The following is a 144179-nucleotide window of genomic DNA, read 5'->3' as shown; positions in this document are numbered from 1 at the left end:
TCGGTCTAATGCCTGCACTTTTCAAGATCGCTTTATAGCTCAGAGACACAATATATAAAACATTTAATGCAGCTTTAAAGACTCCATAAAACTCTGTAAAGACTCTATAAATCTATAAAGAACATCATTTGTCAATATTAGTCATACAAGAAAATATCACACCTGCGGCTGCGGGTGCGGGTAGCCATAGTTCTGTCTCCCTCCCCTGTGTGTTTTGGTTTTCTTCCTAATTAGGTGTGCTTGGGCACAGAGGCTGTCAGCAGGTGATCCACATCTCTAATCAGTGAGAGCTCTGACAAGCAGGTGGGAGCAGTTAATCAACCAGTTCAACTTCTCCATATAAGCTGACGCCACTCATGACTTAGAGCCTGACTGTGACAGTTCTCTAGTCAGTGTAGTGCAAAGTTCGGTCCTGGCTTGTTTGTATTTTTATAATCTTGTTTTTGCTCCATTTCAGACCTACTCTCACCTGCTTGTATTTTCCTGGATTCCTGGTTCACACTCCCTGAAAACCTCCTGCAATTTCTTGTGTGGTCTCCATTTCTGGGATTTCTCTGGTTCTGTTGCTTCAGTTTTGGTTCCTCCATTCCTACGTCTCCGATGCCTGTCACCTGCTCACTGCCTCTGTTGCCCAGCCATGAACTATGGTTACAAGCCACCTTCAAAGCCATCAGTTTCCAGTTGTTGGAGTCCTGCCACGCCATCACAGACCCAGTCACAGCCACTCACAGCTGCCACACCACTGCTGACTTCTCAACCGCCTACCTGAGCGCCAACCTCCTTTGGTTTCATCCACGCCAGTTAAGTCCTCGTTCTTGAGCAATACCAGACTTAGTTCTTAACTTGTGGCTTATGCATATTCCTCTCAGTCATAGTCAATAGTTTGTTATATCACAATTAGTAGCTTTTTAGTTCTTTCAATTGGAATATTCCTGCTGTGATTTTTACATATGTAGGTCTGCAAATTGTTAGGCTTCTCCTTCAATCCATATTTCTAGAAATTTCCTGTCTTACTGTTAATTTGTATGTCTTTATCTGGGTTTTATCGTATTTCCTGATTTGTGCCTTGTTACCGTATGTGGGTCTGAAGTTATAAATTTAATTTGAGTTGTATTCTGTTTTTCTTGATTTATTCCTGCCTTGGTGTTACTATTTGTGGGTCTGTAGTTAAATTCTGATTTGTTGTTTCTTATACTTATGATCTATTCCTGCACTGGTACAAATTGTGGGTTATTGCTAATGTAACTTTGTCTTGTTAGTTCATTTCCCTGCCAGGAGTCTAGCTGTCCTGAGTATGGAAAATACCTTTGCATGTTTCAAATAATTCCTGGTTGTAGCTTCTGTATTTTGTGTATTATTGTTAAATAAAACCTTTTAATTTGCTCCACTGGTCTATAGTCTCTCTTTCTGCATTTGACCTCAGTCCACCGCAAGAGGCAAGGTTAAACAGAGCTAATGAAGAGTCCCATGAGTGCTCGTGCTGATGGAAATTACCACAACATTTAAGGTTAATGTTATACTCTGTATGCTGAGGCAGAGGAAGCAAGAGACAGGAAATGGAGGTTATATCTGGTGAAGGAACAAGCAGGGCAAGGTGAGCTTTGTCTGAGCTTATTGACTGCCTAGTTCAGTGGTCCAGCCCTAAATGATGAACCCAGGTTTAAGGATCTGTTGAGGAACAATTCAGTGAGAAGTATTTCTGCCAGCATTTGGCGAGGAAATAAGCTGTGCCATTGCTCTATTTGTCCTCAAACACAACGTAGCTCAAAACGCAATGCAACTAGTAAAGAACCCACACATTTGAAGGGTCGCTTCTGCCCTCACAACTTCAAGACTAAACATGCGTCTGATCACAAAGAACTTTAAGTTCAATTTTAACTCCTTTTACACCACACGCCCTACCTCTCTGTAAGCATGTTCTCAGAGCTTTTTGTGTAACTGGCCAGTCTGCTCTATCACCATTGCTGGAGGTCCCATAAATTCCCTTGCTGTGGGCAGACTGATGTGCCCAGCTGTTGTTGTATTCGTCATGTCACTCATATTACTAGTCAGATATGCTCACTTAAAAGCCTTTAATCCAGCTGTCTGATCCTCAGTGTCCAGACTCCTAAGATGCTGTTACTTTTGAACTGACAATTCAGTAAGATGTTTTACCTTACTGACATGTTTCGACGGCATCTGCCTTATTACTCGTTTTTCTAAGGTTTTTAAGCAACAATGTTATTCATAATTGCAATTATCAATGTAAATTGGTAATTGTACCAAAAACTGTTAAATGATGGACATACAATGTAGAAAATATACAATGCAGTGCCCTCCATAATTATTGGCACCCCTGGTTAAGATGTGTTCTTTAGCTTCTGGTAAGAGTAACGTTACTTCAAAATATCACTCAAGTAAAACTGAAAAATAGTCATCCAAAAATTACTCAATAGTAAAAAAGTATTTGGTAAAAAGACTACTCAAGTACTGAGTGCAAAAATGTGCCGACATAAAAATGCAGAGTTGAAACTCATAGATGAACAGAAAATATTTGCACTGTTGCATTATTAAAGTTAACTGAAGAAGGGAATTCCGCTTCCGCCCAATAGAGTGAGCTGCACACCGTGGCACCTCCGCTGAATTTTCACTGATTAAAGTACTTTGTCGCACCGGGAAAGAAATAATAGTGCTTTGCACTTGCGATGTGGACCTTGTCATGACAACTAAAAAAGAAACCCGTAAATACACGCAAAAGACCCTCCAAACAACTTCAACACCTACGGCTAACGCTACAGCTAATGCTGCGGTAGCAGAAGTTAGCAACATGGACGACTCCAAACAAGCCGAGGAGCATGCGTACAGTGCAATCCTCACAGTTCAGCCTTACAAAACAAATTAAAATCACTCCGGGGAGGAATTGTGGCTGATATGAAAGCACAAGTGGAGGACATGAAGAAGGAACTCCAGGAAGAAATGACCTTACTCCGCCAGGAATCTAAAGCTGACATTGCCGCACTCAGAGTTGAACTCTCGCAACAAAAAGGATCCCTGGGAGATGAGCAGGCAAAGACCGTGCAAACACCGTTTGAAATGGAATGGTCACTTAACGATTATAGTGACAGAGTGGTCGTATTGGAGAAAGCTTATGAAACACTGTCGAAAGAACACAAAAGAGCCTGGGAGAAGTGCCTGCAAATCGAAAATCAAAGTCGCTGTTGTAATCTATGGATCATTGGATTGACGGAGGGAATTGAACGGGACAACCCTGTACGCTTTGTAGCCCACTTTCTGCAGCATGTTCTTGGGGCTGACAACTTTAGCTCCCCTCCGGTTATCGATCGTGCACACAGGATTGGCCCCCCGGAGCACAACCGAGGCGACCGCCCCCGTGCAATGCTGGCCTGCATGCATTACTACGTGGAGAAAGAAAAGATCTTGAAGTTATCCAGAGAGAAAGGTAAACTCACATATAACGGCTCCACTGTGCACATTTTCCCTGATATCGCCCCTAAAGTCGGTCGGCTCAGAGCTTCATTCAACCAAGTGAAAGCAAAACTACGCGAAGCAGGAGTCCCATACAGCTTGTACTACCTGGCGCAGCTGTCTATTACCGTGAAGGGATCCAGGCACATGTTCACCGAGCCATGGGAAGCAGAGAAGTTTGTCCGGAGCATCGCGCGTGAAACAGACGGGGATGAGGTCGTTCAGTAGAAGTAATACAATGTTAGCCAGGAACTGAGCAACACAGACACAAGGCCTGACACTTTGCTTTGGCAATTTGTTTTTGAGAAGACAAGGTATTCTTTGTCATTGTTTACAACAAATGGGTATGAATAATGTTAACAGGCCAATTTTGCGATGTCATTACTGCTGTCAGAAGTACTTTCACTTATACACATTTTCCTATTACTTAATTATTTACTTAATTTAACAACTTATTTAAAAAAAAGGTTACATAGATCTTTTTCTGGTCTTCAAAGGCAATTTCATAAGCTGTTTATTAATAGCGGAGTTTAGCAGGAAGTTAAAGAGTTAGTTTTCCTCTCTAGTTAGGGGGTGTACTGTTTGCAAATATGCAGGTCACGAGTCCTTCGTTTGAAGAAGGACTGAGAAGGTTCGTTGTGTTTTTCTTTTTCCTTAGTTTTTTCTTTATGCATTCCTCCCTCTCCCTCCTCCTTTCTTCCCTCCCGGGGTGGAACTAACCTGGCAATAGCCAGATTAATAATTGTGTAGTACTTGATAGTACTCTACAATATCAATCTGGGACCGCTCCATGTAAATCCGTTCGGAGGAAAGAGGCACGGATTGGACAATGCAACAGTATGTCCCGCCTCTGACAGGTTTGTTTTTAGCCAATCGCGGGATCTTCACAACGAGCGGAGCCAATTGGTAGATTAAACTCTTACCAAAACCCGTAGGTAAAAAAGCACAAACATCTTTACCATCCAGAAATGTGCAAAGCACCTCTCGTTGTTCTTCCTTCAAAGAAGCGATAGGAGATTCAGCTAAAACTGACTTAATAGCAGCATCTACACGATCGTTGTCCTCCGTTGCCATGTTTGTTTTGATCAACTGGCGCTTGGTGTCGTCGTCACACCCGGATATCCTGCTCATTATCCCGCCCCACACACGAATACTGCTGCGTGATTGGCCCGAACCAACTTAGTGCTGTACGAAAAGTGAAGGCGGGAGTGGAGCAAGATGGTTTCTTGAGAGATTTGTGAACTCACAAATATCGCGAGAAATCAACTTCTTGGCAAGGTTAGGGTGGAACCGGTCTAAAAAATTATCGCTATGAGCACTGAACGGCAGGTATGTCTTTAAATACAGTTAATATTGTATCTTGGAATTGTAAAGGAATAAATGGGGCAGTAAAACAAGGTAATATTTTATCTCATCTTGGAAAACTAGGCACAGATATCGGTTTTCTCCAGGAAACACACCTTAAAGATAAAGATCACAATAGACTGTAAAAGATGATAGGGCAAATATATCACTCCAAATTTAATGTCAAGAGTAGGGGCACTGCTATAATTATTAAAAAGTCAATACCATTTATTGTGGACAAAGTAACTCCAGACACAAGAGGCAGATAAGTAATTGTGACAGGGAAACTATACATTAATCTGATTTACATAGACAGCGACAGCCTTACAACAGCTTTTAATTCATTATTAGACTCAATTGGATTTTCTCAACATGTAAATACACCAACTCATAGTTTTAATCACACTCTTGACCTTGTCCTGATTTATGGCATAGAAATTGAAGAGTTAACAGTATTTCCCCAGAACCCTCTTCTTTCTGACCATTTTATGATAACATTTCAATTTAAAGTAAAGGATTGTTTAGCAGCTGAGAACAAATATCATTATAGTAGGTGTTTGTCTGACAATTCAGTATCTAAACTGAAGGAAATAATACCCTCACTGTTTACTTCAGCAACATTTACTGATAAATCAGAAGGCAGATATTATAATTTTACCCCCACAGAAGTGGATTATTATGTTAATAATGCTTCAGCCTCACTACGTACAACTCTTGATAGTGTTGCACCCGTAAAAAAGAAAGTTATATCTCAGAGAAGACTTGCTCCTTGGTATAATTCCCAGCTGCGGACTTTAAAGCAGGCATCCCGAAAGCTGGAAAGAAAGTGGTATTCCACTAATTCAGAGGTAGTGTATGTGGCTTGGAAAAATGGTCTAGTAATCTATAAAAAAGCTCTTCGTAATGCCAGGACAACTTATTATTCATCTTTAATAGATGAGAACAAGAACAACCCTAGGTTTCTCTTTAGCACTGTAGCCAGGCTCACAAAGAGTCAGAGCTCCGTTGAACCTTGTATTCCTTTAGCTTTAACCAGTAACGACTTCATGAGCTTCTTTACACATAAAATAGTTCTGATTAGAGATAAAATTAATCTGGCCCTTCCTACAAATGTCACAGATGCTTTTGAATTGGCTGTTAGACCTGATGAATCTCAAGAATTCTTCACTCCTATATGTCTCTCTGAACTAATTTCAACAGTTTCTACATCCAAACCATCAACATGTCTTTTAGATCCTATCCCAACTAGACTCTTTAAGGAGATTTTACCTTTACCTTTAATTAATTCTTCAATGTTAGATCTGATTAATCTCTCTCTAGTAACAGGCTATGTACCACAGGCTTTTAAGGTTGCTGTCATCAAACCTTTGCTTAAAAAGCCCACTTTAGATCCAGATGTGTTAGCTAACTATAGACCAATATCCAGCCTACCATTTCTCTCTAAAATTCTGGAAAGAACAGTTGCAAATCAATTATGTGAACACTTACAAAGGAATAATTTGTTTGAAATGTTTCAGTCAGGCTTTCAGAGTGCATCATAGCACAGAAACAGCTCTAGTGAAAGTTACTAATGACCTTCTCATAGCATCAGATAATGGACTAGTCTCTATACTTGTTTTGTTAGATCTTAGCGCAGCGTTTGACACAATCGACCACAAAATTTTATTACAGCGTCTAGAACATTCAATTGGCATTAAAGGGACAGCACTGGACTGGTTTAAATCCTATTTATCAGATAGGTTCCAGTTTGTGCATGTCAACAATAACTCTTCTGAGCATACTAAAGTTAATCATGGAGTTCCTCAGGGTTCTGTCTTAGGACCTATACTCTTCACATTATACATGCTTCCTTTAGGCAATATTATTAGGAAGCATTGTATTAACTTCCACTGTTATGCAGATGACACACAATTGTATTTATCTATGAAGCCAGATGAAACTGATCAGTTAGCTAGACTGCAAGATTGTCTTAAGGACATTAAAACCTGGATGACTTTTAACTTCCTACTGCTAAATTCAGACAAAACTGAAGTCATTGTATTTGGCCCCAAACATCTTAGAAACTCGCTTTCAAAGCAAATAGTTACTCTGGATGGCATCACATTGGCCTCCAGTACTACTGTGAGGAATCTTGGAGTTATTTTTGACCAGGACATGTCCTTTAAGTCGCACATAAAGCAAGTCTGTAGGACTTCCTTTTTTCACCTGCGTAATATTGTAAAAATCAGGAACATTCTGTCTCAGAGTGATGCAGAAAAATTAGTTCATGCTTTTGTTACTTCCAGGCTTGACTATTGCAATTCCTTATTATCGGGTTGTCCAAATAGCTCTCTCAAACATCTACAGTTGATCCAAAACGCTGCTGCGAGAGTACTGACAGGAGTTAGCAAAAGAGATCATATTTCCCCTATACTTGCTTCTCTTCACTGGCTTCCTGTTAAATCCAGAATAGAATTTAAAATCCTTCTTCTGACATATAAAGCTCTTAATAACCAATCTCCATCATATCTTAAAGATCTGATAGTACCTTATTATCCTAGTAGAACTCTTCGCTCTCAAGCTGCAGGCTTACTTGTTGTTCCTAGAATTTCTAAAAGTAGAATGGGAGGCAGAGCCTTCAGTTATCAGGCGCCTCTCCTGTGGAACCTGCTCCCAGTTTGGGTTCGGGAGGCAGACACCCTCTCTATTTTTAAGACCAGGCTTAAAACGTTCCTTTTTGACAAATCTTATAGTTGGGGCTGACTGGGTGACCCACAGGGGTTCGGGTTGTGTCTTCATTGCACAGCTGACTCCCTCTTGGACGTCCCTTCGTTCTGCCTCTAGTCATGCTGCTATAGGCCTAGGCTGCTGGGGGACTTTTCTTGACGCACTGAGCCCTTCTCTATCTACCTTTACATTTAATATGTATACCGTTATTGCTGTACATTCACTGTGTTTCCCCCTGTGCTATTTCTCCGAGTGTCCCTGGTCCCAGAGCTGGATGCTTCAGATCTGCGGTCGATGTTCCACCAGCTGGTCCAGTCTCCATCATGTCCACTGTGGGATGCTGCTGCTGACCTTCCTCCAGCCCTCTGCTTCCAGCTCCCCTTTTCCACCAGTCAACTCTGCATTGCCTTCACTATACTTGTTATGCTAACTTACATACTGTTTGAATTTTACTGCTAGTTATATATGGAGTATGTTTAATGTCAGAGCTGTACATCATAAGAGTAAACTGTGAGTCAGTTTGCAATGTTAGCTTATACTTTGTCTGTGTCACATATCCTGTCATGCATGTATCGAAATGTGTGTTGTGTTTTCCTTGCTTTCCCACCCCTCCCTCTTCTCCCATCCCTCCCCCTTGCCCTCCTCTGTCCTTCTCAACCCGCCCGGCCAGCAGGCAGATGGGTCCCCCCTATATAGAGCCGGGTTCTGCTCGAGGTTTCTTCCCTGTTAAAAGGGTGTTTTTCCTTGCCACTGTCGCCTTTGGGCTTGCTCTGGGGGTCAGGCATATGGGTTCTGTAAAGCGTCTTGAGACGATTTGACTGTAATTGACGCTATATAAATAAAATTGAATTGAATTGAATTGAATTTCTCTCGCCTGTATTTATGCTCCTAACGTGGATAACTATCAACTTATGCTATCTTTCTTTTCAGCATTATCCAATATGAACACACACAAGCTCATCATTGGTGGAGACTTTAACTTTGGACTTGACCCACAACTGGACAGATCCTCAAAAAGAGCAGCAACCCTACAAAATCAGCTAAAATAGTCCATTCCTTCATGAGCACTTATAGGGTTGTAGATCCCTGGAGAACACTATATCCAGACAAAAGTGAGTACTCTTATTTTTCACCAGTCCACCATACCTACTTTAGGATCGACTTCTTTCTGATTGACCAAGATCTGTTGTCAAAAGTACAGTTGTGAGTATAAAACAATAGTTTTGTCAGACCATAGCCCAGTATTATTACAAATTGCAATTGGGCAATTCACAACAAAAATGTGGAGATTTAATAATTTTATATTATCGGGCCAGGTTGGTAGGAAGGAAGTTGAGAAACAACTGGATTTGTTCCAGTCCACCAACAATACGCCTGAGGTAACCAGATATATTTTATCGGAGACCCAAAAAGCTTATTTACATGGTCAGCTGATTTCATGGAGCAGCTTTACTAATAAAAAAAGACGAGAGAAGGAATCTACTATTATTGATAAGATTAAAAATATGGATAAACTATATGAAACTTCCCCTACAACAGATTTGTATAATAAAAAGCAATGTCTCCATACTGAACCTAATTTACTCTATAGCTCAGAAACAACTAGGTTGCTGAAACAGCTCGGTCATGGTTACTATGAGCATGGAGAAAAAATTGGCAGACTCCTTGCATCCCAAATTAAGGCACAAGAGGCATCACAATCAATCTTTGAAATCAGGACGGATGCGGGACGAATCACAACAGACCCGAAAGAGATTAACGACGTATTTAAACAATTTTATATAAAACTTTATACATCTGAATCAAAGGGGGACTCTGAATTACTAGACATATTTTTTAAGAATTTAAGTATCCCTCAAATTACTGCTGACCATAAAGCCACATTGGAAAAATCTATAACATTAGAAGAGATAAAACAAGCAATCACTAAAATGCAGAATTCAATAGCTCCGGGGCCTGACGGCTATACCGTGGAGTTTTATAAAACTTTTAAGGAACAAATATCGCCACTGTTACTGAAGGTATTTAATGAAGCACTGGAAAAAGGCTCCTTACCTCCATCGTTTTATGAGGCCAGTATTTCGCTTATACACAAAACTGGCAAAGATCCTTTAGAGCCTGGCTCATACAGACCGATAAGTCTGTTGATTATAAAATTTTAGCAGAAATCTTGGCAACACGCTTAGAGAACGTTCTCCCCACAATTGTGTCCCAGAATCAGACGGGCTTCATGAAAAATCGTCATCTTTTTTTCAATATTAGGAGACTCCTGAACATAATATGCACTCATGATAATAAAAGAGATCAGGAATTGCTGCTCTGCTTGGATGCAGAGAAAGCTTTTGACAGGGTTGAGTGGGATTATCTCTTCTCGGCCCTATCAAAATTTGGATTTGGCCCTACATTTGTTTCTTTAATTAAATTACTGTATGTTAAACCAAAAGCATCGGTCAGAACTAACAATATTCACTCAACTTACTTTCCTTTGGACCGTTCTACGAGGCAGGGATGCCCATTATCCCCTCTGTTACTTGCCATTGCAATTGAGCCATTAGCCATCGCATTGAGAACAAATACACACTTCTCAGGTATCATTAGAGGTGGAGTTGAACATAAGGTATCTTTATATGCAGATGACCTACTACTGTATGTGTCAAATGCAACAGACTCCCTACCAGTTATAATGTCAATACTGAAAGACTTTGGAATAATATCAGCTTATAAAACAAATTTCTCCAAAAGTACTCTTTTCCTAACCAAGAGCAAGGCTAATCAACCTTGCCCCTTTATTCATTTATATCCATTTACAATTTCTGATCAGTTCAAATGTTTTGGTATTCAGGTGACATAGGTGTTCTCTGGTCTGTTCAAGCACATTTTTTTAACCCTGTATGAACAAACAAAACAAAATTTAGATAAATGGATCAATCTCCCAATCTCCTTGGCAGGAAGGATTAACATTATAAAAATGAAAGTGTTGCCGAAATTTTTATTTTTATTTCAATGTGTACCTTATTTCATTACCAAGTCATTCTTTTCTAAACTAGATAGTTTAATGTCACAATTCATATGGAATAAAAAGACCCCCCCGAATTAAGAAGTCATTTTTACAAAGACCTAAAGAGCTCCGGAGGATGGGACTGCCATATTTCAGATTTTATTATTGGTCCTGTAATTTACGTGTTCTGTCTTTCTGGTGTAATGCTGGGGAGGCTGATTGGGTCAGAATTGAGGAGATAAGTGCCCGTCCAACTTCACTGCAGGCAGTACTTTATGCATCTTTAAATGGCACCATTCCCAAATTTAAAAACCTTGTACTCTCCCATTCAGTAAAAATTCTACACTAAATCAGAAAACATTTTAAATGGAAAGACATTTCAATATTAACTCCAATTATTCACAATCATGAGCTCAACCCAACTCTAATGGGACTCTATATTAGTCAGTGGGTAACGGCGGGAATACACTCTATACAGGATCTGTTTATACAAAAAAAGTTTGCCAATTTTGACCAACTTTGCATAAAATATGAGATATCAAAGAAGGATTTTTTCAGATACCTGCAGATACCTGCAGACCTGCAGAAGCCTACATGTTTTCTAGTTTTACGTGGGAATTATTTTATGTCTAAATATGTAAATATTATTTATGTGTATTCATGTTTGATTAAGATTTAAAAAAATACTATGTTTCCAGTTGACCTGGATAAAATGCAAGAAAATCAAAAACGGCACGACCAACGAGTTTTTCTGCTGATAATTAATGCAAACTAGAAGTACAGCTATTGTTATGATCCCCTTAAAACATTATTTCTCATTACTGCATTATTTTACGCCACAGTATTTTGATTTAATTGGCTAAAAGGACAGCTGTTAGTTTAATTTGCACCACATATTCGTTTTGAAACAGTACATCTGTGTGAATGCACCCTAATGTGTGATGGTATAATGCTTCCACACTCCAACCTTTTGCTGACTGTTCTTTGTTACCATACTATTATTTATCATTGAAAATGTAGCCTCCTGCACTGTTTGACCCATTTACACATTGATTTACTCCATTCTTTTATATAGGTATATAGTATGTGTTTACAATTATTCATCTTCTTCTCATCATAATTCATTTAATAATTAATATTGTTTGTGCTATGTTCTTACCTTGTGCTGTCAGACCACATGGATTTGCCAATGGAGGATGTAAGGGTTGATTAATTTTTTGATTAAGTTTTGTGTATTCAATTCACTGAATTACTGAATACCTAGTTACATGACCCAGAGAGCCAATAACCTCTGTTACAGGAGAAAACAGTAGACACAAAACAAACTTTCAAACGTTTTATTTGTCTTTGAATTCACAGTATGCCATGTAGCGTCGGTTATCCATAACCTCTTCACAGAAGACAAACATATCCTCAATGTTGTAAAAGAAAAACTTGAAGGGCTCCAGAATGAATTCTCTCTCATCATCATCAATGTCCTGGGTGGCATCGAACAAGTTTGCCAGTTGCTGTTGAGCCTCCTCAATAGATCTGCTGTCCATGTTTAAAATTTCTGGCATCTCCACCCTGGCTGTAAACAGTTGTGGGTTCCCCTGCACCCATTCCGCTGCTTGTTTGCAGTGGGCCACAACTTGGCCCACCATACTGGTCTAAAGAAAAAAAAAGTGTCAGCTTTTTGTCAAGGCATGAAAGATCATCTCACAAAATTTAACAACATGGAACTGGAGAGGCCTACCTCTTCTTCAGTTGTCTCTACCTGGTGAGCTGGTTCCGTTGTCTCTACCTGGTGACACATTTTCTTCCTCTCCTCAGCCTAAAAAGTATTATTTTGCATTAAATACAAGCAAAGGTCACAAAGTCAGTTTAGAAACCATGTCCTGGGATGGGAAACTTGACATAAGATTGACTGAAAACAACTAATAAAGACTGAGAAAAAAGGACTGCAAACTGACCTCAGTCATGTCATCCAGTTTTTGCTTCAGTCTAAAACCCATGCCTTGTTTTCTGCACTGCAGAATGCCATTGGTGGCATCGACACAGACACTCATGAAGTGATTCTTAACGTTTATGTCCTTTGATTTTCCACTGTGTTTTCTCTGGATATGTGTGATCATGTTTTTTTTGTAGATTGTCTGGTTGCAATGAGGGCATTTATCCTTTTTCAGGGATAATCTTGAACGTATTTTCTCTGTGGCAGCAGGTAAAACCAAGGAGGGCACTGCAGCTGTATCTTGCAAATCTTGAGAGGTTGAGACTGTGGCTTGCAGGAGCATGGACAGAGGTGTGGCAGTTGAGGTTTGTTGCTCTGCTGAAGGTGAACTGGAAGAGGAGAGATCCGGCATCAAGACTGAGGTGGACTCTGCAGCTGTATTTTTGTGGGCGGGAGGAGAGGTCTTTTCTGGAGAGGCAGCAGTCATGGCACGCTGGCAAACCTCCAAGTGTTTGGTCATGTCTGTCCTTCTCAAAACAGTTTTACTGCACACAGGACAATGGTAGTGTCCCTGATCCCTGCAGTTCAGTCCGCATCTGCATATAATTTTATCTAGAATAAAATCGTGCAAAAAAAACATCTTAGTTAAGGACCAATGTACAAGTGCACTCTATAAGTACTGTTTATACTCTCTTTTAGGGTGCGGGTGTACACTCACACCCCATTTCAGCAACATTCTGAAGTTTTATTTATTTTATTTATTTATTTTGAGCAGACATTTGTTCAGTTAATAGGGCGAGTTCAATACAGTTTGTGCCCAAAAAAAGAGCAGAAAAAGTTCAGAGAACTTATCAATGTCCACTCCCTCCCACCATAAGTCCACAATAATTTAAATTCAACAATCAGAAAAAAAAAAAGAAAGAAGCAAAAACAAAAGAATGCATTTCTATACATAGTACATTACAACACTACATAATACAATAAAAGCACTATTATCCTATTTTCAACTTTTCATTTAACTTTTCATTTTCTGATAATCATTTGGCTCACATAACTCACGTAAATTTTGACTTGCAGAGCAGAGAATCTGATTCTTAACTTTTTCTTTTATGAAAATGACTCTCTATAACCGTTTAGGGTAGATCATTCCCCTTTTACCAGCCAAACCAAAACCTTCAGTAGCATTGTCTCATACTTAAGAATACAAACACACAGACAAGTACATTATGCTTACCTTTAAATAAAATGCCACCTTTTTTGTGTGCCTCCAAGTGGCTCTGCAGCTTGGACAATTTGGCAGGTTTAAACTTTAGGCACAGCGGACAGTGGAATTGTTTGCAGCATGTCTCGCAGCGTTCAATTTTGGGCCTGCTGCCGGCTTTTAGGACTGAAATATGCATCTGCAAGAGAAAAATTATGTCATAATAAGTCAAACAAAATTATACAAAAATATATATGGTGACTCAGTTGTTTTGGTCTTCTAGCAGGACAATGGCACATTTTAGTGAGCACCATCGCGTGCACAAGACGACTTCACCAAGTTATTATACAGTGGAAACCAGTTAACGTTGTAGTCATCATGGATAACGTTACTTATCAACCGCTTATATGGATCAAAATGCCCGGGACAAAATAATTTTTGTGCAAATGCTGTTTGCAAACGACAGTGAAAGCCTTCTAATGTCAAGCAAATCCCATATATATCTAAATAATACAGAGTGCCTTTAGAGGCTAATCAACCGAGTGAATCAACCTGGTTAGCGCTAGCCACCGTTAGCCTAACTACGATAACAACGCTACAAACTAAAGTCCAAAACTCGATTCTTTCAAATTAATATAACTTAACAGGGCGATGTATAGTGTGCAACGTAATGTTCTAGTGAATAAAGGCTGTTTCTATTTCTTCGTATAACAAAACGTTGTCGCTTGACTTTAACTCACTTTGTTGTCTCCGTACTTCACGTGGGAAACGCTAAATACGTGCTTCTGTCGAATAAACTTCCAGTCTTGAGAGTGGAGGAGACCTCACAGTGCAGGTCTGCAAGGAAGGGTCCTGAGAGTGGAGGTCTGCAGCCAGACCCCTCTCGCATTTTGTGAACTTCCTCCCTTGGATCAGCATTCTGAATCTTAAACCTGTCCTCGTCTTCACGAGACCTCTGCAATCTATCCCCACATTACTACCTGGCCCACAGATCTCCCATCCACTCCCTCCCTGCCCCGACTTGACAGCTTAGCCCAACTTGGTCAATTGGTTGGCACGTAAATACACTTAGGTACAGATTTCCATCTGCTGAGTTATCTGTCTGCACCTGAATACCTTGTGTAGCTGTGACACATGGTACCTTTTTATAAAATGCTCAGCAAAGAACCAAAAAGGGTTCTCAGACTGGGATAAGTAAAAAAAAAAAAAAAACTCTATAGTACCCGGTCTTCTCAAGGTGTGCACGGCAAAATGTGAATAGGGCCATTTCCTATAAATGAACGAACTTGACCTTGACACAAGTAATGGTCTGAAAATAGTAGAAAACAACAATCATGAGGTGTGTCCAAAATTTAGATATTGCACATGTACTTTCCATATTATATTGAGAGAAGGCCTGTTGAATACTACTATATTTTCTTCAATGGAAAAGATTTTGACAAATTGACTGCAAAGCTTTATTTAAGCTAATATATGCTGACAATATTTAATTCTAATGCAGGAGTCTAAATTTAGTTTCAGCTAGGTGCCAGTTCTTCTCAGGGGACAAAGGAAACACATTTTGTTACAATGCTGATTCAGTGACTCAAGCACAAGACAGAGACACAGCAGATAGGCGTTTGGAGTAAAACAGCATTTATTTACAAACTTCTAGCAAAACTGCAATAGGACGTAATACTAGATAACTGCCAAACTGAAAGCAGTCACTGCACCTGAAAACTAACAGTGACCCAAGTGGGACAAGTGGGGGCAAACAGAACACAAGACTCTGAAACAAACTGACCAGGACTAGATACTACTGAGCCAGGAAAGTTACAAACAAAATACTACTTACTGGAATATAACTAAATGCCGAAACGACAGAACTAGAATAAACACTCGAGAGAAATACAATTATCGATCTACACAAGTAACTACAGCGAGACTCAGAGAGCAAGCAGAGTACTTAGCTGACTGCAGACTAATGGTGAAGCAGGGACAAGGCAGGCAGATGTGGAAACCAGGCGGGGGCTGAATCCGGTGGTACTTTGCAAGTGGTGTTCTAGGTTTGTCCAGGCTTATAAGGAAGAACGATCTGAAAATCTGGATGAAGGATTTATGGCAGTTGAGGAATCCAGAACTATAAAAAAAGAAACAGCAGGTAGCACTAGGCAAACACAAGGGAGCTAGTTGGAACATGGATCACAAAACTGACTGAGGTTGTTCAACAGTCCAGCATCGAGTAGTGGTCAGCGTCTGGCTTTTGTGGAGGAGGAAGGTAACTGTAGTGATCACTCCCACCTGCTCGTGTGTCTCCTTAGGTGATTATGGATTGGCAGCACCTGCCAGCATACCACACACCACACTCACGCCCACCTGGAGAGAGGTGAAGGAAGAGGGAAGGGAGAAAACTTGCCACTACCTGGTGTCAGAGGTGGAGGGCGTGACAATTTCTGTAAGTTGTCAATGTCTTTCAAATTATTTAGAATATATCTGATTTATAAAATGTTTCAGATTTTACCTATGACGATAGATGTAATTTCCCATCAGTTCCAACAGTTTATGTAAATAATTAGCAACACTGTGATAATATAGAGATGTAACTGATTGGTTATGCATAGATAATAGTCTACCTTACTGAAACTATCAAAGTCCTGATGTTGACACAAATTTGTTCAGGCCAATTTTAGTCATTTACCATTGTTATTCAGTTAATATGTTTATTAGGCTTAATTTCACCTACTTTAACAGATACCTCTTAATGTTGAAGCAGTATTTGATGTTACATTATATTTATTGGAATTTGCATGTGACTTGACATCCATAGTAGATTTGTGAAAATTTGTATTAGATTTTGGCAGAAAACAAAAAGGAAGGCCTTAGTTTCCAACGTAGTGACAAATTGTTTTTGGAAAGCTGGATTTGGCCCATGACACAATTTGCTTACCTTGGCCATAAAGTAGCAAAGTGTAAAAGTCAGAAATTAAAAGTGTACTGATTGACTACTGTTCAAAACATCTTATTTTAATGTTGCACATCTCCTAAAAGTGCATTTGATTGTGGGCACCTTTAATTGCTGAGAGATTTTTTTTATTACTAATTTAATAGTTTTCAAAGCATTGGAATTGCAATGGACAGTGAAGTGAGTGATGGAGGTTTTTGTAAACATGGCTCCTATTAATTGCAAATTGTAACATCTGGCTTTTTGTTTTGACATCAACCAAATCCTCATTCATTTTCTGCAGCTACTCTTAACCAAACTGTGATCAATTCCAGTTATTGTTCAGTAAAATAAAAACTTTAGGCTCTCATAAATTACTTAGATACTCTGAATCAAAACTGCAAACAATCTCACAAGAGCTAATTATGTTGATAGTAATAATGGTCGAGATGAAGAAGGCAGAGTTTGGATTTCATTTTCTTAAAAACAGGTAGAATAGTGCAAAAGGTGCCTAGATGAGCCAGAGAACATTTTAAGATAAAATGTATGGAAATACTTTTTTATACCTGAAACAAGATTCTAAAAATCCATGAAAGATTATGTAAAATGTTTTTTTTTCTGTAGCACTGTGTGCTTCTGTTAATGCGTGTGTGTGTGTGTGTGTGTGTGTGTGTGTGTGTGTGTGTGTGTGTGTGTGTGTGTGTGTGTGTGTGTGTGTGTGTGTGTGCATGCTCGCATATTAGCTATTCGACTGAAAAGAAGTAATTTTTCTTGATTCGTTCCTTGTCACACATCCAAATGAGTTTGGATGAGAAACACAGCAGGGAACCTGATGGCCTCCTGAAATCCAAGGCTCCATTTCTCTGCATGGAATCACCACCCTCTATCTTGAATGTGGAATAACTTTATGTATTATAAATGTGCAATATGCTATTCAAAAAACACATCTGTAAACTGAAATGAAAAGAAAGGGATGGGCCCACAGGAATGTTTTTTAAATTTGTCATGCCACAGTGTCTTCAGTTTGGTGTCTTGTCAGATCAGAATAATTCTGCTTTTGGGTTTAAAATAGCCAAACATTGTTTTAGACAACAGATGGTGTTTTGCAGTGACCTTGAATCTTTGTTAAGAGAACTTTTGCTATGTTAATGCAGTGGTGTCACTGCAACACAACAGGTGGTAATTGTAAGATTACTGTATGTAAAAGATGTAAAAATGCAAACATCAATCTGCCACGACATTGAAACCTCTGACAGGTGAAGTGAAAAACAATGTTCTTCTTATGAAAGATTATATATACACTTACATTGGCATATAATCAGTACACACACACACACACACACACACACACACACACACACACCTACACACACACACACACACACACACACACACACACACACACACTATGGCGTCAGAATCGTGTCAAAACAATCAAAGCAATTCGCAGCAACGTGTCTGTACACGCATGATTATTTTCTTACGCGTGCGTGCGTGCGTGCGTGCGTTGTCGTGTGCAGATTATATTTCACGCGTAACAAGAAGCTGCGTGCGTATGAAGCAGCGCGTACACGCCTGTCTGTCAGTGTTTGACAAATACTATTACGCGTTCACACACGCGTGCGGTCGCCATACACAATAGAACGTTTCTGCACCGTGCGTACCAGTCCGCCTCACATGAGCGTGTCGTGTAGTTGGCCTTTTCATTTTAGTCAGCCAGGGGAGGCAGCAGTGAGCCATACTGGCGGAAAAGAAGAAGACGAAGAAGAGTCTCCCCTTTTCGACCGAGGCAGTTCCGGTTCGAGGTTGGAGTCGGTGGCCGATTCGGCTCCGGTTTTTTGTTTTTCGACAGGCGGTGGGCCGCCTCCGGCCTCCAAAAACTGGGACTCGCACCGGCCCCAACTCGTTGCTGGGCCAGAGGTGGCCCGAGGTGAGAGCCCAGTACGTCAGGGGCTGGGGTTACAGTCCGACCGTCAACACAGAAACACACAAACACAGAAGCGCCGTTTTTAAACAGCCGAGCGAGCAGCAGTAATGTTCAGTGTTTGCGTTTTAAAAACCGGTAAATATAGAAGCAAAATCCAAGCAGCAACGGTCTGAGGAGGAGACCCAAAGCTTCCTGGAACAGTGGTCTTCATATGAAATTCAGTGAAAGTTAGAGGGAGCCTCTTGGACCACACCAGTGTTCGAAACAATCCAGTGGGAGATGGCTACAGCTGTACGAACGGAGCCTGACTAACTCCTCAACAACTAAAAAGTTCAGAAATGACTACAAGAACCAGAAAAGGCAGCCGGGATGCAGCAGTTCATTCCGTGATTCCAACCGGGTCCCTGAACGCAACAGCTGAGCAGGAGTTGATGCAGGCCGCAGTACCGATCCTGATAGGTAAGTTTTATTTCTTAAACACCCTGCTGTTAGCCGACTATGAATACGCCAGCTACAACAGATCCACATCAATATTATGAACGTTACGCCAGCTAACGTGGTCCGGACACAGGATCAGAGGTCGACTATTTGCTAACCAGTTAGCCACTGCTAAGCTAGCATGCTATGAAAACCGTCTTATAAAACCTGAGAAAAGCAGCAGCAATATTCAAAACTTATTCAAAAGATCAAATTAAGGAACTGAACTGTTTGCAACTCTGAAAAGTGCTTTGAAGAACTAAATGTCCTTGCTGCTGGACCTCTGCTGCTATCCCTGTCTGCCATCAGATAAACAAAAGAGTCATAAATATTCTAATGACCTGCTTCTCACCTCTGCAGAGGTGGTGAGAAGATCCACCCAGCTGGTCCGAACGAAGCCTAACGGCGCTCAACAGCTCCAAGTCGGCAGGACGCTAAGACGTTGCCATAGCGACAGACTTCACGACTCGGGGATCCGCCAAGAAGTTGAAGTTAAAGTCCGTTCAAGCCACGCTGTCCCAGCTGCAACTCTGCTGCCATTCTCCAACAAAGTAAGCCAGCAAACGCATTGGTGTGATCTGAATTATTGGGTTGACGTCTCAAAATAGCTTGAAATCTTCCTTAAATAGCTTCCAAAGTCTTCTTTTAATAACTCCGTTTAGTCACTTATCATTCGTTCATTTTCCAAATTATTAATCATCTCGTCATACTTTCAGCGGTCTGATTACTCAGTCCATAATCCTAGTTAGAAATGCAAATCTGAATAAGTAACACACACACACACACACACACACACACACACACACACACACACACACACACACACACACACACACACCTATCCTCACCCACACACACTTATTATTCCACACACAAACACCATTATAATTATTACTGTATTATTCACTGTTTTGTTATTAGTTTTAGTCAATAAATATCTTTCATTTAAATCAAAATTACAGTCTCTTTTGCGTTTATATGTGTTGACTGGGGTCAATGTTTTTCGAGGATTCTCGACTTTCAGGTATTAGACTGTTCAACTGAATTAATCCATTATCAGTTATTTTATTTCTCTACTTTGTAGAGTGGTGCCCCATTTCATAACGAGTGCATACTTATTAAATTAACGTTTAATAAGGCAATATCGCTACAATCAGCTTCATGATGTGAGGGAGCTGTGATGGGGATGTATGGGCCATCTATGCAGCCAATCACACAGGGAAATCCTAAAAGAAATTAAAATGACTAATCCCAGTCTGAGGTTGCAGCACAATGTCATTAACAGAATATGATTTGAAATTAATTTAATAGATTTCTACATTGGACTGCACAGCGGTGTAGTCGTTAGCACTTTCGCCTTGCAGCAAGAAGATCCCTGGTTCAAATCCCAGCCTGGGCCTGGGATCTTTCTGCATGGAATTTGCATGTTCTCCCTGTGCATGCGTGGGCTTTCTCTGGGTACCCCGGCTTCCTCCCACAGTCTAAAAATGTGCTGAGATTAATTGATGACTCTAAATTGCCTGTAGGTGTGAATGTGAGTGTGATTGTTTATCTGTATATGTAGCCCTGTGACAGACTGGCGACCTGTCCAGGGTGTCCCCTGCCTTCGCCTGAGTCACCTGAGATAGGCTCCAGCAGCTCCCGCGACCCTAGTGAGGATAAAGTGGTGTATAGAGAATGGATGGATGGATGGATGGATGGATTTCTACATCATTCACCTGCAATCCTGTGGCAACCCAGTCTCACATCAAATTGTGACATAATCACGTTGGTCCACAACACAAAACGTTACAATCTCACAATTTGGGCCTGAAAATTGTGAGATGCTCACGTTTTTTCCCCCCAATTCTTTTCTATTGGTCTGACGAAGGGTCACATGACTGCTTGCTGCAGGCTTCTCAAAATAAAAACATGGCGGCTATTGCTTTTATTTTCCGTGGAAAATGCATTATTTTAAGAGAGTTTGGAGAGAAAAACACATTTTGATGACATTTTTAGCGAGAAATACACACGTGGACAAAATTGTTGGTACCCCTCAGTTAAAGAAGGAAAAACCCACAATTCTCACTGAAATCACTTGAAACTCACAAAAGTAACAATAAATAAAAATTTATTGAAAATTAAATAATCAAAAACAGCCATTACTTTTGAATTGTTGATTAACATAATTATTAAAAAAAAACAAACTAATGAAACAGGCCTGGACAAAAATGATGGTACCTCTATAAAAGATTGAAAACTATTTGACCAGAGTGACATGATTAACTCAGGTGTGTCATTTAATTGACATCACAGGTGTTTCCAAACTCATAATCAATCAGTCTGCCTATTTAAAGGGAGACAAGTAGTCACCCTGCTGTTTGGTGAAAAGGTGTGTACCACACTGAACATGGACAACAGAAAGCGAAGGAGAGAATTGTCCCAGGACATCCGAAAAAAAATGATAGACAAACATCTTAAAGGTAAAGGCTATAAGACCATCTCTAAACAGCTTGAAGTTCCTGTGACAACAGTGGCTCATATTATTCAGAAGTTCAAGACCCACAGGACAGTAGCCAACCTCCCTGGACGTGGCCGCAAGAGGAAAATTGATGACAAATTGAAGAGACGGATCGTTCGAATTGTATCCAAAGAGCCCAGAGCAACCTCCAAAGAAATTAAAGGTGAACTCCAAGGCCAAGGTACATCTGTGTCAGATCGCACCATTCGTCGTTGTTTGAGCCAAAGTGGACTTCATGGGAGACGACCAAGGAGGACACCACTGCTGAAAAAAACTCATAAAAAAGCGAGACTGGAATTTGCAAAAATGCATGTTGACAAGCCACAAAGCTTCTGGGAGAATGTCCTTTGGACAGATGAGACCAAACTGGAGCTTTTTGGTAAGGCACATCAACTCTATGTTCATAGACTCAAAAACCAAGCATACGAAGAAAAGAACACTGTCCCTACGGTGAAACATGGCGGAGGCTCAGTAATGTTTTGGGGCTGCTTTGCTGCATCTGGCACAGGGTGTCTTGAAAGTGTGCAAGGTACGATGAAATCTGAAGACTATCAAGGCATTCTGGAGAGAAATGTGCTGCCTAGTGTCAGAAAGCTTGGTCTCAGTCGCAGGTCATGGGTCTTCCAACAGGACAACGATCCAAAACACACAGCCAAAAACACCCAAGAATGGCTGAGAGAAAAGCGTTGGACTATTCTAAAGTGGCCTTCTATGAGCCCAGATCTGAATCCCATTGAACATATGTGGAAGGAGCTGAAACATGCCATTTGGAGAAGACACCCATCAAACCTGAGACAACTGGAGCTGTTTGCTCATGAGGAGTGGGCCAAAATACCTGTTGACAGCTGCAGAACGCTCATTGACAAATACAGAAATCATTTAATTGCAGTGATTGCCTCAAAAGGTTGTGCAACAAAATATTAAGTTATGGGTACCATCATTTTTGTCCAGCCCTATTTCATTAGTTTGTTTTTTAAAATAATTATGTTAATCAACAATTCAAAAGTGATGGCTGATTTTGATTATTTAATTTTCAATAAATTTTTATTTATTGTTACTTTTGTGAGTTTCAAGTGATTTCAGTGAGAATTGTGGGTTTTTCCTTCTTTAACTGAGGGGTACCAACAATTTTGTCCACGTGTGTATATATAACGCTTTCACATTATCCATTCAGTTATTGGAAATGATCTTTTGTTTGGTTTGTTTTTACGCTGAATTTCACGTCACGGCATTAAATTGTGACAGTGTCACATTTTCTACCGTTATGCTGGTTGATTAGGACGCCGCCACAGATGAAACCAAGTGGTGTGTTTATTTTTGTATTGTTGCATTGTGTAATTTTTTGAGTTGTTAAATCATTTATGTAACTCTCGATGATTACTGCTAGTTACTGAGATGTCTTCCCCGGCCGTTCATTAGTTGACGCGCTTCGCTCCCTTGTTAACAAGTTGCATTTCAATGATCCACAAGTCGCTCGTTGTCAATGCAAACAACCATATTTATTTCCATGAACGTGCTTTTACCGCAATCATTTGTTGAGCTCATCCATACACCAGTCAGCGCACAGCGATCTAAAAACTTTATTGTCTTCCAGGTTCGGAACACCACAACTGTCTTTCTACCTGAGCCTCAGGCATTACAGCGACACCAAAAAAATATGCATTTTAATTTCACAATATTCGTTCAGTTCTTGTGTATGATCTTTGGTTTGTTATGACGATGAATCTTTCACGTCTCGGAATTGAATTGTCACATTGTTACGTTTTCTACCGTTGCTGTGGTTGTTGCTAAGGAAGCGTCCACGGGCTAAACCAAATGGCGTAGGCCTATATGTTATTGTATTTATTCGTTACATTGTGTCATTATCTAAGCTCTTAACATATTTGTGTAGTTACTGACGATATCTATTGTTAACCTTTCCCGCTGTCCGCTTCCTGACCGTGGTCGGGAAAACACAGGGGATAACAACGTGCAGCACCTCCGGCACCTTTCTTCTTCGGTGGTGTCTGTGTAAAACAATGTCCAACATGCAAACAGCACACCTAGCGCCATGAAGAACAAAATGCAGGTGTAAATCAATGACATCTTACAATTACAATGTCCTGTCTTTTAACTAATAAAGACACATTGCCCACATATAAGGAACTTCACATCAGTGCATCGGTGTTCATTGTTTGTTTTGTTCACTGACATCAAATGAGCTGAAACTTTTAGGGGTGATTCAGGTGACCTTGGTGAACAATTGATTTGAAGCACAAGTCTCTAGGTCGTTCCTGGAGCTACTTCCGATTTGGGAGGGGCTAGCAAAACAGTTCTGGGTTGCCTGTGGAACTCCTCCTTGATGGCTCTGACAGGTTTATGGCCAGGGAAAATGACAAAGATGGGTAAAAGCTGCTTCGAGGCCTGGCACACTTTTCTGACTGCTCTGCATACAGTTCCCTTACTGAAGTGCTCTGCATTTCCGACATTGTACAAATAACTTCCATTTGCAAAGAACCGCAGCGCAACACACAATATGTGATGGGATGTCAGAGCATGACTGCGGTTGGTAATGTTGCAAATGTAAGGACGGATTAGGTTGTGTATGCAGATTATGGACTGTGACGTGAAACGGTACTGCTCAAAAAGATAACTGTCCGGAAATGCAAGAACATCTCTGCGCAGTCTGATAACAATCTCCTGACAAATATATAATTCTCTGCGCAGTAATGCTGCTCCTTTATCCACTGAATCATTAATGAAAGAACATGCCATGTTGATAGACGGCAGAACTTGGCTATGCCAAAACTCGCCTGCTGACTGAATGAATGAATGAATGAGGAAATGAAATAGCATGTGTGGCTGAAAGAGGGTGGAGACAGAGAAAAACTCAAGGTTTACTGAGAAAAACCTGGTCCCAACCAGGTTAGGTTCATAAAGTCTATTACTATGGTAACTGACTGAGAGCTTAAGTTACTTCTCTTTGAGAAACAGGCTAGAGTTACTGCTCTTTCTCTGGTTTTAGTTACCTCCCTTTGTGAAACGGAAAACTCTGAGTTTCCCTCATTTTAAGGTTAACGGACTCAGAGTTTTCACCAAACCTGCTTTGTGAAACGGACCCATGGACTCCCCTAGACCCCTGAACGTGTGCTGTGGTATCTATTACCAAGATGTTAGCAGCAGATACTTGAAGTTCTGTAAGTTGTGAGGTGGGGCCTCCTTGATCAGACATGTTTGTCCAGCACATCCCACAGATGCTCAACTGGATTGAGATTTAGGGAATTTGGAGGCCAAGTAAACACCTCAAACTCGTTGTTGTGCTACTCAAACCATTCTTGAATCGCTTTTGCTTTGTGACGTGGTGCATTATCCTGCTGAAAGAAGTCACAGCTATCAGGGAATACCTTTTTCATGAAAGGGAGCACACGGTTTGCAATAATGCTTAGGTATGCAGTATGCATCAAAGAAACATCCACATGGGTGGCAGGACCCGAGGTTTCCCAGCAGAAAATTGCTCATAGCATCACACTGCTCGCCTTCTTCCCCATAGTGCATCCTCGTGCCATGCAAGGCTTAAAGTGAAAAATAATCCTAAGCCTGAACTTTTTTGCTTTTGGGTGGGAGTCGGGGTACAATCTAGCTAACTAATAAGAAATTAAGATACCTGCCTTCGCAAACTCAGACTACAGATTATAGTAATGCCAAAAAAGGTCAGTGGCTCGTGGTAGGTACTCCGTCTGACTACAACATTGTACACATATATTGTTTACCAATTAATCAGTAAAAGACATGGAATAGGACGTTGATTGACCTTTTAACAATATGTGCACCATTTGCACTGTTTATTTTGAAATACAACTATACAGTTACAGTGCATAAAAACCAACTAAACAAATAAAATTATTGTTTAAATAGAAAACTATAGTTCAGTTCGAATAATATATAAAAAAATACAGTAAAGCGCTTTAAGAACTGGTAATTTAAATAAACAGAAATAAAAAAGAAAATAGAAAATAAACAAATTCAGTTTACTATAGACAACTACATTTCACTTCAATTAAAAAAAACTTTATGGTTCTACAATAACTGGGAAAATTAATCTTTATTTTTTACTATTTCTTCTTTCTTTCTGACATTTTGCTTCTTCTGTTAGTGTTGAGGCATTGGCAATGTTCACTTTTGTGTTTGCCAGATGTTGAGTAGTTACTCTGGCTGCATCATCATCAAAAAAATGAACAAGCACATTAAGGATTTTGTCAATGATCTGGCTAGTCGCTTTGTCATATTCGATGAAAACACACATTCTTTTGAGCTTTTCAGAAAGACTTTTATTAAATGCTGGTGCTATGCCATTCGTACTTATGTAACCAGCATGCCGATTTGACATTGACAGTTTTGACAAAGCATTTTTAGCTCCAGCTAACATTTTATAGAGATTAACGAGTGACTGAGATCTGGTAAATGCCAAGTCGTGTTTTGCAATGAATGTGCACAAGCGTATTTTTAAATCACAATCAATCAACCAATCAGTCAATCAGAATTTATTTATAGAGCACTTTACAACACTCAAAGTGACCAAAGTATATAATAAATAGTAAATAATAAATAGTAAATAATAAAATGGGAAATAAAAGCAGGTTAAAACAAAAGAACAACAGAATAAATGTCAGAGAAATAAAATAAGATAAAGCAAGATAAAATAAAATACAATAAAACATAACAAAATAAAATAGAATAAAATGTCACCATATTACCGTGTACTAAAAGCCAGCCTGAAAAAATGCATTTTGAGCCGGGCTTTGAAAAGGTCAAAGTCGGTGATATTGCGCAAGTCAGGAGGCAGTTTGTTCCAGAGTCTGGGCCCAGCAACTGAAAAGGCTCAATCGCCCCAGTGTTTATACCTGGTCCTAGGGACCTCCAGAAGCAGCTGATTCGTTGACCTTAACGCCCTGCGAACAGAGAAAAGCTCAGTCAAATAATTAGGCGCAAGGCTGTTAAGTGCTTTAAAAACAAAAAGTAAAAATGTAAAATCTATTCTAGCAGACACTGGAAGCCAGTAGAGAGAAAAGAGGATTGGGGTGATGTGCTGATGGAGTGTTTGTCAGGAAATGAGCTGCAGCATTTTGTACCAACTGGAGGTGGCTCAGAGCAGACTGGGAAATGCCGACATTGCAGTCGTCAATACGGGAGCTAATAAAAGCATGAATAGTCCTTTCCAGGTCAGCGTGATTTCAAAAAGGCTTTACTTTAGATAAAAGTTGTAGTTGATAAAAACTAGCTCTGAATATGTTGTCAATTTGTTTGACAAATGTAAAACTGCTGTCAAAAATGACACCGAGGTTTTTCACATATGGTTTTAGCTAAGAAGACAAAGGGTCTGAATCCGCAAGAACATTGTCACCAAATAAAATGTAGTCAGTCTTGCTTTCATTGAAATGGAGGAAATTATTCCCCAGCCATGACTTGATGTCGTTAATACAGTTTGTGAGGGACTGAAGAGCACCACTTTTGTATGGGAACACTGGTAAATACAACTGGAGATCGTCGGCCTAACAGTGGAATGCTAAATTATGCCTCGCTATAATTGACCCCAGTGGCAACATGTAAAGGGAAAATAGTGAAGGGCCCAAAATGGAGCCCTGGGGAACTCCACAAAATAAAGAGGCAACAGAAGAGGACAGGTCGCCAATCATTATAGAAAAAGTCCTGTTGGTCAGGTAAGGCTCGAACCACTTGAGTGCAGTACCACAGATGCCAACATAGTTATTCAAACTGGACAAGAGAATGGAATGGTCCACTGTATCAAATGCTGCTGTCAAGTCAAGCAGCACCAGGACAACAGGACATTTGGCATCAACAGACATAGCTATATCATTGTGTACTCTAAGCAGTGCAGACTCTGTGCTATGCCGTGATCTAAACCCAAACTGAAATTTTTCTAGAATAAAATTACTTTCTAAAAATGCCTGTAGCTGTATAAAAACAATTTTCTCAAGGACTTTAGAGATAAAAGGCAAGTGAGAAACAGGTCTAAATTTAGATAAAACATTAGGATCAAGATGTGTTTTTTTAAGAAGTGGTCTCACAACAGAATGTTTAAAAGAAGCTGGAACACATCCTGAGCTAAGACAGGTGCTCATTAAAACCAAGAGAACAGGCCCAACAGTAGGAAACGTCTTCAAGCAATTTTGTTGGGAAAACATCCAAAGGTCAATTTGTTGTTTTCATGTGTTTGAAGGTTGAAGAATGAGATTATTTATGATAGTGAAATTCCTGCTAAGATATGTACATAGTCTCCATATATAGTTTGTCCTGTAATGAGTGGTGAGTTAGCGCCATCTGCTGGTAGTTGTCAAGTCTATAAATGTGACGGGAAACCGGAAGCTTTCAGCAGTCCTGCAGCCCGCTGCTGTTGGTAAGACAGACTCCGGTCCTTCTCTGCAAAATATTGTTAGAAAGTACACTAAAGCTAACATGACAATTCTTTGATGATACACAGTCAGGTAACTGCAGTTAACATGCTATTCGAGTGTATTTTTGTTTTGTGTCTGTGGTAACTCACGTGAGTCACATTAGTGGTATGGTTTATTTGTTGTTACCGAAGCCAACTCTATTCTTTCCCTGTAGATGTCATGTACCAGTGGAGGTGCTAACCACATGCTGTGTGTATCTTGATATGCTCATTGCAGCTACACGTAAAGAACCACACCATCTCAGACGTGCCTCAGAGTGTGTTCTTGTCGGGACGTGTACACAACGGTTACATTGGTGCCGTGACTTGAGACTTCAATCAAGCTCGTCGGACCGGTGACCGGCGGCCAACCATACCGCTTTATGAGGCCATCAGTATTTGTGGGTTCAGTTTACACGGTAGTATTGCAGTGGAGCTCATTACTTTACATTGTATGGTGTGTTTTAGTGACGGAGTTAATTTTGTGCAACACCAGCAACGTGTCACACAGTCTATTGATTTATTCAGCCATTTTGATTTATTTGTTATTTTTCTATTTGATATTACGCACTCTGTGTTGGGATATTCTGAGTTTGGGATTTCTTGAATGTCCATAGTTGTGCCAAGCATTAATGAAACATGTCTATTGAGGAGGGCCTTTTTTTCCCACGACTTGGCACACCTGCTAATGTTGGTAGAGGCAGAGCTATGCCTGCCCCAATTCCCTTTTCCATTGATAGTCCTACCCCAGGTGTCGAAATGCCTTCATTCGAGGTGGTTCCTGGAGCTAGAGTCCATGGTGTTGCTAACCATCACACTAGCTGACCCATATCTCAGGTCACATCTACGCCAAACGCTACAGGTGGTAATTCTGAGAGTGTGAATGACCAGATGAGAGCTGTCATTCAGGAGATAGGACATTAACTAGCTGACAGCATCATATCATGCATGCAATCACACAACACAGTAGCTGCCAGTACTTCTACCCAACCCGGTCTCACGGGGATTCGTGAAACTGTCACGTAAGTTTTAGTTTCGGTTTCGTGCGCACCAACACGATTTCGTCATGTTTTTCGTGCCGCTCACCACGAAATGTTTTTCGCTGTGGTAATCACATCTGAAAGTGGTTTATACCGGCGGATTCATGACGATCTAAGCTGTCCATCGGCGTATACTGCTTGTGTGATTGCGTTTGCGGCCGCCGGCCGCCGGACATTCTTGAAATTCCTATGCAAATTGGTAAGTGTACCACCGGCTTATGGTTAGGTTATGGTTAGGATTATGGTTAGGTTATGGTTAGGGTTATGTTTAGGGACGATGTCATGCAAAATATAGCGTTGGATTCGCCACGGTTTTACATTAAAAATAAAATATACACATTCTTTTGAAATACGTTCTGAGTGGCACGAAAAGTCCACCGTTTAAAATACATTGGTGCGCATTTCGTGGTAAGCGGCACGAAAAACATGATGAAATCGTGTTGGTGCGCACGAAACCGAAACTAAAACTTACGTGACAGTTTCACGAATCCTCGTGAGATCGGGCTGTTCTACCACACAAAATGCTGCAAGCACATTATGTCAGCACAGTGATGTGACAGATTCATCCCAGGTACATGTGGTTACACAGAGAAAGGTTAAGGAACCACCATCTTTTATAGGAGATGGCTCAGACTCTGTCACAGTGTATGAATGGGAAGATCTAATGAGAACATTCATTAGGAAGAGCAATGTGAGGGTTGAGGAACAAGCTGAGGAAATCCTTATGCATTTGAGAAGGAAGGCAAAGGATGTTGTTAGGTTTGGCATTAGAAATAGCAACACTGACATTTCTACTCATCCTGATGTGATTTATAGTCTCTTCAGAAGGCACTTCAGCTCTACTAAGTACTCTGCTGTTCCCCTAGCTGACTTTTACTCGACTTTACCCAAAGACCAGGAAGACCTGTATGACTACTGGCTGAGACAAAAAAGAGTGGCTGACCTCACTGCTGACTGCCTGAGAGAGCAGGGCAAGACACTGGACAACCCTGAGATGGAAGTGACTCGCATATTTTTTCGAAACTGTCCCTGCAAGGACCTAGCCCTCACCTTCAGGTCCAAAATTATCGACAGGTGGTCTGCTTGTGAATTACTGGAGGTGTTGAATGATTACCACGCTGAGATGAGCTGAAAAGCTGACACCACAGTGCACCCTGTGAGGGAGGTGAACATTGCTATGCGAAAGGCAGAGGTGAGCCATAGCCCAGCACTGGTCCCCACCCACGTCAGTCAGGGGCCATCTCAGGCTCAAGGTTCACAGTTTGTCCCCTTAGTGGATGTGATGGCTATGTTGGAGAAAGTCCTGCTGCGTGGAGCCTCCGACCAGTCACAAAGAAGGAGGTCTGCTCCACCCAGGCGACCTACGGAACAGATTGATGGTTTCACCAGCAAGGCATGCTTTATTTGCAAAGATGATGGTCACAGTGCCTTCTCTCATTGCCGAGAGAAGAAACTATGTTTCCAATACCACTCCCCGGGCCATTCATGCTGTGACTGTCCACAGCAGAAGACTGTCTCGGAGCAGCAGGAAAACTGACTGGTCTGCACGCGGGGGAGGAGAGTGCAGATCATCCCGATAGGCCTCCCACCAGTATTGAGGAATCTGACATGCCTGATAATAAGTCCCTTTACGAGTTGTACAGCAGTACGATGCCCTCATCCAAGAAACTGACATTCCAGGGATCCCAGAGAATAGCAGAGACCAACAGCCTGTTCTATACGCCTGTGTCTGTAAAGGATGGCCTGACAGTGGTTCGATGGCCTGTACCATAAGTGAGTCTGCTGTTGAATCCCTGTTGCAGCAATGCCCTGACACGAGAAAAGACATGGCTGATGATTATATCATTATAGGCTGCGGTGGACACTGTGTTACCCCCAAAGACATGTATGACCTTGATGTCAGATGCAGAATGATTATTCCAGCAATGGTTGTTCCAGGTCAGACGGAAGAGATAATCCTTGGCAGTAATGCCATCAAGCACATTCTGACTCACCTGAAGAGTACTGATGGCTACTGGAGACTAGTTTCCTCACCCAACAATGGTCAGACCGACGACCACAGCCAATTCTTGTCACTGCTTTCCAACACGGAGGGATGGAGGGGTGATTACATTCCGGATAAGGTGGGAACAGTGAAGGTCAAGAGCTGTGTGACATTGAAACCACAGAGTGAGCACCTCATCTGGGGCAAGTTGCCTGAGTCAGCAGTGATGTCAACCGGCAGTACAGTGGTCGTTGAGCCTACGAAGTCTAAAGCCAGGCCCAAACAAATACTTGTTGGATGAGTTGTTACTCCTCTTTGGGGAGATCGTTGGGTGCCTGTCAAAGTCATAAATCCTACTGACAGAGCTGTGGTGCTGAAGAGGAACACTAAGATCGCGGACGTGTCTCCCTGTATTGCAGTAGAGGACCTGCCGACAGATGACGAAGTCAAGTGCAACGTGCAGTGTGTGCAGGGCAGAGATATGCAGCCAAGGTCAGAAGAGGACATGGTGAGTGCACTAGAGGCTCTGAGCCTGCAAGATCTTGACCTGAAGTCGTGTGAGGTGTCGCTGCAGTGGAAAGACAAGCTCCTTCACATGATCGAACAGTACGAGTCCATCTTCTCCCGACACAAGCTGCATTGTGGGGAGGCTAGAGGGTTTGTACATCGCAGCCACCTGGTTGACGAAAGGCCATTCCGTCTCCCTTACAGACGCATACCACCAAGCCAGTGTGAGAAGCTGAGGACGACTCTGAACGAGATGGAAGAGAAGGGTATCATTCAAAAGTCAAGCAGCGAATATGTGTCTGAACTCGTTCTCACATGGAAGCATAACAGTGAGCTGAGAGTGTGCACCCGCTTCAGATAGCTTAATGCAAAAACCGTGAAGGATGCTTACTCGCTGCCCCACCAGGCCGATGCGCTAGCTGTGCTCGGTGGGAATGCATTCTTTTCCAAATTAGACCTGACATCAGGTTTTTTACAACGTCCCCTTGCACCCCGATGACAAAAAGTATACGGCGTTCTCATCACCCTTTGGGCTACACGAATGGAATCACCTTCCTCAAGGTCTGTGTAACACTCCGGCGACTTTCATGAGGATGATGATGTCCATATTCGGTAATATGAACTTCACGAGAATGTTGTGTTACCTTGACGACCTGATGGTTTTCGCGCCTACGGAGGAAGTTGCACTCCAACGCCTGCAGATGGTGTTTGCCCGCCTCAAGGAACACAACCTTAAGCTCGCACCTAAGAAGTGCTTCTTTCTCAGGAGGACTGTGAAGTTTCTTAGGCATGTCATCAGTGAAGATGGTGTTCAAACTGACCCCGAGAAAGTGAGAGCTATAAATGATGTCCAAGTCGCTGATCTCATGGAATCTGATGGGAAAACACCTTGCCCTAGCAAAATCGGGTCATATTTGGGTATGGTAATGTACTACCAAGGCTTCATCGAGGCGTGTTCCACCGAAGCAAAACTGTTGTTCAAACTCACAGCTAAACCTGGTTCTCAACTCAAGCAGCAGAGAGGTCGCAAACCTGTTAAGAAGGGAGGTCGAGACAAGCTGTCACCTGCTGATTGGACCGAGGCATGCCAGACCGCATTTGAGACATTGAAGCATGACCTCATGACTAGTGTCACTCTAGCCCACCCTGACTTCAATGCCCCGTTCATCCTGACTGTAGACGCATCCTTTGACGGGATTGGAGCCGTCCTTTCGCAACTACTGCCTGGTGAAACAGTTGCCAGACCTGTTGCATTTGCGAGTAAAACCCTCTCCCGCTCTCAGTTGAATTCCTTGCCTTGAAATGGGCAGTATGTGACAAGTTCAGCCATTGGTTGAAAGGCAGACACTTCACCACGTGGACTGACAATAACCTCCTGACATACATTCTGACCAAACCCAGACTGGATGCGTGTGAACAGCGCTGGGTAGCGAAGCTCGCTGCATATGACTTTGACTTAAAGTACATCCCCGGCCCAAAGAACATCGTAGCCGACGCCTTGAGCCGTGAGCCATTTGTCAAGTCGTGTGGAGGTCATCGCCTTGTGACCGAGCCTTACGCTTCACTGTTGAACCAGGTCAACAGTGTTAACGACAACACTATCCAGGATGTGTTCAGTGTCCAACAACTGTCAAGCTGTCGTGGATGGTGGTGGTGAACCAATGGACGAGCCAAGGCTGGAGGCGGTTCCACCGAACACAAGTGGCTCAGTCGAGTCAGAGGATGTCGCGGCAATCCTCAATGCTCAGTCCACTGGCGGTGTTAGTCATGTGATGGGTACAGGTGCTGCCCTCAATCCTCTACAGAAGGAAGACTGGTCTGCTGCACTCCCTCAAAGCCAGCTTGTCAGTTCACAGGAGCAGGACGGCACTATAAGCAGGGCAATGTACTTTGTTTGGAGACACAAGAGACCTACCAAGCGTGAGAGAGCTGCTGAGTCACGTGGTGTAGTCAAACTGCTGAGGCATTGGAGTAAACTCACTGTGCGAGATGGCATGCTGTACAAGGCAAAGAAAGATCCCCACATGAACAAGAAGATCTTCCAGTTCACAGTGCCTGACTCAGTGAAGCAGAAGGTCCTCCATGGTCTCCACGATGCAGCAGGTCACCAGGGCCAACACCGTACCTTGTCTCTGGTGAGACGACGGTTCTTCTGGAGTGGCATGGAACGTGACCTTAAAGCTGCTGTCCAGAGTTTCCGTTTGTTTTCAATTTATGTATCATTTTTTAACAAAGCTTAAATGTGTTAGTCTAGTTCGATACTATAATATAAAGTTAGTATGACGCGATATGAAAATTTATTCCTGAGCTCCGCCTTCCTCTCATAGACCCCCATGTTATTCCAAAAAGCGCCGGTTGCTGCCGACCAATCAAGTTCGAGCTTCAGCTTTGTCATGCTGTCAATCAACGGTTACGCGCACAGCAAGCAAGCCCATGCAGAGGTGGGCGAGCTACGCACTACGCAACCGCGCGCACATTTGTTTTGCTTGTGGAGGAGAGAGCATCAGGGCTCAGCAACTTCCAGAAAAGTTACCAATCCCATGGCTTGTCAGGCCAAGAGACTGCAGGACGTTTTTTGGCTCGGGGTGCTCGCGTCGCTCCCCGACCACGGCCTCCATAGCCCAGCTGACGGCTTCGTTTAGATGCCGTGGTCAGGGTGCTCGCCTCGCTCCCCAACCACGGCCTCCATAGCCCGCCTGACGGCTTCGTTTAGATGCCCGACCTCTGGAGGAAGATGTTGGGGCGTCTGGGACAAACTCTTCGTCAGAGGAGTCATGCAATTCTGAACTCTAGATAGAAATAAATAAACAATGTAACACATATACACGCGTAAATGCACTAAGTTTGACAAACAACGTCATCGAGAGGGATACACGAGTGTAATCACATATTGAAACTTTACTAGTTCGTCCTAGCAGATTCATGTTATTTTGGTATTAGGACAAGTTAGACTCAATACAGCATTCTAACGTAATTCCTTTATTATTTACTAAATGTACTAAATGTAGAAGAGGGGAAAAGAGCAAAACAGGCGAGATGCTGCAGCACTCCGGACACTTCTCTCATGTACTGCGCGCGTGCACAAATAAAGGGGCGAAATCAGAGGGAGGGAGGATGGGACCAACAGTGTTTTGGGAGACGCTGCGATTCAAACTCCGGACACGAGCTTTAAGTTGCCGCCCAGTGCAACAACAGTGTTTCTCCTCCTATATGACCCACGAACTACGTTCGAACCTGTCAGCGCTGCATTGTAGGGAAGACACCTGAGCCGCACAGCCGGGCGCCACTCAAGAACATAGTCACCTCTGAGCCTATGGAGTTGGTCTGCATAGACTTTTGGTCTGCTGAGCAAAGGGACAAGTCTGTGGGTGTCCTAGTTGTGACTGACCATTTCTCCAAGATGGCGCACGCCTTTTCGTGCAAGAATCAGACTGCAAACAGGTTGCTCATTGTCTCTGGCATAACTTCTTCCTCATTTACGGTTTTCCGTGCCGTATCCATTCAAGCTGATCAAGGAGCTTCTGGAGTTGTCTGGGCGCAGAAGTCCCATACGACTCCATATCACCCCATGGAAAATAGAGTCACAGGACACTGGGGGGTATGATCAGATCCCTTCCCCCTCAGCCCAAGGCAAAATGGCCACAAATGCTGCAGTTACTTACCTTCTGCTACAACTGCAAAGAGCATGAGATGATGGGGTTCGCGCCATTCTACCTTGTGTTTGGGAGGATCCCTCGCCTCCCCATCAATGTCGTGTTTCAGAATGCTCTCACCAATGACACTGTTGTCAGTCACTCGGACTTTGTGTCCAACCTGAAGAAAGACCTGCACGAGGCTGCCCAGATTGTGCAGAGGAACAGTCTCAGGGAACAGACTCGCCATGCCGACCTGTACAACCGCAGAGTCAAGGGTTCACCTCTCATCATTGGAGACAGAGTGTTGATTGCCAACAGAGGTGTACCAGGTAAACGCAAGGTTGCGGACAGATGGGAATCAACTCCATATGAGGTCGTGTCTGTCAAGCCTGACATCAATATCTACAGGATCAAGGATTCCCTGACGGGGAGAGAGAGAGTCGTCCACAGGAATCTGCTGCTCAACGTTGGCTTCTTCCCCTGTGAGGAAGACGTGGACAGTGGATCTGCTCACTGGGGAAGTGACGCTGCAGAAAATGGAAGTGATCTATGCCCTGATGTGCCTGACATGATGGAAGACAGTGACGCCCGTACGGTCAACTGGCTTATGCAGACGGGTGATGATGACGTTGGTTCAGAAGGGAATAATGAATCGCTTGACCGGAGGTCTGATGCCACCCAGCCTGACTCTGTCTCAGTCACTGCATCTAGCCAAACCGCTTATCCAGGCCCTTGGACGAGAAGTTGCTGTCTCTGCTGTCAACAGTGCGGGATGCCAACCACGGTGCTCGGAGGACGTGGTCCCCCCAGACTCCTCTGGTGCGGATTTGACCCCTCCCTCAACTGCCCATCCTGACAGTGACCCTCCAGACTTTGACTCCCTAGTCAATGACACCCCTGACACAGCCATTCCTGCCAATGACTGTCCAGTCTCTGACATTCCAGGCCCTTTAGCTCAGGTGTATCGCACGCAGCCTGGTGGTTGCATTCTCAGAGATTGTGGGTCCATAAGGCCCCCCAGACGCCTTATCTGTGAGATGAATGACCAAGTAGTGAGTGTGGATTCTGTGGCCTCTGTTTCCATTAGCTCTTTGGTGTAGTTCTTTTCAAATGCATTTTCAGTTTGAGCACCGGGGTTATGAGTGTTTATAACCAGTAGTAGTGTTTTGACGGTACACTTGAAGTTAAGGGAGCATTGTTTTACAATTCAGAGGTGTTACAGGCATCTTTGAGTCTGTGTTTAGGTAGGAGTTTGATCACCCCCTTCCTTTACACACTCCTTTTTTTGAGGAGAGTTTTTGAACTGACATATACTTCAGTTTTGCTCCTTGCAACACAGTTTTCTTTTCTTTTACCTTGGTATATGTATGTGGTTTTTTTGCACATGGTTTTGTTTTTGTCTCGAAGGTTGCACTTCCCATATCTAGCAGAATTTCAGGGGGGTGTATGTAACAGGTTGAAGAATGACATTATTCATGATAGTGAAATTCCTGCTAAGATATGTACATAGTCTCCGTATATAGTTTGTCCTGTAATGAGTGGTGAGTTAGTGCCGTCTGCTGGTAGCTGTCAAGTCTATAAATGTGACGGGAAACCGGAAGCTTTCAGCAGTCCCACTAAAGCTAACATGACAATTCTTTGATGATACACAGTCAGGTAACAGCGGTTAACATGCTATTCAAGTGTATTTTCGTTTTGTGTCTGTTGTAATTCACGTGAGTTACGTTAGTGGTATAGTTTATTTTGTTACCGAAGCCAACTCTATTCTTTCCCTGTAGATGTCATGTACCAGTGGAGGTGCTAACCACATGCTGTGTGTATCTTGATATGCTCACTGCAGGGTAAATGTTGTTGCATTAAATGTTTTGTATTCATTGTAATAAGTCAGGAGTTTACAAAGTTGTATTAATGCTTGTTGCACTGTCCGCCATTATGGGAACAACGTGCACTGCAATATTTTCTAGTCACCACTAGACGGAACCGTAAGGCATATTATGGATTTCATTTTGAATAGCATCTGTTTTCTTGTATTTTCTATTTACTTAGTTCATTTTCTACATAAAAAATATAAAAAGGGATGATGCTGATTAAAAAACAAATTAAGATATATTGCATTAAATTCATTGTAAAAGCATTAATGTTAAAACCACTATACGATCACCTGGTAAAATGTCTACTGTTAAAACCATTACAATAAGTATTGTAAAAGTCACATCTTGCAATGTATTTCATGATAATGAAAAAAAGAATAACATGTTATGTATTAAAGCAGTCCTGTAGCCCGCTGCTGCTGATGTCATGTACCAGTGGAGGTGCTAACCACATGCTGTGTTTGTCTTGATATGCTCATTGCAGCTACACATAAAGAACCACACCGTCTCAGACGTGCCTCAGAGTGTGTTCTTGCCGGGACAGGTACACAACGGTTACATAACTACATCAGTAAGGGATGAGAGAGAGATAGGCTCAAAGTGGTCAAACACGGGAGAGAGTGGGGTCGTAGCAGGCTGATCAGGGCGGCTGCTGCTGCCACTCAAAGCTCTCACTAACATCACTTTGTCCACAAAAAAACGTAGAACGTCCTCACATGTGGAAACAGTGGCGTCAGACAGAGGATTGGTGTGGGGGCTCACAACAGAATTAATAGTACTGAACAACACACGGGGGCAGTGACCATTAGTCGAGATAATATCCGACAGGTATTGTGATTTAGCCTCCTTCTCAGTGCTCTGATACTGAGCAAGACTGTCTCCCAGCGATATGTGTAGCCTGTCCTTCTTCCAGCGTTGCTCCGCCTGTCTGCAGCGCTGTCTGCAGCGCTGTCTCAGGGCCCAGGTTGAGCCATTTAACCAGGGATCAGTCCTGGGCTTGGTGGACCTGGACCTAAAAGGGGCGATAGTGTCCAGGATCTCAGAACAAGCCGAGTAGAAAGATGATAGGAAGCTGTCTGGGCATTCAGTAGGATTAATTCCATCACAGGCATAAAACTCGAAGTCCATAAAAGCAGTCTCAACCTCTGCAGCTCTTGTAGGAGTAAAAATCCGATGGCAAAATGCTGGGACGGGAGGTTTTTCAACAGGTGGAGGAGCAAGAACTTCAAAAATAACTGGAAAATTATCTGATATGGGAGTCTCAGATAATTCAACAAGTGACACCATAAGTCCATGAGAAATAATTCAGTCCAGTGTATGTCCAGCTCTATGTGTAGGAATGTCCACAGTTTGAGTAAGGTCAAAAGATGACAGGAGACATTTGAAATCAGTGGCTAACTGATCAGACGGACAACAAACGTGAATGTTAAAATCCCCACAGATTGGCGCCCTTTATAGCTCATCAGGTTAATCAGGCGACCCATGTACAGGGGCTGGTTTCCAATGCAGCGGCCCGGGTTCGATTCCTGCCCGTGGCCCTTTGCTGCATGTCTTCCTCCTACTCCTCTCCCCATTTCCTGTCACTCTTCACTGCGACTATCACAATAAAAAGGCAAAAAAAAAAATCCCCACAGATTAAAAGCTGTTCATATTTAGAGGCCACCTCTGCTAGGAACTCAGAAAACTCCTGAATAAAGTTCTTGCTGTATTTAGGCGGACGGTAGACCACAGCACATTAGATTGGACAAGCTAATTCCATCGTGAACAGCTGTACTTCAAAACAGGAATAATTATTTACATGCAATGGTTTGCATGTGAAATTATCCTTAAAAACTGTGTGGCGACTCTGCCCCCTCTATCTGACGCTTGCAGTGTGCTGAGGAAAGAGCAGCGAGGGGGAGGAGCTCAGTGAACGCGCTGTCGTCACCGGGTTTGTGTTGCCCTTAAGGCAACTGTTTTCTGTTCATAACAATTTCATGTTTCTAAAAATGGTTAAATATGTTAAAAAGTGTATAATAATCATTTAGAGATGTTTTATGTGTGCATTTCATCATTATTTATGTATGTAGTTTAAAAATACGGAGGAATAATTCCACTTCCTTTTTTGCCGCGCTACTTCCGGTTTCCGCTATGATCGCGAACGTCAGGCATGCGGAGCCCAACATGGTGTCTGTGGTGATCTGTTGCCATCCACTTTGAAGCTTTTACAAGGCAATGCCGTAAGTGTGTGAATTTATTGATATATAGCTTAACTATTATATTTTTGTATTATTTTGTGATGATGTGAAGTTTGTATACAGAACAGATGTACTTTATTTTGTGTTGCATTCAGATATGTTTCTTAAGAGAAATGTTCATGTATTTGTAGTTTTCACCACCTGGAGAGAAAATAAAAGCATCAAAACGTCTCCTGTGTTCCCGGTTCTTTAGGGAGGTTTAACTGGGTATTATATCAATGACACTACAGGGTTTAATCCACGTTTCCGTCAACAAAAGGAAATCCAGCACGTGTGTTGAGAAGAAATCGTTCAGGATAAAAGTTTTATTTATTAGAGACCTCGTATTAATGAGGGCGACGCGCACCGGTGTGTGGTCGGTTCGCTTGGACCCACGAACAACAGGGCGGAGAGTTTCCTCCGTCTGCAGATGCTGACATGCCGCGGGCGGCTGGGATGTGTGTAGCCGTCATCTGGAACAGCTGATCGAAGCCAACAGACCTCCGAGGTGCACCACACGATGACGCCATCATTATCCCGGGGAAACCTCAACAGGTAACGGTGATCATTCTCCGAGGACTGCGTCAGGTAGGCTCTCAGTCGAACAAGGACGCCACTTCGTTTCCCCCGCTTTCTGTGACGGCATTTGCGGGGCGGGGGAACAGGTACACGCTGCAGGTAGTGGGGCACAGACTCCAGGAACGATGGGAGTGTCTTTGATTGTCCACTACAGTCGTAGATCATTGGCTTTATCATTGAATCACGAATATCCAGGAAGGTCTGGCGATCAAACACCAGCAGCAGTGATACATTATTAACAAAAAGTGAAATTAACAGCAGTAGCAGGAAAACAAGGAGCAGAGGTGTCTACCCTGTAAACTTTCATTGATGGGAGCCCTTGTTTTCTTCTCAACTAGAGGTTTCCTCATCTCTCTGTCAGATGTGATTCCACTGCAGCTATCACCTCTGGCCTGCCATACACAGTGGCGCCATCTTGATGGATGTTCACAAACCCGCTCAGTCATCATGTCGGGACCTCAGTGGTAGCTGTTGCTTCCGGCAAACCAGTTGTGAGTTTCAAAGCAGACAGCAGCTCTATGATCAGGATCTGGCTCATGCCATGACACCACTTTTTTGCTGCTAGTTGCATACATGAGTTTTTTTAACACATGGTGCAGAAGCAAACACCCACTCCTTAAATTTTTTTTGCACCGGCAACCAAAGGGCTTGCCGTCTCTGTTTAACTCTTCCAACCACTCCCAATGTCAAAGAACACTATGGAGCTATGTGATGATCAGCGTACATTTGTCCTTCTGTCTATTTGCCTGACATTACTCAAAAAACCGGAATAACGGATTTGGATGAAATTTTCAGGGAAGGTCAGAAATGACACAAGGACAAAGTGATTAGATTTTGGCAGTGATGCAGCTTATAGTCTGGGTCCATGGGTTTGTTAAAGATTTCTGTATCATTGCAACATAGCACCACGGTGTCACTGTAACTGTGACAAGTGAACGTTACGTCAGCTGCCTGCTGATGATCATATGATTGTGATCCTACTACAAATTCACAGCTGCTTTCTGTTGGAAATTATACAACTGTGTAGCCTTTGCGGAATACTGAGTGATTTTCTTAAGTCCTTTATCAACAAGGACGTCTTCCCCTGGCTTCAAAAACCTGTTTTCCATGCCCCTGACATCAGCGTACAGAACTCTGTAAAACTGCAGTATGGACTCAACTACAACTGGATCTCAATGTCTTTCTAAAACCCGCTCCCATTCTACTTCCCATTGGCTAGTGAGAGCTAAAGTTGCATCCCTCTCATTCCATTGGTAGACAAATTCAATTGGCAATGTAGTTATGCATGTGTTCGCCAGTTAAGTGATGCACACGCACCCAGCCATACATGTGATATAAAAGACAACATGATTCAATACACCAGTCCACCTTCTTCAGTTGCTCAGTGGTCCAGTTATGATGCTCACATGCCCATTTTTGGAGCTTTCGGAGGTGCACAGAAGTCAGGATTGGCACCATGACTGGTCTGCAGCTATACAGCCCCATACACAACAAATTGCGATGCACTATGTATTCTGACACCTTTCTGTTATGGTCTGGTGTAATTCTTTGAATCCAAGGTGAGAAGTCACAGACAGGTACACAGGTAGGTGCGATCAGGATTTCTTTATTTGATAATCTAACCAATAATCTTCTACAAAGGCCAAAACTCACACGAGTGGGAATAGGAGAGGGCAGCTGGCTCTGGGGCTTGAAAAGGCATACTGCAGTTCAGATCCGGACTCAGGCACCATCTTTTACGGACTGGACCTGTATATTGTAAATTGTAACAAGATTTTAAATTTAACGGGTCGCTTTTATTTTACCAGTGCAGCTTTTCCAGTGTTTATGGCATTGATTATCTGCTCATTAAACACACAAACATGAGTTCAGTTATCCCACGTGACACTACTCAGCCAATGAGGTCTCTGCATTGCAGGTGCTAAACATCGCATAACTGCGTTCACAAAACAGTTGAGGTGCGAGGGACAGATGAGAGGAGGATAGACTGCTGTCATATGCTGACCATGTCTGGCTCAACATACAGCTGTGAGGCAGCTTTCTCAGCCATGAACGTAATCAAAACTAAATATTGTTTCAGGCTCACCAATGAACTCCAAATGTGTTTGTGAATGGCCCTGACACCATGCAGACCACAATTAAAAATAATGGCAGGACAAGCTGCAGCTCACTTCTTCCATTAAGCAGCATTGGATTTTAGGGGAGTGATATCAGACAGGATAAAAATGTAAAAGTGTTCAATTGTTTAAATTTTTTGAGATTTAGGTATTGTTAAAGATGTATATAAGTTAGTTCAGGTTGCTCAGTCATTATTTTTTCAAGTTCTGCACTTTATTTTAAGATGTACAGTTATATCAAAAGTTATTTATTAATAAATGTTGTCAAACTGTTTTTGAACCGTACTGACTTTATTTGACTTAACGGTCTGTTATTGATTACATGTCGATGCTAATAAAACTACTAGGTTACATCAACATATATCAGACTAATTCAAGTTAGACATTATGATGTTCCAGATATTTGCTTTAATAAGTTTTCTTTGATTTGACCTGTTTGAATTTTAATTGAATACCCTTGATCTATACATTGCTTAATCCTCATTAGGGTCATGCTGGGCAGCAGGGGGAGGTTGGCGTCTATCCCAGCTGACTTAGGGTGAAGGCAGGGTTCACCTTGGACAGGTCACCAGTCTGTCGCAGGGCTACCTATAACCATTAAACCACAAGTGTTTAAAATACCCTCAATTACAGAATGGGCCATGGGACGAGTTGGTCAGGTCATACAAATACCTCGGTGTGAATATCGAAAGTGACTTAAGCCGGCCCACACAAGTGGCAAGTGTCTGTGCCAGAATCCACCAATGCCTGGATTCTCTCCCTCAACTCAGGCTGTTTGGTGTCTGTAAAAATATTCTGTTGATTTTTTACAGAGCAACAATTGATTCTGTGTTACAATATGGCATTGCCAGCTCGTTCCAAAATTTGGCCTTTAAGTCAAAAGCTCAGATACTAAATCTGTTAAAGCAGATTTAGTATCTGCTTTAGCAGATACTAAATCCCTTTTAGTATCTGTTAACTTTCCCTTGATGACTTTCTCTTTAGCAGGAAAGTCATCAGTATGCCTGCACCTCTAACCGCCCAAGATCTATTTGAACAAATTACCCTCAGACAGGCACATAATATTTTATCACATACCTCTCAATCACTGAACCCCAAATACATTCTACTTAACTCAGGAAGAAGGTACAGGGTTCCACTATGCAAACACAATCGGTACAAACACTCATTGTCATTCATCACTTTGTCCGTTAAGCTCATTAATGAACAGATTGCCCGGGATGAACAAAAAGACAGGAAGCCAGTAAGGTGATCCAGAAAACCATGTGTTTAACATTGTATGGAGTGTCTTCTGTTCTGTATTATTTTTTATACTTAATGCTGAATTTGGACAATGGTCTTTTGTTATTAACAAATGTGACAATGCATTGCATTTTATTTCACTTTATTTTTTATACTGGATGTTTGTTATTTTATTGTTGCCTGAGTGGTATGTGTTGTCTGTGCAGCAGATCTCTCTATCCAAGACAAATTTCTCCCAAGCGAGACTAAAAAAAGACACATTGACCTTGACCCAATTTTCTGGTGGCGTGTTCAACAGCTATCAGGAAATTCACAAGCACAAGTATTTCTGCCACACATGGATAACTGGGCATACAGAGAGTGTAATAACAGTGTATTCAGCTGAGCACAGAACTCACACACACATGCACAATTCCTGTAGTTCTTTTAAAGTACATTTCATTAGGTTATACTGTATATATTTTGTATTTTGCATTAATCTGTTAAATCAGTGCTTTTGAGTATATCTGCTGCTCTATTTTATGTTGCACTGGAGTAACACACTACTGTAGAGGCTAAGCCAATGCTTGAAGCCCCTGAGGTGCTTCACCAGGATTTAAAGAGTTGACGCACCAACAAACTTTACTGCATCTGAAGAAGAGAGCCGAGACCAATGCTTGTGGTTCCAATAATCTGTGTTTTATTACAACAAACAATTGTAGTCCAACAGTTCCTATCTAATACAAACAATTCATTATTAACCACTTTTTTGGCAGCTTCTTCGGCGGTCAAAACTGTTTTTCCTTCCGGGCGGAACACCCGCCTGCACAAATGTTGGTTCCTATTTATAATAAAACGAGCTCAATGGCTCCTACAACTTCCAAAGTCTACTATACTGAACTGCAAAATCCTTCAACCTTTACTACCCATTAACAATGCAATTTGGTTTATTTTTCTACTTTCCATTGAATTATGTTTACTGGCTAATTGATGTAAAATGGAATGGTACAATAACTTGGTTGCACCTACATTTCTTTGGCATCTTATGTAGGGAATTGTAGGCCTACTGCTATACCTCAGTTGCATTTGTTGTATTGCACAATGATGCAATACTTACTTCAGTATCATTTTTACTACTGGCAAAATTCTAGATCCTCTTTGAATCAGAAATGTCACATTCAGCACTACAACTCTCCCTCAGGAGCACAACTAAATGCATAATAAGAAATTACTTATTCCTCAATTTTTGTTAAAGTCATTTGATAGATTTGGGTTATAGATACCTACCACTTTAAGCTCCCATAATGGTACCTACTGAGTTTGCAATTGCTGTTAGGCTGTTTATGGATTTTTCCACAGCGAGACCACCACAGTTGCCACGACATAATGCATTTTACTTTTATCAATGCACTAACTTCGAGTTTTTTTTTAATTTTCAGTCTTTTCACCTTATGTAAGAGAACACACAAATAAAAGCAAAGTATACAAACTGATTTAAGAAAATATGAGGAAAAACATCAAAATGAAACACAGACCTCACATGGAACTCAATCAACGCCATCATACACACCACCATTAGATCATGATGGTGTTAATGTCAACTCCTTTACATGTGGAGATGTTACAATACATAACAGACAGCTGAAGCTTGAGGTGGATGGATCCAGGAATTTTCAGGAGCAGGTGGGAGTCCAACCTAGAAGCAGCACAGAACGAGAATTAGCAAAGGCAAAAACCACAACACGCTAAACTGAACAGAGATACAAAACCGACTGTTGCTTGCTCGCAGTCCAGCATCAAGTACTGAATGAGGTCTACTTTTATGTCTCAGGCAGTGGATGATTGAACCACTCTGACCTGCTCACTCCAGTTCAGCTTACTGCAGATGTGAGACACCCGCTGCCTCCTGCTCAGCTGCACCTGCTGATCAGATTCCAAGAAGGGAGGGGAGAGCACAGCTACTATCTGGAGCCCGAGGCTGCGGGTGTGACACTAACAAAACTATTTTGAATATTGCTGCTTGCATGGCATGTCTTATTTTTGTTTGTAAAACTTAAAAGTTTGATTACAGTGAGTTAGTCAAATTCAAATGGGTTTAGGAAGCTGATTGCCTTGAACCATTTAAGTTTATTAACTCAAATTAACTATTTTTTTTAACTTAAATTATTTAAGTACACATATCTCAAGTATTTACGATAAAGTCACTTGGATACATAAAGTTAATATCAACTATTCCATTAAGTCAGCTGAACTTAAAACTATGAATTACTTTACATTCATATGCAGCATTTATCTAAACTAATTTAAAATGAGAAAATGTAAACAATTATGTAATTTAAAGAAAACTATTTGAATCAAGTAACAAATGTTACTATTCTAATTGAATTCATGCAGTTTGTGTCCACTAAAGCAAATCACTACATTCTAGTTGCGACAACTTGTATTTACTCAATTCATTTGAAGAAACTGATTGCCTCGAACCATCTGGCAGAACTTAAACAGTTTATTTAACTGAATGCATATTCCACTCCACTTTTTCTTCACATTCAAAAATTCAATAACAACAACAATAACATACAAACTGAACCTTCATTTCCATTTCAAAAAATGCCTTCTTTCTCTCCAAAATAATGGGAGCATGTAGCACTCAGCTTATTGCGTTAAAAGAGCCACACAACACAAATCAAGAAAATCAAAAAGCACTGCCTCTTTCCAGAGGTCATGACCTGATTACTCTAAATAATGTACAGACCTTGTTGCAAGCACTTTAATGTAGAAACAACTTTCTTTTTGCAGTAATCTCTGCTGGAACTTAGAATCTACATGAAACTGCTCCCAACAAGATCTGTGAATTATATAAAGAATATACTGTAATAGTCTAAACAGCACTACAGGCCAGGGAAAAAAACCAAACGACTTTTTTTTAGTAACAGTTGAACTGTACAAACTCCCCTTTCCCCTCAGACATCAGTTTAGTGGACAAAAATGCTGTTTAAGGCAGTAAAAATTAGACATACAGTAGAATTTGATCAAATTTTTCTATTTACAAAATAAACTTGGATGAAGGTATGGATGAGAGAACTGAAGAAAACAAAACACCTTGCAAGTCTTGAAGTGTCCTCCTTTAAGTACAGTGGAAGGCCAGCCAGGGCCGCTATTATAGCTGCAGTGATGTTGCTCTTGTCTTGTTGTCCAAAGGTATGCATAGGAGGATGCTGTGGTCTGCTATTCACATTGAAAGTTAATGTCATGCATTGCACATATTTTTACCTGTTCTTCTTATGCCATCAGTAGTTGTTCCATCTTATCACCAAAACTTCCAGTCTCCCTCTTTTTGTAAAACTTCAACAGCTGAGGTGTACATTTGTCAAGTGCAGCAAAAAAGGAATATGGTACATTTTGATTGGCAATTCTATGGAATTCAATGTAGACCACTGTTCCCTCTAATTTTTCATGAGTCTGAGCAAACACACAAACTCCCTGAGTGGTCCCTTGGACCACTGTGAGCAACATCAGACGTGTGCACTGTGGTCACGGCAGCATCGCATCCATCCAAGTTGCATGGTTTATTAAAAAAATCAAATCAAAGCATTTACATTTCTGTTAAAACACTTTGTCAACAGGGGGGTGCAAGTGAGCAGCTACATGTGAAGATGTAGTTTGGTGAGCTCTGCTTGGAATGAACATTTATTTAATATTCCTTCTTTTCTCCCCCTCCCACTGGGCGCAAACGTGTCTCTAAAGTATCAAGCTCTCAGAATCAACCGTGTTTTGGTCAGAATTAAAGCTCAAAACTGCGCAAGATGCCGAAGTCTCAAAAGCTGAAGTTAGGCCCAGATGCCTCGGACTCACCTGACGCAGACCCGCCCTCACGATCAGAGCCAGGGTCAGATACCGATGCAATTATGGCTGCCATAAAATAATTGGAGCACTGTGTGCTAGCCAAAATCGATTCATCAGTGATGGCGGCTGCAAGTGAATTGCACAAGAAAATAGATAACCTGGCGAGTGACTTAGGGAAAGAGATCCTGAGCGTGTGAGCAGAGTTTATGAAGATAGTCGAAGAAGTACAGAAGGAAAACGCAACATTTGCAACACGTATTGATGATCTGGAAGAGGGAGCTAACGGCTATGCTAACCGGGTCACAACGCTTGAAGCAAAAGTTAATACACTGTCTACTCAAGTAGCCCGATCAGCAGATAAGGCCGAGGATTTGGAGTCCCGACAACGGCGAAACAACTGCAGACTTGTTGGTGTGGAAGAGGGATTTGGAAATATACGACCAGAGAAAGCCGTCGCTAAACTACTGAAAGAAACCCTGAGCCTCGACTATACACTGACTCTCAATCAGGCACACAGAAGCCTGCAGCCGAAGCCAAAAGATGGAGACGCCCCGAGGCCAATAATCGTCAAGTTACACTACTTTCAGGAGAAGGTGGACGTTCTCCGAAAGGCCATGGGTGCAGGGCCCATTTCACATCACGGCAAACGTTTCTCCATCTACCCGGATTATTCGGCCGCCGTCAGGAAGAAGAGAGCTGCCTTCACCGAGGTGAGGAGATTACTTCGCCGATGCCCGGACGTGAAATACAGGCTCCTGTACCCATCTATACTGAAGATTACAACCCCAGCTGGCGAGCAGATATCCTTCGAGGATCCGACCAAAGCGATCCAGTACATAGAGACCAATCTGCGCCCACGGGAGACAGATGGAGTGCAATAGATATTACCTGGGCCACAGCAGGTAGTATTCAAGTTACCCACAGACAATGTATTAGCTGTCACAAGCTGTCTTAAATTTTGACTGATAATTGATATCACACTACAGTTGGATGTGCTTTATGTTTGGACAATGGATAATCTGTATTAATATGTAACTGATGGTGGGGGATAGATCGTTATAAAGTATGGATAACATGGGTTTATACACACTTCAACGTGACCTGTAACTTTCCCTTTTTTGTTTTTTATTCCATTCCATGTTAGATGAGGGAGAATATTCAGCAAAGGGCTTCATGGGATACTACAAAATGATATTACCTTAATCTTATTTTTTCTTTCTATCCCCACCATTGCTTTACTAATTTTACTTTACTCTTTTCCTGTGATGACCCCTCCAACTGTAAGTGTTAAGGGCTGTATCAGCTTATGACCGAAAAAAATAAAATAAATGTGAATGCTCATGTAATAACAGAGATGCTGACAAGAAGGCCCTGTTCCATCTAGTTCGGCCCTTGCACAGTTCATGTTTATGTTCGAGTTAGTGTAGACGTGTCATATGCTTAGGAGGAATAGGACAGTTTTTAGGGCAGTCTCAGGCTTAAGGAAGACCAGCCCAGGGATCCAGGGTGATAAGAGGTTGATTTATATCTGTTTGTTTGTTTTTGTAGGTTTTCTTTTTTTCTTGTTTGTGACTTATGATTTGACTCAAACATGTTCCCATGCTGTTAGGTATAACCAACATACACGACCAAATCATTACAGATTATTGTGTTATGATTCCTGATAACATAAAAAAGCAGCAAGGGGCAATCACATTCATTAGCTGGAACGTTAAAGGACTGAATAATATGGTTAAATGAAGCAAAATATTTAGTCACTTGAAATCGTTAAAGCCCGATGTAATGTTTTTGCAGGAGACACATTTGAATGTTAATTCACAAAAGAGACTAAGTTATAAGTGGATCGGACAAATGTATCATTCATGCTTTAACCATAAAGCCAGGGGAACAGCAATTCTAATTAGGAGAGGGATCCCATTTGAACCTTTTGAAGTGATATCAGACGCTAATGGCAGATATGTTGTTGCAGTGGGCAGGCTTTTCAATACACCATTAATATTGGCCAACATCTACGGACCAAATTGGGATAATGCACAATTTTTATTAACTTTTTTCAGCACTCCCCGACCTTAATTCGTATAAATTGATTCTCGGTGGAGACTTCAACTGCGTTCTTCATGCTCAACTAGACAGGTCAAGCCCAAGACTAAATAACAAACTTTCATCTGCTGCAGTGGCTATTAACTCCCTGCTTCGCTCATATGGCCTATCAGACCCCTGGAGGACAAATAATCCAACTAAGAAGCAATTCTCCTTCTTCTCTCCTGTCCATCATAGTTATTCCAGGATTGACGATTTCATCATAGATGACCAGCTACTTCCCCTAATTTCTAATAGCAAATATCATCGTATAGTACTATCTGATCACGGCCCGGTGCAAATGGATTTAATTTTCCCGACTAATGCAGTGCCTCAGCGATCTTGGCGACTAGATCCCCAATTACTTTTGTGTAAACATTTTAGGACATTTCTCAGTAATCAGATAGATTTCTTTCTAGAAACTAATGACATGCAGGAGGTATCAAGGGGTATTTTATGGGACTCCATGAAGGCCTACATTAGGGGGCGAATTATCTCTTACGTGGCACATATGAACAAAGAACGATCAGAAGAACTTAAAAATTTGAGTGGAAAAATTGCAGCTATTGATAGACGCTACGCTCTCTTGCCCACACCAGATCTTTACAAAGAAAAATTATTGCTACAAACAGAATTTAATATAGTTATGACACAGAAGGCAGAAAAAAATATTCTTAAATCCAGACTGGTTTACTATGAGCACGGAGACAAAGCAGGGAGGCTCTTTGCACTTCAACTTAGACAGCAGTCTGCCGAACAAATGATCCCAGAAATTGATACAGGTGCAGATTCAGTGTCACGCAACCCCCGAGCTATTAATGATTAATTCAAACAGTACTATTCTGCCTTATATCAGTCAGAAGTAGATATTGACTTATTTGAAATCCATTCATTTCTCGACTCTCTGGATGTCCCTAAACTCACCGCGGATGCCCAGTTATCCCTAGAACAACCATTAACGCTTCAGGAAATAATAAATGCCATTAAATCATCTCAAACAGGAAGGGCGCTGGGTCCGGACGGATTTCCCATGGAGTTTTACAGAGAGTTCTCCGCAAAACTCACACCCATTCTGAAATCAGTCTATGATGAATCCTTAGCCAATGGAAAACTACCACAATCGTTTACCCAGGCAACAATTTCAGTACTGTTGAAAAACGACAAGGACCCTTTGCAGTGTAGCTCATACAGGCCAATCAGCCTCCTTTGTTGTGATTATAAAATTTTGACAAAAGCCCTTGCACAGCGGTTAGACCCCATTATTCCCTCTGTTATTAATGAGGATCAAACAGGCTTTATCCCTGGACGGCAATCATTTTTTAATGTGAGAAGACTATTTAATGTGATGTTCTCACAGCATTCGACAGTACAACCTGAAGCTATCCTAAGTCTTGACGCCGAAAAGGCGTTTGATAGAATCGAATGGCCCTATCTCTTTATGGCTTTGGAAAAGTTTGGACTCGGCCCTATTTTCTGTAGATGGATTAAGATCTTATATTCAACACCAATGGCCGCAGTCAGAACAAATGGACTGATTTCCGAATATTTCCCGCTTCACAGAGGTACGAGGCAGGGCTGCTGTTTGTCGCCCTTTCTGTTCGACATTGCAATTGGACTGTTGGCAATCACTATCAGAGCAGACAATAGGATTAAGAATATTTCTAGGAGCCAAACAATTCATAAAACCTTGCTTTATGCGGACGATTTGCTTCTGCTAATATCAGACCCAATGGAGAGCATACCCCACCTTCTCAATCTACTGCAGAAATTTAGTAGCATGTCGGGATATAAAATAAACTTATCAAAATCTCTTTTTTTTCCATTAAATAATTTGGCAAGACAGATCAATTATGAACATCTGCCTTTCAAGATAGAAAAGGATCAATTTACTGATTTGGGAATAGAAGTAGCAGGCTCGACCAAAGCTATTTTCCAGTACAACTACAGATCCATTTTAGACCGCACAAAGAGGGATTTGGATAGGTGGTCAAAAATCCCATTCTCCCTGGCAGGTAGAATAAATGCAGTAAAGATGACTATAATGCCAAGATTTCTTTATTTCAAATGATTCCCATCTTTCTCCCAAAATCTTATTTTGTTCAGCTAGCTCGTTTCATCTCTTCATTCATATGGAATAAAAACCTGCATGTATAAAGAAGGCAAGCCTGGAGAGAGCCAGATCTGATGGTGGTCTGGGTTTGCCCAATTTTTATTTTACTATTGGGCAGCCAACATTGCTAAGTTGACATTATTGGATTACTATGTTTTCAGGTGGGGTGGGTCAGGTCTGGGCTGATAGGGAGCTGAGCGCCACACTTCAAGTTTCTCCAATTTCAATTTTAACTGCTCATTTTCCACTTAATATCAGAGCAAAAGAATTGAGCACAAATTTGATGGTCCAGAATTCAATTAGGATTTGGGGCCAATTCAGAAAACACTTTAATCTGACAAATATATGCAGCTTCTCTCCAATAATGTTTAATCATCTTTTTGCACCATCCCAAATAGATCAGGCATTTGCACTTTGGGATAGAAGTGATTTGGTCTACTTCCAAGATCTCTATGGTGATGATGGCTTTATGTCATTTGAACGACTGTGTCATGACAATAATTTGCCAAAGTCTCATCTCTTTAGATATCTACAGATTCGGAGTTTTATCTCCAGACACTTCCCTGGGTACCCAACTTTACCCCCTAAAGATTTATCGTATTCAGTCCTTAATGTAGATCCGCGTCGCAAAGGAGCAATCTCAAAAATATATGCTTTAATTTTGAATAGCCACCCCCACACATGGGATAAGGCTAGGGCAGCTTGGGAAGGAGACATTGGAGAAATTATATCAGAAGACACCTGGGAAAAATCCATACAACGCATACACACTTCCTCTCTTTGTGTTAGGCATGGATTAATCCAATACAAAATAGTCCATAGAATGCACTACTCTAATGACAGATTATCCAAATTGTACCCAAATGTTACACCAAACTGTCCTAGATGTCAATATACCCCTGTCTCCTTGGGACATATGTTTTGGTCATGTCCGTCTTTGCATAATTTTTGGTCTTCAATCTTCCAATCACTTTCGGCGATACCCGGCAAAGCACTCCAACCTGACCCTCTGACAGCCATTTTCGGTATAGTTGGGGATGAGCTTGGGGTGTCCTGCCTCCACAGAAATGCAATCGCTTATGCATCACTGCATGACCGGCGTCTGATATTGCTGAACTGGAAGGGAAAGTCTCCTGCTATGTATATCCACTGGATTAGAGAGGTGATGTTAGGATTTGACTTAGAAAAAATTAAATATACAGTACGTGGACTTGAGGATAAATATGACAAAACCTGGTCGCGATTCATAACTCATATTAGGAGTCTGCCTTTCACCTGATCCCTCATCGCCCTTCCGTGACTGCTGGCTTAAACCTTTGAATGCCTAAACTATGTTGATCAGGATCTATTCTTTATTTTTTTCTTCTCCTCTATCAGAGGTCCAAATGTTGGTAGTACAAGCACGATACTTGAAGCAGAATGATTTGAGTCTTCAGTGTGTGTTCATATGTTTTTGTGTTTTTTTGCTCCTTTTAATACACTTGTGTACATATATTTCCCTCTTAGAGCATTTACCGGGCTTTGCAAAAGTTCTGTTACACTCGGTTTCATGATCTTTAGAGACGTTTACATGTCGGAGTGAAAGATTCCATTAAATAAACTGAAAGTTCTACCTTATAGGCAGGTGTCATTAATACAATTTTTTCTCCGGTGAAGTTGTATCAAGATGGAAGTCAAAAGAGTTGAGATATCTGCTCTCCGTTGTGCTGAACATCAGCCGGATGACCATCCACAGAGTTGCGGAGAGGCTAAAGAATGGTGAAGATCTTTCAGGTCTTCACCATTCTTGAAAGATCATCTGAAAGATCTTCACCATTCTTGAGCCTCTCCGCGACTCTGTGGACGGTCATCCGGCTGATGTTCAGCTGCTTGGCTCTGTCAGACTTGTTGTGGCCAGCATGAAGGAGAGCAGATATCTCAACTGTTTTGACTTCCATCTATATACAACTTTACCGGAGAAAAAAATTGTATTAAGGATACCTGCCTATAAGGTAGAACTTTCAGTTTATTTAATGGAATTTTTCACTCCGACATGTAAACGTCTCTAAAGATCATGAAACCGTGTAACAGAACTTTTGCAAAGCCCGGTATATGCTTGGAAACAAATATTCTAACAAATATGAGGGATATGTATGCTTCTGTGTGTGTGTGCATATGAATATGTGTATGTATGTAAGTATGTATGTATATGTACATGTATGTGCACACATTAGTGTCTATTTGCTGCTTGTTTTAATATATGTTGGGTTAAGTGGTTTACTGTTTGTAATGGGGAATGCCACCTGGTGGGGAGGGGGGTTTACAACTTCTTTAAGAAATGTGTTAATTGATAGCAATGTTTTTGTTATGAAAAATGATAAATAAAGTTTGAAAAAAAACCCACTTTGTCAACAGGAGCCAGTTTAAGGCTGCAGTGATTTTGGTGACACTACAATGTGTAAGAGTGTAGTAATTGAATATTTCTGCCTCTCTTTGCTATTGCAGTGATTTTGCAATTTGCAGACGGTTTTGCACTCCATAGACACTAATGTTATTTCTGCAGCTTGAAAGACAGCTACTTTTGATAAAACTGGGCTTGTAGCACATTGTCTGCCTTACAACAATGAGAAAGAGGATGGAAGAGGAAGAGGATGGAGGATCAGCTGCTGCAGAACAATGTCAGCGGGGTCTGGAGGGGCCTGAAAACCATTTCTGGCCACAAACATCCCAAGACGGAACTGAGACGGGACTAGGAGTGGGTGAATGATCTGAACACCTTCTTTAACAGGTTTGAACAGTCAGCCACCCCTCCCCCGGACCAGTCCACCCTGCAGCAGCCACCACTGCATCTGTCTGTACCTCCTGCTGACTGTACCACCCCCGCTGTATTCCCCCTCCCTACAGCTCCACAGTTCTCCTACCATCACACCTCCCCTCCTCCACAGGGCCCCACACTCACAACCAGCACACAGCCCCCTGCCCCAGCTTGTCCCTATCAACATCCCAGGTGAAGAGAGAACTGAGCAGACTGAAGATCAGGAAGGCTACGGGTCCGGATGGAATCAGCTCCAGGCTCCTCAAGCCGTGCGCAGATCAGTTGAACAGGATTGTGGAACATATTTTCAACTTGATCCTGAAGCTGAGGAGAGTACCACTGCTGTGGAAGACATCCTGCATGGTACCGGTGCCGAAGATATCGCACCCCAAGGACCTCAACCACTTCAGGCCGGTGGCACTAACATCCCACCTGATGAAGACCCCGGAGAGGTTGGTCCTTCATCTGCGACCCCTGGTGAGCTCATCATTGGACCCACTGCAGTTTGCCTACCAGCCCGGCATCGGGGTTGATGATGCAGTGATCTACCTCCTGCACAGATGTCTCTCTCACCTGGAGGAGACGAAGAGCACTGTGAGAATCATGTTTTATGATTTCTCCAGTGCCTTCAACACCATTAAGCCTGCGCTTCTGGGGGACAAGCTGGAGCGGACAGGAGTGGACTGTCACCTCACAATGTGGCTGCTGGATTACCTCACCAACCAGCCACAGTTTGTGAGGGCAGGGGACTGTGTGTCCGACACTGTGGTCTGCAGTACGGGGGCCCCACAGGGGACTGTCCTTGCCCCCTTTCTTTTCATCCTCTACACTGCAGACTTCTCCCATCACACCACAAACTGCCATCTTCAGAAGTTCTCTGACGACTCTGAAATCGTCTGCCTCATCACGGACGGAGATGAGGAGGAGTACAGAGAACTTAACCGGGACTTTGTGGACTGGTGCCTGCTGAACTGCCTCCAGATCAATGCAGTGAAAACCAAGGAACTGGTGGTGGACTTTAGCAGGAACAGACACACTTCTCCTACACCAGTGAACATCCAGGGAACGGACATTGAGATTGTGGACTCCTACAGGTACCTGGGTGTTCACTTAAACAAGAAACTGGACTGGACTACTAACGCCAGCACATTTTACAAGAAAGGTCAGAGCAGACTCCACCTGCTCAGAAAACTGAGGTCCTTCGGGGTGCAGGGAGCACTTCTGAAGACCTTTTATGAATCTGTGGTGGCATCAGCCATCATGTATGGAGTGATCTGCTGGAGCAGCAGCATCACGGCTGCAGACAGGAGGAGACTAAACAAACTGGTAGAAAGCCAGTTATGTCCTGGGCTGCCCCTTGATCCTGTGGAGGTGGTGGGAGACAGGAGGATGATGACAAAGCTGTTGTCTATCATGGAGGACACCTCCCACCCATAGATATACTAGATGCCTCGCCGGCCAATGAGCGATGCGTCAGTGCACTGCCATCTTGGAACGGGAGCAAGCGGGAGTAAACAAACCAGCGATAAGCGTGTTTATCACACACCGATTGACAATAAATCTCAAAATGCCACAGTCTTGTGCGGCCTGGGGCTGTACAATACAACGCAACCCAAACACAAGGGCACAAGGTATCACATTCCACAAGTGAGTATGTCCTTTCCATTGAACTTTTCACAGATTTCACCAGATATTGTAGCAGAAACCCATGGTATGATACCAAGACGTTGTCAGTCTGTCACTTCTGATGTGGCTATAGCCTATCTTTGGAGAAGTGCACACAGAGATGGCAAATTGGGTTTCCGAAATAAACTCATACTGAACTTGGAAAAGGATATATTTTTTTTGATGAGCAGTTAATGAAATCAATATTATATCTAGCTTTTTTCATGCACGCATGGAACACAAGTAAATTGAAGAATTTAGGCATGGTTCCAACTTTGTGTCAGCTTTGAAAATTCTTCAGTAGTAAAGCACTGAAAATGAGAAAAGAGAAAAACCCTCAAAATTTTTATTAACTTAATATTAACCTTCAACGTAATTTCAAGATAATTGTTCAAAGATGTTAATCCCATATGGAAATGTGGCACAAAAGAGGAATAATCAGTACACTAAATAAATAATACTTAGAAGCTGCTTATCATGGTGATCAGAGAAACCTGACATCACAACAGGTCAACACAACAAACAGTTGCAGGAAAAGGGTCCCTAAAACTTGTTGTGCTGATTGACACCATCTCTTTGGGAGTGTAATCAAAAGACGACCTCGTAAGCTTTCAAATGAGCCATACCATGTTGAAATCTATGCATTACAAGGAAAGTTATGACAGGAAAACTGTGGCTATGTAATGGTCTGGCATGTACCAGACGTTGTTTGTTTACAACTTCACTCCCGCTCCAAGATGGCGACTAGTAACGCACCGCCAGCCTATGCTGGACAGTGGCGCCAGGCTTCTATGATTTCTATGCTCCCACCCCTTGCAGGAAACAGTAAGGTCACTGGGCAGCTCCTTCAGTGACAGACTGCTTCACCTGCGGTGTCTAAAGGAGAGATACCGCAGGTCCTTACTTCCTGCTGCAGTCAGACTTTACAATCAAGCCTGCTCCCAGTAGTTTCTGTTCACCCATTTAAAAACTGTGTAATAAAAAATGTAAATACGGATGCTGTGCAATTACATAAAAATCTTGCTGTAAATAAGTGTTCTATTTGCTGCTGTACAATGTAAATTTCCCCGCTGTGGGATTAATAAAGGTTTAATCTATCTATCTATGATGAATTATTCATGCCAGAAGTCTGAATCTGTGAATGTCTTTCCAACTTTACCGAACTCGGGGCCACTACCACCCAAGGAGTAGTATATTTAATTTTGAAAAAAGCATTTTGTCACGACTTAGGCGGGTTGGACCCGAGCAGAGAGCCTCACAACCAAGGATGGTGGAATGAAGAGGGTTTTACTGTTTACTGGTGGATATGGCAGGAGTGCAGGGACGTGGGAGGCTGATGGGGGGAGAATGTGGCCGGGTGGGTCTGAAACCGGGGATTGGCGGTCGTCTGTGGTCCTGGGGAGGACCAGAGTGATGCAGACGGAGGTAGGGGGATCCCTGGCGGGCAGACGTTGGAGGGGATCGGTATTCGGTGGATGAGGAGGGGTTCCGAGGAGGCGGGAGCAGCCGGTTGGCTGCTGCGGGTTCTAGAGGTCAGGAGGGAAGCAGGTCGGGGGGTCCAGGCAGGAACAGGGGATCCAGTGAGGGGGAAACCGGTGCCGAATGGTATGGGGAAAGCCGGAGGGGAAGGAGGACGGCGGGGGTTCTGGACAGCTGGGTCTAGATGAAGCAGGAGAGAAACAATGTTAAAAACACGCCAGAAAGCTCAACTGACTTCAGGAGGCTAGAGAGCGAACTGAACTGTGAGGTCTTGTTCAACAATCTGGCAGGGAGTGGAAGGATGAGCCGGTTCTTATTGCAGGTTGTGTAATCAGTAGAATGTCCGTCAGCTGTCTGGGAGCCGTAGAGGTGGTTGATTGCCTGAGTGGAGTCAGCTGGGAAGCTGAACTCCACTCAGGCGCTGAGCTGTAGAGGGAGAGACAGGACAGAGGAGCAGATGGGAGACAGAGAGAGACAGGGGAAGAGGAGCGGACAGGAAACCGAAGAGACAGAGGGAGAGACAGGGGCAGAGGAGTGGATGGGAGACCGAAGGGAGCCACAGAGACAGAAACTGAGGGACAGACAGACAGAGAGAGGAGAGCATGAGTGGGAGAGGAAGGGAGGAACCAGATGGGAAAGGGGGTATTGGGGATGTCAGGTGGGAAGGACGGGGGTGAGGAGGGAGCCCTGACACATTTAGCCACACGTAAATCTTTCCGTGCTTTATTTACACGCAACTAAAAATTTTGCTTTGTTTTATAAACACAGGTTCTGTCTGAAAAGAAGTGGCATCATTTTAAAAAGTGAAACCATACTAATAAAATGTAATGACCAATCAGTGAGCAATACTGGATTCTACAAAGACATAAACAACTGAATGCAGAATATTGTACAAAGAAATTCTCTACAGCCATTTTTATTCATCTAAATCTTATCTTAACACAGTTAATACATTAACTTATTTATGTGTGCATGCATGTATTTATTGATTTATTTAGTACTGTTAACATATTAGAGTTCTGAGTGAGTTTTTCTTTAGCTAGACAAAGGCCATTTATTGATCACATATAGGCTAATAAATAAATGTTTATTAAAAACTAAAAAGCATTTTTTTAAATAAACAACTTATGTATTTATTATGTCACTAAAATACTGTAGAGTCTACGGACACATCAGGATGATTATAAGCATCCTCTGGTAAATTCACAACCATATAATGTAGGATATCTAGCTGATCATGCCATGCTGTCCCTCACCATATGGACTTCAGGAGATAATTGGGGGATGAAAACTGTGACACTGCTCTCTATTCTCATGTTCCTTACATATTGGTCCCATGATGCTGCCTTACATCAGCCAGCCCATGAGCAGCAGAAAACAGTTTGCCCTGTACCTATTGCCAGGGGTTTGAGTCTTCCCACTCACGTCTGTACATTCGCAAACATTTTTGCTTCTTTGGACGTGGTGGAGTTTCGGGTGTAGACATCTTTAAATGCATGGAAGCAGTAACATCTGAAACCAGGCAACCCGCGACATGACCATAGGACTGGGCACACAGAGAAGTCTATTCGATGGACCTCACATCAGGCCCTCGCTACATAGGTCCTACTAAGATGAAACTGGCTGCCCTTAAAATTTCCTAATACAGTTTTGATGAGTGTGTGACAGATGTGTATGGGACATTTCAATTTCCATCCCGTATTGATTCAATATTGGATGCAACAATTAATTGTCAAATAAAGGACGAATCCGTATTTTAAGGGACGAGGGGCAACCCTAACTCCGACAGCCATTCCATCTTAAAAGAATCACATTTCTTTTTTACTTTGGCTTAGTGAGGGGATGTGTCACTGCCCATTCGTTTTGCCATTATTATAAAGGGTCAACATAAGCAGCCCTTAGCATCATCAGCGTGTCTTCACTGCACATCGGCCACACCGCTCTGCTAGCTATAAGAACGGTGGCTGCACATAAGGACGGGTGTCAGCGACATTGATTAGCCGCGTAAATACTTATGTGAATCACATTATTGGCTGGAGCAGCCAGTTACCGGTCACTCACTGACTCGCATTGAAAAATAGCACAGAATGAATTGTTATGTATTTATGTTCAATTTAGGTTTGAATTTTTTTTTTGTGCGCAGTGCAGATTTTCTGGCGCGGAGACCATATCAGCAGTGCACAATTGTGCATGTGCGCAGTGCAGAGGGAACAGTGCTGTAGACCTGCATAAAAAACAAAAGCATCATAAAAGACATTTTCAGAGAAATAGACATATCATATCAAACAACACAAGCTCTTTTTTCAAGTCACATTTGATAAATCATAACTTGACAATCAGTGTTTCTTGTCAACATTTATGTGCTTTTACTCACTTGGGATTCACAGAAGCGTGTGGGCCATCTGTCTTTTATTTCAGCAATGGGAGGAGCTGATCTAACCACTTCTTCCTGTCTGAGAGCAAAGGTGTGCTGCATATGTAGATCGATGAGAATCATTTCTCTTCTGGTGATGTCTTCTTGAACTGTTCCACCATCTCAAGCCTCATGGTCTCCAGTGTGTCTTCAGATACTCCAGCGGGATAACTGGGAAGGAAATTGACTTCCCCTCTTTTAGTCTTTTGATGTTCGCCCTGGATGATGCACCCTCAGGATTGGTCCTGCTGCATTTTCCTGCATTCACAGCCACATCCTTTATGCTAGCTCTGCTCAGTATTGACCTGCAGTTGCCCATTTTGAAGTGCAGGCTATTCTTCCAACCCTTGAACCCTGTTTTGAAACCATTCTCTTTCAGACAGGGGTATTTGCTCTCTAGAGCCTCTGTAGCCTTGCCAATCTGTTTACTACTAGGATATGCTTTATCCTTATATATTTCAGCAGCCATTACATCTAGTATGTTGTGTTTTTGATCACTTGACGACCTGAGTGTTTTCCCCTATTTCAGACATGAAGAGTTTCCTTCTCCCAGTGCATACTTAATTGCATATGAAAATGTTGGAATAACAAATATCTCTGGCCATCGGCAAGCACACTCTGATTTAATCTTTGTTGTCAGACAGTATTATTGTGTCATCTGTGCTGGTTGAACTCAGATTTGACTGAATAAGTCTGACTACCTTAACAGTTGTCCTGGACGGTAGGTCCCCTATGTTAACTAAATTGCACAAGGCATTGTCAAAACTCAAGATCTTGAAATTGAAGGTGAAAGTCATAGGACAAATCGAATATGTTTATATGAGATAATTTACAGATTCAGGGTGAGAGGTCAAGATGAGCCTCTCAGCATTTATGTCATCTAAGATGACCCTTAATTTCAGGACATCAGTCGCTTCCATTTATAGCGTAAGGGAGACTTGTAACATAAAGATCAAAGAACAACTTAAAGGCATTGTTGCTCATATCATCATTAAACATACATGTAGTACATTTCATTGTAATTTTCAACTTTCTGAGAGAGCAGTTATAACTTAAGTTATAACTTAGGTATACCTAAGTTATACCATTACACTTTTTGAAGGTAGTCACCTTTAACAACTAAAATTTCAAAAAGATTAAAACATACATAATACTACCATTGGAATGACTACTAATACTTGTATCCCAATTTAAAGTACTGAAAAGCAAAAAAATGATTTTGACATTACCCATGCCATTTTGAGTAACAATATCTCAGTAACTACAAATATAACCCTGCTGCTTTTTTGTACAGTGATAGAAGACAGATGGAACTGTCTTGTAGAAAAATTTGGGGTCTCTGGTACCTGTCCCACACTGAGATTTTTGCCACCAAAAATAGCCAATTAAAAATCTCGTCCAACTTTGGGAGCTCATATTTTCCAAACTGAGGTACCTTGAAAGCTTCAATTTGCTAAGTTATCACACAAGTTTGTGCAGAATGGAGCCCAAGGGTGTTAGAACACTTCTGTGCAGTATTTCTAGTACTTTTAAGGTCCCAAACCCCACTTGTGAGTAGGTATCTCTTAATTTTTAGCATTTTTAGCAAGCCCCCATGGCCTGCAGAGTGTAGGGAAACATCTGGGGGTGTTTGTGGGGCACTAGCTACATGCAGAGGCCTTGTTTACCAACTCACAGCTCTGGTATGTCTAGAGGCTGAGAAATAACCACTTAAAGATGCAAAAAACGCTGGCGAGGCTTTTTATAGCCCAAATTCTGAAAATTTCAGACACCCACAACTCAGAAACTATTTGAGCTACAGGCCAACAATTTTGCATAGAAAGTACTTTTGTGACTATCTAATGGCATGCAATTTTAGGACTAATTTGAAAATGGTGCGGCAACCACCATCTGGTGAAACCACATGGAATGACCCACACTACCATTTTTGCACAGATTAAATCATCAAGAAATGCATGTTTAGAACAGTTGGTAAATAGAATTTTTTTTTACCTTTGGACAAAATCAAGGTTGCTGTTTCCCTGTTACCATTTTCTATTCTAAGCTGAACTGACAAGCAGCTGGCTGTGGTTTAATTTAGTATACATCATACTATACATACCGCAAAGTGCAGACAGTTCTTCAGCGTTCCTCAAGTCTTTAGGAAGAAGACTGAGGGAGGTTATTTGAGTGTTGCTGCTCTTTTACTCAGACACTGGAATGAAATGTTTAGTTGTGAGAATTAGCTTGCCTGTAACTTTATAAGCAAACTGTGGACTCTGATCAGTTAGCTGAGACACAGATTTCACGGTATGGCTTCCATGAGCTCTAAGCTCATCTGATCACAAATGCTCACTATGCCAAGTTTCATAGTCTTTCAACAGAAAGCCGATGTCATTTATGATAATATGTTTCTGATCTCTTTAAACTCAGGCAAGGCAGCATGTGTCCCAGTACAAACAAACATGCCAGCCACAAAAGTTGTGCTTTCAATGGTTACCCATTTTCTACACTGGGAGCTTGAAAAATTTTGAAAATGACAAATAAAATTCCATCATGTTTTGGTGTCTCTCTTCTACTGTTTTCAACACATTTGCGTAGTTATGAGTGTCACGAACAATCTTCTTGAAAACCTTGTGCTTCCCCTCAAATTTCATTGTCCACAGATGCACCAGGGGATCAGATCATTTTATGAGATGAGGAAAATGCTCAATGTAATGATGTTTTAGCTGTAATTGTAAGTTGGGGAGGACTTCCTGAAGCAGCTGCCTGTGATCTGAAATTTCAATGGCCATGTACTGAATGGTCTCATCACTGAATGTGTGAGACACAGTATGCTCAAAGATATCTTTTAAATCCATGAGCACCTCCCAAAATTTGTCCCTTTCTGGCACTCTGGAATCATTACAAACCACCAGCAGTCTGATCAGAATGTGATTCGCGTCCCTTCCCATCAATTGTTCTTCGACTAGCAAAGTTTTGCGGAATTGGGTGAGGGCAGTCAACCTTATCAGAATGTTGACAAAGAAAAGATAGCATTGTCCTACTTAGCTTTTCCAAGGTGAAATATTTCTTTGTAATCGCACCTTTCAAAGAGAATGCCAACTCAAAATGAACCACACCTTTAAACAGGTCATGCAAGACATCAGGTGGATATCCTGTGATTGGATGGAAATACGAAAGATGGTCACAACTGTGTTTTACACCACAACACTTATTATTGTCATTGTTCTCTGCTTCTTGAACAAAGTACTCATGCTTTGTTCTTATTTCAGAACTTCCAGAAACTGAATCTGATGTTTGCATTTCTGCCTGGATGGCAAGACAAAATTTGCAGAAATGTGTGGACCAGAACCACTCATTGAAACCAGCTAGCCCATGGGCAGCAAGGATAGACACAGCTAAGTGGACAGTGCCATTAAGACAGTCACAAATGACTTCAACGTAGACACCAACTTCTGTAAGAATTTTTAGGTCACTTAACAAAGACTTTTGCATACAAACTGCAAACTGGCATACATCATTTATATTGCACAAAAGAGCCAAGTGAGTGGATGGCACTTTACTGATCGTGTCCCCCTCCCACTCCGGTGCTCTGGCTCATCAGCCTAATGACGAGCGGCTCGAATGAGCAATCAACCACAGCTCAAAAGCCTGGCTCTGCCAACACCTCTCTGCTGGGCCAATGTATGCAATTCTCCGTTGAGCACCGATCCTGTTTGGACTCTGTCTCACCTGGGATTCCTTCGTCTGCTCCGTCTTCCTCCTCCGCTCCACAAACCCCTTGGTCTGCTCCGGATTCCACTTGCTCCGCTGCCCCAGTCACGTCCCCACTATCGGCTTTGTCAGCTCCGTTCCTGCCCTGTCTCCCAACCCCCTTGGACATTATGTGAGTTTCCTTTCCCCGTTTAGAGTTTAGTTTTATTTAGCTCCCCACCGCGGCCGTGCGCCATCGCTTTAGTTTCAGTTTAGAGCCCTGTTCATTTCATTCTCTGTGTCTCCTGTTTTAATCATTTTGTGGTTCTTTAATCTATTAAACTTTATTATTAATCCACCCACCTGCCTGTTGCCTGCTGCTTGGGTTCTAAACCACTTGGTTTGCTGATGTCCAATAAATTGCACAGATTTTGTGTATTTAATTATTTTTTGGATGTTCCTAGCGTGTTTGCAATTCCAAAATCATCAACATAGAAAATTAATGATAATTTCTGGCCCTCAACTGAGAGAAGTGGATTTCCTTGGTAGTAAGAGCCATCACAGTGTGACAAATATTGTCCAGGCAGTTGTGTTTTTTGTTGGACTTTCTCCAGTACATCTTTTTTTTTTCAACAACGATGTGAGAACAGGTACATGCATAAATGTATGTTCTGATGACTCAATAAAATACTATACTGGTTTAACAAAAGGCAAGTTCTCTTCATAATATGATTTTCTTCTCTTAGCTGGTAAGGGGTTCTTCTGATGTAACTGATTCATGCAAAATATTTCTAACTGAGATACTCTGCATAATCTCACTCACAAGTGTGTCGGTGACTGTACAACCACATTTTCTTGATTACAGTATCTTGATTACAGGTTGTCTGACCACAGGTTCTGAGAGTGAAAACAACTGATCAATATGCTCAATCATCTCCTCTGTGATGCATGGAGAATGGATTGCATTTTCAAGAAGAAGGCAGCAAGATTATGCTGTAACTGCTCTTCTAGTGCCTCAGTGCTATTGCTTCCTATTGGGTCAGTTTGATTTTCATCTGCAGACTGTATTAGATCAGGTTCAATCTCACTATCCTGGGATATATTTGTTACACTTTGCACCACAACTGCTACGTCATAGTCGGACTTATTTTGATGCTGTCTTCATTTGTGTGCATTATATGTAGAGTACACACTTGTCATGAACTTGCAATCCTTGAACGGACATTTCCTTCTGTGTTAAATGCCCTCTTATATGAACAAACATGTCCCCCTCTACAAATGGCTGCTTAAATTCTCACACACAGGGCAATGAAAGGCCCAGTCAAATGTCAAATCATAACTCTCTCCACTCATCACTCTGCCCTTTGAGTGTACTCTTGACAAATTGACAAATGTACCTTTAGTAAATTAAAAGTACTAAATGTACACATACATTTCTTATAAAGGCATAGCAAAGGTGAACCTGTGGAATACTGGCCATAGTAGAGTTGGTAATGTCTCAATAACAGTATTTTTACAACACTGGAATAACCACAGTTTACAAGTCTATATGATTTGTCCCCTTTGAAAACAGCTGACATTAGATTTAATCATTTGTCAGAGCCTAAAGCAGTATGTTATCAATATCTGTTTAACTTATGATTGCCTTTACCATCACTCTTTCCGTCAATCCCAGAGAACAATGTGGCTGAAAGTGCTAAGTCAGCTGTGGCCTCTCCAACCAATTACCTTGACATTCGTTAACCAAAAGAGAATAAAACCCATGACTCAAGTTTGAAATATCTAGACATGTTCGCTACCTGTTAGCTTTCTGTTTTATAATGAACACAAACACGAGTGCCTGTTGCAAGTGGCCTCCATCTTTAGTTATTTATACTTCTCACACACCTCTTCTTCTCTTTTCTCCTTTTCACTACTACTCCACTCCATAGCCAACACTGCCCCTAGCTGCCTACCACATATCCTGACCACAACATCTACATAAAAATGCATTATGCATAATCTGAACACAACACTACCCAGCGAATAAAAAAAACAAGTGAGGAATTTAACATTTAACTGTGGGTAGTTAGTTTCTGCTTTACTTCAACTGATGAGTCCAGCAATAACTCTGAACTGTGAAATGGAAGCACATCAAGTTAACATTGTCTGTTTCACGCTTAGCTAGCAAGATTCTGTCTTCACATAGTGTGCTCTATAAGCTAGTTCAAACAGCACAAAGCAGTAATAAAATAACAGAGCAGCTTACCTGGTGAGGAGAACAACAACACATATCATCTGTGTCCCGAATCAAGAAAATAAATCAGTCAAACCACATGCAAGGTGGTGAATATGTGCATCTCCTGAGTTCGGTCTTCTTCCGTCTGCTAATTCCGCAGGTGCATTCCGGTCATGGTAAGATAACATCCAAAGTTAAGCACGGCAAGAGATGCATTTCGTACCTATTGTGATAAAACGTGAAGCAGATTGAAGGTAAAGAATTTTTTAATTTTGCTGTTTTAACAACATTTCATGAATTTTTATAAACATTTTAGGTGAAAATGTAACCATGCTGATTACTAACGTGTTCACTTTTGCAACAAAATGTCTGAATAAAAAGTTTGCTCTGGCTATTCGGAGATGCTGTATCAAAGCTCAAGTGCCGTGTTACAATATAAACAAGCTTCCCGTCATTTTCATAATTCAGAATAAAAGCTCATTGCGTGATGACATGAAATAATACATGAATGGTACCAGCACCCCTGGAGCAGGAGGGGTTAAGGGCCTTGCTCAAGGGCCCAGCAGTGGCTGCATCGGGGGTTTGAACCTCTAACCTTTGGATCAGCAGTTTAGCAACTTAACCATTGCACCACCACTGCCCCAATTTTATGAACTGTAATAAAACACTAAATAAAAACCCGAAGCCATAACTTGTAATGATATAAAATAAAGTTAAAGAAAGTGAGTCAGTGGAACAAGCTGGCAGGCTCAGGGGATGGTCCAGAGGACGCAGGCACTGCTGGACATGCAGCAGTGATCGGTGGCTGCAGGCGTGCAGCGGTGATCGGCAGCAGAGACCAGAGGAAAAGCCAGGACGGGAGCTGACAACAGTGACTCGACAGGCAGGAATAACCAGCTGGCAGGTGGGCCACAGACCGGTCGGTCTGATGAAAACCTGTGACAGACAGAAACTGGGGTTAGTGGGCGGCAAAAACACTTGTAGCCAACAAAATTCAGCGACCTACTCACTAAAAGCATAGTGGACGCTACGATCTGGCCCCGACTTGATAGTAGAGCCGGGATTTAAGCACTTTGGGAGCTGTGCTCCCTCTGCAGCTGTAATCCAAGCCCGCTGACATTTGGCGGCCAAGAGTGTACCAAGTGAAGGGACGTACCGAGAGGGAGAGCAGAAGGGGAGAAGAGAGAAAGCCAGAATCAGGACAGACAGAGATGGAGCAGACAACAGAGAAGTGTTACGGGTCTCAAAGCTTGTGACCACAGCAACAAAAAGATTTTTAGCCTGACGTCTCCCTGGAAAATACAGGCAAAAGGTTCACAGGAATGAAGACAGAAGCGATCATTTCTCTTCCCAAAATTCCTCTGCGTTTATTAAACACAATTATCAAATCATAAACAGTCTCAACTCTTAACTCATGTCCCTGTTTCAGTGTCCTTTTGTTTAGTCCACAGTAATCCACATAAAATCCAGCAGCATGGTTCTTTTCACATTCATGCATCAGTTTCCATCACAAACGTTACGTATACAATAAGGTTTCTTCATTTTTCTTCTTTACAGGTGACTGCTGCAGAGGCAGCCCATACACCGTGAAGCATGGTTTGAGTTACAACTCGGCTGACTGTGCACTCAAGCTAACTCAATAAACACTGAATGACTCCAGCATTGCTAAGAAGATGTTCTGCGGGAGGACAAAAGCTGAGGCAGTGGTCACAGATGTCTTGTCTCCAAAGGCAATAGAGATGGTGATTGACAAACTGAAAAACTGTGGAAATCCACTCCCAATCTCTCTTCATACCGATGAAGAGAAATCGGAAGATGTTTCCCTTGGCCGTGCAATTTTTCATGCCAGAGAATGGGATAGTCAACAAGGTAATAGATTTTGTTGAAAATCCGAATGAGTCTGCACAGGGAATTGTCAAAACAATACAAAGCTCTCTTGAAAACATGGGTCTATCCCTCAATCATGTTTCTGCATTCAGTACTGACAACGCAAACATCAATTTTGGCATTCACAACTCGGTCTTCACAAAATTGAGAGAGGCCAATAATGAGATCCTTTGTGGCAACTGCCATGCACATATTGTCCATAACAAAAAAGCCCTGGACAAGCTCTCAGTGGATGTGGAAAATGTTGTCCTCAAGATATACAGTTTCTTTTCCACTTCTGCCAAAAGGAGAGAGTCCCTGAAGGAGTTTTGTGAGTTTTGACATTGAATTCCATGAAATACACCCCCATGTAGTGACAAGATGGCTGCCACTCAACCCTGCAATCACCCACCTTCTGCAGAACTGGTTTCCGCTGAAATCATATCTCATCAGCATTGATGAGGGATGTCCAAGGTGGCTGAAGACACTGCTGAGGTTGAGAGAAGATGCTGCTGGAGTTGAGGAAGAGGCAGACCTTGTGGAAGTGTACCTCCTCTTCTGTAATAATGTCATCCCTGTTTGAAGAGGTGGTGAAAAAGCTGGAGAAGAATGTAACCACGGCTGTTGACCTCTATTCCATCATGGACTCTTTTCTAAGAAGATTAATTCAGAGAAGAGATGATGGGTTCTGTGGTTACCTAACAAGACAAAAGCTCCAGCGCCTCTTGGCATCTGATGCTGATGTTGCCAGGCAGGACTTTACAGCTTTCTTAAACACTGCCATCACTTACATCCAGAAGTGGTTTGACTTCTCAGAGGTAAATTGGCTCTTTCCCCTGCAGCCCCTGTCTCTATCATCTGGAAAGATCTCCTTTGATGACATGGAGAAGATCACTGAGCAACTGCTGCTGGTCAGCAACATAAGAATGAAACAATTTCCAGTGTAGTGTTAAACCATGTTTTAATATTTTTGATCGTTATAAACACATAAACACAATTGATAGACAATATATACAAATAAATACAGAATTATAAACTTGCTTTACAGTATACACACATATAAAACCTTTTACACAGCATCTTACAAATTCAAACAGTTCATATACTTGGTGGATAGATAAACAAATAAAGTAAACTATACAGGTAGTTAAAATACTATACAAAATTATGAAAATATACAATAAGAATTTTTCCATTTATTTACCACTGTAAACAACCTATGAGCCACTTATGACTCAGGTCTTACAACTTTTCATCTCTATTGGTAGGCTAAGCATCTCTATCTCTATCTTATCTATATGGAGCTTTATGAAGAGTGTCTGACTGCAAACAGCCTTCTGGAGCGCTTCACTGCAGTACCTCAGGAGAAGGAAATGTGGCAGTCCAAGGGAACAGCGGAGAGGTGGATGCAAGTTCTCCAGGCAGCTGACCTTCCCAACATCCAGGCTGTTGTATCCTTTGTCCTCAGCATCTCATCTTCCACTGGGTTTGTGGAGAGGATCTTCTCTTGCATGAAAAACAAGTAGACTGATGTGCGGAACAAATGTTCTGCTGATTTAATTAGAAGTGAGCTTATTGTCAGTCTAAATTATGACATGTCTTGCTCAGAGTTTTACTCTGGAGCACTGAAAGACAAACGACTTCTTACTGCAGCAAGAGCTCAAAAGAAATACAAATGGAAAAATAGACTATCTCCACATGATGTAGCACTGGGCTTTTGAGTTCATACTTTAAATTTTTTGTCGTTTTTTGCTACAAGTGTACAGCCATGGCATTTGAGGCACAAAGTGTTTATGTTTACAACTTTTCCAAAGACTGTGTTTGCACTTTTCTTACTGCACTAAATGTACACTGTTCAGGCTTCATCAGTTCTAAACTGACTGGTTGGGAGTTCCAGATTTTATACTCTTTATAAGCCATTAATATGATTGAAGCTCCAGTCTGCTGGGTCTGTGTTGCCCCTCATTATGGGAGTCATTAGGTCATTCCCTCACACTGTGGGGTTTATTAAGTGCCCTAGTGGCCAGGTGTGAATGGGTTGTTATTTTGCACTGAAAAATAAATTGTTGAATAATAATTTGTTTTCCATGTATTTGTATCACTCAAAAACATGCATCTATTAAAACTAGAGGGGTGAAGGCAATCGGATTGGCCGGCCCTGCCAACGAGGTGTCCCTTATTTATTTTTCAGGGAGTTGGCAACCCTCCACGTGATTATTGTTGCTTCGTCTGTTCGGTGAAACACAGTCATGTGGTAGATCCACTGGGGGCATCTCTTCGGCAAAATACAGCATTTCTAATGTGGTAAATAAAAATGTAACGAGTCGAGTGTAGCACAGTGTAGAGTAGCATTTGTTTGATGCTCTGTTTTCTGTTGTGCAAAGTTATTCTTACTTTGTTTCGTTTACCTTACTCCTCTCCGCAATTTCCCTCCGGTTTTCTTTATTCAGCGTTTTATGTTCATTTATATTCTTATTGTTTTATTAAATCATTATTTAATCTCACCCTGTCATGATCTGGTGGTGTGAACCCAAGCAGCAGGCGAACGGGCAGGCAGGTGAAATAATAATGATTTATTGTGTAAATAACAGAAAATACTCAAGGGAGGCACGGGTAAGACAGAATGGAAAAGGCTAAACTGAACTAAGGGTGACGACAAGGCCGTGATGAAATTTAAGACTAACTAAACTAATACTAAACAAAGGGGGATGGTCCAGATGGCCATGGAGGACAAATAATAGAAACTTAAACACAGGGGGAAGATAACTCACAGAAGTCCAGGTTTTATTAGGAGACGGGATGGAGGCAGAGTTCCGGCAGCAGGCAGAGGGAGTATGGCGAGAAGCGTGTGGCATGCGGTCAGTGAGAGGCGGGTATCTAGCATGAAGCACAAACAGAGTCCAGACAGCGAATTGTATGAGATGGCTTGTAGCTTGTTGAGTCCGGTGTGCAGAGAGCAGAGAACAGAGTGCAGAGTTCCGGTGCAATGATCCAGCACTGAGGCGTGGAGAGAGCTGGGCTTTATGCAGCGCTGATTGTTCATTCACTCCAGCCATGCTGGGAGCACAGCCGCTCCTCATTAGCCTGACGAGCCCGATCACTGGAGCAGGCGTGACACATCCATCTGTCTGTTCCTGCTGCTTGGGTTCTTTCCACCCGTATTCGTGACAGAATGAACTGGCCACCCAAGAACCCAGCAGGCATCTCCGATCCTGTAGACTTCTCCGTGTCCCCTGTCGGCACTATGGATGTTTTTTTTTGAAGCCAGGGAAACATTTAGCTATTTTAGGGGCCTTTATACCCAGGTAGATCGATGAAGGAATGCCGCCAGACAGGCAACTAGGGACGCAGCGGTGTTGGAGGGGCACAGGTGGGCTGCGAAGAAGCCGGGGTTAATCCCACACATTCCTCGTGACCTTCTGCAGTTCCTGAATGCCCCCCTGACCAGCCTGCTCGGTTCCCCTAGCTGTTTCCCTGACAGTCCACCCGTTCCTGGGTCCCCGCTTGCCGCAGAGCTTGCCGCCAGAAGACCTGGCCGCTGAAGGCGCAGCTCAAGGAAGCGATGTAGCTCCCCTGTCCCTGCCCCGGAGGAGCCCTGTGCCACCTCACCTGCAGTGCTGGAGGGGCCCTGTGCCACCTCGCCAGCAGCATTGGAGGGGTCTTGTGCTGCCTCACCTCCAGAACGGGTCGACACGGCCACTGTTGCCGAGCGGGTCAACGCCTTCTCCCTTCCTGCCGAGGAGAGGCCCTGTGCCGCCTCACTCCCTGCCAAGGAGAGGCCCTGTGTTGCCTCACTCCCTGCCGAGGAAAGGCCCTGTGCCGCTTCACTCCCGGCGGAGGAGAGGAACTGTTCAACCTCACTCCAGGCTGAGGAGAGGCCCCGTGTCACCTCCCTCTCCCCTGTCCCTGTGGGGGCCATCGTCCCGATTCCTGTCCGTATGGGGACCATTGCTTTGTCTTCTGTCCATCTGGGGGCCACCGCCCCATCTCCAGTCTTTGCGGGGCCCCTTGCCCCATCTTCAGTTCCTGTGGGGCCCCTTGCCCCGTCTTCGGTTCCTGTGGGGCCCCTTGCCCCGTCTTCGGTTCCTGTGGAGCCCCTTGCCCCGTCTTCGGTTCCTGTGGAGCCCCTTGCCCCATCTTCGGTTCCTGTGGGGCCCCTTGCCCCGTCTTCTGTCCTTGAGGGGGCAATTGCCCCGTCCTCGGTCCATGAGGGCCCTGCAGTATTGAGGCTCCCAGCCTCCCCTGCAGGGTTAAAAGAGCTAAGAGCTCTTTCTGCAGCTGTGGAGGAGCTTAAGGCTCTCCTTGCAGTTTTGGAGTGGCGAAAAGCTCCACCCCAGCCTTGAGGAAGCTAATGCTTCCCTGGCAGCGTTCTAAGGAGCCAAGAGCTCCCCCTGCAGCGGTTAAGGAGCAAGAAGCTCACCCTGCAGCTCTGAAGGAGCAACAGGCTCCCCCCGCGGCTCTGAAGGAGCAACAGGCTCCCCCCACGGCTCTGAAGGAGCAACAGGCTCCCCCTGCAGCGTCCAGAGAACAAGCAGCTCTCCATGCTGCATCTAAGGAGCTAAAAGCTCCGTCTGCAGTCTTCCGGAGGCGTCCCACCTCTCCCGCGGTCTTGGTGAGGCTTTCTGCCTCTTCCACGGCCTTGGTGGGGCTTTCCGCCTCCTCCGTGTCCTTGTCAAGGCGTTCCGCCTCCTCCATGTCCTTGTCGAGGCATTCCGCCTCCTCCGCGTCCTTTGTTGAGGCGTCCTGCCTCTCCGGCACCCTCTGAGAGGCGTAAAGCCTCCCTGGCGCCCTTAGAGGAGCTTAACGCTCCCCCCGCGGTCTTAGAGAAGCCAAGAGCTTCCCCCGCGGTGCCTAAGGAGCCAAAGGCTCTGTCTGCAGCCTTAAGTAGGCGTTCCGCCCCCTCCGCTGCTCTAGGGAGGCAACCCGCCTCCCTGGCAGCTTCAAGGAGGTGGCTCACCTCCTCCGTGTTCTTGTCAAGGCGTCCCACGTCCTTGTCGAGGCGTCCCGCCTCCTCCACATCCTTGTCGAGGCGTCCCGCCTCCTCCGCGTCCTTGGTGAGGTGTCCCGCATTCCCTGTGGCCTTGGTGAGGTGCCTCGCCTCCCCTGAGCCCTTGAAGAGGTGTAGCACCTCCTCGGCAGCTTTGAGGTGGCATAGCCCCTCCTCAGCTGTCTGGAGGAGACGCAGTGTCTCCCCCCTAGCCCTGAAGAGGCATACTGCCTCCCCTGAACCCTTGAAGGGGCGTGGCGCCTCCTCAGCAGCCGTGTGGGAGCCTGGCTCCTCCTCAGCAGCCTTGAGGAGACACAGCGCCTCCCCCCAAACCCAGAAGAGGCTCAGCACCTCCCTACCAGACCCGAATGGGGGTCAAGCCACACTAACACCAAGAGGCTCCCCTGCAGTGGCCACCTTAAATCCAAATAGTCCACCTGCAGCAATAGCCTCCCCTGTCCTGTCCCCAGTTCCGTATCGAATTCTGCTCCCCGAAGGTTCGCCAGGTCTCTGTACGGCTCATTCCCTTGTTTTTTGTTTAGTTCAGTCCCCAGTTTCGTCCCCTGGAGGATTACCAGCCCAGAAGCTAGTCCAGTCCAGTTTTTGTTCAGTCCAATTCGAGCCCAGTCCAGTTCTATTTCAGTTTAATTCTAATCCAGTCCTTTTAGTTCCTTCTGTTCCTCCAGGCCTTTCAGTCCCTCCAGTCCTTTCTGTCCCTCCTGTCCTTCCAGTCCTTTCTGTCCCTCCAGGCCTTTCAGTCCATCCAGTCCCTCTTGTCCCTCCAGTCCAGTCAGTCCCCCCTGTCCCTCCAGTCCTTTCAGTTCCGTCCCAGTCCAGTCCAGCCCTGTTCCAGGAGGGGCCTTCAGTTATGTCCCTCCCCTGTGAGGAACCTCCGGCTTCAGTCCTGCCCCTGGAGGGGGCTCCGGCTCCGCCCCCAGAGGGGCCGCTGGCTCCAGTTCCGCCCCCGGAGGGGCCCCCAGCTCCACCCCTGGAGGGGTCCCACCGTCACCGGTTTCCAGTCCGGCCACCGGCCCGACCCCCGGAGGGGTCCCATCGTCGCCGGTTCCCAGTCCGGCCCCCGGAGGGTCCCCGTCGATCCAGCTGCCGGTTCCCAGTCCGGCCCCCGGAGGGTCCCCGTCGATCCAGCTGCCGGTTCCCAGTCCGGCCCCCGGAGGGGCCCCGTCGATCCAGCTGCCGGTTCCCAGTCCGGCCCCCAGAGGGGCCCCGTCGATCCAGCTGCCGGTTCCCATTCCGGCCCCCGGAGGGGCCCCGTCGATCCAGCTGCCGGTTCCCAGTCCGGCCCCCGGAGGGGCCCCTTCGATCCAACTGCCGGTTCTCAGCCCGGCCTTCTGAGGGTTCCTGTCGGGCCTGTTGCCGGTTCCCAGCCCGGCCTCCAGAGAGTTCCCGTCGGGCCGGCTGCCGGTTCCCAGCCTGGCCTCCAGAAGTCCCCAACCACTGCAGCTGCCGGTTCCCAGTCCGGCCACCGGAGGACCTCCGTTGGGCTGGCTACCAGCTCCCGTTCCAGCCCCAGCCTGTCCTGCACCCGGGCCGTCCTCCGGAGCAGTCTCTTCAGCCTGTCCAACTCCAGCCTGTCCAGCCCCTGGACCGTCCTCCGACGTCGTCCCTCCCGTCCCTCCCACCCGCCTGGTCCCAGCCCACCCGTCCCTCCTGCCGGATCCCTGCCGGTCCTAGTATCATCCGCCGGCACCCCAACTGGTCCAGTGTGCGCCAGGAGGCAAACCTTGTGGGGAGGGTACTGTCACGCCCCTCTGGTTCCAACGAGCTGGCTCATCAGTGCAATGACGAGCGGCTGTGCTCCCTGCACAGCCGGCGTGAGTTTCTAATAAGTGCAGCATATAAGCCCAACTCCCTTCACGACTCACTGCTGGTTCATTGCTCCATGCGCCATCATCCATGCCACGACGCACTCTGCTATACCCTGCATTCCGTCCACCATCTCCTGCACGCTGCATCCTGAACTCAAGCTTCCCTTTTGACTATTACCTGTTTCCCTGCACTCGCCACGTTCTCTCCATCTGCTCCCTCCGTTCTGTCCGCTTCCGCCTTCCACACCCTGGACACTCTGTGAGTCTCCCCTCCCCGTTAATTAGTTTTGTTTTATGTTTAGTTTAACTCGGCCTTTGGGTCCGCCCTTAGTTTAGCTTTGTTTAGTTTACCTTACTCCTCTCCACAATTTCCCTCCGGTTTTCTTTATTTAGCGTTTTATGTTCATTTATATTCTTATTATTTTATTAAATCATTATTTAATCTCACCCATCTGTCTGTGCCTGCTGCTTGGGTTCTTTCCACCCATATTCGTGACACTATCAGGCAGTTTGTGTTCTAAAAATATGACCATTAATTGGATTAGTCAATGAGTTAAGGATACACTCAATGAAATAGGGTATTAGAAAAGGAGAGCGTGCTATTCAGTTGCAAACACGGCGTGGTATTATGAAGTGTATTTGACAGGTAATTGTCAAATCAACTTCACCGAGAGCTAAACACTGTGGGTGGGAGGGCAGCACAGTTGTTTAGAGATATATGACCCCATGGTGGGGGTCAAAGGTTTATTAAAGAACCAGTAAGTACTTGTTCAAAATAGAGTCCTGACCCATTGCCCTCTCTTCTCACCCCCCACTTGCGCTCTGTCTCATCATCATCGGTGGTCACTCGTGGTCGAGTATGACTGTCCTGCCTCTTGGTCCTTGTGGGTCTTCAGGTGGGCATAAAGGCCGATTCTGGACCCAATTATTCTGCTGCAATGTAGACAGCGGAATGTAGTAGTGGTGGGTTTGGGTTGGGCCTGTTTGGTTGCTCTCCCTTTCTTGAGTCTGCGTTTGTCTTGTGCACCCTTACAGACAATGATTCTCCAGGTCGCTCTGTCGGTTGCCATATCTTCCCAAGCTTTCAGGTCTATGTGGCACTTCTTTAGGTTTGTTTTTATATTGTCCTTAAATCTCTTCTTCTAGCCTCCCGGAGCCTGCTTCCCTTCAGCTAGCTGGGAGTACAGGACTTGTTTTGGGAGGCGAGACTCAGGCATTCGGACAACATGGCCAATCCATCTGAGCTGGTTTTGGGCAATGGTGGCAGTGATGGTGGGGATGTTAGCCTCCTCCAGGACACTGATGTGGTGCGTCTGTCCTCCCAACTAAAGCATGACAACCCAGAGTTAAGACCAGGATGCAGAGATGTAATTTTACACACCTCTCTGCAGTTTCCTCACAGCTGTCACCCTCAAGTAATTCAGTTAGCTTTGAGACTATCTGTCCCCCGACCACCAAAATTCAATAAATTAAACAAATCAAAAATATACAAAAGAAATAGTAACCATAAAAATTAAATAAAAATTAATACCACTATTTCAACAGAGCAAAGAAACAGGACAATTAAATGTGGTCTGTTAAATATTAGATCTCTCTCGTCTAAATCTCTGCTAGTAAATGAGTTGATAACCAGATTGATTTGTTCTGTTTGACTGAAACCTGGTTGCAGCAGGAAGAATTTGTTAGCCTAAATGAATCATCTCCCCCAAGTCATATTAACTGTCATATTCCTCGAATCACAGGCTGAGGAGGAATAGTAGCAGCAATCTACCATTCTAGTTTAAAATTGAACCAGAGGCCTAAACCTGATTACAGCTCATTTGAAAATCTCATTCTTAGTCTCTCTCATCCAAATTTGAAAGCTCAGAAACCAGTTTTATTTGTTATTTATCGTCCTCCTGCTCCTTATTCTGAGTTTTTATCTCAATTCTCAGACTTTTTATCTGATTTAGTGCTCAGTTCAGACATTCAAACATTCATGTTGACGTAGACAGTGACAGCCTTACAACAGCTTTTAATTCAATATTAGACTCAATTGGGTTTTCTCAACATGTAAATAAACGAACTCATAGTTTGAATCACACCCTTGACCTTGTCCTGACTTATGGCATAGAAATTGAAGAGTTAACAGTATTTCCCCAGAACCCTCTTCTTTCTGACCATTTTATGATAACATTTCAATTTAAAGTAAAGGATTGTTTAGCAGTTGAGAACAAATATCATTACAGTAGGTGTTTGTCTGACAATTCAGTAACTAAATTTAAGGAAATAATACCATGACTGTTTACTTCAGCAACATTTACTGATAAATCAGAAGATAAATATTATAATTTTTCCCCCACAGAAGTGGATTATTATGTTAATAATGCTTCAGCCTCACTGCATACAACTCTTGATAGTGTTGCTGTCACGGATGAGCGGGTTGGACCCAAGCAGAGAGCCACACTACCAGGGCTGGCTGGAATGAAAGTGCTTTATTGTAGGGGGTGAATAGTGGCTCGGTGGGGGGAAAACCAGGGTGCAGGAGCGGGGAGCGCCTGGTGTAGTGGGGGGTTTGGCCAGGAACGGAGGGTCACGGCAGGAACAGGGGGGTCCAGGCAGAAACGGGGGGTCCAGGCAGGAACAGGGGGGTCCAGTGAGGAGGGAAAACCGGCATCCAGTGGTCTGGGGAGAGCCGGAGGGGAATGAGGACGGCGGGGGATCCCGGACAGCTGAATCTGGGCAAGGAGCAGGAGAAAGCAAAGTAAGAAAATTGGCAAACTCAACAGATTAACAGACAGCGAACTGACTGTGAGGTCTTTGTTCAACAATCTGGCAGGGGAGTGGAAGGATGAGCCGGTTCTTATTGTGGAGGTGAGTAATCAGTGTGATGTCCCTCAGCTGTCCGGGAGCTGTAGAGGTGGTTGATTGCCTGAGTGGAGTCAGCTGGGAAGCTGAACTCCACTCAGGCGCCGAGCTGTAAAGGGAGAGACAGGGCAGAGGAGCGGATGGGAGACAGCAAGACAGACAGGGCAGAGGAGCGGATGGGAGACAGCGAGACAGACAGGGCAGAGGAGCGGATGGGAGACCGGCGCATGAGAGGGAGAGGAACAGGAGAAGGAGAAAGGAGCAGATGGGAAAGGGGGTATTTGGGGATGTCAGGTGGGAAGGATGGGGGTGAGGAAGGAGCCCTGACAGTTGCACCTGTAAAAAAGAAAGTTATATCTCAGAGAAGATTTGCTCCTTGGTATAATTCCCAGCTGCGGACTTTAAAGCAGGCATCCCGAAAGCTGGAAAGAAAGTGGTATTCCACTAATTCAGAGGAAGTGTATGTGGCTTAGAAAAATAGTCGAGTAATCTATAAAAAAAAGCTCTTCGTAATGCCAGGACAACTTATTATTCATCTTTAATAGAGGAGAACAAGAACAACCTTAGGTTTCTCTTTAGCTCTGACAAAGGCTGTGTCCGAAATCGCATACTAACGTACTACTCATACGAAATGTGACGTCAAAATAAGTATGTAGTGTGTTCACATTGGATAGTATGAATAGATTGAGTATGCGAGAAATACCCGGATGTATACTATATCCGGAAAAATTTTAAGTATGCGCGGTGACCACACTAGTCATACTCAACCGCCCCATAATGCTTTGCGAGCTATCCACCGAAATGCAAGCCTCCACGGGATATGTGGCCGGACTGCGGCGATTTTTATTTTATTTTATGTGGTTAAGTAGTCATCCTAATCAGCCCACAGATTTGAGAAATAGGCGTTTTCTGACCAACGTTTTAAATTTGTCAGACGCCTCACAACGTGCTACTGAATGCTAGCAGCTAGTTGCAGCAGCTCGCTTTGCATACAGAACAAGTAGCAGCTACCTCGAGTAGCCTGCAGCTACAACTGAAACGATTCACATAATCTGGCTAATAACTGCATGAGGAGTGCCGGCTTGAAATTGCCACATTAATTATGCGACTGTTTGTTAACGTAAAATCGACCTGAAGCCGGCATTCAGCCGAGATATTTGATAACCGTACTTCCGGTTTTTGTCGTCGGAGGTTTGAAATGCATTATGGGAAATGGAGTAGTATACTACAGTGTGAACGGTCGGCATTCTAATCATACTTATAGTACGTAGTATACAGTATATACTCATTGAGAATGTAGTATGTAGTATGTTAGTATGCGATTTCGGACACAGCCAAAGAGTCAGAGCTCTGTTGAATCTTGTATTCCTTTAGCTCGAAGCAGTAACGACTTCATGAGCTTCTTTACACATAAAATAGTTAAGGTTAGAGATAAAATTAATCTGGCCCTTCCTACAAATGTCACAGATACTTTTGAATTGGCTGTTAGACCTGATGAATATTTAGAATTCTTCACTCCTGTATGTCTTTCTGAACTAATTTCAACAGTTTCTACATCCAAACCATCAACATGTCTTTTAGATCCTATCCCAACTAGACTCTTCAAGGAGATTTTACCTTTAATTAATTCTTCAATGTTAGATCTGATTAATCTCTCTCTAGTAACAGGCTATGTACCACAGGCTTTTAAGGTTGCTGTCATCAGACCTTTGCTTAAAAAGCCCACTTTAGATCCAGATGTGTTAGCTAACTATAGACCAATATCCAACCTACCATTTCTCTCTAAAATTCTGGAAAGAACAGTTGCAAATCAATTATGTGAACACTTACAAAGGAAAATTTGTTTGAAATGTTTCAGTCAGGCTTCAGAGTGCATCATAGCACAGAAACAGCTCTGGTGAAAGTTACTAATGACCTTCTCATAGCATCAGATAATGGACTAGTCTCTATACTTGTTTTGTTAGATCTTAGTGCAGCGTTTGACACAATCGACCACAAAATTTTATTACAGCGTCTAGAACATTCAATTGGCATTAAAGGGACAGCACTGGACTGGTTTAAATCCTACTTATCAGATAGGTTCCAGTTTGTGCATGTCAACAATGACTCTTCTGAACATACTAAAGTTAATCATGGAGTTCCTCAGGGTTCTGTCTTAGGACCGATACTTTTCACATTATACATGCTTCCTTTAGGCAATATTATTAAGAAGCATTGTATTAACTTCCATTGTTATGCAGATGACACACAATTGTATTTATCTATGAAGCCAGATGAAACTAATCTGCTAGCTAGACTGCAAGATTGTCTTAAGGACATTAAAATTTGCATGACTTTTAACTTCCAACTGCTCAATTCAGACAAAACTGAAGTCATTGTATTTGCCCCCAAACATCTTAGAAACTCGCTTTCAAAGCAAATAGTTACTCTGGATGGCATCACATTGGCCTCCAGTACTACCGTGAGGAATCTTGGAGTTATTTTTGACCAGGACATGTCCTTTAACTCACACATAAAGCAAGTCTGTAGGACTTCCTTTTATCACCTGCGTAATATTGTAAAAATCAGGAACATCCTGTCTCAGAGCAGCCCGATCTCACGGGGATTCGTGAAACTGTCACGTAAGTTTTAGTTTCGGTTTCGTGTGCACCAACACGATTTCATCATGTTTTTCGTGCCGCTCACCACGAAATGCGCACCAATGTATTTTAAACGGCGGACTTTTCGTGCCACTCAGAACGTATTTCAAAGGAATGTGTATATTATATTTTTAATGTAAAACCGTGGCGAATCCAACGCTATATTTTGCATGACATCGTCCCTAAACATAACCCTAACCATAACCCTAACCATAACCTAACCATAACCTAACCATAAGCCGGTGGTACACTTACCAATTTGCATAGGAATTTCAAGAATGTCCGGCGGCCGGCGGCCGCAAACGCGATCACACAAGCCGTATACGCCGATGGACAGCTTAGATCGTCATGAATCCGCCGGTATAAACCACTTTCAGATGTGATTACCACAGCGAAAAACATTTCGTGGTGAGCGGCACGAAAAACATGACGAAATCGTGTTGGTGCGCACGAAACCGAAACTAAAACTTACGTGACAGTTTCACGAATCCCCGTGAGACCGGGTACCTCAGAGTGATGCAGAAAAATTAGTTCATGCTTTTGTTACTTCCGGGCTTGACTATTGCAATTCCTTATTATCGGGTTGTCCAAATAGCTCTCTTAAACATCTACAGTTGATCCAAAACGCTACTGCGAGAGTACTGACAGGAGTTAGCAAAAGAGATCATATTTCCCCTATACTTGCTTCTCTTCACTGGCTTCCTGTTAAATCCAGAATAGAATTTAAAATCCTTCTTCTGACATATAAAGCTCTTAATAACCAATCTCCATCATATCTTAAAGATGTGTTAGTACCATATTATCCTAGTAGAACTCTTCGCTCTCAAACTGCAGGCTTACTTGTTGTTCCTAGAATTTCTAAAAGTAGAATGGGAGGCAGAGCCTTCAGTTATCAGGCGCCTCTCCTGTGGAACCTGCTCCCAGTTTGGGTTCGGGAGGCAGATACCTTCTCTATTTTTAAGACCAGGCTTAAAACGTTCCTTTTTGACAAATCTTATAGTTAGGGCTGACCCAGAGGGGTTCGTCTTGTGTCTTCATTTGCACAGCTGACTCCCTCTTGGACGTCCCTTCGTTCTGCCTCTAGTCATGCTGCTATAGGCCTAGGCTGCTGGGGGACTTCTCTTGAGGCACTGAGCCCTTCTCTATCTACCTTTACATTTAATATGTATACTGTTATTGCATTACATTCACTCTGTTTCCCCCTGTGCTATTTCTCCGAGTGTCCCTGGTCCCAGAGCTGGATGCTTCAGATCTGCGGTTGATGTTCCACCAACTGGTCTAGTCTCCACCATGTCCACTGTGGGATGCTGCTGCTGACCTTCTTCCAGCCCTCCGCTTCCAGCTCCCCTTTTCCACCAGTCAACTCTGCATCGCCTTCACTATACTTGTTATGCTAATTTACATGCTGTTTGAATTTTACTGCTAGCTATATATGTAGTATGTTTAATTTCAGAGCCGTACATCATAAGAGTAAACTATGAGTCAGTTTCCAATGTTAGCTTATACTTTGTGTCACATATCTTGTCATACATGTATCCAAATGTGTGTTGTGTTTTCCTTGCTTTCCCACCCCTCCCTCTTCTCCCATCCCTCCCCCTTGCCCTCCTCTGTCCTTCTCAACCCGCCCGGCCAGCAGGCAGATGGGTCCCCCCTATATAGAGCCGGGTTCTGCTCGAGGTTTCTTCCCTGTTAAAAGGGTGTTTTCCTTGCCACTGTCGCCTTTGGGCTTGCTCTGGGGGTCAGGCATATGGGTTCTGTAAAGCGTCTTGAGACAATTTGACTGTAATTGACGCTATATAAATAAAATTGAATTGAATTGAATTAATCCTGAGAATTTTTCGGAGGCATTTCTGATGGTTTATCTCAAGTGCCTTCAGGTGACTGCTGTATGTAGTCCAGGCTTCTGATCCATACAGGAGAGTAGGGAGCACCACTGCTTTATAGACCAGGATTTTGGTATTCGCTTGGAGATCGCAGCTCTCAAAGACTCTTCTCCTTAGTCTTGAGAAAGCCTCACTTTCACTGCTGAGGCGATGGTGTATTTCATCATCGATGACAGGCTTTGATGAGAGGAGGCTGCCAAGGTATGGGAAGTGGTCCACATTTTCCAGTCGGATGTTATCGATGGAGATGTTTGGAGATATGGCAGGTGTGCTGCAGTTTGGTGGTGGTTGGTGGAGTATTTGTGTCTTTTTTATATTGACGGCCAGACCAAGCTGTTTGTATGCTTTGGCAAAAGCAGACAGGATGCACTGAAGGTCCTCTTCTGAGAGGGCTACGAGGGCATTGTCGTCTGCATACTGCAGCTCCATGATGGATATGGTAGTGATTTGACCTTTAGTTCTAAATCGGTTGATGTTGAAATGTTGGCCGTCGGTTCTGTACATGATTTTGACTCCCTGGAGCAGACGTTGGCTTGTAAGATGGAGGATGGCTGCAACGTAGATGGAGAATAGTGTTGGAGCGATGACACATCACTGTTTGACTGCCGTGTCAACTCTAAAGGGTTCTGTTTTGTCTCCACTCCCACTGAGTACCGTGGCAGACATATTGTCATGAAGCAGTCTCAGCACCCGGATGTATTTTTCTGGGCAGCCAATCTTTGCCAGAACCAGCCAAAGGGCCTGACGATTTACTGAGTCAAAGGCTTTGGTGAGGTCTTTGAAGGCCATGTATAATGGTAGATTTTGTTCCCGGCATTTTTCTTGCAGTTGGCGAGCAATGAAAATCATGTCTGTGGTGCCTCTGGTTGGGCGAAATCCACTCTGGGACTCAGGAAGAATGCTCTCTGACAGGGGGGTGAGTCTAATGGTCAAGACCCGAGCAAGGGCTTTCCCTACGGTGGACAGAAGAGAAATGCCACGGTAATTCCCGCAGTCAGCCTTGTCCCCCTTTTTAAAGATGGAGACAATCAAGGCATCCCTAAGCTGTGCAGGGATTTCCTCTTCTTCCCATATTTTCAGAAACAGGGCACGGATGTGCTTCAGAAGATCAGGACCACCTTTCTTCAGGACTTCTGCTGGGATGCCATCAGGTCCAGCAGCCTTGTTGTTTCTCATCTTCCTGATGGCGTCCTGTACTTCATCCAGGCTAGGTGGTTCTTCCATGCTTTTCTGTATGGGCTGTTGTGGGAGTTGGTCAAGGGCCTCCATCTCAGGAGTGGTGTCTCTGTTTAAGAGGTCCTTATAGTGCTCTTTCCACCTGTTTGGAATTACCTCCTTGTCCTTCAGACGCAAGAGCCCATCTTTAGAGTGAAGGGGGGTTAGGCAGTGGTGGCTGGGGCCATATACCACTCTTGTGGCATCAAGGAATCCTCTCGTGTCTCCAGCGTCGGCAAGCTGCTGGATCTCCAGAGCCTTCTTTGTCCACCACTGACTCTTCAGATGTCCAGGATATAAAATGGATGGGTTCCCTTTTGGGAGGACACCTGCAGGTGACGTCTTTTATCATGGGGAGACTGATGCGCCTGCAGCCACCACACGGTTCTTGGCAGAGAGGGGCCTGAATCCAGTGGCATGGAAACCATGATGACTGGAGACCGCTCTCTGTTGCAGCCTTCATCCACCTTCAGTGCCGTTGTGACACACAGTGTCATCCTCCGCCACTCTTGCCGTTGAGGTCTTTGGATCACTCTTGGTCTGGAACCTCCCCCTCGACCTTACCGCCACGGGTGACCCTACCAGGAGCTAAAAAGCCCCCGACGGCATCGCTCTCAGGTTCACTGGAACACACAAGGTTCTCCACCGCAACAAGGTGGCGATCCATGGAGAACTCTCTCTCTCTCTACACAGACAGACAGACAGACAGACAGATGCTCTTAACACACTTTTGGTAGGCAGTCTATATGTATTTTGTGGATATTCATCCTTTGTTTTCAAACATCTGTACAACTGTACTCCTCAGTTAACAGTGAAATCCTTAAGTGATCACATACTGAGTATACGTCATCTTAAATTGCATATCGTGTCAGTCACATAAAAAGGAAGACCAGTAAACCTTTCTCTGCCTACAGCTGTTAAAATATTTCACATTGCATTTATTTATTTTGCTTTCTAAATGCAAATGTCATGACAATAATTTCCACAAAAAGATTAATGAGAATTGTCTATGAAATATATAAGGTGTATTTAATATATAAGGTGTATTTCATATGAATATATATTGCCATGCAATGCATATGTTTCTATTCATCTTTTAAATGTAGCATTTTGAATATCCACCCAAAAGGAGGACAACCAGCAACATCACCCCAGTATAGATTGGAATAGAAGTGAGAAGGCAATGTGACAGGTAAACTCTGATGCAAACTGTTGTCATTGGATCTTTGACATGGAGCTCTGTCAGCAAGGTCAAGCTTAGTTCTGCTTTGGTTCACTAAATCTGTCCTGCCTACCTCCCCTCAAAATTCAAACCTTTCCCATACTAATGTCACTAAAGCAGAATGGCAAAGTTTCTCAAAGTCACATTAAAGAGGCTCAGTCACTCTTGTGAAGCATTGATGTCTAGACAGCTCCTCTCAAATGAAAGGCTCGGAGGCCTCGTCCCTCACGCTCACCCTATCCACCCTTTGTCTTGTCCCTGTGTCCCCCATCTTCCCTGCTGGCACAGGACAATTACCAGCCAACACTACTTCCTAAACGTGTCATTGGAAGTCGAATGAGTCCCTGTTGGGCCTCAGCAGCCAGCTCCGAGGGCGGTACCCCCGTGCTCAACCATGCAGAGCTGCAACACAAGAGACCGGCTGACCGCTCTCCAAGGCCTGGCGGATGCAGGTTGTCAGTCATGGCTCAAGAGGAGAACTGTTAGAAAAAATTGAAGTTGATTGTAAGATGAATATTTATCTGGCACTAGCATGGACAGCAGTCATAATATAACCATGTGCACTCAGGCAGTCTGTGGTCCCAGCGCTACAATGAAAGGTGACAATATATATTTTTATCCTGATTAGAAATCTGTGCTCATATAAGGGCAACATACACACCATAGGTTTACCACTCACACGTCTTTTTTTTTTTCTCCCAAATTGGATTCTGCTCTGTCTTTGCACCTCCTGCCCGGTCTTATCACGAGCTAATGACTACGTCGGCACACCAGTGAGGGGGAGGTCCAACACTGTGTCTAAGTCTTTTCATGCCAGAGGGGCCTCTGTCACAAAAGGTAGTCCACAAAAGACTCCTCTTTTTTCCCATTATTGTTACCCTTAATTGTTTGTGCAGTCTGATAAACGCCCTCAAAGCCTCACCATATCAGCAATAACCTTCTGTCTTGATTGCACTGGGGTGGGAGGAATTGTAACTTCTTCTGATTTTGAGCCATATCCCACTGCTGGGGGATTGAAATTAATGTTGAAAACCAACAAGGGTTTAGAGCTATTCTCTCTGCCACTTTCACAGGCTTGATTTGCTCTGTATTCATAACCACTGCATAATTTTGAACAAGTGCGTGTTAATTCTCAAATCCACTGGAGGTCATCAGGGAACTCTATTTCCATATGTTTATTAGCAGCTTTGTGTTTGCCAGTGCTGCCATTTGAATTTAGAACCACAGACAGGCTGCGATATAAGTGTCTTATTAATTACGTGTGGGGGCACAAGTACAAATCTCTTGATACGTCAGGCACGGTCTTCAGATGTGCTGCTTTATTATGAGAGAAACATAAGCCTTAATTAAACAACACACTTTTATTAGTGCGCTGTATAGTGGCGGCTTCAATTTTTGTCAGCAGTAAATGTTTGATGCTGGTGGTTATGTCTGTCAATGGCCTCAGAAAAAAAACTGTCTAATCCCATTTCAACTCATGTAATTAGAAGGAATGCTCTCATCATTAGTCAGGCACAAATTGCCCACTTACTGTGGCTTATAAATATTTGAGAGACACTTCTTATAAATTGTTTGGGTATTGAAAGGAATTTCCCTGAAAGCAAATTAACAAGTTAGAGTGTTAATCAGTTATCTTTTTCCATTCATAGTTGTAGCAGTTGAGTAGCTTCAAGCCAGTGAGAGAAGCAGCCAATACTCACAGTCTGTGTTCAATTCAGCTTAAACTTACCATCACTGAAATACAAGGTAATTGATTATACGAAGCAGTATACACACTCATGCTAATACTCATCACCTATGAGCATGCAGTCACTTAGTCTTCTAAAGACATGATTTAGTGAGGGGTTTTCTAGTGACACAACCCTCCCTTTAGTGGCCAATCTGGCCACTAAAGGGAGGGTCTCTAAACATCTGCTTGGGTCTCTAAACTTGCACTTGTGCAGATGCTAGCATTTCTATTGTTGCTGGTTGTTAGACAGTAAAGCTACATTTTAAATCTTTGATGCTTTACTTAATTAATGACCCTGCTGGATAGCTGCTAGCTAACTGATTGTTATTGCAACCTCAGTCAACCCCTGCTAAGCTGTTACACAATTAAAAAAAAAAAAAGGCAAGAATGTTTAGCCAGAATTAGACCACATATGAAAACAAAACTCTAAATTTAGCCCAAAAAAATTTAACAACAATGAGCACCACCTGATCTACAGAGATGCTTTGCTGATCTGTTCTCCATTTATGCCTCTCTTGCATGCTGGGTAGGTAATGGCTAACAAACGTAGCCCAAAAGTCAACAAGGATTTGACTGTGTCTCCATCTGCAATTTCCCAGAGTGTTACTGGAATCATAGAAGACTTGGGGGAGTGATGCGTCATAGTGTCCCATTAGCAGCATGCAAGGTGTGATGGGATCTGGATCTGCTATGGCTGAAGAGACATACCTGAGAGGCTTAGCATTCAGGATGTTCTCAATTTCTATGAGAACAGTGCGGAGGATGGTTTCTGGCACTGTCTGCTCTCTTAGCACAATTTTAAGGGCAGTCTTCACTGATTTCACTTCCCTCTTCCATGATCCACTGAAGTGGGGAGCACTTGGTGGATTGAAGCAAAATTTAATCTGCTGTTGTGCTAGTTGCTGTCTTAGGTGAGGTGCCATGGCCTCAAAGGCCTCCTTTAATTCTCTGGCCCCACCAACAAAATTAGTTCCATTGTCAGAAAGAACTTCGAATGGTTTTCCTCTCATCATCATCATCCTTTACACCAAGTGGTGTGTAGGGCAGCAACAAAGTTCCTCCACTTCTGCTTGTCCTGGGCCAGCCTTGTCAATGAACTCCAAGAGTGCTGCATGGCCTCCATCTCACCCTCTACTGTTCTTCTCCATGTTGTTCTAGGTCTTCCTCTCTTTCTTTTGCCATCTGGGGTCCAGTGCAGTGCTGTTCTTGTGATTGACTGTGGGTCTTTACGGAGTGTGTGTCCAATCCATTTCCATCGTCGCCTTGTGATGATGGTGCCCATGTCTTGTTGTTGGCATTTCCTTAGCAGTTCTTCATTGGAAATCTTTTCGGGCCAAAATATTCTTTGAATTCGCCGGAGACATGTGGTGTGGAAGGATCGAAGCTTGAAAAGATCTGCTTCCGTCATTCTCCAGCATTCTGCTCCATACAGCAGTGTTGATACAACACAGCTCTGGTATAGTTTCAGCTTGGTGTTTGTGTTGTACTGTGTTGATCTCCAGACATTATTCATTCCCCTAAACACACTCCTTGCTTTGCTTAGTCTACTATGGATGTCTTCTTTTGTGCCGCCCTCGGGTTTGATGACGCTTCCCAAGTATGTAAAGCTATCCGTTTGTCGTAGATCTTCTCCGTTTACCTGAACGGGGGCTGGTCTGTTCACATTCAGTGTCATTGTCTCCGTCTTCTTGATGCTGATGCTGAGCCCTATTTGCTGCCCATATGTCTGCAGTCTGGTGGTCTTCTCCTGCATGTGTTGGTATGTATGGGACAGCAGTGCCAAGTCATCAGCAAAATCCAGATCTTCGAGAGTGGAGAACAGGCTCCAGCGGATTCCCCGAGGGGAGTCCTCGGTTGTCTTTCTCATGACCCAGTCAATGGCTAAGTTAAAGAGAACTGCTGACATCACACATCCCTGCCGGACGCCGGTTTTAACATCAAAAAAGGTGTCACTGTGTCCAACCGAGCATCTAAAGTTGTCGTAGAAGCTCTTGATCAGGTGTACTAACTTGCATGGGATGCCATAGTTTCGAAGAATCTTCCAAAGGCTTTCTCTATGAATGCTGTCAAAGGCCTTTTCGAAATCTACGAAGTTCACATACAGTTGTCGCTGCCACTCGATGCACTGCTCTATGATGTTGCGGAGTGCAAAGATCTGATCTGCACATCCTCGGTGCTTCCTGAACCCTGCCTGTTCTTTTCTCAGCTTGTCATCCACAGCATTTGATATTCTGTGAATGATGATCTTGGCCAGAATCTTGCCTGGCACGGACAAAAGGGTGATCCCTCTCCAGTTGTTGCAGTCACTGAGGGCTCCTTTCTTGGGGATCTTGACAATAACTCCTTTAGTCCAGTCTTCAGGCACTTTCTCACCTGCCCATATTGCTGTGAAAAGGGGCTGCAAGATGGTGGCTGCAAGCTCAGGGTCTGCCTTGAACAGTTCAACATCAAGATTGTCCTGACCTGGTGACTTTCCACTCTTGAGGGTCTTTATGGCAGTCACTATCTCCTCTTTTGTTGGCGGCTCGATGCTTATGTTCAAGTCTTCTTCAGTTTCCAGGATGTCAGCTGTTTCCTCAGGTGATGGTCAGTTAAAAACTTCCTGGAAGTGTTCAGCCCATCTGTCTTCTTGTTCTTTCTCTTTTGTTAGCAGTTTTCCTTGCTTGTCCTTGATTGGGCCCCCTGCACTCCCTTTGAACTTTCCACACACTTGCTTGGTGATTTTGTATAGCCTCCCTTGTTCTCCTCGGGCTGCTGCCTCTTGCGCCTCAGCTGCCAGATGTTCCATAGCCTCTCTCTTGTCACGGCGTGCAAGTATCTTCACTTTCTTGTTGGCGTCTCTGTAGATCTGTTCGTCTCTCTCTTTCAGTCTAGGGGACTTAGTCTGCAGCATCTTTTTCTTGATCTCTCTTCTTTCTTCAATAGCATCCCGGGTTTCCTGTTGTATCCAATCCTTCTTGATTTTAGTCTTTCGATGTCCTATCTCTTTCTTGCTACTTTCGGTGTACAGTGCAGCAACTTGCTTCCAGGATGTATCCACATTGGTGTATTCTTGCTGATCTTGGATGTTCTGCAGGATCTGAAATCGATTCCGAAGATCACTGACAAAGGCGGCCTTCACGTTGTTATTTTTCAGACGCTGGGTGTCAAATCGCGCCTGGGTGGCTTGCCTGGATTCGGTTTTCTTAAGCTTAGTCTTGATGAGTGCCGTCACCAGATGATGGTCACTGCCGACGTCTGCACTACGCTTGATCTTCACGTCGAGCAGGGAGCGTCGCCACATACCGTTGATCATCAAATGGTCAATCTGATTCCTGTCTCTTCCATTTGGCGAGTTCCAGGTCAGCTTGTGGATGTCACGGTGTGTGAAAAGGGTCCCTCCTATCACCAAGTTGTTCATGGCACAAAACTCCACCAGTCTCTGACCATTGTCATTCCTGGTTCCAACCCCATGCTTTCCCATTACACTCTCGTAGTCGGTGTTGTCTTTCCCGACCTTTGCGTTGAGATCTCCCATTATGATAATCTGGTCGTGTCTTGGGGTCATCTCCAATTCTGTTTGCAGCTGTCTGTAAAAATCATCCTTGTCTTCTTCGCTACTGTCGTTGGTAGGTGCGTAGCACTGGATGATGCTGATGTCGATGTGCTTTCCTTTCAATCTTATGCTCATCAGTCTGTTGTTTACTGGCTTCCATTCCATCAAGCTTCGCTCTACACCTTTCCTGAGAATGATGGCAACTCCCTCGTGGTGTAGGTCATCATTTCTACCAGAGTAGAGGACGGTTTCTCCGGTGGTTGTTTTCAACTTCCCAGATCCAGTCCATCTGCTCTCACTCACTCCTAGGACATGGAGGTTGAAACGGTTCATCTCCGATGTTACCTGTGTCAGTTTGCCCGTTTCATACATTGTTCTTACATTCCAGTGTCCTAGTCTGATCTTAATCTTGGTGGTGTTTAGGTCCTCCCTTATCCTGCTGGTAGCGTCCTTTCGGCTTTGGCCACCAGCACTCATACAAGTCTCAAGAGACTCAGAAGGCCCCCCACACGCCGATGTAGAAGTGTTCTCTGTTGCTGTTTCCGTAACATTGCATTTTTTACGGGACAGGGTTGTTAACCCTGTGCCCAACCCCCAACCTGGAGGACCGGTGGATCGCGCTTCGTCTGACCTCTATCCTTTTCCTCTACTGGCGATAAAACGCCTCAGGGACATCAATAAGGCATCAGTGTCCAGACTCTCCAAGAGATCCAGCTGCACGCAGCGAGTTGTCATGCACTTGTACACAATGCCCCATCGCTTCTCAGTCCTGTGACCAATCTTCACAGCAAATGGGCCAAAGCAGTCTACACCAGTTGAGTAGAAAGGTGGTTTATACAAGCGCAGAAGAGCTGGCGGTGTAGAGTATTTTTCCAATTGTAGTGTATAAACAATTTCTTCACAATTTAAGTCTTCTGTCTTTATTCTAGGTCCTCATTTACTAAAAAATATCCTTGGTCAAAAAATAATAGTTGCAGCAGTCTCACCAATGAAAAACAGTGAAGAGTCTTGGAGCAATCTTCAGATTCAAAGATAAAGTGTTTATTCAGTGCAGCACAGGTCAAAACACTCTGAGAGATACCCCGGGATAAATCTGACTATGCCCTCTGATGCCTGACTTTTATACTTTTTGGCTCTGGGGTTTCCACGCCCCAGGTCCATCCTTCTTTTTTTTGCAAGTCATCACCGATCTTGACACCATTAGATCATTTATTCTCCTTCTAATTGTGTCTGAACTCCTGGTACTTTCCTAAAAAAAACAATAGTTGAGCAGATACACCAGGAGGTGTGCCAATTCCCTCCTGCTGTCTCACTGCCCAACCAATCAGAGCCTTTATTTACCATGGGACATCTCATTAGACTCCTTACACCTCAGCAAATACGTTTACCCAAAGTACCCCCTCCTGTCCTTACATGACCTCGCCTGACTCACTGTCACAACCAGCCAAAACCAGTTTTGACCAGTTTTAGTCAGTAGATCATGCAAGTCATCTCCTCTGTTACACTCAGTTCTTTTACATCACTGATCATTCTCACATTGTGCTACTCTGTCTAGAGCTGATCCTTCTTGCTGTGACGCAGTTTAATTTCATCCACTGCTGCGTTGCAGTTTAATTTCAGTTTTAATTTCAACAGAGGTAGGTCTGCCATCTGAGGCACAGAAGGATTGTCACGCCATGACTGGCTTTGCATACAGGTGCTCTGATACCTTCTAACTGCCTCTCTACCATGCAGGATCCAAAATCTCTGACGAATCTCAGCAAGTACCCTCTCTGTCCCAGGGTGAAAAAGGGTCTCATTAAAGTTCTGGATGATTAGCTTAGTCAGAGGGTGTTAGGGATCCAGCAGAATGGGGTGAATGGAGTCCGGCTGCAGCTGCTCTGCTCTTCGCAGCTTTCCCCCGACTCTTATGAGTCCTGTCTCTTTTTCGTACTCAGGAGACAAAGAACTCAGGCGACTGTTGGTTGGTAGGGGTCGGTCAGACATGAGCGCCTTTAGCTCATCTGGGAATGACTCGGCTTGGGCCTGCCTCAGGAGAGCGTTCTCCGCTGTGATGTAATCAGCTGCTTCATTTTGGTGAGTTTGAGCTGAGTTTGGCCGACCCATGTAGGAACAGTGTTGTTGCTTGCATGAGGTCATCCCAGGTGGAGAAGGTGCTGGCGTCAGGTACCTAAGGATCAGGGCTGACTGTCACATGTCCACAGAAGACAGGTTTCTTAAGTTCATTATCCTCCTGATCTAGATGACAAGAAGGATTGGCTGGCCAATAATCCTCCGGGTGATGTAGAAAGTCCGGACCTTAGTTCCAACAGTTTGGTCGAGATAGCTCCTTTAATTCCTTGTCAGACTTTGTTGTTGTGGTCTTCTGTCCTTAAGTAGGCCATAGACCCATATGCCCTTTCAGATGCATCGCAAAATATGTGAAGGTCTCTGATTGATGCTGATGAATCAATTGAAGCTGGCGTATAGTATCTTGAAAGTTCCATCGGGGCTAGGTCAGGAAGTTCCTGTTTCCAGGAAAGCCATCTGTCTTGCAGACCTTGTGGCTGGATTGGGTTGTCCCAGCCAATTTGCTCTTTCCAAATGTCCTGAACTAGGACCTTTGCTCAGGTGGTGAAGGGTATTATATAACCCGGAGGGTCATATTGGCAGGCAAGCTCACTGTAAATGTTCCTCAAGGTGGGCTCACCCTCTTTAATTGGCTTGTGTTTGTAACAGTGAGTCACGGAGACAGTCCCAGCGTAATCTTAAGGTTGATTCCTGAAGGTCTGCGCTGTTTTGTGACAGCCACAGCTTGCTGCTCTCTGACCTACACAGACCATTAACAATGTCCTTGGCTTCCTCCACTGAGTGAGTGCTGTGAAGGCAGTTATCAACATAGAAAGACTGCTCTAGGCATTTAACTAGATTGCTGTTGGGCTGATCGTTGTCATGGATTCGCCGCTTTAGGGCGTAGATGGCACAGCAAGGGCTGAACATTGTGCCAAATGGCAGAACTCGCCACTCTGCTGTTCTCTGCATATTCCACCAGATGAATCGTAGGCTCTATAGGCATCAGAAGATGAGGCATATCAGACCCAATTAGCAGTAAGGGCTGGGCGTCATCCATAGAAGGTAGTGGAAGGCTCTGGAGGTGTCTGTACTGTTGCAGTGCCCTCACTGGATAGGAGTGTTCAGATAAAGCCAAGTTATCTGAGGTGAATGCCTGTCGGATGTAATACTTCTCTTCAGGTCTCGACAAGGATGAAACATGGAGGTTAACTGAACCACCTTGAAGCTGGACAACCTGGCACACAGTTTTGAGGGGTAGAATTTCAGGTTCAGATGTAAGTTGAAGCTAGTGTACAGCTTGAGGAAAGATGATCCTACACTCTGAGCCATCATCAAGTACTGCATAAGTCTCTAGTGCTTTGACACCATTGTGTAACAGGAGTTTCCCCATTTTTAACATGACTTTTGGTGAAGGGCAGATACGGGAAATGAACACATTATAGCTGTTTTCAATTTTTTTCAGTTGTCAATCGTGCAATATACACCACAATCTTTTCATTATGCATTGTGTGTGTGTAATGATAAAGCATTCAATTTTATTCAATTTTATTCTACTAGGAAATTTTCTCAGCTACAGAATACCTCTTTCTTTCCAGATTTTATCATGTCTGCTTTAAAATGTGTATGTGTCAATTATAAGATGGGGATGGTCTATTTTGATTTGTTGCCTTCTTTGTCAGAGGGGCAACAATGTTGAGCATTATATGCGGTGATGCTGCAGTCCCATCAACAACAAAATCAGTCTCTGTTGAAGTAATGCTAAGGTGGCTGTCCTCCATGGTACTGGCTTGTGGCTGTGAAATAAGTAATCAGAGTTCTGGGAAGGTGACAGTTGAAGAGGCGCTGTAGAGAATTGTGTATCTACATGATAAACTGGCCATATTTCCAGATTTAAGAGCTGCATTATCCAAAGTGGATGCCTATGTGTGTGTGTGTGTGTGTGTGTGTGTGTGTGTGTGTGTGTGTGTGTGTGTGTGTGTGGGCAGGTAATTATAGGGGTTGTGGGGACCTAATGTCCTCACAACCATAGGAAAACCAAAAGAAATGCCATTTGTGGGGACCTCATTTGGGTCCCCATGAGGGGAAACAGTGTTTTCTTGGCCATGTTGTTGTTATTGAAAAAAGTAAAAGTCCAGAAACGTTTCTTTAGGGTTAGGCATTGTTTTGGTCTGGGTTAAGGTTAGGGTAAGGGTTAGGGGTTAGATATGAATGGGAGTCAATGGTAGGTCCCCACAAGGATAGGAATACACAGTGTGTGTGTGTGTGTGTGTGTGTGTGTGTGTGTGTGTGTGTGTGTGTGTGTGTGTGTGTGTGTGTGTGTGTGTGTGTGTGTGTGTGCGCGCGTGCGGATATCAGAACCAGACATGGGTGTGTGTGCGTGCGTGAGAAAGAGGGGGGGGGGGGGGGGGGACAGAGAAACCTATCCGCATTTAACTCCTGCTGCCAGGTGAGTGACTATTATCTTCACTTTCTCTTTCTTGTCCACTTCCTCCTTGCTATAACTCCCAGCTTGCCTCCAGTTCCTCTGAGCCTCCAATATTCCTCCCTTGAGCTGGCCATTGAAGCTGCAGCACTGATGCGCTACATTAGCTCAGCACCAAAGAGAAGGGGCGCGCTAATGAGACACGGGCGTGGGCTCTGGAGCTCATTCATCATCCTGCTCCCTCCAATCCCAGCGCCCTTTTATCAGGACCCGGCCGGGCCCCGTGTCATCTCCTCTGACATTAATCAGCTGTCTGGCCAGGCGGGGGCCTCAATAATGCCCTATTAGCTGCTGAGCTCAGAATCATTGCAGTCCAATGAAAAGGCCAAGGATTACACTCCCACCCACCCCACAACCACCACCCCTCCCTCTCCCTCATTGAGAGGAGAATCTCTTGGAATCAACAACAGCTGACCAAGAGATGGAAACTAGCAAGATGGCACAAAGGTTGGTTTGGTTTGTTTACCCACTATCCTTCTACCTTTATTTCTTTGCCAGATAAATAAACTCCAGCTATTCAGACTCTTTTATTTGTAGTCAGAAGAGTTATTGTCTTCAGAAAAGCTTTTGAATTTCAGCCAATGTAGGTAGCACAAATAGCTCAAATTTCACCCACAAAACGCATCACTATGGAGAAAGCTTCACTTTGTGTGTTCACCCAGAGTGGGATGCTGATGATCTTTGGGGAAAACTGTGCTGCCACAACAGTCTCAATTTCACCCATATTTCCCCAAATTTCCTTATCCACTCAGTTCCTGAGACAGATGTGAGGTGTTCACATCTGTCTTTCAGTCCTTGGCATCAGCTCATTTGGTATCACCACCATGATCAATGCTTATGAATTTCATCAGAGAGTCAATGGTAGAGTAAAGTATCAGTAGTAGTTCTTCTGTATGGATCGTAATCATGAGATATGTTTTTATTTCCTTTGATGATTGTCTGCATTTTCGAGTGAGCAGGCAATAGAGATGGTGAAACACTCATCATGTGCAGACTCGGGCAGATTAGTGGGAATTTCCTGGTGATAGCAATAGAAAAAAAAATCATTTAGTGTCTATTGAGCCAGGCCTGTATGTGTCACACAGTCTTCCAACAGCCATGCAAAGTGGACCATATGAAAGCCTATTTGTATTCATTACTGCATAGAGTTAGCTCTTGTAAACATACTCTGCTGTTCTCTTCTTCCGTGTTTCTCTGTCTCACACACAAAATGTGCACAGCAAGAAAGAAATCAGTTTTAAATCAAAGCAATTATACAAGGCAATCACAGAACACAGAGAGACAACACATGCTCACATGAGATGCATGTGCTCTCTTTCTGAACAGTTGCCACACTTGCCTTTTTGGTAGACATATCATGAGCAAAAGAAGATTATCCAATGGCTGAGCATTACAGCCTCAAAACTATTGTGTACCAATGGCACAGATTAGACAGTCAACTTATAAGCACAATCTGCTCTTAATAATCAGTTTCCAGTTTGTAACATAACTATTACGGTTTCTGTGAGGCTCATATGCAGGAAAGAGATGGAGACGAATGAGTCAAAATCAAAAGCTTTTATTTACAGAGGTAAAGAGGTTCAAGAACTACAAAATTGAACCAGAAGACTACAACCGGAAGCAATACAAAGCTACTAGGGTGTACAGATACAGGCTGACTCTGGGGAACCTCTAGAGGGTTGGTGGCAGAGGTGGGTAAAGTATCCAAAAATTGTACTAAAGTATGAGTAACGTTACTTCAAAATAATATCACTCAAGAAGAAGTAAAAAGTAGTCATCCAAAAAATTACTTGAGTAAAAAAGTATTTGGTGAAAAGACTACTCAACTAACTGTTTGATTCTAATGTACAATTTATTCATTTATTTATTTATTTATTTAACAAATGATATGAATTCTGGTATTTCCAAATAATAAAATTAAAAAATAGTAAAAATAAACATCTTTATGAAATGACAAGTTAAGGCAAACACAAATGTGCAAATCTCAGTTTTTCACACCATAAAGCTTTTGAAACAAATACCTCTAGTATGCTTGAACAGTGCAAACTATTTCCAGTGTCAAGATATACTGCATGCTCATACACTGTATGTGCATGCTGTATTTCTGATAATAAGTACACGTTGGTCAGCTACATGGACAGACGTATTTCCCCTCAAAATGCAGGGGGTTGAGACTTCCGGTTACAGCTATGCCCGAGACGCCTAAACAGAACGCTTCGCCCGATTTCAGTTTTAAACCGCCTGTAAATAACATATACTCCACTCACGACCTCAGATGTTTCCAGGAAGCATCAAAGCTCAAGTACCATACCCGGCTCAGTTACGGGTATTTCTGGACACTGGGATCAAGACTTTCCCCTTTCTCTGTAAGGCCCAATCAACTCTGCAGGAGCTAGGAGTAGAAGTAGACGTGGGAGAATGGGACCTTCTGGAGAGAGAACTACTACAAGACAGATGGCTGATCCAGGGCAAAAGAGGGAAAACGGATCTGAAGCTGACTCCCAAGGAAATCAGGACCATCATGAGAGATGCAGACCAGCACGGAGACGAATGAGACTCATTTTTCTTTTCACAGATGCCAGGAATGGAAGCAGACGCGGATGAGGGGGACATTTCAAAAGAGGTATATTACAGAATAGACTGCTGTTCCAAAGCTGAAAGAGGAAAAGAGAGACTGTTGCGGATACTGAAAGGTTTGACAGTATTATGTAATATTGAAAAAAAAGAAAAAATACAGACCTTTATTTTCCCCTTTTATGCAACAGGTAAAATGGATAAGGCAATGTGAGTTTTGTAGAAACACATTAAACTTTGAATGTTTACAGGCGTGATAAAATCATAATCAAGAGTTCGGGCAAGAAGACATATTCACTTGGGCATTCAAGGCAGCAGAGTTTGAACATTACACGAGGTGCTGCTTACACATCTTGTGTACCCCACCTAAGAAGTTTAGTTTCTCTGCCCAGACTAGGGTGGGATATACATGGACTGTTAGCCACATGTCTTCTTAGTGAGGATAACCTACAGTTTCATTTGGAGTTCTTCCATGTTACTGGTTGGTTTTGTTGTTTTATATGGGGTTTTTTTCTCGGCAAGGTGTTTCTAACTTTAACTTTCAGTTGCAAATATCCCAAAGACAGTTAAGAGAGAGAGTGACCGTGAGTTATGTCACTTTCTTATTTGCTATTAGCATTATTATTTCTTTTTCACGGAGTAGAACATGACCACTCTAACTTGCATTAGTTACAATGTAAGCGGATTGAATCATCCTATAAAGAGTAAAAAAAAAAATAATATTGACACAGTTGATATATTGAAATATTGACACAAAAAGGTTAGATTGCTTGACTGGATTGCTAGAAGAAACTCACTTAAATGAGGAGGAACATGCAAAATAAAAAAGGGAATGGGTGGGTCAGGCATTTAGCGCATCATATGGAAATCATAAGAAAAGGGGAGTAACGATTCTCTGCCATAAATCCCTACCCTTTGTGCCAGAGAAGATCCTCCAAGATAAAAAAAAGTCACTGGATTACAGTCATAGGATCCATAGGAGAAGTTGTATTAACGATTATGAACATCTACGCGCCCAATGAAGATGATCCAGGATTTTTTAAGGAGGTGGCTCAACTCCTGGCGGGGAACGCAAAAGGAATAATAATATTGGGAGGTGATTTTAATTGTGTGATCAACAATAACACAGATACATTTCCATCCGACCAAAAATATCAAATATCGAAATCTAAAGCAATGCACAATATGCTAGAAGAGCTCGGACATGTTGACATCTGGCGTGCAAAAAATCCCAAGACCAGAGATTATACTTATTTTTTTGGAGTCCATAGGAGTCACTCAAGAATTGATTATTTTTGTACTTCGAAACAAGAAGCTCATAGAGTGAGTGACTGTCACATTGAACCCCAAACTCTCTTGGATTATTATTATCTCATTATTTATAGATCAGAACAAACCTCAAAAATTGTGGAGATTAAATGTGTCATTTCTAAATAATCCGGAGGTGGTACAAGATATAAGAAACGAGTTTAAAAATTTCTTAGACACAAATGATAGCAACGAAGTCTCCCCGTCTACCTTGTGGGATTCGGCAAAAGCAGTGTTGAGGGGCAAAATTATAGCACTATCTTCTAAAAAAAGAAACGTGAGAAAGAACAAGAGTTGAACAAATTAAGAAATTACAATCAGAACACAAAAGAACAAATGATATCACTACCTTCATGGAGCTGAATAGTTATAGAAAGAAATTAAGTGACTTACTCACATATAAAGCTGAAGGGGCTTTACGCTTCACTAATCAGAAGTATTACGAACAAGAGAACAAAGCGAGTAGGCTGCTCACCTTCCAGTTAAGAAAGGCCCAAGCAAGCCGAACAATACAAATAATTACATGCCCGAACTCAAAGAATTCGGTGTCGGACCCCAAAGCAATAGCAAACACATTTTCTAAATATTATGAACAATTATATGATGCAACAACCTCCCCTAATAAAACAGAAAAAAAATAAACAGTTTCTTCAACAAATTAACCTTACTAAATTGAATCAAAAGAAGCTAAAGCCATAATCGAAAGTATCATTGTAGAGGAAATAAAAACTGCCATTAAAAACCTCAAAAACAACAAATCTCCAGGCTCGGACGGGTTCCCCGGGGAATTTTATAAATGTTTTGAAGCAGAGATCACTCCCCTCCTACATAGAGTATATAATTATGCCCTGAACGCTAAAGATCCACCTAGAACATGGGCAGAAGCAGTAATTTCGGTTATACATAAAGAAGGGAAGGACCCCACACAATGTGCTTCATATAGGCCAATAAGCTTGCTATGTAATGATGTCAAGATACTAAGCGCTATTATAGCAAGAAGACTCCAGAAAATTAGTAGTAAGAGTTATTTCTGATAGCTAGCACTGTAGTCTGTGTGTAAAAGTTAATGGAATACCACTGACGGGCAGTAGGGACTGGTTCCATGTCTAGATTAACTTGCTTTGTGTTGGAATCTTTTTCTTTTTGGTAAATTCCTCTTTGTTGAGGTCACAACCAGTTTTCCTGCCTCTGTGTCTGTTCCTTCATTCTATTTGTTGCTTCCCTCATCCCCTAGTTCTTGGAGATGTAACATATTTGGGGGCTTGTCCACTTCTTTTTAGAGGACTTAGGAAATTGATTCTTTTGATGGTGGGGGGTTTTTGCTTGTCACTGGTAAGTCTTTGTTTTTCATGCCTAGCAGCGTGTTTTCATTCACGGCTTTCCTCAGGTGAGTGTCCAGCTTAGCTGCTTCAGCTCCTCCATTGGACGCTCTTTTGTTTTTTTGTCTTTGTTGTTTTCGAGGTTAATCCCAGGCAGGGTCCAGTCCCTGGTGGGGGTAGGCGTTCAGGGCTTTGGCCGCTTAGTACAGCCTTTAAAGTCCCCTCAAGCTTGGCACGCCCCAGAAGATAGACATGTAAGAAAACCAGGCAGGACTGAGGACAGTTTGGTGAGTGTTGGTGTTGTGTTGAGCATGTGTTCCCGCAGTGGCTGCAGTGGTATAGTCCAGTGGTGTGCGTAGGACTGGTTGTGGACAGACTGGTTGGTTAGGACGGGTTGTGTTTGCTACTGTTGGTAAGTATGGCTGCATTTGTTTTGGTGGAAATTGTGGCTAATCCAACACTGGGCAGTTAGGCAAATGTCGGAAACAGGACTTGTTTGCGATTGCAGACCATTATGGTATTAGTATCTCGTCGTCGCTCATTAAACGGGAGTTAAAGGTGTTCTGTTCGATAATCTGGTACGCGAGGGAGTTCTTACCTTGCCAGTGTCTGAGTCTGCTGACATGATGGCTGAGGCTGCGGCGGCTGTGCCCTTCAGCGGAGGCCAGCATGCTGCAGCGGGGGTTTCGGGGGTCAGTCGCTCTGCTCCTCAGGGAGGAGAGGGGGCTGATCCGCTGGTTGCCAGTCCGTCTGGTGAAAGACTACAAACTCTGGAAGATAAACTGTTCACATTGCCACGTTTTGACCTGCAGTCTGTTGAGTCATTTCCAGGCTCCAGATTTGATGCGCGCCTAAAGTTCGACTAGCTCGTCTTCATCTGGAGAAAGAGAAGCGTGAACGTGCACGAGAGTTTGAGCACTGCAGGGAGTTGGAGCTGAAAAGGTTGGAGGCAGAGACCGCTGTTAGAATGCGGCAGCTCGAACTACAGACTGTGGTGAGTTCACCGGTTAATGTAAATGCAGGTTCTTCATTAGATACGAGTAAAAACATTTCCTTAGTTCCTGCCTTTCGTGAGACAGAAGTGGAGGCTTATTTCAGTGCGTTTGAGTGGATAGCTGTTGCTTTGTGCTGGCCTAGAGATGTGTGGGCTATTTCATTACAGTGTAAGTTATCAGGTAAGGCTCAGGAGGCCTGTTCTTCCCTTTCTGTAGAGGATGGTCAGGTATATGACAAGGTGAAGGGTGCTATTCTGTGTGCCTATAAATTGGTCCCCGAAGCATACAGACAGCGTTTCCGTGGCCTTAAGAAAGTAGCGAACCAAAGCTATATGGACATTGTGAGGGGAAAAAGGCACGTTGTTTGATAGATGGTGTACAGACAGTGAGGCTGATTATTTAACCTCTGTTCGTGAGCTTGTGTTGTTGGAGGAGTTTAAAAACTGTCTGCCAGAGCGTCCAGTAGAACAGGCAGAAGGTTACTATGTTGCAGCAGGCAGCTACTCTGGCAGATGAGTTTGCTCTGACGCACAAAAAAATGTTTTTCAAGCGTGACTCCTCCCTCCGTAATTCTTTCCAGCAAGCAGAGAAGCAGGTGACAGGTAATGTATCGGCAGGTCCTGCGACTGAGAGGAAATGTTTCTTTTCTGCCATCAGTCAGGCCATATTATAGCTGAATGTGCAGCATTGAAACGTGAGCAGCAGGGCTCATTCCCAAGTCAGCCCAAAACGGGAAGGGTTGATTAAAGCTCCCATCATCCCTGCCAGTATTCCGAAGACACCTGATGACTGTTTTAAACCGTTCGTTTTCAAAGGTTTTGTCTCCCTCACAGGAAAGGGGGAGGACCAGCGACCGGTTATGGTGCTGCGTGATACAGCCTGTTCTCAGTCCCTCATCCTCTCTTGTGTGCTGCTGCTCAGTGCTGAGTTTTCTGTAATACGACTGCAGTGGTGAGGGGTATTGAAATGGGTTTTGTACCTGTCCCTCTTCACAGGATTCACATTCAGACTAAATTTGTGGCTGTTTTTTTTTTCGGTGGGTGTCGGGGTTAGTTTCCCCATTGATGGTGTAGATTTAATTGTGGAGAATGACATTGCTAGCGGCAGGGTCTATCCTGTGGCTGAAGTTGTTGACAGACCAATTTCCGAGCCTGTGCAGGACCCATAGTCATCCTGAGATATTTGGTGTGAGTGTGTTAATTCGAGCAAAGGCCTATGAGCAGGCCAAAGAGATTGACTTATGTGACTGACAGCTGGCTTCTGCTCTGTTTGAGGATCGGTTGCCCCCTGTGTCGGTGAGCTGCTCTCCACAGAAGTTGCAAGAGGTAACTGTCCCTCCTGTTCCTCATCCTGCAGTGTCCCTGCCTCTGACCCGTGAGGCGCTCATCAGTTCTCAGAGAAGTGATACCTCCTTGGCGAAGTATTTCAGGTCCACTGGAGAAGCGAACAGTACGTGTAATGATAAGAAGCAGACCTTTTTCTTCGATAGTGGCATGCTGATGTGCAAGTGGGCTCCACAGCTAGACAGAGCATCGGCTGAATCTGGGGAGGACTGGAAAGTAGTGTATCAAAATTGCTGTACCGGTTTGTTGTCGACAACATGTGCTAGAATTAGCGCATGAGCATGTGTGGTCTGGGCATTTAGGCCCATTTAGTGTCACCAAGGCTTGTGACCGCATCCTCAAGCATTTCTTCTGGCCAGGCATGAAGGCTGATGTGGTTAAGCTTTGTAAGACTTGCAGCACCTGTCAGGTTGTGGGAAAATCAAACCAAGCAGTGCCTCCAGCCCCTCTGCATCCCATTCCTGCTGTTGGTGAGCCATTTGACCGTGTGATTGTGAATTGTGTGGGTCCACTGTCTATAACAAAGTCTGGTAATCAGTTTCTGTTGACCATCATGTGCGTGTCCACCCGTTTTCCCAAGGCCATTTCATTAAGGAAGATTACTGCACCTGCTATCAGCAAGGCACTGATGAGGTTTTTCCACTACTTTTGAGTTGCCTAAGGTTGTACAGACAGATCAAGGGACAAATTTTATGTCTAGAACATTCAGACAGACTTTGCATTCACCTGGTGTCACTCACTCCACATCTTCTGCTTATCACCCAGACTCACAAGGAGCACTTGAACGCTGGCATCAGACATTGAAATCCATGCTTAAGAAATACTGCCATGACACATGGAGGAACTGGGATGAAGGTGTGCCTTTTGCACTTTATGCCATTTGTGATGGTAAGCAGGAGTCACCGGGGTTCAGTCCAGCTTAGCTAGTGTTTGATCACAATGTGTGTGGCCCATTGAAAGTGTTAAAGGAACAGTTTGTGTCAGGTTCCTCTGAAACTAACCTCTCTGATTTTGTCTCCAAGTGTAAAGACAGGTTGCAGTGTGCATCCGTATTGGCCAAGCAGGCCCTCTCGTCCTCTCAGAGCAGTATGAAGAGAGGATATGATAAAAAAATATGTCAAGAGGCGGTTCCACCTTGGGGATCAAGTGTTGGTCTTGTTGCCCATGACTGGTTCTTCTCTCTCTGCTCGTTTTTCAGGTCCCTATGTAGTCGACAGGAAAATATCTGACACAAATTATTACATCCGAACACCGGACCGCCAGAGGAAAACCCTGTATGTGTCACGTTAATATGTTGAAGTCTTATTGCTCCAGGGAGACTTCTGAGAATGTTCAGCAGGAGTGCACCTCGAAGACAGCTGCGTCCGCTGTGTCTTCTGCTCTGGTTGGCACAGATGCAATGTCTGAGTTTGGTGGAACCCTCTGAAAGGGAACAGTGTGGTAGATTGTCGAACTCTCAGATTCTGTCCATCTTTGATGCACATCTGTCGTACCTCCCTGATAATCGACGTGGTGACATTGTTGGTCTAATTTGCTCTCACCCCACTTTGTTTGATGATGTGCCTTCCCGCACTCATGTGATTGAGCATGACATTGATGTTGGAGGTGCTACCCCCATTAAACAGCATGCATACCGTTGTCATATGGAAAAACGTGAGAAGATGAAAAAAGAGGTAGAGTACTTGGTTGAAAATGGATTAGCCAAGCCCAGTGGCAGCCCCTGGAGCTCTCCATGTCTGTTATCTCCTATGTCTGATGGTACCCCTTGTTTCTGTTCTGATTTCAGGAAAGTTAATGCAGTTACTGTACCTGATTCATTCCCACTGCCTCGCATGGGGGATTGCATTGACAGCATTGGTCCAGCCACCTTCATCAACTAGACCTACTGAAGGGCTACTGGCAAGTCCCACTAATCCTCTGGGCCTCTCAGATATCAGCATTTGTTACACTTGACCACTTCATGCTGTGTTGGCATTCAGTATGAGGAATGCACCTCCCACCTTCCAGCAATCATGCAGATTGTGTTGGGGTATGTTCCAAACTGTAAAGTATACCTTGATGACGTGGTGGTGTACTCAAATGAGTGGAACAGCCATGTAACCATTTTGAGGATGGTATTTGAGTGACTTGCTAATCCCTCACTAACACTCAGCCTTGCAAAGTGTGGGTTTGGTAAGGCTACAGTAACCTATTTGGGGAAGCAAGTGGGACATGGGCAGGTTCATTAAGTGGATGCAAAGTTGCAGCAGTGTTGTCCTACCCAGTTCCCACAACCAGACGTGAGCTGAGACGGTTTCTGGGTATGACGGGATATTACCAGTGTTTTTGCATAAACTTTTTTATGGTTGTTGCCTCCCTGATCAGGTTGTGTAGTCCTGGAATGCCGACTGTGAACATGCCTTTAATGTCGCAAAGTCTCTTCTCTGCAGTGCTCCTGTGCTCACTGCTCCTAACTTCTCCTTGCCTTTCAAACTGGAGGTAAATGCTAGTGCTACTGGAGCTGGTGCTGTTCTGCTGCAAGATGGTGATGGAGATGTGTGCCATTCAGTGAGTTATTTCTCCACCAAATTCAAGCTTCACCAGCTGAATTACTCCACCATTGAGAAGGAGAGGTTAGCCATGTTGCTCACCCTGCAGTATTTTGACATATATGTTAGCTCCAGTTCAACATCGGTGACAGTCTATACAGACCACAATCCCCTCACTTTCCTGGCGCAAATGTATCATCACAACCAGCAATTGATATATTGGGCCCTATTGACACAAAACTACAACCTCGACATTAAGCACAAAAAAGGTGCTAACAATGTGGTGGCTGATACTCTGTCCCATGGATGAATAGTAGCGCTATTTTAGTAGATCTACTGAAATAAGTGTCAGACTTGGGTCGAGTGAGTGTAAGCAAACAGATGTGTTTATTGTGGGAAGGGGTGTTACGTTCTGTGGTATGTTTGAGTAGGTAAGAGAGATTGTGTTTTTCTTCTCTCTTTTCCCTGTTTCCAGGTTACACCCGGTGGGAGTAGCTAAGTGCACCTGTGGCAGGGATGGTTAAATGATGGACCAAACCTGATTGTCATTGCCAGTGGGCCAGATCAGCTGCCAGTGTGGTGTTGGTGTTGATTTCTCGTGCACTAAGACCAAGGGTCTAAATGTTAAAGGGCTGTGTGATACGGCGCACAGCTTTGTATTTACGAAGCTTGCTTTGCGTTGGAATCTTTTTCTTTTTGGTAAGTAAATTCCTCTTTGTTGAGGTCACAACCAGTTTTCCTGCCTCTGTATCTGTTCCTTCATTCTATTCGTTACTTCTCTCATCCCTAGTTCTCGGGGACATAAGATTATAAACGAATGGGTGAAGTTGCAGTGTCTGTGTCGTTTGTAACTGACGGACAACCAGTGGTGGACAAAGTACTCAGCTCCAGTACTTGAGTCAAAGTATAGATACTTGTGGTCAAATCTTACTCAACTACAAGTAAAAGTTGCTTGGTCAAAATTTAACCAAGTTAAAGTACTAACTTTTAAAAATACTTAAGTATTCAAAAGTACAAAGTACATTTCCTTATATCAATACACTGCTGTACTGTTTTCTCAGTGCTTTTACAGACTCTCTGAAACCACCTCATGATGTACAGACTTACATGTAGAACGAATTTGCTACAAAAAGCTATAGAAACACCTATTAAAAACTTCAACATAAAAATGCAATCAAAAACAATAATGACAGCTATTGTCATTTAAATGCTTTATTTAAACATCCCCACACAGCAGTGTGTGTGTGTGTGTGTTGACAGCAACAACTTAACACAGGAGAGGAAACCAAAACACTGATCATTGAATGTACTGCCATACTTCAACATAGAAGCTTACAACACAATGAATGCTCTGCACAAATGAATCTAACGTAATACCTGGCTCAACAATACGTCTTTCAGCAAGACAAACTCAATAAAATGAAAAATAAAACAAATCCAAGCAAAGGACAAGGAACTACAGCATTTTTTTCTCACTGAGATAAAATCCACTCGTTTTTAAAAGGTGAATGTAGTCCATTTCTTCAGTTATCAGCCTGGCCAAACTATTCAAACTTGAAAAAGTCCTTATTCAACTTCAGTAGAAGCTGGTTTTCAAAGTTGTGTGAATCAATTCTTCCCCTTCTTGGGCTGATGATCAATCCAGCTGCACTGAAAAGCCTTTCACAGGCAGCAGAGGCTGGTAGGGCAGTGTTCAACTTGAGTGACAGGCTGGATACAGCTGAGTAAGATGTTAAAATGTCCATACCTCCAGCTGTACATGCCAGATATGCATCAAGTTGTTTGGTTGTTGTTTCCTGGGTGTGTACGTGCTTCATGTTGGAGAAAAAATCCTCTTCATCAGAAGCGCTTGAGGAGTCAGTTTGCCACAGAGGAGGCTCATCGTGGTCAGGAAGATGCTCCTTGATGTAACTGAGACCAAAATCAAACAAATAGTTTTCATCATCAGACTATACATGTATACAAGTTTTCAATAATCACTGCATTGCCTGCCTGTCAGTTTATAAAACTCTTAATAGCCTTGCACTTAGTTATTTATCAAATTTGCTTTTAAAGAATGAACCAGCTAGATTTCTCAGGTCTTCTGTGTATAAATAAAATTTTGATTGAATCATTTAACTTAAAAAAAAGTGGAAATGAGAACATGACTGAGCAATATTTAATGATAGATGTTTACTTACCTAGTTTGAGGACATCTTCATCAGCAATCCAGGATTTTTTGGATGAAGAATGGCTGCAGCAACTAGCTCTGGGTCAATCATCATTTCCCCAAAACGTTTCTTCAGTCCATCTTGCAGGGCATCGATCAGCGGCTTGCAGAATCTCAGTAACGCTCTGGTTTTGTCAAGCTTGGAGATGAGGGTGTTGATTGGAGGGAGCAGCCATCCCATCTGAAAGTTGGATTCTCCCTGAAGTATGCTTATTGCCTTTTCAACTGGACCCATGGTGTTGGCATATTCACCCAAAAAGGCGAGGTCAGCTGGACTGAACCTAACACACACAAAAACAAAAAAATGTTTGGGTGAATGTAACGCATATTGTAAATTGCTTTGGATACAGGTGCTATAGAAGACCATTTACCATTTAATAACTTAACCATTACTTATTATTCCAAAATTCACTTGGAATAATTTCTATAGGTTCAGCACAGGGTAATCATATTAAATATTAGTGTAAGTAATGAAACACCCAAACCAGTATTTACTACTTACATTGGAACATCAAGTGCAGCTCAGACATTTCTCACAGCCCCCTCTCCTTGTTCTTTGAGGATTCTCAGGATCCGCTCCACAGCAAAGTAAAAGGAGTTCCATCTTGTTGCATTAGGTTGCACCAGCTGAAGTTTGCAATGTTCTTGAACCACCTCTGCAGCAGTAGTGGACCTTGCAGTCTTATTCCAGAGAGCCTGACATTTGGAGAAGACCGACCTCGACAATTTCTTGTAGGCTTCTACCTTGTTTGCATTATTGGCATCCACTGTAGAAACCAGATTCAACAAATGACAAGTGCACCGATGATGCTTCGGAAGTTGGTACTGGAGACCATCATCTTCAGTCATAATAGTGCCAACATCATTGAATTCCACCTCCTCATCCTGATCCTGTTCATCTTGTGTTGGATCTTCATCAGTTACCTCCTCAGCAGTAATATTGTTGTTTTCATCTTCTCCAAACACTCGAAATGCTTTAATGAAGTTTGAGCCATTATCAGTTGTGGTTCTGACTATCTTCTCACGGATTTCATATTCTGAGTGTATGTCATTCATTGCACTTGCCAAGACATCGAATGTGTGAGAGCCCTTTAACTGCCTACATGCAAGACCAACAGAATGCCTCTCAAAGCTACTTGGGTCCAGCCAGTGGGCTGTAATGCCAATAAAACTCCTCCTCCTCGCAGTCCAGCAATCAGTTGTTGTGGCTATGTATGGAATCTTCCTCATCGCCTCCTTCACCTGCTTCTTCATCACTAATGTGGCTTTATCAAGGTTACGCCGCACAGTAGTTCGAGACATGACGGTGCAGTTTGGTTGCAAATCGTGGACAAAGCTCTGAAATGTTGGCTGTTCAACAAGTGAGAAGGGTTGGAGACCATGAACTATAAAGTTGAGTACTGCATTGTCAGCACTCTTCTGAGAGACTTGCTTTGTTTCTTCAAGCTTCATCTGTTTGAGATTCGTGGAAGACGTCCCAGCCTCAGATTTTCTCTTGCAGGCTGCTGTAGTCAGTTCGCTATATTTCTTCAGCTGACTTTTATGCTTCCTCTATAAAAGATAATATAGAACTTCAGTTAAAAATAGTTAACTCAAATTGGCATCAAAAGGATAAACACATTGATGGTAGGAAACTGAATGAAGAAGAAACAATTCCAATGCAACTCATGATTACTTCTTGCATTAATATATTTTAAAAGGATAGTTCACCATAGAGTGAAAACTCTCTCAATATCTACACTTATTTTTAAATGGAGAAAAACAATCGTATCCCCTTCTGAATTCAAGTTTCTCTTTTACAAAACTAAGACAGCTTAATTGGTTCATTAACTCCTCGACACACACTTAGATCAAATTTGACAGAAAAACACGTAAAACTCACCTAAACCACATTTGTTAGTCTGTCCCCCCTTCCAACAGTCATCACCTCTGGTTTGGTCAAAAATAAATCTTTAATTCACCGCGTGTAAAGAGCGTAAAGTGTCTGACTCTGCAGGCTGTTTTCCTCTCACTCGTCACTATGCTGAGTGCACTCATGGTTGGCCGCATTTCAATCATCGGTCATCGCATTAAACCGAAACTACTTCAGCCTCAGACAACTTCATTTAAAATGTTTATCTGGAGTGAAAACAAAAAACGTTAGTTTACGTACCTCAATGTGCTTTCTCAGGTTGGACGATGAGTTCTAATGCAGAAATGTAGTTTGTTCGCGGTGAACACAGAAGACATTTGAAATGATATGAATTATTTCTAGTTTGTGAAATCTCAAACATTGAGCTGAGATATGGCCATGGGTGTTTCTCCACTGGAGTTTCTCCTTGCCATCTCCATTGCCGGGGTTTTTTTTTTTTTTTTTTTTTGAATGAAGGCGGGAGAGAGAAGAGCGAAGATGACGTATTTCCATCCCATCCCAGGGTTGAGCGGTGACTGTGTTTGGTTCCCTTCTGTGAGGAGCACCGCGCGTGGCCAATTGCTTTTTAGAAAAGAAAAACACCAACAGCTGACTACAAAGCTATGCTGAGAATGAAAGGAATGAGTAACGACAAGCTTCCTAGAAATGTAGTGGAGTCAAAAGTACAATATTTGTCTCTGAAATGTAGTGGAGTGAAAGTCACTAGTTTCCAAAAAAGCAAATACTCAAGTAAAGTACAGATACTCAAAAAATGTACTTAAGTACAGTACTCAAGTAAATGTACTCCATTACTGTCCACCACTGCAGACAACCAACAAAAACTCCTGGCCTCATGGAGCACCCAAACCTCTACGTGACCAACAAAGATACAGCAACTTTCTTAGAGTTGTGCTTCTGGTCAGTACATGATTATAAATCCCATATTTGCTTTTGTTTTGCCTCCACCATCTCCTGAGTGATATTATAATTCTTTTTAGCAGCTAAGTGTGCCACTACATCCACCAGCTCCGTCATGGTCAGTGCTCCAGCCCCTGTTCTTGTCCCTCCTTCTCCCTCTTTTTCCTCTTTGTTCCTCTTCATCTGTCTCTCTCTCCTGTCTCTCTCTGTCCCTGTCTCTCTGTTCATTGCATCTCTCAGCTGTCTACACTCTGCTGATTACTGCAGCTGATACTCATTGCAGTAAATCAGGTCACTCAGCTGACCTGCCCACTACCTTACCCACTCACTATATCAGTCTGGCTCATGCATTCATTCTCCGCCAGACCATAGACTGGTTTCCCCTTCTCTGGATTCTCACATCTGCTATCCTGCTTCCAGAACCCTCCATCTACACCCCGTCTTGTCTGGACTTTTATGGAAATCTTCGCTCCACTCACTCTGGTCACAGCCTTTGTCTCATCTCTGCCATCTCACCCGCTGCACACCACCTCTGCCCACCCCGTCTCCTCTCCCTACCGCCACTATTCCCCAACAGTTAAGTCATTACTAATTGCCAACCCCAGTAAAGTGTTTTTGTGTTTAGTTTAGATGGGGGTATTCGTGTATTCTCCTGTTTGGCTTTCCTGCCTTGACTATGATTATTGTGTTGCCTCCTGTTTCACTTTCCTGCTCTGGTAGTACGAGGTTTGGGTTGTTTCCCTTTTAGTTTTCTTTGTTCCAGTTTGGTTTTTGTTTCTGTTGCCATCCTATAGTGACCCTTCAGTTTCTGTTTAGGTTTAGGTTTCCACTTCCCTGTGCTACTGCATTTGAATTTATCGTTGATTCAGTTGTGTTTTGTAATAAAACCCTTTTTATTTCACACCAGTCTGCCATTTTCTGTGACTGGATTCTCCGGCTCCCCCCATGAAAAGCTCAATGTAGACTTTGTCTATCCCTTCATTTATTTCTGAACTAATGTACAGTGGATTTAAAAATGTTCTTTCATCAAATACAGTTGCATACTGCTGAAACAAACTCGGGAAAAACAGTGTATACACAGATGACATGAGAGCAGAGAAATATGCATTAAAGTTGAGAGACTTCGTGCCAAAAAAATGACCTTAAAAATGGGTAATCATCCTGCAGAGCTGAGACGAACAGAGGAGTTTGGCTAAAAAAAAAAATGTGGGTCTGTCGCTATTAGCAGCATCTTTCATATTACATTCAATCATTTATCCTATTGTTTATGTAAATGTATTGAGTGCAGTTTGCTGCTCATTAGGATTGACAGTGGTTATCAGCACAGAGACTATTTAATTACAATAGGTAGAATCAGTGAGTAGCTGACAGATGAAAGGCACTAAATTTTAGCGTTTACATGTTTTACACATGTGCATAGTAGCCTCCAATAAAGAAATGTGCAGCTTCAGCATATGAGATATTTGTTCACAGGACTGAACCTGCAACCTACAGGTACAGTGCCTTGTGAAAGTATTCGGCCCCCTTGAACTTTTCAACCTTTCGCCACATTTCAGGCTTCAAACATAAAGATATAAAATTTTAATTTTTTGTCAAGAATCAACAACAAGTGGGACACAATCGTGAAGTGGAACGAAATTTATTGGATATTTTAAACTTTTTTAACAAATAAAAACCTGAAAAGTGGGGCGTGCAATATTATTCGGCCCCCTTGCATTAATGCTTTGTGGCGCCACCTTTTGCTGCAATTACAGCTGCAAGTCGCTTGGGGTATGTCTCTATCAGTTTTGCACATCGAGAGACTGAAATTCTTGCCCATTCGTCCTTGCAAAACAGCTCGAGCTCAGTGAGGTTGGATGGAGAGCGTTTGTGAACAGCAGTCTTGAGCTCTGCCCACAGATTCTCCATTGGATTCAGGTCTGGACTTTGACTTGGCCATTCTAACACCTGGATACGTTTATTTGTGAACCATTCCATTGTAGATTTGGCTTTATGTTTTGGATCATTGTCCTGTTGGAAGATAAATCTCCGTCCCAGTCTCAGGTCTTTTGCAGACTCCAACAGGTTTTCTTCCAGAATGGTCCTGTATTTGGCTCCATTCATCTTCCCATTGATTTTAACCATCTTCTCTGTCCCTGCTGAAGAAAAGCAGGCCCAAACCATGAGGCTGCCACCACCATGTTTGACAGTGGGATGGTGTGTTCAGGGTGGTGAACTGTGTTGCTTTTATGCCAAACATATCGTTTTGCATTGTGGCCAAAAAGTTCAATTTTGGTTTCATCTCACCAGAGCACTTTCTTCCACGTTTGGTGTGTCTCCCAGGTGGCTTGTGGCAAACTTTAAACCAGACTTTTTATGGATATCTTTGAGAAATGGCTTTCTTCTTGCCACTCTTCCATAAAGGCCAGATTTGTGCAGTGTACGACTGATTGTTGTCCTATGGACAGACTCTCCCACCTCAGCTGTAGATCTCTGCAGTTCATCCAGAGTGATCATGGGCCTCTTGGCTGTATCTCTGATCAGTCTTCTCCTTGTTCGAGGTGAAAGTTTAGAGGGACGGCCGGGTCTTGGTAGATTTGCAGTGGCCTGATACTTCTTCCGTTTCAATATGATTGCTTGCACAGTGCTCCTTGAGATGTTTAAAGCTTGGGAAATCTTTTTGTATCCAAATCCGGCTTTAAACTTCTCCACAACAGTATCTCGCACCTGCCTGGTGTGTTCCTTGGTCTTCATGATGCTCTCTGCACTTTAAACAGAACCCTGAGACTATCACAGAGCAGGTGCATTTATACAGAGACTTGATTACACACAGGTGGATTCTATTTATCATCATCAGTCATTTAGGACAACATTGGATCATTCAGAGATCCTCACTGAACTTCTGGAGTGAGTTTGCTGCACTGAAAGTAAAGGGGCCGAATAATATTGCACACCCCACTTTTCAGTTTATTTGTTAAAAAAGTATAAAATATCCAATAAATTTCGTTCCACTTCACGATTGTGTCCCACTTGTTGTTGATTCTTGACAAAAAATTTAAATTTTATATCTTTATGTTTGAAATGTGGCGAAAGGTTGAAAAGTTCAAGGGGGCCGAATACTTTCACAAGGCACTGTAGTAGCATGTAAATGTTTGATTTGCTGTATAGAGAAAGCTTTAATGTCAGTTTGAGGGGATATCTGTAAAAAGTATAAGGTACTAAATTTGGAAAGTTGGTCACATTCCTACGACCAACTTTCCACAATGGAGCCTTTACTTTGATTTAGATATTGACTGTTATAGACCTGTAAAAAATAAAGTAAAATGGCTTAAAGAATAGAGCTAATACTGAACATTGCCATCTATGGCTGACATCTGTTCAGTGTTTTTCTTATCAGTTTACATGGTTGACAACAGCAGCTTTAAGTCCCGCTCAACCTCAACACAAAAAATAAATGCAGCCTGAGGCTATTGTCGTAGCCTGTGAGCCACTGTCAGGCCAAATATTGACACAGTGATGATAGTGTCACTGTAAATCAGCCTAGTTGCAGTGTATCAGATAAGTGGTGCACTGATACATGTCGATGGAAGGCTGTAATGAATCAACAGGAGCCAAGAAGCCTCTTTGGCTAAATACTCAGTTCATGGTTCAGATAAAATATCAGGAGTAACATGCTGGTGCAGCTGACTGGACAACTGTCTGTTACATGCGTTGACAGAGGTATTATAAGCAATATGTTATGATGACAATCATGGCTATTATTCCATCTCCCCTGTTTTAGTGTTGAATGGGTGTGTCTAATTGTGAATGGCAGTCATAAACAGGGGTCATCATGAGTATTTAGCATCATGTCATCACCTGACGCTAAATACCAACCCTCTGATAGGATCAGCTTCCTGACGCTGCTAAACTTTACACAGTGATTTATGGGATCAGAGGATGTATTACTGCCTGCCTGCAGACAACAGGCGTCTGCTGCTGTCTGGCTGGAAAAATGGGGATGCAGAGCCACACTGTGACCATCCGGTGTGCGGCCCTTTAAAATGATCCAGTCAGTCTGAAAACGGCGTGAGGTATGCCCCTCAGGCCTGCTTAGGCCAAAACTAAACCATCTTAAAATGCTTATCTTCCTTTAATGCGGAGGACAGGAAACACAGTTGAATCTTTTCCGGCAGTGCTACCAGATTCATGTCTTTATATGACAATCCATTCAGATATTTCTATTCTCAGGAAAGATAAATAACCCCTTTAACAGACAGATATTTACTACTCCTACCGCCCACAGATGCGTTAAACTTCCAAATGTGCTCCACACTATACTCTGGGGTGGGGAAGTGTGAATCATGACTTGTAATGACATGATCCTGTAAATTTCATACACAGTTCAGCAAACATTCATCTTATATTTCTTCGTAGACTAAAAATATTGAAAAGATTTTTAAGATAGTCCACAGGGTTAAAGTCTGCATGATTTTATGGCTGATAACTATTTTAACATACTATGGATTTATTTTCTTGAGAGGAAGATATTGACGCTATATACCAGAGGGGAACCTTCAGGGCCTTCTACGCCTTCAGAGAAGGCCTTAAAAAAATCTGGACCAAAAAATATGAGTATTAAATTATATGTATATACATATACAGTGCCTTGTGAAAGTATTCGGCCCCCTTGAACTTTTCAACCTTTCGCCACATTTCAGGCTTCAAACATAAAGATATAAAATTTAATTTTTTTGTCAAGAATCAACAACAAGTGGGACACAATCGTGAAGTGGAATGAAATTTATTGGATATTTTATACTTTTTTAACAAATAAAAAACTGAGAAGTGGGGTGTGCAATATTATTTGGCCCCTTTACTTTCAGTGCAGCAAACTCACTCCAGAAGTTCAGTGAGGATCTCTGAATGATCCAATGTCGTCCTAAATGACTAATGATGATAAATAGAATCCACCTGTGTGTAATCAAGTCTCTGTATAAATGCACCTGTGATAGTCTCAGGGTTCTGTTTAAAGTGCAGCGAGCATCATGAAGACCAAGGAACACACCAGGCAGGTGCGAGATACTGTTGTGGAGAAGTTTAAAGCCGGATTTGGATACAAAAAGATTTCCCAAGCTTTAAACATCTCAAGGAGCACTGTGCAAGCAATCATATTGAAATGGAAGGAGTATCAGACCACTGCAAATCTACCAAGACCCGGCCGTCCCTCTAAACTTTCACCTCGAACAAGGAGAAGACTGATCAGAGATGCAGCCAAGAGGCCCATGATCACTCTGGATGAACTGCAGAGATCTACAGCTGAGGTGGGAGAGTCTGTCCATAGGACAACAATCAGTCGTACACAGCACAAATCTGGCCTTTATGGAAGAATGGCAAGAAGAAAGCCATTTCTCAAAGAGATCCATAAAAAGTCTGGTTTGAAGTTTGCCACAAGCCACCTGGGAGACACACCAAACGTGAAAGAAAGTGCTCTGGTCAGATGAAACCAAAATTGAACTTTTTGGCCACAATGCAAAACGATATGTTTGGCATAAAAGCAACACAGTTCACCACCCTGAACACACCATCCCACTGTCAAACATGGTGGTGGCAGCCTCATGGTTTGGGCCTGCTTTTCTTCAGCAGGGACAGGGAAGATGGTTAAAATCGATGGGAAGATGAATGGAGCCAAATACAGGACCATTCTGGAAGAAAACCTGTTGGAGTCTGCAAAAGACCTGAGACTGGGACGGAGATTTATCTTCCAACAGGACAATGATCCAAAACATAAAGCCAAATCTACAATGGAATGGTTCACAAATAAACATATCCAGGTGTTAGAATGGCCAAGTCAAAGTCCAGACCTGAATCCAATGGAGAATCTGTGGGCAGAGCTCAAGACTGCTGTTCACAAACCCTCTCCATCCAACCTCACTGAGCTCGAGCTGTTTTGCAAGGACGAATGGGCAAGAATTTCAGTCTCTCGATGTGCAAAATTGATAGAGACATACCCCAAGTGACTTGCAGCTGTAATTGCAGCAAAAGGTGGCGCTACAAAGTATTAATGCAAGGGGGCCGAATAATATTCCACGCCCCACTTTTCAGGTTTTTATTTGTTAAAAAAGTTTAAAATATCCAATAAATTTCGTTCCACTTCACGATTGTGTCCCACTTCTTGTTGATTCTTGACAAAAAAATAAGATTTTATATCTTTATGTTTGAAGCCTGAAATGTGGCGAAAGGTTGAAAAGTTCAAGGGGGCTGAATACTTTCACAAGGCACTGTGTATATATATATATATATATATATATATATATATAATCTATCTAATTTAATACAATACATTTTAATAGATTTTCTTTCATCTAAATTCTATAGTATAGTTAAGTTTACTGTCAAGTTAACATCAGCAATGAAAGGGTTACTGTCCTGAAACATGTTATCCAATCAGAATCGTCCACCTCTATCTAAGCCCAGTTAGCTGGCTCATTAATTGGTTAGGACTTCACGAATCCCGGGGAAAGCCAAGCTATGTGTTTTGGTTTGGAGATTGATGGGAAAATTGACTAATCACGGTTTGATTTTAAGTGGGCGGGACAAAAACAAAAGATCGTAGGCCTTCGTGAAGTCCGAAGAGCGGGCAGAGTGGCAAGAGCATTGTTGAAAGACAAAGAAATGGCGGAATACGAGAGTGATGTTGTGGCTAGCTTGATAGCATCGCCTTTTTCAAGGCGGCCTTTCACAGAAAAAATTATCATAATAAAAAACTGAAGACCAACTCCAGAACTGGAATTAAAAGAAAATGTTAAGAAAGTGGAATGACATTTCAAGACCGAAAATTATCAGCAATATCCATGGATGACGGGCTGTAAGAAAACAAACAGGCTGTACTGCTGGAGCTGTTTACTTTTTACAACTGACAGGTCATCCACTTGGGTCAGCGGCAGATTTGTGAGCCTTACAAATCTGACAAAGTCAGCCCACCGACATCAAGATTCTGCGGCACACCTGCAAGCGACGGTCTGTTTGAAAACTTTTGGGGACACGAGAGTTGATCTTCAGCTAGACGAGCAGCGCCGTAATCATACTACGGCCCACAACAACAAGGTCAGGCAGAACAGAGAGATCCTGAAACGTCTCATCAATGTTGTCACATTTCTGATGAAAGAAAAGATTCTGAAAACAAGGGGAACTACTTGGAGTTACTGGAGTTTCTGGGGGAGTATGACAGCCCTCTGCGCTGTCATCTGGATTCGGCCACTGTTTTCATCGGCACCTCCTGCAAAATTCAGAACGACCTTTATATTTATTGCGGAGGTTGTCTGTAAAATTTCCAGCGCAAATTGCCTTTAATCCAATATGTAAACTTAAAAAAACTTCTCAGAAGTGTGCAGTTGGATTTTTGTTTTTTTAGAGGGTTTTTATTCCCCCCCATGCCCCCCTTTTCTGTCTGTTTCCGAGAATTAAGGAGGTGTTGTGGAACTTATGAAAATAGTGACGTTTATCTGACATCAGTATTCATTGCGCCATGCGTAGTTGCGCATGGAGAGGTTTTGCACTTCAATGCAACTAAAAAAACTCTTTGTATTACCAGCCATGTGTAACTTTTGCCATACTGTGCATTTGAAATTGTATAGTTTCAAACTATACAATTTCAAATGCACAAGCTATTAGTTTGATGATGCTCATGAATGTATTTGTCAATGTCTGTATGACTTGTTGTGCGCCGTGATTAACAGTGCTGTCCATGGTGATGAAATGAGCCTTGGTGTCGGTGTCAGTAGTGTCACATTCATTTTATATTTACAGATTTTTGCTAAAGAGTATGTCTATTTAATGTTGCCTAAATGGTTTCCAGTTTTAGGAAGTTACTGTTGAGAATGTTTCTTGTTGCGGAGAATGTTAATGATGTTACAGTCTATTTGTTTACATCCTTGTCATCGTTAATTAAAGGACTGCAGTTGTTAAATGCTTTCAATTCATCGTACTGTTGCTTTTTTTTCCCGCGATGATTTCTTTTCTCGGCAGTGAGGGCTGAGGTGAAGGCCCAGCTGCAGTGCTCACGGTTCGCTGCACAGTGATTTGTGGTTAGCGCTGTTACCATGCAGCGAGAAGTTCCCGATTCGCATCCTGGCTTTCCCGGAATCTTTCTGCATGGAGTTTGCATATTCTCCCTGTACATGTGTGGGTTCTCTCCAGGTACTCTGGCTTCCTCCCACAGTCCAAAAATATGCTGAGGTTAATTGACTATTCTAAGTTGCCTGTAGGTGTGAATGTGAGTGCGATTGTTAGTCTGTAGATGTAGCTCTGTGACAGACTGGCAATCTGTCCAGGGTGTCCCCTGCCTTCGCCCCAAGTCAGCTGGGACAGGCTCCAGTCCCTCCACGACCCCAATGAGGATAAAGTGGTGTATAGATGATGGATGGATAGATGGATCTTGAAGTTACAACATCAAAATTGGCGCAACAAAGAAAAGGCAGATGCTGGAACTGATTAAGTGTATATACAAAATCTCTGTAAAATATAATTTTTTCATTTAAAAAACATTTCAAAACTTCATCCTACTCTCTCCCCTTCTGATGCTGAGAAGCTGGTTCATGCCTTTGTCTCCTCCAGGCTGGACTATTGCAACGCCCTCCTCGTCGGGATCTCGGCAAAAAGCCTCCAAAAACTTCAACATGTGCAAAACACCGCCGCCAGGATCCTGATGAGGATGCCCAAACACTCCCACATTACACCTGTTCTCCATGACCTTCACTGACTTCCAATCTCAAAATGCATCCAATACAAAGTCTGTCTGCTTGCCTATCAGTGCATCCATGGACATGCCCCGGACTATCTTTCAGAACTCTTAAACTTCCGCTCCATCTCCAGACAAGTCCGGTCCACCAACACCAACCTTCTGTCCACTCCTAAATCCAACCTGAGAACAATGGGTGACAGAGCATTCAAGACAGCTGCTCCTAAACTGTGGAATGCATTACCATCACCCTTGAGGGCCCCACAGTCCCTGGATTCTTTCAAGAAAGGGCTTGAGACATTCTTATTTAAGTTTTAATGTGTTTCTCATATGTTTGTTTCAATGTTTTTGTAGCACTCTGAGATTTTACATGTAAAGTGCATTATAAATGAAAGATATTATTCTTATTATTATTACTATTATTAAGTGTAAACACAGACTTCTAAAGCTCTCAAAACAAAAAATGGTAACCTGCTACCTTGATAAAATACTGGCCATTGCACTGGCAGTATGAATAATCCAGACACAATTACAGCCTTACTACTTTTCCTCTTTTTTTTTTTTGCTTCACAGGGACGTAGTCTTTGGGTTAATAAATAGTTAGTGTAATCTTTAAATATTACTATCAAGTCCTACACCCACCAGCCCACAGCAGGCACGTCCTGACACGGGAGAAACAGTAGGTGAGGTGGGTGCTGAGGGCCGTGAACCCAAGGAAGACCACGGGTCCTGATAGCATCTCAGGACAGGTGCTGAGGGACTGTGCAGATCAGCTGGCTCGGGTCTTTACCACCATCTTTAACCTGTCCCTAAGCCCCTCCTTGCCTGAAGTCCTTCCCATTGTCCCCCTCCATTAAGAAGAACACCATTCGTGGAGTGGCACTTATACCCATAGCCATGAAGTGCTTTGAAAAACTGGTCCTGTACCAGCTCAATCCCCGGACATGAGCCCCATTCAAAATCTGTGGTGGATTGTCAAACAGTCTGTTTCAAAGCGTAAACAAAACAATTCACAAGAATTAAAAAAGCAGTAATTCAAGACAAACTGGGACAAGATTACCCCTCAACAGTGTGAAAGTTTTGTAGGGTACATGCCAGCCAGAATTAGAGCTCTACTGCCTGCTAATACTAAATAACTACTAAATATTAATTTGATGATGTGATATTTTTTTGTTCAGTTTTGAACACGTTCTCTGTTATTTATTGACTGTGATACTGACAATGCTGACAAACTGACATATTAAAACTATCAAGAATTAAGTATTATAATTTTTATTACTTTGTCTCTGTCTAATGCAGCCACATCTTTTGAAACACAAAAAAGTTTTTGCACAAATATTTCATGGTAATATTTGAGATTGTGTAAAGTTTTAAGGGTGTCCGAAAACTTTTTTCCGCCACTGAATGTACTGTATGATTGAAACCAATACACATAAACCAATCAGAAACAAGTACTTATTCTGGCCTTGTTGAGAAATGGCTAAAGCAAACATCTCTATTATTGAGAATTTAGTGGACAAAGCTCCCTGCCATTAAAAAATGTAAGCCTTTCAACTAGTAAAAATTTTGCATTGCTTTGAAAACTAAAGCAGGGAGATATTTGCCAACATGCTGGCCTGCCATTATATTAAGCATTGCACCTCAGAATTCACCTGCCTGGCACCAAACAGGCCTGAAGAAAGCTGTTAGTCCTGACCTTTTGAGAAAAGCATTGGAATCTTCTTCTTTAATTAGGCGTGTAATTTTTTTTGGCTGCTGCTTTGTAAAAAGTCATTTAAAACCATCATGCATACCCCAGTTCATCCTCATAAAGTTTTTGAGATTCATATTCCGCTGTTTTATGACCTCTCTTTCTGCCAGTACAGTGTCAAGGTGGCTGATGGAGTGAATTAGTCATGACCTTTAAGGAGGAGGAGTGAAAGGCCCGTCATTAGCAAGGTACCAGGAAGACATTACCCTGCCTCAGTGACCTACACAGATACTGTTCAGATAAGGGATGAAGAATCACCACTCCTTCCCTGGAAGCCCCAGTAGGACAGAGTTCTTCTCTTACCAGCTGAATTTGTGTTCTCAGTGCATTATTTTCTCCTCAGTATTTTACCAAGCAGAGTGAGCAGATTTTAATTAGGCAGTTCTGTGTTTGTTTGTTACATCTATCTCCTAAGAATTTTACTTTTCACAGCATCACAAGGTGTTGTATGTGTATCTTGTGGGTTTCTTCTTTAAGAAACTGTTGGAATGTGAGAATGATGTTTTGTTGCAAGGGTTTTGCCCAACCACAGAAAAACAATTACAATGAATCAAAAAAGGAAACGAGGATGAAAATCTGAAAATTGTGTCAACATACAACCGGAGCTGAAGGTTGCAAAGACTATGATGGCAAGTGTAGAGGAACAGGAACTATTGTTCATGTTGTTATTTACTTTTATATTTGTGTAGTCTGCTGATGCAGTCAATATGTTTACAGTATGCTATGTAACACCTTTGCAGTTGTTGTACCATATTGGAAGTAACATCAGAAGGAATTTTCTGACATCAAAAGAAGCCAAAGTGATACCATAACAAATAACACATTTTCTTATTTCTGCTCATTTTGGCAGTTATTTTGAAAGACATGCATATATTAGAAATGTGGAAGATGAGAAAAAATTTAGGGACAACTCCACTCATTTTTGAAGTTACATGGAGACCACTATTCAGTCAAACTGTATATTGAGAAATTAGTTCTGGTTTGGTGAAGGGGAATTCCATTCATTCCATACATGAAGGTCATTTTGCATTGTTACATTTTTGTAACAACAGTATAGAAAATGTTGCTTTGCATTAACCCTTTAACCCAGGTACTGCACAATATGTAACTGTGGCAATAGGTTAAACAAACGTGTCATTGTGTGAGATACTGTAACAACAAACCCTGCCATACAGCTCTGTTCTTGTGAAGTAAAACTACAAATTAGGACAATGCCTTCCATACCTTCATGAAGCGTACTGTAATTAAAAAAAACTTAACTTATGACATATCTTGGGATCACTAGCAAACCTATATACTTTTAGATTAAAGACACATAGTTTCAGAAACCCTAATCCTAGACTGACAGCTTGATTGAAAAAATTAGTAAACTGCACTGGATATCTTATAGAGCAGTTTAAAGTATTATTCAAAGTATCAGAAAGCAGTGTTATCAAAAAGTAATGGTTAAAGAGGAAGTAAATATGTAATGCAACCTTGAGTTATATTATTCTTTACTATTTGTGTACTGCTTCTATAGGGAAATAATTGTGAGCCTTGCATCAGTGAATCAAATAGCAAGTGAATCACATTCAGCAGCAACAGATGTGTACGATACATCAGACAAATGATGCAAGACAACCAGGCCATCACGGAAAATGGTGGGGAAAGGGGGGATACTATAATCTTACTATCCATGGCTCCTGAAGTATGCCTTGTGAGTGTGTTCTCTGTGACTGGCTAGTGTTCCCTGAGCAGCCAGGCAGCAGTGCCTCATCCACGCCCAGGGAGGAGACAGACACTCACCGTCTGCCTCTTCTCTATGTCTGAATGCTCCATTGCCTGTCCTCTCCTCCACCTCAATCCTGATGAGGTTTCCTGAGGATAATTAGTCATTAGGCAGGCGAGAGAGAGATAGAAGAAGAGACAACAGTGAGCCCAGGAGTGGTTTGTCTCTTTACCTGAGAAGGTTTTTATTACAGTGTCACCTTATCTTTGTGTTGATCACTGGAGCAGTCCCTCGGCTTGTGACTATCAGTGCATTTTGTCAATTGTTTTAGAATGGTATGTTGTGATCCTTCACTTCCATAAAAGCATACATATTCTTCCTTTACATAACTTGTTTGAGAAATCTCCTAATATAGTTTAAATTCCTCATTCATTGTTTATATAGCCATGGTTCTGGCCTTTCACTGCTTGCTTTGTTCCTCTTTGATGTTTTTTTAATGAAATACTGCCATTTTTGCATTGGCACGTTTTCTCAATTTCACTACACTGTACACTGTACATAAAAAAGGGAGAAAAATCCACCAAACACCCATATGAACCAAATGAGTTCATATGGGAGAGTTTTTGCGCTGCCCTGCAATGTTTTGTGATCTCACAAAAACCTTTGTGTGACCTTGCAATAACTTTAGAGTTGCCTCACAAGATGTTTTGAATCATCATCCATACAACCAGTTGATGTGTTGGTCCACTTCAGTTTTAACATATTGCCACTGTAGGAAACATTGCAGATACTACAGTAGGAGAGATGTGTGTTATTCATTTTAAAAGGATGATCTCCAATAATATCCAACTACTGGCTGTGAGCACATCTGCTGCTTTCTTACTGCTTATTAAAATCACTGCTTTATGTATGCACCAAATAAAAAAAATGAATATGAAACTATTAAAATGAAAGGCCCGCGTTATTATCCTCATACTCAGCAGAAATTGTATCTTTGCTCAGTCTGCAAAAACACACACATGGTTTTAAAGAATATATCAGTTCTGGAAGAGCCAGTAAATGCTTGGATAAACAGCTAACAACAGGTGAATAGGACAGATCATTGCATAGAACATTTATTTCAACTGAATTTCCCTGAAGAACTGATTTTTCTTAAATACAGCTAAGGAATTTTTAGATTTCTTCTTTTGCATTATAGTGACTCAAGTCGGAGTTAGTTTAAACACAAGACACTTGTGCTCCAAACAAAAAGGATGTGCATTCATTGAAGGGCCTATGGATCCCTGACCCATCATTATATACACCAGTGAGGGATGATTCCTAACACTCTCTCTGGGGGGTTATCAGGTGGAAACCTCCCTTCAATGGTGTTTTGTCTATTTAGTCCCACAACATCTCCAGGAGGCTCGGTAGTGAACTCTGGTGTCACAGATTCGACCCCTCTAGTGCCAGTTCACACTGCTCCTGCATAGTCCAAACAGCACTGCCATATTCACCTGACCCAGGCCTGCTTAGGAGATGCTCCAGGTAATGACCAGTGTCGATGCTACCATTTAATTAGTGCAAGATGCTGAATACCTAGTGCCAGCTGCTAAAGAGTGACAAAGAACCTATACTTACACACTCTCCAAACCCCTCTAAATGCTAATGCTATCTGCAAGACTACTACCAAATCCAAAGCAAACTTACCACTGATAAAGAAACTATACAAGCCAGCTCAGCAAACTTGCTAGTGCTCCAAGCTAATGCTAATCTCTAATTGCTAAAATACATCACTTTTTTTTAGCCAAGCTCACCACAGACAGAGACTATACAAGCAGACTTCATCTAGGATGCAAGTATCAATTGCTAACTGCTCATTGCTAATGCTACCTGTAACAACATGTATATTACATTTGTTAATGCTGTGCGTGGTGGCCAATCATTGAGTGGGGCTGGGTATTTAAGCTGTGGCCCTTACCCTGTTTCTTCCTCTGCTCCCAGCTACATCACTTCCACTGTTGCCAACTCCTCAGTAAGGAAAGTCGCTGTTGGCTGTCCTAAAAGTTGCTAGAAGCTGCTAAATGACATCATCGCCTAATCTGCATATTTCCCAGTTTGCATGTAATTGTAATCAACGTTGTAGGAGAGAGGAATAACGTTGTGAAAGAGACCAAAAAGTGAATATAAAACACCCAAAATATGTTTTTGTACTAGAGGCTAAATGCTGTGGTTTATTTTAGCATGACAGTGAAGAAACATTTTCGTTTATATGGCTCCGTAAGTCTGGATGGGATCTGTAGTGACTTTGTGCATGCGCAATTCATCTGTCGTCTGGCCGCGGAGTGATGTGGGTCTCCCCCTCCCCTCACTGAAACTGCTGGTTACTGGACTGACAGCCTGTGCTCTGGGAGGGGGAGAAGCTCACAGCAGCACCTGCTGCTTGTTGAAAACAGTAACTGCAGAATGAGCCGAGTTTTCCTATCAGAGTCTCCAAAACAGCAGAAAAAGTCGCTCGATTTGTCGCTAGTCGCTTTTGACCAAAAAAGTTGCTAGGAGCTTTGAAAAGTCGCTAAATTTAGCGAGAAAGTCGCTAAGTTGCCAACACTGATCACTTCTGTGCGACAGGTGTGTCTGCTCTTGCTGTGTCTCACTGGTATGGTTTCTCTAATTGTTTGCTTAGGGCATTTGCTTTGTGCCACAGAGCGACTGGTGTGCCCCTGCTGGTGCACCTCAAGTTTGTAAGTATGAGTGTCCTGGCTGTATGTGGTAGGTGTCCTCTCAAACAGCGTTTTTGTGTGTACTATTACCTGGCTAACCCTCCTGTGGTCACAGGTAATGTGCTGAGCTGCATGGGCTTACTTCTTCCCTCCGTGTGTGTGTGTGCATGTGTGTGTGTGCATGTGTGTGTGTACTTGCCGCTACTGACAGGGACGTACATTTATAAATGTAATGACTTTGTCGTCTTTTTTTTTTTTTTAGCAGTTTAGCATAGTGATGCTAATGTTGTTTTTAGCAGGCGGTGTGCGGTGTGACCATAGACTGTATATAAAGATGGACGTAACATCTGGCTCCAAAAATGAAGCCCACCCGGAAGTGTCAAAAACTTGCAACATCACGCCGTCTGCTAGGGTTGGCTCCAAAAAGCTTTTGCTCCATAGACCCCAATTCATCACTGGAAAAAATAAAATTTGATAGACTGATTTTCTACAGCTCAGGATTTTTTTTCCCGTTAGTTTTCATGGTCAAAATGAGAGATCAGGTGACCGATCTTAAAATAAATCAATACTGAATTTTAAATAAATCGTTAAAGTTGGCGGAGCTAGGGGGCGTGGCTATACTTGGCTATATTCTTGTCTGGAATGATTAGCAGATCCTTTTATTCCGAAAGCAGCAACAGAAGCCATAAGATACAAGCATTAAGATACAAGATCAAAATAAAACCTAAGGAAAGTTAAAATGACCACAAAGCAGAGTGCCTTATAAAGGCGTTAAAAACCGTTCTTTATTAAGAAGGCCAATGGGACCCATGAGTTTTTTGAATCTGTCTGTCCTACATCTAGGCACTTGAAACCTACATCTAGATGGAAGCACCCTGAATTCAGTAGCAAGAAGGTGACTAGGGTCAAACAGGATGAATTTAGCCTTTTTTAAGGATGTAGTCTTACATAGGACAGAAATGTCAGTCAGTGGAGTGCCAACAATTTTGCTGCACATTTTGACAATACCTTGGAGTCTGTTTCGGTTTTTAAGGTTGACTGAGCCAAACCAACAGATAAAAGCAAATGTCAGCACAGATTTGATAAAACATGAACAAAACATATACATAAACTTAGTTTCAACCTTTATATTCCTGAGCTTCCGAAAGAAATACAAGCGCTGGTTGGGTTTCTTGCACACAGCATCAACCTGATGCTCGAAGGACAACCTGTCATCAATTATCATCCCAAAATATCTATACTGCTGAACTGATTCCACAGTTTGACCGTTAATCAACAGGGGAGCGATGACTGAACGGGACTTCCTAGTCGTGTCATCAGACCTGTGGCCGTATGTCTTTGACACTCAGGTGAAGAGAGGAGCAGAGCTGTCAACTGATCACCACCTGGTGGTGTGTTGGATCTAGTGGCAGGAAGGCTGCTGGGCAGACCTGCCAAACCCAAACATGTAGTGAGGGTGAACTGGGAACGTCTGGCGGACGACTCTGTCTGTGGGATTTTCAACTCCCACCTCCGGAAGAGCTTCTCCTGCGTCCCGGTGGAGGCTGGGGACATGTAGTCTAAGTGGTCCATGTTCAAAGAATCCATTGCAGAAGTGGATGTTAGGAGCTGTGGTCTGAAGGTCACTGGTGCCTGTACAACCAAAGTGGCAGTTGTGTCCGCATACTCGGCACAAAATCAAACACATTTCCAAGTGGGTGTTGGACTTCGCCAGGACTGTCCCTTGTCTCCGATCATGTTTGTAGTGTTCATGGACAGGATCTGAAGGTGCAGCCGGGTGAGGAGGTTTGGGGGCTTTAGGATCGCATCTCTGCTTTTTGTAGATGATGTGGTTCTGTTGACTTCCTCACATCATGACCTTCAGTAAGCACTGGAGTGGTTTGCAGTTGAGTGTGAAGTGGCGGGGATGCGGATCGGCACCTCCAAGTCCGAGGCCATGGTTCTCTGCCGGAAACCGATGGAGTGCTCCCTCTGGGTTGGGGGAAGTTGCTTCCCCAAGCAAAGAATTCAAGTGTCTCGGGATCTTGTTCACGAGTGATGGGAAAATGGAGCGGGAGATGGACAGGCAGATTGGTGCAGCGTCAGCAGTAATGCGGGCATTGTATTGGACTGTTGTGGCAAAAAGGGAGCTGAACCGTAAGGCGAAGCTCTCAATTTACAGTCCATCTACGTCCTAACCCTTATCTATGGTCATGTGCTCTGGTTAGTGACCGAAAGAACATGATCGCGGATACAAGCGGCTGAAATTAGCTTCCTCCATAGGGTGACTGGGCTCAGCCTTTGAGATAGGGTGAGAAGCTCAGACATCCAGAGGGAGCTCGGAGTAGAGCCACTGCTCATTTGCGGAGCCAGTTAAGGTAGTTTGGCCATCTGATTCGGATGCCTCCGGGAAGACTTCCTTTTGTTTTGCCCCTGTATAGGGGGAAGATGCATAACATAATGTTAGATAAAAAAAAAAAACGAATTTCCCAGTCCCCAAAAATGATGAACAAGTTCTAAGAAAAATACCAAAAATGCTTATTTACAATAGTTTACAAATAAAGTAGGCCACTGTATGAGCTTGTCATTCAAACAAAAACTGGATACAAACTAAGGAGGTATTTAAGCGCTCAAAAAAAAAAAAAAAACCTATCCGATCAAAACCACAATCACCAGAAAGAGAAAACCTAACTAAATCTAACAAAAACCAAAGCTAGTCTAATCTATCATACGAGTACAGGTTTAAGTTCGAGAGTTTGAAGGCTGGGAAACAATCACACAAAAGGGTGCTGCTGTAAAAGTGGCTCTCATCATCACTACCGGCCGCCAGAATTGAAAATGGTGAGCAGTCAATCAGCCCTGTGTCCACCTTCATGCCTTCTGCACACAAAGATCTACACAAAAGACAGAGCACCCACTCCCAGACAACAAAACAGTTTCAAAGTAAAAAACACGATATTGCAAAATGCGGCCACAGTCGTAACACTCTCGACCCCAGGGCAGACCTAAAACACGCTAGAGGGATTATATATCTCGTCGGGCCTGGGAACGCCTTGGGATCCCCCAAGAAGAGCCGGAAAGTGTCGCTGGGGAGGGATGTCTGGAATGACCTGCTTCACCTGACGCCTCCGTGACCTGGCCCTGGATAAGCAGAAGAGTATGGCTGGATGGATGGATCCTGAAATGTATTTGTTTAAAGGGTACTGATTTATTAATAACTTACATAATCCCTCGCTGTGAATCTTGTTTGTTTGTGTGAAACAGTCCCATGGAAAATTGATTAATCACTGTTGTAAATTGTATTTAGAATGTTTGTGTCACAGCCGCAGTCGCAGCTCCCAGATAGTAGCAATGCTCTCTCGCTCCCTCGGTGTGTTTAACTCGTCTATAGACGTCAATTAAAATCCAAACGTTCGCTGCCAATGACGTCTATAGACGTCAATCATGTTTTTTGACTGGGGGGGCTACAGGATAGTCTGTCGGAGCTTGTCGGTGAAAATCCTGGAATTTTGGAACGTGAGAGTGTTGCATTGGGCCAAAAGAATGACAAAGACAGTGACCATGGTGGGGCGACAGCAAAAAGTGCCGTTGCCAACAGCCGCTGGCGATCAAAGCCGCGCTAGTTTTCGGTTTCAGTTTCGCCACCACCGCTCTCTTGAGCTCATCTGACGAAGCCGAGTCAGATGAGTTTAGAGCGAGCACACATACACACACAGACACACACAGACACACACACAGACACACACACACACACCTAAAAATAGATTGTTTATATTTTGTAAGATATATTGTTCAGAACCAAAATGTTGACTTGTGTTGTTTGTTTGTAAATAAATGATTTAGCTAACAAAAGGTTAAAAAGTTGACCTCAAAATGCTTTTTCCGAGTTGTTTTTGTTGTTTCATATAAGTAAACAACTGTTCAGTTGTGTGGGATGTCACTAAACCAAAAAATATTGGCATCAAAGTGATTGATGTGCCTCTCTGCACAAAAAGCTCGTTATCTCTGTTTTTTGGTCAAAAACAGGTGTTTTTGCTGAAACTACCCTATGTTCTGCTGCCGATAACTTTAGAACCGAAAATGCTAGAAACAAACTTTTTATTCCTGATGAAAGAAGAGAATCTACACTTTCTTTCGATAGTTTCAATGTTTATGTAGTCTTAAAACTTGATATTCTGTAGATCTTGAAAAATCTGTCAAAATTCTTAAAAACTCTGGCAGTAGGGGGCTCTTTGCTCTGAAAACAGCTGGCAGCCAATGAGTTAATTGGCAGGTGCAGCTGGAACAGGAGGCGGCAGGTGTGCAATATCTGTAATCAGCTGATTGGAGCAAGCAGGTGGGAGTGCTTCAACTATCCACTCTCCTGGTCATAGAAGCAGATCTCAGTCATCACTCAGTGCCGGACTGTGAACAAGCAATTGTTAGTGTGTTCTCTGTTCATTTCAGCTTCTTGTGCCTAGTACTTCAGTTAATTCTCGTTTTATGCTCCTTTTTCCAGCCTGGGCTTCCACCTTCTCAAAGTGAATCACTGGAGACATCCAGTGATTCATTAAAGATGTCAGTGAAGACTGGAGACAGTTGATCAGCACAATGTTTCAAGGTGGAGGGGGAGACAGAGTCAGGTCCTGCTGCTTTGCGGGGGTTCTGCCTCTTGAATAGCCTGTTAATGTCTCTCTCCTGTATGGGAGACGCCAGCGTGTCGTCATTTGTTATGGTCACGTGGTACAAGACCGCTGCTGGTTGGCAAGAACTTGCAGGAAAATACCGGCTTGCTACGAGAACGGTATCGGGTTTGAAAGAAATACGTAAAGTTATCGCTTTTCATGAATGAAATTGCACATATATTTACCACAATGGTAATATCATGTGTAGTTGTTGGTTGTACGAAGCGTTTTCAGAAGGGATCAGGATTGAAATTTCATCGAATACCGACTTCAGGAGACAGAAGATGGCACTGGCTTCAGGCCATCAACAGGAAGAATTGGACTCCAGTAAGCAGCAGAGATCGTGTTTGTGGCTCCCACTTTTCTTCAGGTAAACTATTCAACACCTTAGAATGTTTAGTATGTCCAACTTTGTGCTTATTTACCAAAAGATATTGATTTAGTGTTGCATCCTTCACGTGCAGCAATCTCTACAATTTGGGTTTGGTTCAGTGTCGTAATGTGTTACCGATTGCTTTTTAGGCGATTAAAGTATACAAAAGTCTAATGAAGCAAAATACAGCAACTTCTTGACGTTTCTTTGACATCTTGTTGAAGATTAACAGAAGATATATTATTTTTAATTCATAATTTTATATATATTTTAGTTATTATTTAATTAAACAGGAAAACGAATTATTGGTAGACTACTGGGCATCTGGTTTACAATTTGTACTCCTAAGATATATATACACATATAATTGGGATGCAAATATAGAAATAACTGAAAGAAAGTGAATATTTACGACTATTGAAATTACTTATGATTATTTGTATTGGTATATTTGGTTTATTACATTATTGAAATATTGAAATAATTAGTAAAAGTAATCATTAAAAGACAAACGCTTACCTCTGATGAGGCATAATCCATAGGTAAATAACCTGTTAATACATTGCTATACATTTCTTTCCTAATTTGCACATTTCACATTTCCAGGTTCTGCTAGTAATGACCCCAGTGATCCTGACTTTGTGCCACTCATCAACATGGGCTATAAACAGTCATCGATGCTGACCCCAAAGAAAAGGGCAAGCGATATGAGAGAGTAAAGAGGCGAGCAGAAGAGAAGATAGAAGTTGCACAATCCAGGAAAGAGAGAAGTGATGCTGCCGCAATTCTACTTGAGCTGTCAACCAGTACAACCAACAATCTACAAGCCGAAGATTTGGATAACGATGCCGATGATGAAGATGAGAACGTACCCACATCAGGTATTGAAGCAAAATATATGTCAGCCCATACACCTACTAGGTATGTGTAAGCAACTATATTCAATCATAGCATCAGAGCATATTTTAATGTTCTCTGTTAGCAGGTATTGACTGCCCTAAAGAGGCAACAATAAAATCATATAGTAGTACATGTGTGCAAATATGCATTATTTTTTATAGGTATTAGTGGATAATTTTATTGACTATGGAACCAATTTTTCATTCAATTGCATGTGTAATAAACGGATGTCATTCAGAATTAGGTCCTAAAGTGATACCATTCAGTCAGTATTAGTGCTGGCATTGGCAGACATCTTGTGATACAATAAGAAATGATGAAAATTTCAGTCATAAAACTGGCAAATCAATGTTTACTGAAGTTGTGATATGATTTTGAATCCAGATACAAGAGTGGCAATACTATAGTATCGCGATAATAATCTCTGACTCTCAAAAACAAGATTTGATCAAAACAAACATAACATTATTGAATGAAGAAACATGTCAGTATTAGGGCAAAATTACTTACAAATGCATGCTTTAAATCACTGTTTTACATAACAGCATGCTAACAAAAAGTTGTCATCATTTCAGATGTACATGCTGCTTGTCTGGGGACAATCAGCAGGCTACAGCAGGAGAAGCAGCAGTTGATGGAGATGGGCAAGCTGCAGGAGGAGCTATGGGATGCCAGGCAGAAACTACAGGGATGCAAGTTTACAGACAAGTTCTTGGAAGAAGGGAACAGGGACAGCAAGACCCAGTTCTTCACTGGGATGCCAAGTTATGGAAGTTTCCTATGGTTACTTGGGTGCGTCAGAGCGATGTTACCAGTGTCTATGACCCTTTCCCCCGGCTCTATCCTGCTTCTGGTTCTCATGAAATTTCGCCTCAATCTTGTTGATCAGGACTTGGCCTACCAATTTAATGTGTCGCGACAAACCGTGAATAACATCATTGCGAAATCTCTTCCTGTCATCGCAAGTGAGTTGGATTTTCTTGTGCATTGGTCATCCAAGGAGGAAACTATCAGGGACATGCCTAAAGTAAAGAAAGACACTTATAAGAAATGTCGTGTGATCATCGATTGTTGCGAGGTCTTTATCGAACATCCTGGAAATTTTACAGCCCGAGGAATGACATGGTCAAACTATAAGAGTCACAACACTCTAAAGGTCCTGGTAGCAGTCGCGCCATGTGGAGCCATTTCCTTTGTGTCTAAATGCTTTGGTGGGAGGGTTTCTGACAAGGTGATCACACAAAGGTCTGGATTCCTGCAGTTACTGGAGCATGGAGATCTGGTCTTGGCGGATCGCGGCTTCCTGATCGCGGATGACTTGGCGGCACGTGGAGCACAGCTGGCGATACCTGCATTTACAAGAGGAAAGGCCCAACTTAGCCCAAAAGAAGTAGAAATTGCAAGGAGACTGTCTCGTGTTCGAGTTCATGTGGAGCGTGCAATTGAATGTGTGAAGAACTTCAGAGTACTAAGCACTACCATGAGAATGAAACTTGTGCCTCAATTTGACAACATTATGACAATTTGCAGTGGCATTTCAAACCTCCATAAACCACTTATTGCCTGAAGCAACACTAAAGAACTCACCTGAAGACAATTTCATCAGCCCATCACACAACTGGGACAGAACCAGGATCCTCTTGGCTTTTTCCTGATGTTGACACATTCATAGTGGAACCAAGTGTAGGAACAGTTGGGCCCCTCACACATGATCATGCGTCCATATTCTTCCTGCTGACACAGGCACCACACTTGTGTCGACACAACACTGTCACACACCTCACTGTCAGTGGGTTTCTCGTTCTCTATTTTCTGAGTCACTAATTCTGGTAGGATGTGTGTGAAGAAAAATGACTCACACTTTGCCAGGAGCTCTTCAATAAATGTCTCATCTCTGTCAACGCGGATGATGGCCATGTGTCTCTTTGTATAGATTACAAAATCACAGAAGGCTACACCGTGCACATACACCTCCATCTGTACCTGGGTAAAATACCTGTGCTCTCTCTTCAGCTTCAGGTCGTTGTCAAGGCAGAAGTCTTTGTCCTGGCAAGCTGTGTAGATGTCGCTGTCTCTATGTTTGTAGGGGCACTTTATCTCTACACACCCACTGCCACAACATGCACATGACATAACTGCATCACTAGAGGCAGCAAGGTAAGGCCTTTTCTCACTGATCTTCAGTCCTACAGTTGAACACTTAAATTGTGCGTGTTTAGAAGACTGATCTTCAGTCCTACAGTTGAACACTTAAATCGTGCGTGTTTAGAAGACTGATGTGCAATATACTGTTTTCGGGCTCTTGTCTTGTTGTCCGCACCCCATGCGACTGCAGCTTTGTTCGAAATATTGTAGTGTTTGTAGCCCATCACTTTCTTTACATTGTTTTTTGGGTCAGTTTTGTCCTTCAAGACATAAATGTCATGAGCCTTTGTTCCAGTTATTCTGCCTTTTCTGTGTTCATACCACAAGGGGCTGATTGCCTGATTCCTTGTGACACATTCCAAATTTTTTTATTCCTTCCGAGTCATATTTAGGCTCTAAAGAATGCCACTGACGGTCACATAGTTCCTTAATGTTCTCCTCATCAATGTCGTCCTCAATCACAAGGCTGGTAAGAGGAGGTGGGAATGAGCTCGTCTCTACGTCTTCCTCTGCAGTATCCGTTGTCTCCTCATTCAGGGGCGGTAAAGTCTTAAAGAAGACGGCATCAGGACAGACTGTATACAGAGCCTTCAGGCGGTCTAGGTCAGGTAGTGGTGCTGTTCCGGTGGCAGACGTCGTCTCGATGGGGTTTGTCTTCTTCTGGCCGCTGCTGAAGTCCAACTGGCACATTGGAATTGGTTGAAGCTGAAATATGGTTGGTGCGAAGTAAATGATTTTTAATAATTCAGGAAACTATAAATTATCGTGAATATTTAAATCAGATAATAATGTAACATTCACAGAATAGTACGGTGGCCGACAGGGGCCAACGATCTGCAACTTTCCAAAATGCCTCAGTTCAGGAAAACAGCTTCAAGTACAGAAACGATGCAAAACACAAACACAGGTCTAAACGAGGTACAAAAGAGGATCGTGGTGCAAATAAAATAACGCGCTGAAAAAAAAACGCGCTGCTGAAAGAGAAACAATGCAAAGGAGAAAACGATCTCCAAAACAAAAAACGATCTGCAAATCAAGTAATGATTTCCAAAACAAGAAACGATCTCCAAAACAAAGAAACAATCTGCAAAGTAAGAAACGATTTCCAGAACATGAAATGATTTCCAAACCAAGAAACGATCTGCAAACTAAAAATTACTTTCCGTAGGACATTTTAGTACACCTAAAATGCCAGTTACTGAACCAGGATAGTGATATTTAGAAGTGATTTTGTATACAAAAACATTGATCTGAACATTTCAAGCCCACTTATAATCATTTTATGTTACAAAATCCTGAATCTGTTTACCTGCACTGGTGCTGGGTTGTGCAACATCAACTTGTGCATCAGTAGCAGGTGTCTCCACTTTGACATGCTTTAAAAAAGTTATGTTTTTGCCACATGCACAGCAAAAGGCATCAGAAGCTCCAAGCACAGATCCACAGAATGGACAGTACATCTGCAAAAGAAAAAAGACATGGTTTAGGTATGGAGGACTGTAATAAGGGAATCTCTAATAAATTCAGCTTATTTCTCAGGCTAATCTACAAATGCAAATGTGCTGCCTTGCAACGTCTGGTGTAACATACACTAAAATAAATGCCACATATGTGCAGCATTATATGTAGTGATACAAACATAATTATAATAAATATACTCGAATGAAAGTCACATAACCGTTCCCGTTGTATTTTTATGCACAGTCGTTCAGGCAAAGACACTGGTTCAGGCAGCTGTCCGGTCTTGTCTCTCTCTCTCCATCCCAGTTGTTACGCTGAGAGCGCCCCCTGCTCCGTTTGTGCGCACAGTAAACAGTCCCTTCGGATTTCTTCACACACACCCAGGGTTGGTGGGGCTTGTCACATAGACGTTGGGAAGGAATCACTTTGGTCTTCAAAAAACAGTATAGAGAATCCAGGCCGTAATAAAAAATGGGGAGCATGTGTCCACTCTTCACATATTCATATGCCTTCAGAGATTTGTAAGCTCTCAAACTGTCGTGGGTGAACTGCCCAGGGGAGTCGATCAGGTAAAAATAAATGTCGGTGAAGGAAATGTCCGGCCACATGGAAGGATCGTCGACCCACCCAGTCTTCAAATTGTAGGGATCAGGCAAAGTTTTACTGTTTCCCTGATATCGCAGCTTACTCACATATCTTTGCCGGGCCTCAGGTGGTAAGGATTGAGTATAATCGGACAATTCCACGGAAGGATAGCAGGTGGGGGTGCCGTTCAAAGTGACAGTAGAACTCGTTCAACTGGTTTGCTTGGCACAGGTCGTTGGTGGAGTGGGGGGACAATGGCTTGTATAATTAGTTATTTTTTGCAAGCCTTTCCAGACAGAAGTGGAGTCGTGAGCAGAGAACTGTTGGAGTGACTCTGCATACTGCCATTTAGCAGCTCTCACTGCTTTGTCAAACTCACGCTTAGCTGCCCTGAAGCTGTCTCTGTCCCCACTTCTGAACGCTGTTTCCTTCAGAGTTAAGACCAGGATGCAGAGTTGTAGTCTGACACACCTCTCTGCAGTTTCCTCACAGCTGTCACCCTCCAGTAATTCAGTTAATTCAGTTAACTTTATTGAGACTGTGTCTGTCCCCCGACCACCAAAATTCAATAAATTAAACAAATCAAAATATACAAAAGAAATAGTAACCACAAAAATTAAATAAAAATTAATACCTCTATTTCAACAGAGCAGAGAGACAGGAAAATTAAATGTGGTCTGTTAAATATTAGATCTCTCTCGTCTAAATCTCTGCTAGTAAATGAGTTGATAACTGATCACCAGATTGATTTGTTCTGTTTGACTGAAACCTGGTTGCAGCAGGAAGAATTTGTTAGCCTAAACGAATCAACTCCCCCTAGTCATATTAACTGTCATATTCCTCGAATCACAGGCCGAGGAGGAGGAGTAGCAGCAATCTACCATTCTAGTTTAAAATTGAACCAGAGGCCTAAACCTGATTGCAGCTCATTTGAAAATCTCATTCTTAGTCTCTCTCATCCAAATTTGAAAGCTCAGAAACCAGTTTTATTTGTTGTTATATATCGTCCTCCCGCTCCTTATTCTGAGTTTTTATCTCAATTCTCAGACTTTTTATCTGAATTAGTGCTCAGTTCAGACAAAGTTATAATTGTGGGTGACTTTAACATTCATGTTGACATAGACAGCGACAGCCTTACAACAGCTTTAAATTCATTATTAGACTCAATTGGATTTTCTCAACATGTAAATAAACCAACTCATAGTTTTAATCACACTCTTGACCTTGTCCTGACTTATGGCATAGAAATTGAAGAGTTAACAGTATTTCCCCAGAACCCTCTTCTTTCTGACCATTTTATGATAACATTTCAATTTAAAGTAAAGGATTGTTTAGCAGCTGAGAACAAATATCATTACAGTAGGCGTTTGTCTGACAATTCAGTATCTAAATTTAAGGAAATAATACCCTCACTGTTTACTTCAGCAACATTTACTGATAAATCAGAAGGCAAATATTATTATTTTACCCCCACAGAAGTGGATTATTATGTTAATAACGCTTCAGCCTCACTGCGTACAACTCTTGATAGTGTTGCACCTGTAAAAAAGAAAGTTATATCTCAGAGAAGACTTGCTCCTTGGTATAATTCCCAGCTGCGGACTTTAAAGCAGGCATCCCGAAAGCTGGAAAGAAAGTGGTATTCCACTAATTCAGAGGTAGTGTATGTGGCTTGGAAAAATAGTCTAGTAATCTATAAAAAAGCTCTTCGTAATGCCAGGACAACTTATTATTCATCTTTAATAGATGAGAACAAGAACAACCCTAGGTTTCTCTTTAGCACTGTAGCCAGGCTGACAAAGAGTCAGAGCTCTGTTGAACCTTGTATTCCTTTAGCTTTAACCAGTAACGACTTCATGAGCTTCTTTACACATAAAATAGTTCTGATTAGAGATAAAATTAATCTGGCCCTTCCTACAAATGTCACAGATGCTTTTGAATTGGCTGTTAGACTTGATGAATCTTTAGAATTCTTCACTCCTATATGTCTCTCTGAACTAATTTCAACAGTTTCTACATCCAAACCATCAACATGTCTTTTAGATTCTATCCCAACTAGACTCTTCAAGGAGATTTTACCTTTAATTAATTCTTCAATGTTAGATCTGATTAATCTCTCTCTAGTAACAGGCTATGTACCACAGGCTTTTAAGGTTGCTGTCATCAAACCTTTGCTTAAAAAGCCCACTTTAGATCCAGATGTGTTAGCTAACTATAGACCGATATCCAACCTACCATTTCTCTCTAAAATTCTGGAAAGAACAGTTGCAAATCAATTATGTGAACACTTACAAAGGAATAATTTGTTTGAAATGTTTCAGTCAGGCTTCAGAGTGCATCATAGCACAGAAACAGCTCTAGTGAAAGTTACTAATGACCTTCTCATAGCATCAGATAATGGACTAGTCTCTATACTTGTTTTGTTAGATCTTAGTGCAGCGTTTGACACAATCGACCACAAAATTTTATTACAGCGTCTAGAACATTCAATTGGCATTAAAGGGACAGCACTGGATTGGTTTAAATCCTACTTATCAGATAGGTTCCAGTTTGTGCATGTCAACAATAACTCTTCTGAGCATACTAAAGTTAATCATGGAGTTCCTCAGGGTTCTGTCTTAGGACCGATACTTTTCACATTATACATGCTTCCTTTAGGCAATATTATTAGGAAGCATTGTATTAACTTCCATTGTTATGCAGATGACACACAATTGTATTTATCTATGAAGCCAGATGAAACTGATCAGTTAGCTAGACTGCAAGATTGTCTTAAGGACATTAAAACCTGGATGACTTTTAACTTCCTACTGCTAAATTCAGACAAAACTGAAGTCATTGTATTTGGCCCCAAACATATTAGAAACTCGCTTTCAAAGCAAATAGTTACTCTGGATGGCATCACATTGGCCTCCAGTACTACTGTGAGGAATCTTGGAGTTATTTTTGACCAGGACATGTCCTTTAAGTCGCACATAAAGCAAGTCTGTAGGACTTCCTTTTTTCACCTGCGTAATATTGTAAAAATCAGGAACATTCTGTCTCAGAGTGATGCAGAAAAATTAGTTCATGCTTTTGTTACTTCCAGGCTTGACTATTGCAATTCCTTATTATCGGGTTGTCCAAATAGCTCTCTCAAACATCTACAGTTGATCCAAAACGCTGCTGCGAGAGTACTGACAGGAGTTAGCAAAAGAGATCATATTTCCCCTATACTTGCTTCTCTTCACTGGCTTCCTGTTAAATCCAGAATAGAATTTAAAATCCTTCTTCTGACATATAAAGCTCTTAATAACCAATCTCCATCATATCTTAAAGATCTGATAGTACCTTATTATCCTAGTAGAACTCTTCGCTCTCAAGCTGCAGGCTTACTTGTTGTTCCTAGAATTTCTAAAAGTAGAATGGGAGGCAGAGCCTTCAGTTATCAGGCGCCTCTCCTGTGGAACCTGCTCCCAGTTTGGGTTCGGGAGGCAGACACCCTCTCTATTTTTAAGACCAGGCTTAAAACGTTCCTTTTTGACAAATCTTATAGTTGGGGCTGACTGGGTGACCCACAGGGGTTCGGCTTGTGTCTTCATTTGCACAGCTGACTCCCTCTTGGACGTCCCTTCGTTCTGCCTCTAGTCATGCTGCTATAGGCCTAGGCTGCTGGGGGACTTTTCTTGACGCACTGAGCCCTTCTCTATCTACCTTTACATTTAATATGTATACCGTTATTGCAGTACATTCACTCTGTTTCCCCCTGTGCTATTTCTCCGAGTGTCCCTGGTCCCAGAGCTGGATGCTTCAGATCTGCGGTCGATGTTCCACCAGCTGGTCCAGTCTCCATCATGTCCACTGTGGGATGCTGCTGCTGACCTTCCTCCAGCCCTCTGCTTCCAACTCCCTTTTTCCACCAGTCAACTCTGCATTGCCTTCACTATACTGTTATGCTAACTTACATACTGTTTGAATTTTACTGCTAGCTATATATGGAGTATGTTTAATGTCAGAGCCGTACATCATAAGAGTAAATTATGAGTCAGTTTTCAATGTTAGCTTATACTTTGTCTGTGTCACATATCCTGTCATGCATGTATCCAAATGTGTGTTGTGTTTTCCATGCTTTCCCACCCCTCCCTCTTCTCCCATCCCTCCCCCTTGCCCTCTTCTGTCCTTCTCAACCCACCCGGCCAGCAGGCAGATGGGTTCCCCCTATATAGAGCCGGGTTCTGCTCGAGGTTTCTTCCCTGTTAAAAGGGTGTTTTTCCTTGCCACTGTCGCCTTTGGGCTTGCTCTGGGGGTCAGGCATATGGGTTCTGTAAAGCGTCTTGAGACGATTTGACTGTAATTGACGCTATATAAATAAAATTGAATTGAATTGAATACGTTGCGTAAGTTCCACTTTAGAATTATCTTCTTGTACCTTTTGTGTAGTAGCTCTCCTGCCTAGGTTGTACCTTCCGTGGGTTTGCCCTCTTGTTCCTGTTAACTGTGTAATCCTTTGCTGCCCAGTAGTAGGTTCTGTACATGATTAATATTTATCTGTGCTCTGTTTGGCTGTATGCCATTTTCGTGATATCTTGTCATTCCCCACCATCCCATTAGAGGGTTTCATTCTGTAGTTAGCTCTGAAAGTCGTCACTTCCATTTGTAGTTCCTGTTTGGGAACTGCAGTCCACTTGTCGTAAGTTGTAAATTTGTAAATAAAAACTGTAAAATATCTAGAGTTGGAATGCCGTCTGTGTGGATTTTTGGTGGCAAATCCACAAAGACGGCATCCCACTTAGACCCATTGCCAGCAGCATCAACTCCACCACCTACAATATAGCCAAGCACCTTGCCACCATTCTGGCCCCACTGGTGGGCAATACCCTCCACCACATAAACAACTCCACGGACTTCACCAGCAAAATTAAGGAGCTTAATTGAGCTCTGATGAAACCATGGTCTCTTTTGATGTCACCTCCCTTTTCACCTGTATACCAACAACAGAAGCAGTGAAAACAGTCAGAAGGACACTACAACAGGACCAATTTTTGTCAGACAGAACAAGCTTCACACTGGATCGAATCTGCAAGTTACTGGACCTCTGCCTCACCACCACATACTTTAAATATTAGGGAGGTTATTTCAGACAGAAACATGGATGTGACATGGGTTCTCCGGTATCTCCTATTGTAGCCAATTTGAAGCCTCACTGTGAAGTCTACCGGAAACCCACCCACATAGATCAATGTCTTCTTTCTGACTCCCATCACCCACTTGAACAAAAGTTAGGAGTCATCAGAACTCTGCAAAACAGAGTGAGAAACATCCCCTCAAGGCAGTGGCGTAATTTACGTAGGGTTGGTGGGTTATGAAAACCCACGGGCCCTCTTGTGGTGAAATCCTGAAAACCACCACACTGCCGAGGATTTTTGTTTGTTTGTTTGTTTAAATTTGAGGCGGAATGAGCGCAGCAGCTGCCTTCTCTCCAGCAGCAGGTTAGCGCAGAGTGTAACGTGACATCAGGGTCACTGTATTATGTTGCATATTAAGGGGGGATACCCCTGCCATTGCCAGTTTGAGCTGATCCATTGGCCCATTGAAACGTGATTGGCTCAGCCGCGTAGTGAGCCAGACCGAAGACGAGAGATGAAAAAAATGACAAAAAGAAAGATGCCGCCAGAAAAAGTCGCTAGTGGAGCAGAAAAACGCATGGCTAAAAAGAAAAAAATATTAAGAGAAGATGCGGCCAAATGCGCCAAATTTCCAGATCTTTTCCGCCCCAGTGGGCCCCCCTCTGTGGCGGAAATGGGCCAGGACAGTGACGGTGCGGGTCTGAGCACAGCGACCATGGCTACAGCAGGTAGACATGCAGATAAACATGCACTGTCTACTGCAGCGACATGGTGCTACATCATCTCAGTCTGGACTACACAAATACGAGATATTCCAAAATGCACATTTTCTGTCCAATTGAACCACAGAAACGCAGCGATTTTACCCATATAAATGGAGATCAACGGCTATTTTTAAACCGATGAAAAGTGGTTGTAAACAATAATGGTCCACATGTAACGGGCTATATGTTTGCACTTAAGAGTGTTTCCCATACATTTGTTAACTCGTGATTAGTTTTTTATTATTTAGTTTTGAATCTGCATTTGCTTCTTATGGGCCATTGACGGTGCTTGCTTATAATGTTCTTCTGTGCTATTTTACATTTTTCTGAACTCCACCGCTGGCTGGGCATGACATTTCAGGCCTCAGAGGTGATCGTTTACAGCTTTGCCATTCTGTATGAACAGAGATAATTCTGTGGTGTGGACAGAATTGTCTCTGACGAAAATATCCACTAAAAAATACATCCATAAAATAATCCATATATGTGTAGTCCAGATAATTGTTCAGGGTACAGACAGAAAAGTCAGAGCCCTTGTTCAACATGGTCCATGCCAACCTGGGTTAAAAGATAACTTTTCAGATTTTGTGACAAATTCACACAACGGAAAGTTCAAAATACACTGCTACAAAAACACAAGTGGCAAGGTCAGTACAGATAGACACTGGCTGGTGTATTCTCCTCTTTCAGGCAAGATGTTTTGTTTTTGTTGTTGGCTTTTTGCAGAGAAGGGTGACCAAACCATTTGGTCTGACCCCAACAAGGGCTTTGATGCGTACCACAAAGGAATGGATAGGATAAAGCACCATGAAGAGTTAGCAGGGCACCGAAAGGCAATTCACCGCAATTCATTACTAAATATTGCATTACTCAGGATAAAACTGTCATTGCAGGACTTGTGCAGGCAGAACAACTGACCATTGAGAAAAACAGGAGAGTACTAAAAAGGCTAGTGGACGTTACTCTGTTTTTAGCTAATCAAGGCCTTCCCTTTAGGGGACACAGAGAATATGCTGGCCTAGGAGCTCCAACTTTCTTGAACTGTTAAAACTATTGGCAAAATATGACACTATTATCGATAACCACATCAGTGAACTCAACAAGGGCTAAAGTCCAGAATCTCAAAATGAGATTATCACATGCCTTGGCAATGAAACACTGCAAATGATTGTAAAAGAAATTAAGGATGCTGTTTTCTACTCTGTCATTGTTGATTCAACAATTGATATTTCTAGAGTGGATCTGTTGTCATTGTCCATACGCTATGTGAATGAGAGTGGTAAAAGTGTTGAGAGGTTCATTAAGTTTGATGAGCTGTCCAGTGGAAGTGCCGAATCATTTCATGATTCACTGATTAAAGCACTGCAAGAACTCGGACTTAACGTTTCCAATATGGGAGGACAAGCTTATGATGGTGCCAAAACTGGTCACATATCAGGCCTTCAAAAGAGAGTGAAAGACTCATGTAGCTCTAAGGCTCTGTATGTGCACTGTTGTGCACATAATCTAAACCTCATTCTGCTTGATTCTGCAACATCATGCACTGCTGGAAAACTGTTCTTTGGTACCCTTGAACAGTTGTATAGCTTTTTAACGTCGAGTTTACCTCGTTACAGAATACTGACAAAACAACAGGACAAAATGATTCAGGATACAGCTTTAACATTGAAATGTCTCAGTGATAGAAGGTGGGCATCGCGAAACCGCGCCACTGATGCCGTGATGCAGAATATGCTGGCAATCATAGCTTCACTTGAAATAATTATTGATGATGCACGCTCAGAGCCAAGAGCTGTAGCAGAAGCAAAAGGACTGCTAGCCACACTTAACATATTTGAGTTCATGTTCGTGCTCAATTTCTGGAACACTGTCTTAGGAAAAACATATTCTCTGTCAAACTACCTTCAGAAAGAATCGATTGATTTAAATGCTGCAATTGAGCAAATTGACAGCTGTGCCAATGCTTTGAGAGGTTTAAGATCTGAAGAGGGCTTTAATAATATTGAGGCATTTGCAAAGGAACAAGCAAAAGAATGTGACACATCCACTGACCTTTATGATTGCAAATGACTTGCACAGAGCTTATCCTAACATGGAAACATTATATAGGATATATCTCACTGTTCCAATAAGCAGTGCACAGGCAGAGCGCACTTTCAGTCGCCTTAAACTGATCAAAACCTATCTGCGCTCAAAAATGAGCGAGTCTCGCCTCTCAAGCCTTGCTTTACTTTTTATTGAGAGAGAGATGTCTGAGAAGACTAATTTTGACAAGGTTATTGATTCATTTGCAAGAATGAAAAAAAGAAAAACACTTCTTAAATAGTGGCTGTAATGAGAGGTTGTATTCAGTATTTTACATTTTTTTATTTTACACCTTAAGTTATTTTATTGTAATTTTATTTTCTTATTATTTATCTTTATTTTGTTGTTGGCAATAAAACAAGGTGGTTATTACAATTCTGTCATGGTCATGGTGAAGCACTTTTTTGGCTTTTTTCTGTCCTCTATTCTTGTGTGTAATGCGGCATGCCAAACATGCGGACCCCTTTGACACATATGAAAACCCATGTGGAATACATCCCAGCTACGCCACTGCCTCAAGGACAGAAGGAAAGGAGAAAAAACACCAACACAAAAGGACCTCCCTAAAAACCTGTGACTATCCTAACTGGGCCTTCTTAAAGTCCACCAGGAGAAGGAAAGATAGGGAGCCAACAACCACCAGGGAAGACCCAGACAACAAAAGAAAGAACATTGTTGTCCCTTATGTTTGAGGCCTTTCTGAAAAACCGAAGAGGATTTTTTCCAAACATGACATCCCGGTTCATTTCAGACCTGAAAACGCACTCAGACAAAGACTGGTTCACCCAAACGCCAAAACACCAAGACACAAACTCAGCAATGTAGTTTACGCAGTCCAGTGCAGTGGGGACTGCCCAGATCTTTACATTGGTGAGACCAAGCAGCCTCTACACAGATGCATGGCCCAACACAGAAGATCACAGATCACAGATACTTTATTTCTCATTGCACAGTTTCATATACAATGAAATTTCATTCATTCAGAAGAGCCAGCACCTCAGGACAAGATTCAGCAGTTCACTTACATTTACAGGAGAAAGGCCACTCCTTCCAGAACTGAAATGTATATTCTCGACAGAGAGGACAGATGGTTCGAGAGGAGTGAAAGAAGCCATTTATGTTCATCTAGAGCAGGGGTCAGCAACCCGCGGCTCTGGAGCCGAATGCGGCTCTTTCATCCCTCTGTTGTGGCTCCCTCTAACTTTGGAAAATAAATAATCAGCAGACTATTTAATTAAAATTTATTTTATTTTAGATTGTTAATTTTGAAAAATTTAATTCTTAATGGTGATCTTGTAACATCAAAATAAAACATCTTCATTTTTTGTCTGTCAAAATATGTCTCACAGCCGTCAATCTCCGACACTCGTCGGCCTGTGGGTATTCATTTGGAGTCCTGTTGATCTTCGGATCCCAGTGTTTGCTCTACATTCATTCAGCAGTGGCGGGCCACCATTCCTAAATCCTAGCCGTCGCTCCTTCAAATTTCTTTCTTTTTTTTTATTGTCCCAAATACACCACCGCCGCACGTCTCCGCCTTCACAGCAGAGTCCTGCATTGTGTCGAGTACTCGTGAGTACTAAGGTAAACTACGGATAATTGTCTTGCTCAGTATCTACTCTTTGATATATCAGGTTAATACGACGTTACTCGCAAGAGCACGGCTCAATGTCACGTCCAGCATCCAGGCAGCAGGTCAGAGAGTCAGAGGAGTGTCGTCTTGGAAAATAGAGCAGCGACTTACCAGAGAAAAGTTATTAGCTTAAGATAAATAGATAAATAGATTTTACAAGTTAACTAGACATTCGCAAATTATTGATTTCTAGCTAACATTACGTAACATATGAGGTGCAGGAGCAAAAATGACATTAACCAAGATAAATATTAGTGGTAGGACACAATTTAAAAAATGAATCTATCTAATTAGAGGCTTTGTAATTAATTAATCGTGACTGCTTAAGAAGGGCAAAGAGCTAAAAAAAGCTGTATATGCAGTGTTGTCTTCATTTTAAATGCTTTCTTAAGTCTTTTATCACCTTGCTGATAGTAGATACCATCAGCCTTAGCCCCACCTTCACCTCTAGTGGTTAAATACCTGGGACTCTCCAAAGTAGTTTTAGAACTGAAGAAGCCGCTTGGATGAGAGCCGAAACATCTTTAAGACCACAAGAATAAGTCCAGTTGCCTGAACTAAACCCTTCACCTTAAGATGACCTGTACGACTGAGAACCTTCACAGAGAAGCAAGTCCAAGTTTCTCTGAGCTCTGTGTGCACCAGTGAAGTTTCTGTCATGGCCAGATTGTTTGCAGATTACTTTGTTTGTACACATTCATTTTCTCACAGCATTAATACTAACATAAATATGGATACTTTAACATGTATACTTCTACTTCCCATGCATTTAAATATGATGCCATAGAGCTTGACCATGTTGAAACCTTAGAAGTGAAGAAGCCTTCTGGACAGGAGGTGACTTCAAGAACCAAATGAAAGGTCTGTTTGCTTTTCAGAGAAGCTTCTGCCGTGACCTGAATGATGAATATGGATATA

The 144179-nt window shown here is 42.8% G+C and overlaps 2 long non-coding RNA genes across 2 annotated transcripts; one reads left to right on the top strand and one right to left on the bottom strand.

Annotated features, from left to right (window-relative positions):
- Nucleotides 1-80979: 80979 nt before the first annotated feature.
- Nucleotides 80980-138042, top strand: LOC127537164 (uncharacterized). The gene is made up of 2 exons (XR_007946661.1): nucleotides 80980-81186; nucleotides 137898-138042. It is a non-coding gene; the product is annotated as an uncharacterized LOC127537164 (long non-coding RNA).
- On the bottom strand, nucleotides 129818-133146 carry LOC127537161 (uncharacterized). The gene is made up of 3 exons (XR_007946658.1): nucleotides 132938-133146; nucleotides 131071-132333; nucleotides 129818-130832 (listed from the first exon to the last, which is right to left on the bottom strand). It is a non-coding gene; the product is annotated as an uncharacterized LOC127537161 (long non-coding RNA).
- Nucleotides 138043-144179: the final 6137 nt, after the last annotated feature.

The sequence above is a fragment of the Acanthochromis polyacanthus genome, chromosome 14 (assembly GCF_021347895.1).
Source record: "Acanthochromis polyacanthus isolate Apoly-LR-REF ecotype Palm Island chromosome 14, KAUST_Apoly_ChrSc, whole genome shotgun sequence".
Lineage (NCBI taxonomy): Eukaryota > Metazoa > Chordata > Actinopteri > Pomacentridae > Acanthochromis > Acanthochromis polyacanthus.
The sequence above is the reverse complement of the archived record's forward strand: the minus strand, read 5'-3'. Positions and strand labels throughout refer to the sequence as shown.